This window comes from Lontra canadensis, unplaced genomic scaffold, assembly GCF_010015895.1.
Source record: "Lontra canadensis isolate GAN:19392208 unplaced genomic scaffold, GSC_riverotter_1.0 scaffold115, whole genome shotgun sequence".
Taxonomy (NCBI): Eukaryota; Metazoa; Chordata; class Mammalia; order Carnivora; family Mustelidae; genus Lontra; species Lontra canadensis.
In genome coordinates, this window is record NW_022631109.1 from 750,589 (window position 1) to 894,767 (window position 144,179).

Consider the following 144,179-nt stretch of genomic DNA (forward strand, 5'->3'; position numbering starts at 1 on the left):
AAAACAAGAGAAACAAAAGTGAAAATGAATTTTTGGGACTTCATCAAGATCAAAAGCTTCTGCACAGAAAAGGAAACAGTCAACAAAACAGAGAGACAACCCACAGAATAGCAGCAGATATTTGCAAATGACCCTATAAACAAAGGCCTGATATCTAAGCTCTATAAAGAATTTCTCAAACTCAACAGACAAAAAACAAATAGTCAAGTCAAAAAATGGGTGGAAGACCTGAAAGACACTTCCCAAAAGAAGACATACAAATGGCTAATAGACACATGAAAAAATGTCCATCATCATTAGTCATCAGGGAAATTCAAATCAAAAGCCACATTGACTTAGCACCTTACATCAGTTAGAATGGCAAAAATTGACAAGGCAAGAAACAATAAATGTTGTAGAGGATATGGAGAAGGGTAACCCTCTTACACTGTTGGTGGGAATGTCAGTTGGTATAGCCACTTTGGAAAACAGTGTGGAGATTCCTTAAGAAATTAAAAAATAGAGCTACCCTATGACCCTGCAATTGCATATCCCAAAGATACAGATGTGGTAAAAAGAAGGACCGTCTGTACCCCAATGTTCATAGCAGCAATGGCTACAGTTGCCAAACTGTGGAAAGAACCAAGATGCCCTTCAATTGATGAATGGATAAAGAAGATGTGGTCCATATACACAATGGACTATTACTCAACCATCAGAAAGGATGAATACCCAGCTTTTCCATCAACATGGATGTGACTGGAGGATATTATGCTAAGTGAAATAAATCAAGCAGAGAAAATCAATTATCATATGGTTTCACTTATTTTGTGGAACAAAAGGAATAGTATGGAGGACATTGTAAGAAAGAAGGGGAAAATCAAGGGGTGGGGGAATTGGAGGGAGAAGATGAACCATGAGAGATTATGGACTCCAGGAAACAAATGGAGAGTTTTAGAAGTGAGAGGGTGGAGGGATGGGTGAGCCAGTGATGGATATTAAGGAGGGCAGATTGCATGGAGCACTGGGTGTAATATGCAAACAATGACTCATGGGACGCTACATCAAAAACTAATGATATTCTGTATGATGAACTAAAAGAAAAAAAAACACAATAAAAAAATGAACTGGTCATGATACTCTTAGTTTTAATTTCAGAAAAATACATATGTTAGGAAAGAATATTAGGAAATGGTTGTTTGAGAATTAAAAATAGTCTGCATTATATAGCCATAGAACTAATAACCAAATATTATTAATCAGTTTTAGCCAGTCTTCTCATTGAATCCATATATCAACAAGGTCACTGACAAGAGAGACTCATTACTCTGTTTTGATACATGACTTGAGAACTACCTTCTATCCTTTGGATAAGTTCTCTGAATATTTGCCTCTTCTTTTATAAGAAAACTATGATGTTAAAAATTTCCTTTTGACCACTCATTATTTGAGTTCTACTTTTCTCTTCAGGAAACTTTAATTACAAAAAAAGAATGACTATGTATTAAGTGTCAGTTGTATGCTAGGCACTGTCCTAGATAATTATCACTTTGATCTTGAGAATGAACCTTTATTAACCACCTACACATTGTTAATTAACAAGTGCTTCATTGATCAAATGTACAGTTCAACACTCATATCTTCTTCCATAAAATAAAAACAGATAACTTTAAATGAGTTTTCTGAGATTCACAAGGTAGTAAATACTAATCAGATCTTATTTATGCTTGTAATTGTCACACTTTTACATACTAAGATTCATAAGTTGTTTCCTATGTTGAATTACCTATAAATGTTCAATATCATCTTGTTCATTGTTATACACAAAAAGTAAATGAAGAGCAGATATCATATGTTTCACGTACATGCCTAAACAAAAGACTAAATATCTACTCAAGTTACAAAACTAGAAATTTAGGTGAAACAGAACCTATGCTGAGTAAAATGTTTACATTAATTTATAATGTCTCATTACTCAGATGTTAATAGAATTATGTGTGCTGTTTATTTTCTTTCTTGCTTGTTTTCTTTAAACAATAACATGTTCAAATTATTTTTAAACATGAAAATACCACAGTCCTTGATACTTAGAGCATTTTTGGTTTTATTGTTTTAATGATTTTTCTTAATTATGCTTCATGTTGTTTGGATTATACTACCAAGTTCTGAAGACTTCTCTTCTCATCCTACAAAGGGTAAAATATTGAAGTTCTTTTCTTACAATTTACTCAATAAAATGTGTACTCAAAGGAGAAAGAATACAAGTTTGTTATGATAGAAGGTATTTACTAATATTGCACATTATTCTTATAGTCAACCTTGAATATCACAGGAACACAGCAAACATGAGTGAACTCACAAACTTTGAGTTAAGTCATGAGTATAAGAAGTCTTTGTATTTTGTTTGTTCAATGTAAACCTCTAAAGGAATCCTAAAGGAAAACAATCTTTAAAATAGCTGAGTTTCCCTTACATCGTAATTAAGTAAACTCTTTCATTGTCAGATTTTTATGTATATGTGTCCCTGCTTTATAAACAGACTAGAAAAAAATAGTTTTTGGGTAGCCTCTGTGAATGTTTAGCTATTGTGATATGATAAAGTTAGCTCTAACTGTAGGCACAGATGGTATAAAGAGCATTATCAGAACTTTTTCCCTTGAAAAGATCATAGAAAATGGGTTGTTTTGCTTATTTAGTTAATTAGGGAGCTGTTTAATTGCATAACCTCCAGGGAATTCTGCAATTCAGTAAATAAAAAAACACACATATATTTTCTTTGTGGGTTATACTGACTCTCCTTTTTGATTCCCATAATTGAAAGATTTTATAAAGGAGAAATCTTTCTCAGCATTCTGAGAGTGTGTTTTGGACAAGTATATGAGAGATGAACAACTAAGCCTTGTTTTGATATTCAATATTCATACATTGTTTTTTTATGCATCTGCACCTATATATTTGTCAAATATATATATATATATATATATATATATATATATATATATATCAGACAGTGGTTTATAACTTTTTCTAAGACCCTTCCTAATACTTGTCTTTGAGCCAAATGTCAGCTGTGATAGATATTAAAAATGATAATAAATATCAGAATTTTTTACTTGATAAATAAAAATTATTATGTGCTTATTATATACAATCTAGAAAAGATATATATTTAAATAATGTATTTTTATTGTAGTTTCACACACATAAAATTTATTTACATAATGTTGAGGTCATAGCTATTATTTAAAATAAATTCTGAATATTTGCCATATTTTTAAGTGTTTTCAAGGAATATGATTTACAAAGATGGAATAAATTTTCACTTTTTGGATGCAGCAAAATATATTGTCAGAAATAAAACTTTCAAATATGTCTATTATATTTAAATCTCCCTAAGAGTAACCCCTAAAAAGCACAATGTGATCAGAGGCAATGGGAATTTAAAATTTCATACATTTTGCAAATTGCCCAATAAAGTAATGATAGCATCATATGTTAGCAACATAACACACTGTGCATTTTTATCTCACAGTTTTATTTTTTATGTAACAATATTTTGGAGTATAATAAATATATAATAGTATTGGAAAATAAGACTCATAATATTGAAAAAATCATCAAAAGGGAATCAGATCCACAGTAAAAAAAAGTTGAATCAACACAGCCTAAATTATTACAGTAGAGGATGTTGGAAAAAAGATAGTGGCAAAATGCTCAGTTCAGAGTTAAATAGTAATGGTATAAAGAGTTGCATAAGTCCCTGGAGTTAATGTCAAGATTATTACTTTGGAGATTGCATTGGATATAAATGAAATTATAATCTCCATGACTTCAGTAGTAGGTAAAAGGGATCTAAGATTTACCTTTTATAAAGGAGTCAGAGAGAGGGTGGTGGTCCTAGCAAAAACCCATGGTGTGGCTCCAAACCTGTAAAACAAATAATGGGTATAGCCTACCTGCCTTGATCTTCCCTTTGTATCAAAAAGCCAAGTTCTAGTACACAATACTTAGGACACAAGAGAGGGAAACATGGATATTCAATTTCAGTGATTAGCAGACAACCAAGAATCACCAAACTTTGATAGAATTCTAACAATTTTAAAGAAAGGAATCAATTTAACAAAAGAATTAACACTTGAAGAATCAAATTTAATGGAGAAAAATGGTACATAAAACTGAATTAATGTTGTAAAAGTTCAAGGCCAGGATTATACTAGAATGCCAAGTGCAATTTATACTGGAATGTATGCTTCTCACTAGAATATAAGTTCCATGAGAACAATTCCTTTTCCTGTTTTTTTCACTGATATATTCCAAGCTGATACTTAGTAAGTTCTCAGTAAATATTTATTGAATGGACACAAGTAATACAAGATATGGAATGTAGAAAGAAAAGTTTAAAAAAAGGCAAAAACTTCTAACATCCTTCTCCAAATACAATAAGAAGGAAAAATATCCTCACGAACCACAGAAAAAGATGTCTCAGAGCAAAGATATGAAATCTTCTGAGGAATATTAACACGTTTAATGAATATAAGATTTTTGAATATTCTAATTAACAAGGATTATTGGGTATTAAATTTGACAAGAGCAATTGTTTTAGAAATTAACAATAAAGAGTGCTCAAAAAAACCCATCCACTTAGAAATTACATAATTTTTATTAAGGAGAAAAATGGAAAGAAAAAAAGACAGTAACTAGAAACTACCTAAAAATAAGTTCATTTAAAGACTTTACATTAACACCTGTTTAATATGCCCAGAAAAGAAGACCTAGAAGTGTTAAATGCCTTCCATGTATATTGTAGGATATAGAAAGGTTTAAAATAAATTATGTAAATAATCAAGATCTAGAATAAGGGCTAGAAGATATAGTGGGGTTATATTTATTGGGGTATTCATTGATTTGTTAAATCAGTGAATATGTGGTATACACCATCCACTATAAAATACTAGTTAAAAAAAATGCAATGCCTACCACAAATAGGTACCATTTCTGACCTCAGTGAACTTTGAGTCTTTCAAGGAAGACAGATACTAAAGAAACAGAAAAAAAATTACATAAAAAAACTTACATAGGTATTGCAAAGAAGAACATGTGATGGGAGAGTTGGACTTAGTTGAGGAATTTAGAAATGATTTGTCTTAAGAAGTTATGAGTGGTCCAAGATCTGAAGGATGAGTAGACATTAAGCAAGTGAAGTTGATGGGACAGCCATGCTGAAAGTCTGGAATAAGTCCAAAGGCACAATGGCATGAAGGGACATGGCACACTAAAGACACTAAAGGAAGATCTGCATGGCTAGAAGACATGGCCTAAGGAGAAGCTTTGAAGAAAGTCAGGAACAAGTTCAGCTAGGGTCTCTGTCTAAGTTCATGAGAATGGTCTTGATCTTAAAAGCCATGTGAAACCATAGAAATGGTTTAAGCTGTGGCCAGATATGCATTTTGTAAAAGTTCCTTCTAACTATATGTGGCAAACTGATTTAACGGTAGTTTTGATCAGTAAACACAGAGACAGCTGTTAGGAAGCTGCAGTGATCCATGTGAGGAAACACAGAATTCTCTAGAATGACAATGGGAAAGATAAGTTGATACAGCCAAAATTGAGGAATATTTAAGTGTTATGATCAATAAAAGCACAAAGCAATAAAATAAAAATCAATGCAAACAACAGACTTAACTGGTCAAAATAGAAATCAGAGATATGTACACTAAAGTAATGAGAAACAATTTTCACATAAAAAATGGACAGAAATTATATGCTTAAAGATATCCTCTATTGGTAAATGCGAGACACTTTGAGAGTATTTATTGGTACAGCTACTCTTCAAAGATGATTTGGTGATATAGTTAAAATTCAAAGTGTGTAAATCCTTATACTCAGCAATTCTACATTGTATTCTCCCCAAGCGATGTGTTTGTGCATATGGTAAAATATCATATAAAGGATGTACATTGAAATATTATTTGATAATAGCAAAAAATGAAAATAGCTCAAAGGGTCATTAAAATAAGATTGGCTGAAAAAGAGATGATAGGCACTCATCAGTATGATTAGGATTGGGAAATGTTTTTACCAGATAACGACAAAGTTGAAAACTCTAAAAATGAGTCACAAGACACAGCGGGTGTTGTAGAATTAGCACTAAGCTGAGATTAATCATTGCTGAATTTGAATGTATTCCCCCTCTCTTCCTCTCCCCTGTTACCATGATGCTCTTGACTTCTCCTTTGCTAAAATCACCAGTTCCTAAGTAATTTTCATTGTTTTTCTGATAAGACTGTAGCCTCCAAAATGCCATCTATCCTCTGTCTTTTTCCAAGCTGCTTTCCCAACACTGACCTATCCCTGTATTAGGCATATTATATGCAGTTAATGCACTTATTGTTAAATATATATGAATGCTAAAGTGCTTTTCCTATTTTAAAATTTTATGATGATATTACTTGAGCTGTCTCAAAATGTTCCTCAATTTATATCATAACATGGTTTTAACTTTCTATATTTATATAGACAACATATAACCTATATAGAGTTCATCATTTTTAAAGTTATACATGTCAATCTCACACATGTTTAAAATAATACAAGCTCAGGGGGTGTCTGGGTGGCTCAGTTGTTAAGGTACTGGGATCAAACCTGCTCATCCCTCTCCCATTCTCCCTTCATGTTTTCCCTCTCTTGCTGTATCTCTCTCTGTCAAATAAATAAATAAAATCTTTGAAACAAAACCTAGAGCTACCTTATGACTCTGAAATTGCACTACTGGGTATTTACTCCAAAGATACAGATGTAGTGGAAGAAGGGCCATCTGTACCCCAATGTCCATAGCAGCAATGGCCGCAGTCACCAAACTGGAAAGAGCTAAGAAGCCTTTTAACAGATGAATGGATAAAGAAGATATGGTCCATATGTACAATGATGTATTATGCCTCCATCAGAAAGGTGAATACCCAACTTTTGTATCAACATGGACAGGACTGGAGGAGATCATGTTGAGTGAAATAAGTCAAGCAGAGGAGTCAGTTACCATATGCCTAAGGAATAACATGGAGGACATTGGAAGATGGAGAGAAGTGAGTTGGGGGAAATTGGAGGGAGAGAAAAGCCTTGAGAGACTGTGGACTCTGAGAAACAAAATGAGGGTTTTGGACGGGAGTGGGTGGGGGGTTAGGTGAACCTGCTGGTGAGCATTAAGGAGGGCACATATTGCATGGATCACTGGGTGTGGTGCATAAACAATGAATCTTAGAACACTGAAAAAAAAATAAATTAAATTTAAAAATAAAATAAAATTAAATTAGAAAATAAAATAAAAATAAATAAATAAAAATAAATAAATAAAACAAAACAACAACCAAAAGAACAATACAAGTTCAAATGTTGCTATATCACGTGCTTTGGGTAGTATTTTAAGTTGTCCAATAAATCCTCAGCGAAAGAAAATCTCATAAGATTTTGAATGTAAATGGTCATGGAACAGGTAGTAGGTGCAGCTCAGAAAGATCCAAGATGATCTGGGTCACAATACCTTATAAACTCAAAAACTGTGGTGAATGTGAACTGAGTAGACATTTGGGCTACTCATTTCTCTTACAACTTTAGTTCCTACCTCAAGCTAATGGTATTATAAAATAAAATTGGAGATTTTTTTCCAAAACCTTTCACATCATAGGTATGGCAAAGTTCATGTTTTCTCACCCTAGATTGCAATCCTATAACCTTGTAATCCCTTACCATCACCATAGTCCTTCATACATGACATGCCTAACTAGAAACACATCAATCCAAGTATGTAGTATCTCTCAGCCTAACAGCTTACTGGCACAGTCCAACATTTTATTTTGCACTTCATTACATAGAGGCAAACCAGAGCCTGAGGGGAACACTAATTAGTGTAAATATGTTCTCTGACTCACAAGACTCTGAACATGTATTGGTTTATATCTTTTTTCTGTATAACAGAAGATAAAGTAATCATTCTGACAACATAGTTTCATATCCCATTACACCACAGTGACATCTCAAATTACTCTAAACTTTTTACTGAAATACTTAAATTTATTTCCTCCCTGATAATGCTTTCTCACCACATAGGCATATACATGCAAACAATTACATGCCACGTATAATAAAAATGTACAATACCTGGGGATGGAAATCACATAAGTGAAAATGTTTAACTTCTGACAAAGGTTTGTGATCAGTTATGTTCTTTAAAACATATGCACTTTGGTGCACCTTGTTGGCTTAGTTCGTTAAGTGCCTGACTTCAGCTCAGGTCATGATCCCAAGGTCCTAAGATCAAGCCCCAAGTTGGTCTCCCCACTCAGCAGGGAGTCTGCTTCTTTCTCTCCCTCTGCCCCTCCTCTCACTCATGTTCTCTGTCTCTCAAATACATAATTAAAATATTTAAAAATAAAATGTATGTATTTTATCTCTTTATGGTATCCCCCCATTCCCTTCATCTTTATCCCCATGCACTTCCAAGTTGGTTATAGCACTTGCTTTGTTCAATGGAATATGAATGGATATGATATATATCATTTTTCAAGTAGGATCCTTAATAGGTCCCCAGAGATATGTTGCTTTTCCTTATCCCTCATCTGTTCCTCTCTCCTTGAACCTAAAGAGAGAGAGAGAGAAGCAGAGCCTGCAATCAAAATATAAGGTGAAAAAAACAAAAAACAAAGAAGTTGTATTATAACCCACTGAGATTTTGGTGGTGTGTGTTATACAGCTTTGTGTAGCTCACAGAGCTAACTACTATGATGCTTAAATATGATATATTGCAATTCTCAAGAGATTAGTAAGCACTTTTATGGAAATAAAACTTAAAATTAAACTTTAAAGTCTTTAAACTGCATACATTAATTAGTTTCTGATAGAACTAGGAGAAGAATCCTCTAATATTGATTTTTTTTTTTTTTCTGTAATGTTGAAGAAGGTTAGCGTTAGGTCTTTAATCATAGTCTTAGTTATATTTACCAAATAATTGCTGATTCTTTCCTCCTCCCCTCCTGCCCCAATAAAAGATTTTCCCTTGGGGAGGAATTTTTTCTATGGGGAGGTTACTGAGATTTTTGTTTGTTTGTTTATTTAGTTTTTCTATAACAGAGCAGTTTCATCTCTAAAGGGGATTGGCTAGGAGTTTTCTGAGCTCTTAAAAACATATTTAGTTTAAGTTTTACATAAATGAAAAATATGATGCTTGATTTTTGAACTGAAGAATTAGAAATTAGGAATTTAATTTAGAATTTTAAAATGGGATATTTTTAAAACATTAATAAATTTTAAAACAAGAGTAATGGTATATATCATGATTTCATATTTTATATCAGGATATAAAATATCCTTTTCCATATTTCACATTTGAAATTATTGTTGCCTGTCTCTTGAGAATCTTATCAATTCTGAGTTATTTAAGAATAAGATTAGAAATGGTACAGTCTTCAAATTAATCACCATGTCTTTGTAAAGAACCTATACATGGATCAATAAATTTCTCCTAAGCTATAGTCCCTATCACAATTCCAGAAAAGAAAAACAACTTCTGGTATGTTAGCTGATAATCAGTTCTCAAAAATACTAGGTTCTATATGAAACCTTCTTTTTTCTCCATATAAACTAATTTTAGGTAAATTATTTTAAAATATCTATCCTGTTAGCTGTGAATAAAAACAGAATAAACCTGTTGCTATTCAAAGTTTCTGCTATGAATTATTATCAAATTGTACGTGACACTCAGTGAACATCCTCTATGTGTAAAGCATTCTGCTGCAGATTCTATTTATATTTTTTAGTTTTTAGTCCACAAATATCTAACAGAGAAGAAATTAGTATCCCTTTATTGAAGATAAGAAGCACATATTATAAATGTTATAGCATTTCCCAAGATTCCATACCTTCATACCTTGTACAAAACAAAAGCTACACACTAGAAAGTAGGTTTATGTGATTTCGAATCTATCATCTGTCTATTTATTATCTATCTAATCTATCTCTTCATTCCTTCTTTCCTTCCCACCTTCTTTCCTACCTCCATCTCTTCCTTCCTTTCTTCTTTTCTTTCTTTACTGCAGGTGTTCTAAATTCTGTTATACTATTTGTCCATAATTATTTGTTTCTTCATGTTGTCATCTTCCCTTTCCCCACTAATTTTGAATTTGGCCACATGATATATTTTTGCCTATTAAGTCTGTCATATCTAAGAAAAAATGTTAACATGATTGATGATTTGTGTGGGAACTTCTTTTCCCAGACTTTTCCTATGAGAAGAGTAGGAGTAGCTCATACCAGAGAATATCCCATTAACCTATGTTCTGGAATTAGAAGACATGTGGTATTAATAAGAACCCAGTGAACCTGCAGACTCCATTTGAGCCATAGACCCATAGCTGGAGAACCATAGCTGACCCACTACTCTCACATAACATGAATTAGAAATAAATATGGTATAGCCAACTGCAGTTTTGAGGTAGATTATTATACTACATAACCTAGTAAAAGTTAATACATAAATTGAAATCCAAAAGTAGAGGTTGTCACACCATAAAATTAAAAAAAAAATATATATATATATGCAATGGATTTAAGGCTGGGTGTCAAGTGACAAGTCAACTATTATGAAGAATGAAAAATGCTTCCTCAAATTTGCAGTGCTGAAATATTTTATACAACTATCAATTGATAAAATGAAAGGGAAAAATATACCTAACGAATGGGGTTTTGGGTAATGAATTGTGGGCTATTAGGTGCACATGATTACAGGAAACAAGTTTAGAAAATAATTGACCTTTTTGTAGTCACAGATGAAAAAGAAAAGAAAGACATGCAATGGGTTTCAGTATTGAAAGAGGCAAATTTTCTTATCTTCAATTCATAAACTTTTCTCAAAGTAAGACCCAGACTCTAGACAAAGACCAAATTAAGATCTAGTTGCGTTAGGCTGGCCACCAGGAAATCCATGCTGTTAGACAGAATAGGGAATAAATCAATCCCAGGGTTGTCTGGAAGTCTGATAAGTTCAAAGTACCCTTTATTAAGTCTAAGGAGAGAAATATCACAAACAAACAAAACACTGATGTTGCTAAAGGCATATGGAAGTGACTTGACTCAAGTACTTCAGTTTTTTGTTTGTTTGGTTTTGATTTTGTTTTAAGAAAGTTCAAACTATTTTGGAAGAGAAAAGATCCCTATTACAGGAATAAAGAAACATTACAACATTTGCCCAAATGATTTCAGAAATGATTAGGACCTGTGAATATTCTGCCCTCCCTGTCTTTTCCTCTTTTCTGAATGGAAGTGTTCACAGGTCATGTCGCTCCCATTCCACCCCTGAATTTCTGTATGTTGAATATTTTTAGCTTATAGGTCTCTGGGTAACTTGTAATTTTAGTATGTAGATTTCCTGAACAATAGTTATGGAGTTAATACCATAGCATCCTCTACTTGGAGTCAGATATGTGACTGAACTTTCCGGATGTCCTGGGGGAAGAAATGAGTATATTTTGCTCACAGGGAGTAAAACAAATATTTGTAATAAAAAAGGAGTTGCTGATAAGGTGTATCATTTTTTCACATAGTACCTATTTGCTCTTGCCCATTACCATTCTGACTGTAAGTAGAGTGCATTTTCCCACCATGAGAACAGCCATGTTGGCTGTCTACTAAAATGGAAAGCCATGGAGAGCCAAACTATTCCCCAGACAGATCCCAGAAGAGCCTTTGAGAACTGAAAAGAACCCAGCAGAGTTATAGCCGGCCTGCAGCACTTTTGTTATACAAGAAGAATGTGTGTTCTTGTAAGAGCTTGAAATTTGGAGGTTGATGGCCACATTTGGTCTCAGCTACAATTTCTCTTAGGTCTCTATCTTTTTTACTGCCTTTGGAAGTTTATCTCTTTTTCTTTCCCAGTCCCTTTTTCTTTTCCCTCTGCCTTGAGTGCATGACCTATATCTTCTCCCCACACCTACTTTTAGTTTGTTTGTTTGTTTGTTTGTTTTTCAATTTTAACTAATTTTTTTCTCCACTTATTTTTTTAATTAGCACATAATGTATTATTTGTTTCAGGGGTACAGGTCTGTGATTCATCAGTCTTACACAATTCACAATACTCACCATAGCACATACCTCCCCAATGTCCATCACCCAGACACCCCAACCCTCTCACCCCTGTCCACTGTAGCAACCCTCAGTTTGTTTCCCGAGATTAAGAGCCCCTCTTATTTGTTTCCCTCTCTGATTTCATCTTGTTTCATTTTTTCCTCTCTTCCCCTATGATCCTCTGCCTTGTTTCCCAAATGACACATATCAATGAGATCACATGATAATTATCTTTCTGATTCTCTTATTTTGCTTAGCATAATATCCTCTAGTTCCATCCACATCACTGCAAATGGCAAGATCTCATTTTTTGATGGCTGCATAATATCCCATTTTATATACCACATCTTCTTTATCCATTTATCTGTCAATGGATATCTAGGCTTTTCCCATAGTTTGGCTATTTTGGACATTGCTGCTATAAACTTTGGGGTGCAGGTGCCTCTTCAGATTACTACTTTTGTATCTTTGGTGTAAATACCCAATAGTGCAACTGCTGGGTCATAGGGTAGCTCTATTTTAAACGTTTCGAGGAACCTCCATACTGCTTTCCAGAATGGCTGTACCAGCTTGCATTCTCACCAACAGTGTAGGAAAGTTCCACTTTCTCTATATCCTTGCCAACATCTGTCATTTCCTGACTTGTTAATTTAGTTGTTCTGACTGCTATGAGGTGGTATCTCATTGTGGTTTTGATTTGTGTTTCCCTGATGCCAAGTGATGTTGAACACTTTTTCATGTATCTTCTTTGCAGAAATCTCTGTTCATGTCTTCTGCTTATTTCTTGATTAGATTATTTGTTCTTTGGGTGTTGAGTTTTATAAGTTCTTTATAGATTTCGAATATTAGCCCTTTATCTGCTGTCATTTGCAAACATCTTCTCCCATTCTGTCATTTGCCTTTTGGTTTTGTTGACTATTTCCCTTGCTGTGGAAAAGCATTTTATCTTGATGAAGTCCCAGTAGTTCATTTTTGCCCTTGGTTCCCTTGCCTTTGGTGATGTGTCTAGGAGAAAGTTGCTGCAGCTGATGTTGAAGATGTTGCTCTCTATGTTCTCCTCAAGGATTTTAATGGATTCCTGTCTCACATTTAGATCTTTCATAGATTGTCTATTTTTGTATACGGTGTAAGGAAATGGTCCAGTTTCATTCTTCTGCATGTGGCTGTCCAATTTTCCCAATACCCATTTCTTGAAGAGATTGTCTTCTTCCATTGGATATTCTTTCTTGCTTTGTCAAAGATTAGTTGAACATAGAGTTGAGGATCCATTTCTGGGCTCTCTATTCTGTTCCATTGTTCCATGTGTCTGTTTTTGTGCCAGTACCATACTGTCTTGATGATTACAGCTTTATAACAGAGCTTGATGTCTGGAATTGTGATACAACCAGATCTGCTTTTCTTTTTCAACATTCCTTTGGATATTGGGATCTTTTCTGGTACCATACAAATTTTAGGATTATTTGTTCCATTTTTGTCAAAGAAGTTGATGGTATTTTGTTAAGGATTACATTCAATGTGTAGATTTCTCTAGGTAGCATTGACATTTTAACAATATTTGTTCTTCCAATCCATGAGATTGGGATTTTTTCCATTTCCTTATGTCTTCCACAATTTCTTTCATGAGTATTCTATAGTTGTCTGAGTACAAATTCTTTGCTTCTTTGGTTAGATTTATTCCTAGGTACTTATAGTTTGGGGTGCAATTGTAAATGGGATTGACTCCTTAATTTCTCTTTCTTCTGTCTCATTGTTGATGTATAGAAATGCAACTGATTTCTGTGCATTGACTTTATATCCTTCCACTTCACTGAATTCCTGTCTGCATTCTAGGAGTTTTAGGGTGGACCCTTTTGGGTTTTCCACATAAAGTATCATATCATCTGCAAAGAGCAAGAGTTTGACTTCTTCTTTGCTGATTTGGGAGCCTTTTATTTCTTTTTGTTGTCTTATTACTGAGGCTCAGATTTCTAGTACTATGTTGAACAACAGTGGTGATAGTGGACATCCCTGCCATGTTCCTGACATTAGGGGAAAAGCTCTCAGTTTCTCCCCCAGGAGAATGATGTCCACTGTGGGTTTTTCATAGATGGCTTTTATTATATTGAGATATGTTCCTTCTATCCCTACACTGTGAAGAGTTTTAATCAAGGAAGGATGCTGTACTTTGTGAAATGTTTTTTCTGCACCTACTGAGAGTATCATATGGTTCTTGTTCTTTCTTTTATTAATGTATTATTGTATCACATTGTTTGATTTGTGGATGTTCAACCAACCTTTCAGCCTAGGAACAAATCCCAGTTGGTCGAGGTGAATAATCCTTTTAATGTACCAATGGATCCTATTGGCTAATATCTTGGTGAGAATTTTTGCATCCGTGTTCATCAAGGATTATTGGTCTGTAATTCTCTTTTTTGATGGGGCCCTTGTCTGGTTTTGGGATCAAGCTAATGCTGGCCTCATAATATGAGTTTGGAAATTTTTCTTCCATTTCTATTTTTTATAACAGTTTCAGGAGAATAGGTTTTAATTCCTTTTTAAATGTTTGGTAGAATTCCCCTGGGAAGCCATCTGGCCCTGGGCTCTTGTTTGTTGGGAGATTTTTGATGACTGCTTCAATCTCCTTCCTGGGTATGGGTCTGTTCAGGATTTCTATTTCTTCCTGGTTCAGTTTTGTTAGTTTATATGTCTCTAGGAATGCATCCATTTCTTCCAGATTGTCAAATTTGCTGTGTATATTTGCTCATAATATGTTCTTATAATTGTTTTTATTTCTTTGGTGTTGGTTGTGATCTCTCCTCTTTCATTCATGATTTTATTAATTTGGGTCCTTTCTCTTTTCTTTTTGATAAGTCTGGTCCGGGGTTTATCAGTCTTATTAATTCTTTCAAAGGAGCAGCTCTTAATTTTGTTGATCTGTTCTAGTGGCGATTTGTTGTTGTTGTTGTTATTGTTTTGTTTTTAGGTTTTTGTTTCTTTCTATTTAACTTATTTTTGCTCTCATCTTTATTATTTCTCTTCTCCTGCTGGGTTTAGGTTTTTCTTGCTGTTCCTTCTCCAGCTCTTTTAGGTGTAGGGTTAGGTTGTATATTTGAAAACTTTCTTGTTTTTTGAGAAAGGCTTATATTGCTATGTACTTACTCCAAGACTGATTTTGCTGTATCCCAAAGATTTTGAACAGTTGTATTTTCATTTTCATTCATTTCCATTAATTTTTTAAATTTTCTTTAATTTCCTGTTTGACCTATTCATTCTTTAGTAGGATGCTGTATAGCCTCCATGTATTTGAGCTTTTTCCAACTTTCTTGTTGTGATTGAGTTTGAGTTTCAAAGCACTGTGGTCTGAAAGAAAACATGCAGGGAATGATCCCAATCTTGGTACCAGCTGAGACCTGATTTGTGATCCAGGATGTGATTTATTCTGGAAAATGTTCCATGTGCACTTGAGCCCACACTACCTTTCTATATAGATTCTTCACCTCTCAGCTTTCTCAGGAAAGGTGTTCCTGATCTTTCAGTTTAGGAGTCACCTGTTATTTGCTAGCTTTGTGCTTTTTTTTTTTTTCCTTAAAAGTAAACACATTTTATATTTGTATATTTTTATTATATGATTATTTGGAGATCTTTCCAACTAGACTGCAAGCTCCATAAGGGAAGGAATTGTGTCAATTTCTTTCTCTGCTTTATACCAAACATCTGAAACACTGCTTGGCACCTAGAATGAGTTCAATAAATAGATGTTGTCTAGATAAACACACTTGAAGTAGCTGTACTGATTAATTCAAGCCACAAGTTCTATAAGATTACCTATGTCTGGATATTTTTCATGAGGATTTTTTACTAATTTGGTCCATTCAATGCATAAGTGTGAAATTAGAAAATTGATATGTTGATAATTCCCTTCAAATACTTCCCCCCTTCAATATTGTGCATCTATTTGCCACCAAACATTATTTTGTCGCTCTATACACAATCTCTTGTTTCCTGATGCTTTAACTACTCTGAATATAGCTTTTGGGGCATTAGAATGAGCAGTGGTATGGGATATAGATGAATCTTCTTATGAAATTCTGTTCTATAGGAAATAATATTAGAATGTTTGCAGGATAATATTTAAATTAAATTTTACTCTCAAGTGATTATTTCCTTTTTAAAAACAGCCCTTTCTATTAAAAGCACATTCACAATGTTCAAATTAAATCCTTTTGTGGTAAAGTAATGGCTCAGGGCAGCTTCCAAATGGAAGACAAGGAGGCAACAGTCATTTTACTTTAGAGAGTCGGAAAATGTTTTCCCCTCCTCTTTTAATGTGACACATCACAACTAAATTGTTTATCTATTAGGACCTGCAATTTTCTCTTTGGAAAAATGGTATTGAGAGGCTTAAACATAAGCTGTTATCAGAGAGCCATGAGTTTCTTTACTGCTCTCACGCAGGTCACCCTTCTTTAGTTATTTTAAGAAGATATAAAACTATGTCATGCATTATTTTGAATATTAAAATTGCACCAATACATAGAGTATATAATATTTGCTAATACATAGTTTGCTTTAAATTAGTAGTTTCCCGTGGGATACCTGGGTGGCTCAGTTGGTGAAGCATCAGCCTTTGACTCAGGTTATGATCCCAAGGTCCTGAGATCCAGTCCCACATTAGGCTCCTTGCTCAGCAGGAGCCTGCTTCTCCTCCCTCTCCTTCTGCCTGCTACTCCCCCTGCTTGTATTCTCTCTCTCTGTGTCAAATTTATAAATAAGAATTTTTTTTAAAAAAATCAGTATTTTCCTCTATTTACTAGAATCATTATAGTAACTAGGTAAGACCTCTTCAAATGTTTATGGCAGATTAGTACTCAGTAAATGTTTTTCCTTCTTTTTCTATCAATCCAGGGCTATTTTACATAAACAAAATTTACCATAAAAATGTTTTAACTTCCAATTCACTTTTATTTTAATAACTGTCCCATTGCTTATTTTTGAATGTCTTTGAGAATATAGTTTAGATCCTTCTATTTGTCACACAGGTTCAGTTTAGATATCTGATCTCTATCTCTTCTGGAAGCACTAGAATCAATCCCATACATCAACCCTTCCCCTGTTTCCACACTGCAACATAAATCCCACAGAAGATCAAAATATCACACATTTATCTTTGCAGACAATCAACTTATCAATATGCCTAGAAGTGAAAGATAAATTTCTTCTTTGTTTGATCAATAGAGTAATAACTGAAAGTGCTATGAATGAAGATAAAGCTATCTCTTCTATTTTCATATCCAACCACATTATTTGACTTGATCTCATCTGTGTCAGAGAATTCTATCGCTTGGCTACACACAATGCACAGAACGCATTTCCTTTCATTGATTCTCAATTTCCCCATCATTAATTTCATTGACTGAGTAGCAGGCTTTCAAATTAGGGAAAAGTAAAGCTCAAACAATGAAGTTCCATCAGTTTAGTATTTACTGATTTTCTTTATTCTGTTTTGGGATGATAGTGGACAGGGCTCTTACAATTGTAGCATTTTTTCATGCTACCTCAGAGCAAAAGTAAAACATGCATAATAATAGAAATCATAGTGTCTAGAATAGTGCTTGATATCAAGTTGAACAATAGGTATTGATAGGATACACAAACCAAGATCCATAAAGAAATAAATACTTAAATATTATTCATACACTGGATTGTCAATAGAGAAACATGTATTGGTGATCTTCTTGTACCAAGACTTGAAAAATGCTGCAAATATCTGGATGAAAAGTCATGATTCTGCCTTCAAGGATCTTATAGATAATTGCAGGTCTCATGTTAAATTATTACAGGGCAGATGCATTGGTACAGTGGGAAGAAAGAAGATAGGGCAGCTATTAATCCCTGAAGAAGTTAGGGAGCTTCTTATTTATTCATTCTCATATCACTCATTCTCTTTTGACATAGTCCTATTCATTTATCATATCATACACATGGATAATAATAAAGCTAATTATCCTATTGCAGATAGGAGTTAAATATTTTTAATGACTTTCACCTTTGATATAGGTTTCTAAAACTTGAAATAATTTCTTATATTTATCATAATCTATTCCAGCCTTAATATAATTAAATCCTACTTGATTTTACAGCTTATATATTTACTAAGCCTTAAGCGTCCTGCATTTTAATACTGTATTCCTCACACTTAAAATAATGCTAGGTTTAATAAAAAAAAAATGTGTTAAACAAACCAATGTACCTGTTAAATGCCTTATATTCCAGTGGAAGGAGATTTAAAAAAACAACATATAAAATACAGTAATAAGTTTTGTGAAAGGTATAAAAACAAGGTGATACAATGAAAGGGGCCAGGTGACTATTTTAAATAGGGCGAACAAGGAAGATCCCCAGGTAGTGACAACTGATGTGAGGCAAGAAAGACCTTGTGGCAAGGTCTTCAGAACAGCAGTCCAAGTTGAGTGTTTAAGGGCTCCTACCTTGGGAATTATCTTGAGAATTTGGAGAAATAAAAAAAAAAAAGGCAGAAGTGTTTGTGGAGTGTAGTGAGAATAAGAAAGTCTACTACATATTTGTGAGAGAGCAAATATGGACAGAGCATTTTGGGGTCTTGTAGGGTAGGATAATGAGTGTGCAATTTATTTTATAGTCATTATGAAGTCTTTAGTGTAATGGTTCTCAACCAGGTGACAATTTGGGCATTACAGGAAATATTGACATATTTTTGTCACAGATGGGAGGGGGAGGTGCTACTGGCAGGTAGTGAATTGAGTCCAGGAATACCACTAAACATTCTACACTACACAAGACAGTTCCTCACAGCAAAAAAATTATCCTGTTCAAAATGTCCATAGCATTGAAACTGAGAAACCCTGTTTTAAGTGACGGTAAAAAGGTAAGCATAAAGTGATATAATCTAACTTACATTTTAATTACTCTTCATGTTTGTTGGAAATTAAATTATACGCAGAAAATGTGGAACCTGAATGACCACAAGAGATTTTTGTAGTGTTCAAAAAACAAGACATAATAACATTTACATTGATCAGATACTTTCTCCGTGTACTTTTATTTCTGAAAATGATTTCATTTGTGCCACATATAAACTCATATAATAAGTCATACTCTTTACTAGGTTCTAGTGCATTTGCATTCTCTTCACCTCTTGCCTGAAAGTATTGCAGCTTTAACAACTTTGACAATAGAGAAGACAAGGGATCAATCTATCATCAACAGAATATTTAATATTTCAGTGAAATCTCATATTGATCATACCCCAGCCCCACATTGCTTTTTTTTTTATTTATTTTGCTCTCTTCAGGGTCATAACGAATAAAATATGGCATTTTTCCCAACAACGATTTATAACACCAGAAGAAAGATGTAATGTGAATGCTGAACATTCTCCATTAGCTATTATTTATATACTATTTCCACTTGTCAAATATTGTTCACAGAAGATCAAAATATGATGGTGATTTTTTTTTCTCTTCAATTCTAGGCATTTGATTAAGTTGCTACACATTCATATATCATTCAGTGAAAAACAGTTTTGAACTAAAGCAAAAAAAGAGCAGAAATAATTGTGATAGTTCAGAAAACAATTCAGTCTTCCAAGAAATGGGAATTTTGAAAGAATTTTCAAGCCTGTCATGCGCTTTGGATCTAAAGCTAATGAAAAGCAACAGGAATCATTCCATTCAAAGACCTGAGGTCACCATTGACAACTGACATTTTAAGTATAGTCTTTTCAGAAAGCTGTTCATTCAGATTTCAGGACCGCCATTTACATTTTTGGGCAAAAATGTAAACATCTCTGAGTGAAGTTTACCACCCTGTAAACTGAGGATGATATCAGATATTAAATAACAAGCCAATGCATAAGACATACAGTACACGCTATTAATGTAAAACCAATGAGTTAAAAGGAATCCTGTTCAGATTTCTATCCAAATTTTGTAGTCATTGTTGGATTGTAAGGTTTTAATGTTGCAGGCTCATTTTATTTGGTTAACTCTTCATTAAAATCGGAGTTAAGAACTGATATGAATGTTGCCTGTACCCTCCCACTTTAATTGTCCAAGTGAAACACACATTTAGACACTTTTGTCAGCCAGGCCCTGACCCTCAACTGCTCTAGCCAACATTACAGAGACCAGCCAAGTAATAAATCCCTCCCTGATCAGTTCACAACTGTAAGGAAAAGCAAAAATCCCCTTAGTCATTTGAGCATGGCACCAAAGAGAAATTGGACTTTCAGGTATTTATGTCTCTCAGAAAAAATAAAGGAAAGGTTTATCCCCAAAAATGAGTGGGAAACTTATCATGGAAATAGAGAAAAATGAAGGGCTGAAGGGGGGAAATTAGAAGGAAAGGGAAAGTCACACTTTCTATTACTTATTTGTGTCCATGTGCAGAGCACAAATTTCAGATATGTGATCTCATTTAATACTCCTAACATAAGGGTGGAGAAAGAATTCTATTCCTATTTATAGATGAGAAAACTGAGATTACAAAGAGAAATCAAATACATTGCCTACATATTTACAACTAGAAAATAGTAGAACTTGGATTTTTCACAGGCGTTTTGTCTCCATACAAAGCCAGTGATCTCTCCACTGCAGTACGTTCTCTATCTGACTCACAGTGCTTTGTGAAATTATGTGCCAACTAAGCACTGACCTCAACAGCACAAAGTACTTTTGCATCATGTTTACATTCAAACAAATACTTGAAATAAAAATTGAGACAGAGAAAGACAAATACAATATGATTCCACTCATATGTGGAATTTAAGGAACAAAACAAATGAGCAAAGGGAAAAAGAGAGAGAGAGAGGCAAACCAAGAAACAGACTCTTAACTATAGAGAAAGAGAATACATTGATGGTTACCAGAGGAGAGGTACGTGGGAGGATGGGTTAAATAGGTGATGTGGATTAAGGAGTGTACTTGACAGAATGAGCACCAGGTGAAATATGGAAGTGTTGAATCACTGTGTTATATACCTGAAACTAATATTACACTGTGTTAACTAATTGGAATTTTAATAAAACCTTAAATAAACTGAGACAAAGACACAGTGATGGAGCTCACATTAAAAAAAAGTGTATGCCTATAAAATTATATATCAGCAGTCACAACTACAGAGAAGCTGATTCATTAGGATTTAATTTACTAAGAATTTAAAAGGGAGAATAAGGTAAAGTAACACTTAACCTACATGTTACTCACTAAAAACAAACAAACAAAAAAAATTATTTCTTCCACAGAATACATGGTAATTTCTTCTGACACTAGTTTGATCTTCCTTTAATTTCCTCTTTAGGAATCTTGACATTTAAGTAAAACTACCAGTAAGTGAAAGAATTTGCCTAAGTTCAGATGTTTCATTGTCTCATTTAAAAAGAAGATGCTTACTTAAAAACTGCATTCAACTATGCTTTTTCCTGACCTTTCCTTTTCTGGAAAAAGAAAAAAAAAATATATATATATATATATATATCTTTATTTAAAAAGAGTAATAAAAACACTTGAAAATGTAATATGGTTGAAAGTAATAATTATAGAAAGGACTTTTTAAAGGAGTAAATATCTATAGTTTATATGGTTTAGTTTCTAGTATAGTTTATAATATTCTTAACAAAGCTCTGTTGAGAGCTATCAATATTCTGTTTCCCTGTTCACAATTTGAGTAAAATATTCCTATATATTCTGAATACAGACTTTAAATTTTCACTCTTCTGAAACTGGCACATAACTTTGTGGCTTTGGATTAAGGTCAAGTAATTTCTAATTATTGATCATCAACCTTTAAGATATTACGCTAACAATTAATGAATATATAGATACATAAACATATATTTATATGTGAAAAGAGCAAATTCTTTTTTTTTTAAGATTTTATTTATTTATTTGACAGAGATCACAAGTAGGCAGTGGCAGGCAGAGGGGAGGGGGAGCAGGCTCCCTGCTGAACAGAGTCCAATGCGGGGCTCAATCCCAGGACCCTGGGATCATGACCTGAGCCAAAGGCAGAGGCTTTAACCCACTGAGACACCCAGGCACCCCAAGAACAACTTCTTTTTTACAGCTATATGTACAGTTCACCTGGATGTGTCAGTGGAATGAGCTCTAATTTAAGAATCATGTGTCCCTGGGGAATTGGGGAAGGGATTCAAAATTTCTAAGTTTCTTTTGCCTCATCTGTTCATTGTTCAGAATGTGACAATCCCTTCTGGCTTTGAACTGGCTGACCTTTAGCCTCGTTTCTTCTGTTGAACTAATTTATTTTCTTTAAACCATCTTAGAAATTCTCTATTTCCTACTGGCTCTGGGAAAAATAAAGAAGTAAAAGAGGTTGGTTGGATGGATGGATAGATAAAGGTTTGGAGTAAATATCTATCTTGTAAAGACTAAAAAAATAGCTAATCACTATTATCTTAAGAAATAAATACAAGTCAAACAATTCTCTCTCTCTGAATCCAATGGAGAATATCACTAGGAAAATCTGATGATCATAAATTCTGGGTCAATCTGCAAGTTTTAAAACTTGCTTCAGGAAAAGAATATTTTAAAACTATTTTATGAATATATTTTTAGTCAAAACCATTTTTAGAATAAATATTTTAATGTACTTCACATGGAAAATGCAAAACATTTCTAAATTTACAGGGAAGATTAAAAATGAATAAAGGTAAAACACTTAAGAAGATTTTCAAACTGTATTCAAATTATAGTATGTACCAAGGAAAAGTTATCAGATTCAGAGATCTCAATTAAGACTCATTGGGAAATTGGGCGCCTGGGTGGCTCAGTGGGTTAAGCCGCTGCCTTCGGCTCAGGTCATGATCTCAGGGTCCTGGGATCGAGTCCCGCATCGGGCTCTCTGCTCAGCAGGGAGCCTGCTTCCCTCTCTCTCTCTCTCTGCCTGCCTCTCTGTCTACTTGTGATCTCTCTCTGTCAAATCAATAAATAAAATCTTTAAAAAAAAAAAAAAAAGACTCATTGGGAAATAACTTTAAAAATTATTCAGCTTTCATAAGTCTCAAATTTCTGTTGTGAAATCAGTTAACCAAACATGGACTGATGCTACCTTTATCAGTTATTTATAAACTGTAATCTCAATATCAATATTCATCATGTAACTATTTTATATATATATATGTATATATATATATATAGACAGTTGCATTTCTCTGAGGCAAACTTTTATTGATTTCTGAAAATTTCTTATATGGCAGTTTTATGACATTTCTAATAGGTTTCTCTTGAGTAAGCACAGGTTTAGTCTATTATTATTTCTATTCTCTAAATTTACTTTTCTGTGTTTTTTGGAGAAGTCTTCTGATTTCTCAAGTGGAAGGGAAAAAAGAGAAAGAACCTCTTAGGTTTTATTTAGACTTCTTTCCACTTTTATGTTTTTGGGTTCCATAAACAACAAAGAAACAAAAAACAATGTCTACTTCTTCTTTTATTTTTTTAATAATGTCTACTTCTAAAGTTTCATTTTCTTCAAGTAATAAGCATCTTAATGTGAACCAGAAATAAAGCATATTGAAAGATGAAATACTTAAAGAATATCAAAAGTTTTAGATGCCTAGAAATCTCTGCAAAGATTATTCCTATTCTTTTTTTTTCCTTAACTACTTTTTTTTTCTAAAGTAGCTCATTGGTATTTTGTCCTTTGCTTGTATGTAAAGGGTAGAATAGTCATTACAGGAAGTGAAGACTCCATTAGCTTGAGTGGTGCCCTTTGGCTGATAGACATAATATTCTTAATCTAGAGTACTTTGCACTGCCAATCTCTACTAATGGAGAATCACTACATGTATATCTATGGCCATCCTAAAATACTTTTTCTCTTTATAAGGAATTGGACAGGAACAGGTAGAACATGAAAAATCATTCATTTAGTGCAGCAAGAAAGCCATTAGGATCATAATTCCCAAGCATTAAGGAAGAGATAATGAGCCTTTGAGAAGAATAATCTTACGTATGTACATATGTCATCAAGCTTACATCTAATGGGGGAAAAAGAGAGAGGTTAAAATGCTCCAAATGAGATATAAATACTCTTTTCTGAGGGAAACAGTACCTTCATAAATATCCAAATAAGGTGCTTGCAAAAGTGTCTCAACCTATCTAACTTAACATAAAATGCTAAGTGAATCCCTTTTGCCTCTGGTAAAAATATATTTTGCAGATTTCTATTTTAGAGATTGATGGCTCAATCTTAAAAGACACTATAATATAAGAGAATACATGAATAAAACCAGTAAAAGAATAAAATAAATAAAAAATGTTATCTCTGTGCTTCTCTATACAAATTTTTCCAAACTTAGTTCAATGATATTGAAAAATCTGTGAATGCTAATTACTGCATTAACTACCAGTGGTGTTTTACTTATAAAAGCCAGTTTGTTAAGCTTGTATGGTGACACAGGTTTGATCCACAGTTGTATGTGTAGGAAGTAGTGATTCCTAGTCAACGTTTACAGTTGGAGAAGCAGAGAAGAAGCAGAATGACTTAAACTGTGAACCCAAACATGCACCTAACTCTGTAGCTAAGGTTCCATCCACCACTCTAGGAGTTTCATAGGGGCACACCTTCTTTCCTCTATACCCAGAAAATAGCCATCTAAATATTTCTGGTATTTGGTTTACGTGTAAGATATCTTGAAGTTACCTTAATAACAAATAAAACGCTGAACAGTGAAAAATCAATTCTTCTTGGATCCTTATGAGAGGAGAAGACACAGTAAACCATTGTTCCCAAGATTGGAGAGACAGAGGAATATAGGGAGACGTGGCTTACCTGAGGAAAAACTCACAGAAGAAACCACCTCAGGAATCAGTACCCATATAGGAAAACTGGAAGCGAAACTGACAAACTGCCAGAAGCTCAGTGTGGATAAGGGATCCACTTATCCCTTATCAGCTTCCAGAATCAAATTCCAGGAATTTGACGAGATTCTCAAGGTGAATACAGGACAAAAATCCCCATACGCTTCTGGCTGGGAGAGGTCAGAAGGAACCATTTTGAAATACACAGGAGCATTCTATTCTTCTTAATAAGGACTGCCTTCATGGGAAACTAATTAACTGAGGATAGCCTGCTGGGGTATTGTAAGAGCCTCACTCATTTAGAGGAAAGGAAATATACAACTCTAGGCCACTCTACCCAAACTGTTTCACCAAAAGGAGGAAAAACACTGAGAAGCTCACATGAAGTTCCTAATACAGATGAATAGGTTCACTAAAAAACTTGAGTCCTAATTATAGAACTGTAGAAAGCCTTCCCTGCCCATACATCTCACCACCACATTACTAAAGGCCTATTTACAGTTCCTTTCACTCTGTACGTCTTGTCCAGCTATCAGGAAAAAACGTACAAAGCCAAACAAAGGACACAAATCTCAGTTTTAAGAGAAGGAGAACGCATCAGACTAGATGAAGTAGGGATATAGGAATTATACACCATGATTATTATGCTAAGGGCTCTGATGATGAAGTAGATAGCATGCTAGAACAGATGAGCTATGTAAATGGAGAGGGAAATCCTAAAAAAAGAACAACAAAATGAAAAACCTGCTAGAGACAAAAAACAAAAACAAAAACAAACAAACAAAAACACTGTAACAAATATGAATCTCATTAAAGAGCTTGTTAATAGACTGGACAGAGCTGAGAAAAGAATATCTGAGCTAGAGGACATATCAATAGAATTCTTGAAAATCAAAAGGCAAGGAGAACAAGAATTGCGGGGGGGAAGAATAGAATATCTAAGAACTGTGGGACAACTACAAAGGTACTTGTAGTTGTACAATGGGAATACCAGAAGGAGAAGAGAGAGCAAAAACAGAAAAAAAAGTTTGATAAAATAATGACTGACAAATTCCTCCAAATTAATGTCGGACAGTAAACCACATATCCAGGAAGCTCAGAGAACAACACCGGGAATAAATACAAAAACCAAAAACCCCAAAACTCAACTTTTTCTAGTCATAATTTTCAAACTACAGAAAATGAAAGATAAAGGAGGAATTCTGAAAGAAGCCAGAGGAAAAAAAACACCTTACATATAGAGGAACAAAGAAGAATTACATCTGACCAAATGCATGACCCATGAAAGAATTAATCAATAAACCAAACTTCATTAAAATTAAAGTTAAAATTAACTTCTTAAAATTCATTAAAATTAACAACTTCTGGGGCACCTGAATGGCTCAGTGGGTTAAGCCTCTGCCTTTGGCTCAGGTCGTGATCCCACGGTCCTGGGATCGAGCCCTGCATCGGGCTCTCTGTTTAGTGAGGAGCTTGCTTCCCCCTCTCTCTCTGCCTGCCGCTCTGTCCACTTGTGAACTCTCTCTCTCTCTCTCTCTCTCTCTCTCTGTTAAATAAATAAATAAATAAATCTTAAAAAATTAAATTAACAACTTCTGTTCTGCAAAAGACAACATCAAGAGAATGAGAAGACAAGCCACAAACTAAGAGAAAGCATGTGCAAAAGACACATCTGAACAACAGGACTGTTGTTCAAAATATACAAAGAACTCTTAGAACTCAATAAGTAGAAAACAAACAATCCAATTAAAAAATGGGCCTAAGGTCTTAAGAAATGCCTAACCAAAGAATAAATACCTCAAATGGTGACTGTCTTGGGGGTTAGGGTCTTACAGAGGTAATTAAGTTAAAATGGGGTCATTAGTGTGGGCCTTAATCCAATATGACTGACATCCTTATAAGAGGAAATTTGTACATAAGTGTATACAGAGAGAAGACCATTTGAAAATACAGGGGGAAGATGGATACGTACAAACCAAGGAGAGAGGTCTCAGAAGAAACCAACCCTGTGACACCTTGATCTCAGACTTCTACATAAATACATTTATGTTGTTTCAGTCACCAAATCTGGGGCCCTTTTATAATGTAGCCAGAGTACACTAACACAGTTGCCTAGTTGAAAAGTGTTGGAAAGAAACAGAGTCAGGGAGCCACCATAAACATAAAACCAAACTCTAAACTATTTACAGGAAGAACTATATGAAAAGCCATGTTGACTTCTGACATTAGTAGTAGTGGCTGGATGGAGAGTAGGAAGAAAGTCAACAAGAAAAGCAGAATGTATACTGGCAGGAAAGCCAGAGATCATGACAGAACTCATATAGCAAGGTGATTCAGCCAGAATGAAGCGCTGGGTTACAAATATGATGACAAGATGGATGCTAACCCTTACAGACTCTGGATTTTATTTGTGTATGAAAATAGCTATTGTTTCATATAAAATGTAAAGTGAATGCTAACAGTGCACTAACATTATTTTTTAAATCTCAGTATCGCAGACATTTCGAAGCAACTGAAAAGCAAGGGAGGCTGTTTTAAGACATTTATTTTTAATAAAATACTGCTTCCATACTTGGATTGCAAATTTTCCAGAGTCTAAATCACAATAAATATAAAACATTGAACACCAGAGAATTTTAACTATCTTCTTGAACAATGTAAACACAATACTTACAGAGCTTTGTGAAAGAAGGAAGTGTTCTCTTTTTAAATCTGTAACCAGATGTGAGATTACTGGTCTTTGTTTCAACCACAATGACGATGGAGAGGAAGAAATTAATTGCAATTCTGATGAATGGAATGCCTGACAAAATAATAGTTTTTAGCAGATCATTGTTTTCACTCTTTAATTTCTATCCAGCAAAGTTTTATTTCAATGGTACATCATCATAATTGCCATTTTTATAAACATCAAACTGTGCAGGTGCATTTGCAAACTCACCCTCTGCGGCAAATACAACGAACTAAAAAATAATGTAGAAGAGATTATAAAACTGCAGAATTTTTTTGAGCATATGGTGATATGTAGAATGTCTGCCTTAAAGAAAACTGAAAAATGGCGGACCTTTCCAAATTGGTAGCCCGCCATAAGCAAAAGAGCCATAGGTTCTGATATTTGCAATTCAAAATTCACTTCCATTGTCTTTCACAGATTTTGTCCTTCTGCCATGTACTTTAATATTAGGTTTAGTGCATGTATGTCCTTCAGATTAGCACTTAATTAAATATCAGCACTGAATTTCTCATTAGTCGGTGAGGAAGACGAGAATTAAATTCAGGCTGGCTCATGAATGGAACATCTTTAAGGGTACTGTGGGATGCCAGGGTAACATTGACATGATCAGTGGGACATGTTATTTCCCAAAATTCATTCCATGAAATTTGAGATTAAACACTAACATAAATTTCTTATTCTTCAAGCTTGTGCATTAATTCATGTGCTTCAGGTACTGCCTAAGGACCTGATGATATACTCAATGTAGGAATGTGTATTTCATGTGTTAGAACTCAGATTTTAGCTGTTTTTCATTAATTCATATATAAATTGCAAAACTCCAGCTCAAGTCTAAAGATGAGGACTGATAACACATACAAATAGTTTCACTTTTTAATAAATGTATCAGATTAGTGCATGATCCATGTGATAATCTGAGAAAAGATTATAAATACAGTATTATTTTTTGGTGACCAGAAATATTTACTACCCACAATAGGTTCCCACTTAGCTGTTTAATTGCTAAAATTTCACCATGATGAATTCATTCATTTGGGCTAAAGCTGAATTATTTCTTTCTTCTAAGAGAATGGTTATATCAACATTTACCCTGAAAGTTTATTTTCATGGGTTCATAAAATCTTAGCTTTGGAAATACACTTAGTAGAATTTATTTAGTCAAACCAACTTTATGCATGAACCTCTTCTCCAACCTCTCTGAAATCTGTTTTCTCTTTGAAAATACTCCATGGCTCAGAAGACACTTCCATTCCATTTTTTTTAATTCTGCTAATTTTAGGAAAAAACAGCAGTAAAACATTTTCTAATTTTAGAAAAAATGGCTAATTTTGGCTGTTCTGACAGGCCTCTGGAGTTACATACAAGAAATAATATATTACTGTATGTGATCACTCTTTAAATACTTGAAAATCTTTATCATATTCCTATTTAACCTTCTTTGTTTTAAACTAAATAGTCTCACTTATTTCAATGGCTTTTTCTATAGTACACTTTCTCCATGATTTACTTAAGAAACTCAAATGATAATGGTAAAAAGTTACTACATGGCAGGCAGTTGTTTGTATGGTGGTGACTACACACAGCTCCTGCATTCATGCTTTTAGAGTTGAATGAGGAGAGACACAAAACAGGTAAGTAAACAAACATAAAAGTCTGACAGTTGATAAATGCTGTGGAGAAAACTCTGAGAGAGCTATGAGAGAGAATTACAAGAATTTAACCAGCTTACAAATAGTCAGGCATATATAAGTGGAGTCAAGTGAAAGAAAGAAGGATGTTCTAGAGAGAGGGAACAGACAAATGAAAAATTGGGAAAATATACTGGCAATTTCAATCACAGGAAAAGAACCACTACCATGAATATATAAATAGTTCTCAAAATCAAATAGATGTATCTAGGATACTAGAACAGGAAAAGACATGAGTAGAAAAACTGATGGAATTTGAATATGGTGTATAGTTAGAAAAATTTAATTGACTTTTTGATAGCTGTGCTATGGTATGTAAGATAGTAACATTAGGGGGAACTGGATGAAGTTTGGGGTACTCTATTATTTTTGTAACTTTCTATAATATGAAATTAGTTCATCTGTCAAGGAAAGCATCTTACAGAAAAATGTAGACAAAGGTCCCTTAAACATGTGAAAAGATCATTAAATTACTCATAGTAAAAGAAATGGAAAACAAAACTTCAGTAAGATCTTTTTCACTGTGACAATGCTTAATGGAAATTTTATATGATAACAATAAACTTCTTAGATAAGTCCCAGAAAAATAGTCACTATCTGACTTTGCTTGTAAGACAGCAAAATGATGCAACTACTATTGACGGGAATTTGATGAATTTTCTTCAAAATTACGAACATGGCTATCTCATGAGAATTGCACTTATGAGAATTTTGAAGAATAATGTGCTGCACTTAATGAGAAATTGTCATTAAGCTACACTCCCACCAACATGAAACAATACATGCACATGCTTATCACTTATTCATTCTGGAATGATGTGACAAAGTAAAACAATGGAAACCATATACATGACATTCATAAGAAACTGGCCTGAAAAGCTTTTGGTGCATTCACATAATGTAGCACCATGACGCTTAAGCACAACGAAGAAGACCTCTACAGACTGACAGTATTTTTCAGTATGAACTGTCAAATGAAAAAGGACAGGTATGAAAGAATGTATATGGCAGGCTAATTCTGTGTGAGAGAGAAGGAGAAATAGGAATATGTGTATTGTGTGTGTTTATGTGTGTGTGTGTGAGAGAGAGAGAGAGAGAGGTTCATGTTTATTTTTGCAAAAAGAAAAGAAACATAGGAAAGATAAACCAGATATTAATGAAAAATATTACTTTTGCAGGGTGGATGGTATAAATGAGGGACTAGGAATGGGAGTCTGAATTTTCCAAGTATCTTTTTTAAGTAGTTTGAATTTTAATACACATCCATTTTTGCAGATTTAAAATACAGAACAAAGTATGGAAAAAATTTTCAAATTGACTAAAAATAGAAATTATAAAATTTAACTTTATATCAAATTGAAAGTATGCAAACCAGACCAAATAATTATTTCACATAACTTTTTAACACTCTTCTCAAGAAGCAAATTCTAAGAGTGAAAGTTTAAAAAAAAAAGTCTTGAGATTGATTTATAGGTCTGTTGTTGGTAAAAACATTAGTCGTATGATTCAAAATTGTTTTTAATATGTTCTGGAATAAGGCAAGTGAGTATATATACTAACTATTTTTGAAAACCCTAATTTTCACTGACTAAGAAGCTAAAAGCAAAGAAATGTGAAGTAGGGAGGGTAAGAATAAATGCCGTGGGTTTTGTTGAGAATTGGACATATTAATAAAGGTTTGTATTCCAGTAAAACTTTTTTCTAACTGTATTCACTCAAAGGGCTTAGAAATAATGACATCTCAGTATACTAAGGATGTCTAAGCCCCAGATACCAGTTTCAAAATACCATTCCCTAGTAAAAAAGAAACCAGGAGAATTGAATGGTTATGAATTTAGACAGAAAATTTAGAACACTGTGCCTGAAAACAAGGATGCAGGAGCTAGTGGGCTGGGAATTCCATGAATCAAAGATGAAACAATATTCAATTAAGTTGAATATTGGATAATAAGATAAACAGATTATAACACATGGAATTGAGCATAGTGATACTAAAAATAATGGCAATGATGGCAATGATAATAATAGAGATGAAGGGGGGGTCTCCTCTTTATAGGAAAATTCTGAAGAAATGACAGAATTAGAAAAACACCATTTCATAATCCCAATGTAACATTTTATCCAGGTAAGGGTCATCAAGAGATGTTAAAACCATTTGATAAAAGGTTTCAGAGGAACTGAGCATGCACATGTCACCTTCCAAAAATACCACCTTTTATAATTTATATTGGCCAGCCCCCTAATCAAGAAACCAAATTCAACACTACCAATATTGTGAAATAGAATATTACACACCTCCAAGATTGATACACTAAACATACAAACATCACTTTTACAGTATTCTGTCTCAAAGTGCTGAATCTTAATCTAGTAATGAGGAAACGAATAGAGACATGTAGAATATAGGATGCTCAGTAGGGCAGGTGGCATAAACTCCATGAAAAAGTATATGCTGTGGGGAAAAAACAAAAGAAGGTATAGGGGCTATCTTAGATTTAACATAACTAATGAAGCATACAAATCAAATACATCAACTTTTACTGGGTCCTTGACTTTAAAGTAATGATAAATGAAATTTTGGTGCAAACTAAATATGGACTATGTATTAGATGGTATTATTGAATTAATCTTACTTTTCAGTGGATGCTGCTGCAAATGTCTTTATTCTTATGAGATGCTTGCTAAAGTATTTTGGGATAAAGTGTCATGATCCCTTCAATTTATTTTCAAAAGATTGAGGGGAGAGGGAGGATGTCAACAACAGTTTAAAAATGTCAATATTTGGGAAATCTAGGCAAATATATGCAGTTGTTAACTGTATCTTTTTTTTTTTTTACTTTTTTCTTATAAGCAACAGAGGTGGAGGAATGCCAATTAAATTAAAATCATATATTGAGTTTATAACGGAGTAATAGTCATTTCAAACACCTTTAAAGTACCATTTACATATGCAATAAAAAACAGAATATAGACAGATGTCCTCTGAATTTCAACTCTTTCTTTTGTATATTTATAACTAATCCGTTCTGACTGCTTTCTTACCAATAAATCCTTTTGAGATTGTCATACTTTAGGTATCTTCAAGTGAATTAAAGCACTTGAAAACTCCACATTGAAGTCAATCAACTCTTACTTAGTGCCTATTGTGAACCACGTGCTATGTTGGTAACTGAAAAATCAAGAATGAACAAAAATCTCACAATGATACTAGTGGTGTAATATGGTAAGTATAAGTAAATGTAAACCAGAGAAATGTAAACAAGAAATATTTCAAAAGGAAAATGAGGTGAAAAACAAAGCTATTTAAATTCCTCATGATTTTGCTCTTCAACGACATTGAATTTTTTTTTTTTTTTTTTTTTTTTTTGGTCTTTCAGTTGAAGATGGAGAGAAAGTGATATGAGCACCTGGAAGCAATTTGCTGATAAATTCAATCATTTGGGGAAGTATTCTTGCATCGTTTGCCCTTTTATAAAGGACAAAGAAAGACAAAAAATGAAAAGGAAGGATGCAGGAAAGGAGCTTCTGAGATAGATGTTAAAATCATTATATATTTTGGAAATACTAGACTATACATAAATGTGCCTGTCTATAATTTGCTCTAACTGTTGCAATTTAGGAAATGGGAAGAAAATGTGATCTAAAACTGTATACTAAAATAAAACTAAGAATTACTCTTAGGAGACCATTATGGGTGGAATTACATACTCTTAAAAGTTCTGTTGGAGTCCTAAACTCCAGTACTTCAGAATGACCTTAGTTCGAAATAGGATCATTGCAGGCATAACCCATTAAGATGAGGTCATACTGGAGTACAAAAGGCTTCTAATCTAATATGACTGGTGTCCTTATAAGAACAGAAGAGACAGAGATACACACACCCACCGAGGGGGAATATCATGGCACAACAAAGGCAGAGATTGACAGCTGCAAGCCATGGGATGCCAAAGACAGACAGAAGATCACCAGAGGCTGACAAGAAGCAAAGAAGGATTCTCCTCACAGGTTTCATGAGGGAACATGGCCCTGCTAACACTTTGATCTTTGACTTTTAGCCTCCAGAGCCATGAGATAGTCAATTTTTACTGTTTTAAGATGCCCAGTTTGTGGTACCTTGTAATGCTAACTCTAGGAAACCAACATAGGAGCTTATGAAGATTAATGTTATGCCTTCCATTATATGTTTAGGCAACAACAACAACAAAAAATTATCACTGGGATATACTTCTATAATATGTCAAATATATACTCAAAAGCTCTGTCTCCTGCAAACATCAAATACAGATGTTATCTGTAACAACACTTCAAAGTTACCTCTGAACTTTCTTCTGGGAAACTGCTAGAGTTGGAACCAAGGCACTCACTTTCATGAAACATGAAAGCTGCAAGGCCTGGCCATCAAATGAGTTTTAGTTTACATCTCTTCTTATTCTGAAGATGTAGGACAAATCTTATCCAAGCAGTTTATAAAATACTTTCAGGCCTTTGTTTAGGGATTAATAATAATCCTAGTACTCAAGGCTTCTTCCAACCCTCTGTTTTCCAACTGAGGCAAAAAGAAAAATGAAGTGAAAATCCGATGGACACTTTAAATACCTTCTAACTTTATATGCCAAAGATGTCTCAATAGAACAAAGGCAATCAATCAAAAATCAAATGGTTTGCAAATTTATAAGCCTTTATGCATAATTATGGCCCAAAAAATTGACTAAGGACTATGGCTTAAGCCAGGATATGTAAGAAAGGTTTAACAACCCCCACAATTCCCAAGTTGACCCAAAGAATGGATCATCTGCAGAAGAGATTCTAGTCTCAATTTGTACCCCTGTTTACAGCTGAAGAACATGGGTAACATCCTGAAAGTTTCCATCTTCGTGTGTGTGCTTCCTGCAGGAGGACAAGAAAGAGTGCTGCATCTGGATGCTAATCTTCACCACAAAGATCTTAGCCAGTGGTAAAATTGCCCAGTAATAGCCTAGAGGATAACCAACAAAATGTAGAAGCAGAAACAGGCATATATGGGAGAGAGTTGAAGAAAAATAAACAATTCCTTATCTAAGAACCATGAACTATCATATTCTTGACTATTGTGTGCTGCAGATAGCTCCAAATCTGGTGATAACGTAAGGCATGACAAATGTCTGTATGTTGCTTTTATGCATACATGCCACAATGTATCTTTTAACAATTTGACATAGATATGTTAGAAAAAACACCTGCATTCATTTAGGAAACATTCAAATCACATTAAAGAAAGCAAAGCATTTTTTTGTTTGTTTTTTGAGAGAGAGAGAGAGAGCATGTGTGCAAGGTTGGGGAATTGGAAGGGAGGAGCAGAGGGAGATGGAGAGAGAGAATCCAAAGCAGGCTTCCTCCTGAGTGTGAAACCTCTTAGGGCTTGATTTCAAGACCCTGAAATCATGACCTGAGCCAAGATCAAGAGTGGGACTCTTAACCCACTGAGCCATGTAGGTGCCCCAAAAGCAAAGCATTTTTTAAAACTCTCACATTTGGATTAGCTTTTCAACTGGAATGCCTGGTTTCTTTTTGAAATCTCTTGATTGTCACTGTTCCTAAATGGAGTTACTTTGCCATGTGTCAAATACCATTATAGGTTTTTGACTGCTAATCTATAATGTATAGATCTTGTTTCTGAAGGTATACGTCAATATTTTATGGAAGAGAAAATTTTTATTTTGTTTTTAAATTTTAGTACTAAAGTAAATTTTTAATGGAGATATATGTTTAACATGAAAGAACAATTATCTTCTTGGAATACACTAGTATTTTTAAAATATCCTGGGGCATTTCAAACCTCCCAGCCTTACAGATAAAACACCTTGGTTGTAATTAAGAAATCTGGCAATAATCAGTAAAATGCACAGATCAGTTTTAACTGATACAGTCCAATTGATATTTTTGCTGGTTCCTCAGCAATTGATTATATGGATTGTTTTTAAATCTGTGTGGTGTTCTTCTATTTAATATTTTCCTCCACAACTTCTTCTTTAGGAGATTGGAATTCTGTTACACTAGTCCCCTAAACCTGGTGGTCTAGACTTTCTTGAAGTTAATTTCTCAATCCTATATGTTACCATATGGCAGGTTCCCTTGAAGTTGTTTGTTTGAGCCCACTCTGTACTCCCAGCTCTTCTTGTCCTCATCTGAATAGATTTCTTTGGGAAAGTCTTAACTGATCATTCCATAATCACTTCTCTGCCCCAGCAGATCTACTAAAATTCTGAGAGTGTTCCAGTTATAAATTATAGCATAACAAGCTACCCCATGAGTAAGTGGCATAAAACAAAAGCCATTTTATTATGCTCAGAGATTCTGTGGGTCAGGAATTTGGACAAGGCAGAACTGATGGTTTGACTCTGTTTCACACTGTCTGGGGACTTCTCTGGGAAGACTTCCCTTAATTTGACTGAAAGGTTGGGGTGGGGATGTGGCTACACTCAGCTGGAGGCTTATCATTCACATACCTGGCACCTGGGCGGGGATGACTGCAGTTCTGAGCTTAACTGAAACTATCCCCTGGAGCTACAAATGTCCGTTCCATGTTCTTTGGACTTCCTCACAGCATGGCTGCCTCACTGTAGTTGAACTTTTCATAAGGTAGCTCAGGGATCCATGAAAAAGAGCAGAAGTGTCATGGCTTTATATCTGCTAGCCTTAGAAGTCACCTGGAGTCAGGACTGCTGTACTCTATTGGGTAAAACAGTTACAAGTCTGTACAATGAAGAGGAAAAGATATAAATGCTATCTATCAATGGGAGGAGTGTTAAAGAATTTTCAACTACATTTTACAATTATCTCAGGGTTTCAACAACTCAATGGATATAGGACAGATGAATCATTTCTACTCTCTTCTGAAAGCTCAAAACAGGCACTTTGTGGGAGACCTGATGTCATATGGGAAGAAGAGATGTACCACTCACTTAGCAATGCTCTAATAAGTCTTTTTATGTAACCTAGTGACCAGAAAAAATGCAAGGTTACAAGAGTGCTTCCTAGAAATGCTTATTTGCCCACAACAAGAGGAGAATTGCCTTTTAATTATAGCTTGTCAATATGTTTTACACAATCCTTAGAGAAAACAAAAATCCCAGAGAGAATTTCTTCTCCACAAGAAAATTGGAAATGATAATAAAACTAAAGAAATAAAGCAATGATCATTTATTAAGCTTTTATTATTTGCTAGGCACCATGCAAAGTGCTTAAACTTCTTTATTAATTCATTAATCCTCAGAACTATTTTACAAAGATGGTATGATGGTTCATGTTATACCGATACAAACAAAATCAGCAAGATTGAGCAATTTGCTCAATGTGACACAGCTAAATTTGCCACAGCAGATATGTGTACACATGCTTTTCTGACACATAAGAACTCTGAGTCTAGGAACTTGGCTTTGGTAAGAAATGGTAGGTAAATGCACAAGCCCTAAAATAGGTATCAGGTGATTTTACTTCAGAGAAGGAGTTATCCTATAGCTAAGACAAGTAAACTAAGATTACAAGGGGAGATTCATGTACTTGGCAAATTTCGCTATGCAAAGTTGCATTAAAAAATGTCACTTTTTTTTTCTTCTGTTATAGTCTATAAGGCTCACTGTGGGTTTTGGTCGCATTTTCTCTGGTGTATTTAGGTTGCTATCACTGCCCAACTTTAAAAGAGACCATTTGAAAAAAGAAATTTGGAACATTGTCTATTTAGTGATAGAAGTAGAAATTCAGCCATTTCATATATAGTTCATACTCCTATTTTTATGTCAGGAAAAAACAAAAATTGTTAAGTGGGGAGCAAAAAGCCAAAGAAACTTAACATGTTAAATGTAAGCCATGTTTAAGAACTATCATCTGCCTTATGGGCCACAATATTGAATACTGTTTGCTAAGGTAAGAAGTGGGTCTAACAGAATGTCAAAAATTCCAAAATGGTCTTTTAAGAGAAATTTGTCATCAAAGGGTATAAGAAATTGGAATGGTTTACCAAGGGAGTTGACAGAATTTCAAACTTCTGCTATGGTAAAGGAAAAGAAAGAGGAAAGAAAGAAAAAAAAAAAAAGAAAGAAAGAAAGAAAGAAAGAAAGAAAGAAAGAAAGAAAGAAAGAAAGAAAGAAGCAAAACAACTGTTGATTTTTTAATTGTTATAGCATTTTACATTGATTTCTATTTTCTTATAATTTCCTGGAGAAACTAGGAAATGTAATTCCATTGAAAAACTCCCAATTCCAGTAGCAGGGAATGGAGAACTATGAAATGACCAGACATAGAGCTGAATAGCTGGGAGCTCACATGCAGATGTAGGCGAGGTGGGAGGGGAGAGCGACTATGACACTCACAGGAGGGAAAGAAAAAGGCTAATAGTTTATACAGACAGAGACAGGAGGGTAATAAGGTGAGGATGCTAGAGAATCAACGATTGCTATGGTTGTGAGTCCTCCTGCCTGGGATATACTTTATCCTCATGCTGAGCTTCAGTTCTGACATTTATGCCTTGCTCATTCCATCCCTGTGAAACCAGGACGAGCTCTACTTAATTAGAAAAGAAACCTAAGTAAGCACAGGCTTTTATTTTTCCAAAATGGGAATGGGGATGCCATAGATAATTGTTTTGTCATCAAGGCAAGATCAAATTGCTGGTCCTCTAATTATATTGGGCAAAATAACAACGGATCTTACTGATGGCTCTCCTAATTCTGGAGCTCAGAAATCAAATTAAAATGGGAGATATTATGCTTACGGGCTAATTTGCCCAGAGTTCATTATATTGGAGGCTTACAAAAGAGCTTTGTGACTAATTACTTTGCTTTGTCTACTTCCTCAATATTAGAGCTGATATCATCTATCTACATATAATCAAATCAGATCAATGTCAAATCAATGATCTGACAGAACCAAGAGTGAATTTCGGGCATAAGTTGAGTCTTAACAACCTTAAACGTGCATATACTTCAAAATATATATGTGATCTGTAGCATTAGTTTTCCTGGAATAGGATTTCTAGTTTTTTGGGGAATTATGCATAGTACATTCAAATTTGCAGAAAAATATTTATTCTCTAAAAGTGACATATTCTCATGGATCCTTCTTGCATCCCATGCAAGCACTGGTAAGGAGGATAAAAAAGAACCAAAGTTTATTTTTGGGGGGGAGAGGAATGTGAATTCTGGACATCTCAGTTTAATTTTATAACTTGAGATATACTTATAGGAGATTGGTTTCTTTGAGATATATAGTCAGTGTTTCAGTTCTCCTCTTTTGCCCCTGCTATACTTCAAGGTAGTGTCTGCTAGTATGAGGGGGTTTACTGTGCACATACCATCACATGAACAGGGTTCTAAAACTGACTTAAATGTGTTGTGCTATTCTCCGGACTGATGACTCCTCAAGTATGACTGTTCCATACTTAGGCACTCTATTGGTGTCAGTTAAACTGATGGGATATGCAGTTTCAGGTTGGCCAGGGTGCACTTCTGGCTGATTGGGATCCATTTTAACTCCTACTGTTGCTCCCTCTTGGTCCAAGTCTAATAGTGATATTCAGGGACGCTTGGGTGGCTCAGTCAGTCAAGCCTCTGCCTTCGGCTCAGGTCATGATCTCAGGGTCCTGGGATTGATCCCCACATTGGGGTCTGTCCTCAGTGGGGAGTCTGTTTCTCTCTCTGCTCCTACCCCTTCTCATGTTCTCTCTTACTTTCTCTATATGTATCAAATAATTAAATAAAACCTTTTAAAAAACAAACCAGTGATATCCATAGCCTGGTTCAGGTGTCCAGATGGTCTACTCTTCTCCCCTTGCCTAAAGGATGCACCTTTCCCCTTCCATGAGCCCACTCTTCTATCAACCTTCTAATCCAGATCTTGAACTATCACCCATCCTACCATCACTCCTAAAAGAAAATGAATACATGCATCCACACTATCTGGAATGTAAGAAAGTGAAACCTAGGCTCTGAAGAATGGATGGGGGTTGATAAAAGGGTGATGGTGAATGGAATGCAATTTTCAGAGGCTGGTCAGAAAAGCCCTTGCTGGTAGAGTGAGGCATGAAAAGAATAAGAAAATGTTATAAACTGAAATATGTTCTCCCAAAATTTGTAGGTAGAAGCCCTAACCACAATGGGACTCTATTTGGAGAGAAGTCCCTTAAGGGGATAAGTAAGGTTACATGAAGTCATAAGGATGGGCCCCTATTCCAATAGGACTGAGGCCCTTATATGAAGAATAAAAAAAAAAATCAGGTCTACATATGCCATGTGTGGACAAAAGGCAGAAGGCAGCTATCTACAAGACAAGGGGAGAGAGTCCTCAGGAGAAACTAACCATGTTGATATTTTGATCTTGGATTTCTAGCCAATGACCTATAAGAAAATGAATTTCTGTTATATAAATCTGTAGTATGGTACAGCATCCCTAGAAAACTAATACAGGGAGTAAGACATCAGATATTTAAAGTAAGACCCTATCAGGCAGAATAAATGATAAGTGTAACAGTCCTGGGACAAAAGGTTCCTTGGCAGATCCAAAGAACAGAAAAGAAGAAATGTCCTAGAGCAGAGTAGACAAGAAAGAGAGTATCAAGAGATAAGGTAAGAGAAGTAATAGAGGTCCAGATCACTGATGACAAGCTAGATTTTGACTCAGTGAGCCAGGAAGCTCTGATAGTTGAGTGGGGAATACACAGTAAGGGAGGAAGGAAGTGGTAGGAAGGAGGTCAATAACGAAGGAACTTCAATAATTCAATGAGACATAAGATGATTTGGAAAAGGATGTTAAGGGTAGAGATGGTCAGGAGTGGTCAAGTAGATCAATAGGGAAAGAAAAGCTAATAGAGGTATTTTTGTTTTGTTTTGTTTTGTTGTTGTTGTTGTTGTTTTGTGGAATAGATGTGTGTCGTGATGGAAAGATAGTTGCCAAAGATGAATACCTATCACTTCTGCCTGAGCAACCAACATATGGCATTTTCATTTACTAAAATGAGAGGACAATGGAAAGAATACATTTCATTCAGGGTGAAATCAAGTGTTTGGATATGGGCATGGTTAGCTTGAGTTGCCATGAGGCATCCAAGTGCAGATGTAAAGTAGGCAGTTGGTAATATGATTCTGAAATTCAGGAGAGTGTATGTGAGGGGGAGGTGAAGTATGAAGTATTTATGTAAAGCACTATGGTAATATACAGTGGGTGCAGTAAAGATAAATCAGACATTGCACCTGCCTCCAATAAACATATGATTTTAGTAGAGAGTACATATATAGTAAAGTTTTGATGATTCTATGAAAAGATACCAGGAGGGAGAAGAGTACATTATGACCACAGGTATTTTCCTGCAATTGTTTACATGTCTCTTATATATTCAACGTCTAAATTATATTTATAAAATACAGTTGATAAAGATGTATATTTGGACTTTAATACCTTCTCATTTTTAAATTATATACCTTATTTGCTTATCCATTTATTGGTCCCTTCCCCCCCCAAAAAAACATTTAAAATATAAAACCAACTAAATCATCCCCTATTGAAATTTTAGCTCATTATTTTAAAAAGGCTTTTCTCATATCCATACATAGTAATTACATATACCATGTGATGATAGTCAATTAAACTGAGCTAGGATGATATGACTCCATACAGAAGATTTTCCATAAATTGTGGGGAGGTATCATGAAGGGGGAAGGTTGGCGGTAGGAGTACAATGAGTAGAATGTAAGAAACACTTTCAAACTCATAAAATCATGGCTAAACTAAAATTAATTTATCTTTGAGTCACACAGGAAACCTCTAACTAGGTTTTCAATTAATGATGCTTGAGATTCAGATTTCTGAGATCTAATTTTACTGCAAATTGTGAGCTTCACCTTAGCATCAGCATTCTGGGGACTGGTTTCCACCTTAGCCATAACCACCCTCCTTCACCAGTCAGATAGAAGATTTATAGCCCTTAACAGCAGTCAATTTACAACCAGTTGGTTTAACCAAGCAAAATCAAAACTTTCTTAGTTTGATTATTTCTGATCATTTGGAAAGTATACATTTTAAATTTCTAAAATTATGACACTAGATATATTTGACAATTGATGTACTAGCAAGAGATCTACTTAAAAGCAGAGCTTGATACAAGGACGTTGGTGCAGGTATTGCTTATTTTCAAAGCTCTCTGAGAAACCAGGAGTGAAGGCTCTGGAAAGTGGGTCAGAGAATGAGTAGAAGTTCATATCAGAATGGGTTATTAAGGACATTGGTATAGGAAACAGGGTCTTGATTCTGCCAGTATCTCCAAGAATTTAGGATTGTTACATAGTTTTCTGGATAACAACAAAAACCGGGGTACCTGGGTGTTTCAGACAGTTAAGCAGTTAAGCCATTTAGCATCTGCCTTTGGCTTAGGTCAAGATCCCAGAGACCCTGGAGTCAAGCCCCAGCATCACCCACCCTGCTTGGTGGGGAGCCTGTTTCTTCTCCTCTCTCTGCCTGCTACTCCCCCTGTTTGTGCACTCTCTCTCTCTCTCTCTCTCTGTCAAATTAATAAATAAAATCTTCAAAAAACAAAGGCCTGAGACATCATTCCAAGTGAATGTGATATGTGTCTTCAAACACCACTGCTACACGAGCTGTCAAAATGCAACTATTTGTTTCTTGTTACTGCTGCAAAAGTAAAACATCTCTGGAACCACAAGAATAGATTCACAGTAAGTAGAAAAACCACCATCTCTAACAGGCATCTACCAGTCTCTGATCTTGCCCAACTAAAACGCAGAGTTTGAACAATTCCAAAGTTAATTCAGAAGCTCATCAAGGTTCCTAAAACCTTCTATTTTTTCATTCTGTCACATAAGCATGAGCTTGATGACTGCTCTGATATAGCTTCAGCATCTTGGGAATTGCATGCAAACATTTATGGACAGGGATATCAGAGAAATATGATAGCTGTCGGGTAGGCAATCAACACTAGCCACCACACAATAAACCTCACCACATTTCTCTGTTTAATGATCTACTTAATGATATAAATTTGACAAGATTAAACTAGTAACAAAAATACACATTTATTTACAGCGGATAAAACTTGATGCCAATGTAAGAAATATTTTTACTTCTTGACTTGAAGAATGTATTTGCATTTCAAGCCACTATCTTTTTCCCATGCCATTTTCACGGAAATTTTGATAGCTCTAAATCCAAATACAGATAATCCTATACGTCAGATCCCAAATGAAATTTAAAAGCCTCAACACTTAAAGTCTCTCTTACCATTATGAATGATGCATTCCCTATTCATTATCCCTTCCAAGTCCCATATTAGCTTCCACCAGACATGTATATTTCAAATAAAGCTAAAGCAAAAACTAGACAGTCATCTGCAGAAAGGATGAGCAAGCTTATTTATGATTCATTTGCCTTTTTAATCTGGTCTCTCCATTGGAAGCCTCTGATACTGACAGTTTGAAGAGATAAATGGGACAACTGTGGTCATTACACAGAGATATACTCAAGTGCATCAGAATATTCTTGTCTCCTCTTTTAATTTACATAATTTCTAAATGTGCTAAGAATGGAAAGCATTGTTCATTGATGGCAGTTTTTACTATAGAACAATCAGCAACACAAACAAATTTTGGCTTAACCAGAGTTGTGAAAGTGATTGCTGTAATTTTTTTTTCGTATGTGCCTTGTCAGAAACTTTTCTTTTGAATGCAGCTGTTTCTATCCAATGTTCCCCCACAGGAACATTTAAAAGTGGCCCAAGCAAGCCATTCTCTGAGGATCTGATTTTTTTTCATATCAAAGAATCCAGGGAGGAGTAGTTATGAGGAAGGGGAAATATTTTGGGCTGGGGAGATCAGCAGGAAACAAGTGGTCATTATAGAGATGAAGACCTAACTTGATTATTTCCAACAAGTATTGATATGCTATCTCTTCATTATTGATTTACAATGCTTGCTTTGTCATATATTAAGCTCATGACTGTGAATAGACAAACAAATAAATAAATACATTTAAAAAGTGGTCCAGGCAAGAAATAGGAATAGCAGAGGAATAAATACTTTGGGAGATACAATTATTTTTTACTGTGTAGCATTAAAAGAGAGAGAGAGAGAGAGATACTTGCACTTAAAAGGGGAATAAAGTTGGGGTCTGGAGGGAGACAAACCATAAGAGACTCTCAATCTCACAAACAAACAGGGTTGCTGGAGGGGTGGGGGGGGTAAGGATAGGGTAGTTGGGTTGTGGACATTGGGGAAGGTATGTGCTATGGTGAGTGCTGTGAAATGCATAAGCCTGATAATTCACAGACCTGTACCCCTGGGACAAATAATACATTATATGTTAATAAAAATAATTTTTAAAAATTTAAAAAGGGGAATAAAGTGAGGAGACAGAGAAAGGGACAAAGAGAGCAAGAGACAGAGTGGAGAAAGGGAGAAAGGAGAGAGAAAAGAGATGGAAGGGATGAGGAAAATAAAGAATAAGAGAAATGAATGAGGAAGTACAAAAAAGAGAGTGAGAGAAAAAGAAAGAAGGAGGAGAATGAAGGGGAGATTCCAGATGGGCAAGCGGGCAGGAAGGGTGGGAGGAAGCCAGGCTTAAGCCAACATTGAGACCTTAGAGTGTGCCATGAGGCAGGAGATAGGCATTAGGCCACAAAGTTTCTGTGTATGTTTCATCCCTTCATTAATATTAACCCATAACATCATATGATGATTGCATGTATCATCCAGCAAAACACTACCTCCATTGAGGTTACATCTTACTTCCTCAGAAAGTGATTTTTTCCAGGATGACGTAGAAAAAAGATTGGTCCCGAAGGGGAATATCTTTCTAAGTTCCATAGCTCCTCTTTTTACTTTTTAAAAATTGGAGGATAATCTTGAATACTTTCTCTTAGAATTTCCTAAAGAGGCTATGCGGATAGGCTTTAAAGAGACATCCAGGATGGGTATGAGCAGAACTTCTAAAATGTACCTGAATGAGATCTACCCATTTAAATTAAAACGTTTAGTAATAATATTGAATGGCTCAGTAGAATGAATATAAATGTTCAAGTCTAAATTACCCAGGTTCTTACTTTGGTTCGCCCTCAGAGGGAACAGCAAGGCTTTGGCACCTCTAATTGCCCCATCAATGAAATAGAGTTAATACCACTAATTTCAGAGATGTTGTGAAGACTTGATGATATGACATAAGCCTAGCAAACTTCTAAGTGTATGTCACCATGCTAGGAAGTGGCTTTTCTGATTTCACCTGGATAAATAAAAAATATCTTATTTTATGTTTTGGTGTGGAGGCAGTGTTTAATAAAAGTTGTTTTATGCCTTAGAAATTTCTCTGTTCCTAGATTTTATTATCTCTTTTTATCACTGGGCAAATTGTCATGACAGGAATTGTAGCGAGCTGGGGTTTAATTCACATTGCTGTTTATACTTAAACACCTGTCTTCTCCCATAAAGTATAAACTTCTTTAGGACAGGAATTCTGTATTATGGTGCTTTTCTTTTCCCACAATACCAAGGATATCATATTGCATGTAGAGAAATTGTTGATAAATTGCTTAAGAGTCCTCTTACTAATTCTATCTGAGATTAGAAAACCAGAGAATTTATCACCCACTCTACTGGACAGTTTTATCTGAATCTTGGAACAGCCATAAACTAACTCAAAAAAAGTCTTATTTAGGGCCTCATTCCAAATTATTACTCAAGTGCAATTCAGTCTGCCTTCTTATAATGTACCAAATCAAAAAGAAAGCATGTACTCCAAATTCTTCAAGTCAGATTGCAATTGACAGATGTTCCCTCAGAGAATGAGGTGCATACAGAGGAATGAAAATTTCTGTCAATACAGAAAGGCACATGGGTCTTGGAGAACATTGTCCTATCTTACATAGGAAAAAATATGAGATAGTTCAAACAGATGCCGATCAAAACATTCATATGTTTTATGAATTTTAAATATATAATATGAAATTCAAATGTTTTCTAAAACTGTTGTCATATACTTAAATTATATTTAATAAATATGTCTGCTAATTAAAATTATTTTTCCTTTTTACTAAAGTATAACTACTTTATGGAATATTTTATATCACTTTTGCAATTTGCAAAAGAAGAATAATGTAGTTTTTGATGTTCATGGCTTGTATTTTTTTACAGCCATAAAAATTATAGCTAATAGTTATTTTTAGGTAAAAAATTTTAAAAAACAGAAAATTTTATTTTCACACATACTTCAAAACTTTATATTTAATACTTTATATATACTTTATACTTAGAATAGTTGATATTTTATTTATTACTTATTTACTTATTTTAATGTTTTATATCTTAATTTCTAGTTTCTTAATTTACATTATGGACACCTTCTGTTTCTTCTGATAATTTACCTGTCATTATTTTCTAGTTTATTGGTGGCATAATGAAAGCACTGAAAATGGAGTCAAGAATCTTTGCTTCCAAGTCAATTCTATTGGTGACAAGACCTTCTATCTACACTGAGCACAGTTTTCTCATCCATTAAACTCACAGTACCATCCTGAAGATGAATGTAACTTTACAGAATCCCAGATATTTTCATTTATAAAGGCATACTTACACTTCAGTGTGTTGACAAATATATATATTTTGCTAGTTTTACTTATCTCTAATCTTTTGAAGTTTAAATAAAAGAAGAATAACATTCATAAACTCACGGATCACACCTTAACAAGAAGAATCCCCCAAGCAGACAAAACTATGCTTTTTTCTTCCTCCTGGGAACGTAAATTTCTTTGTGTGCATGTTCACTTCTACTGTGGTTTGTCTTCAGTAAACTAAAATTATTTTCATCAAACATGCTGCATAACTTTAAGTTTAGAAATTATATCTAGTTTAGGAAAAGAAAAAAGTGGGGAGCACTTTGTCTTAGTCCTTTTCAGCCACTCTAACAAAAATACTATAGAATAGGTGATTTAAACAACACTGATCTGGAGGCTGGGAACTCCAAGATCAAGATGGCAAGAAAGTGTTGTCTGGTGGGGCCAGCTTCCTGGTACAGAGACAGTGATCTCATTGCATACTCACACACCAGAAGGAGTGGGAAAGTTCTGTCGATCACTTACAAAGGCACTAATTCTATTCATGAGGGTCTTTCCTTAAGACTTAACCACCTCCCAAAGATCTCACTTCTTAATACCATCACACTGGATCTTTGGATTCTAAGATAAGTTTGGTGGTCATGGTGGTGGGAAGACACAAACATTCAGTCCATAATAGGACTTAAACTGTTTTACTGGGTAATAGCCCCTCAAATAATTTTTTTGATGAATGAATCAGTTGTTGGACCTCTCCATTGTGCTGATCTCATTTTTGCCTTTAAGATTTAAGATTTAATTATTCCATTCAAATTCTAATCTCATATATCTTGGGAAGTGTAATTAGTCCCAGTGCTTCTAGAGACTATTGGGGTTGATACTTGTGGCTTTTTTCCTTGCTTCTATTGAATTATTGATTTTCATTCTTTATTTGCTTTTCATGTGTCTTGAACCATTTCTGTATCCTAGGACACTAATCTGAATCCTATCTCCTTTAGGAGAAGGAAAGGAAAAGTGAATTGGGGGAGATTGGAGGGGGAGAGGAACCATGAGAGACTATGGACTCTAAGAAACAAACTGAGGGTTTTGGAGGGGACGAGGGGTGGGAGGGATAGGTGAGTCTGGTGGTAGGTATTAAGGAGGGCACATATTGCATGGAGCACTGGGTGTGGTGCATAAAAATTTTGGAACACTGAAAAACTAAAATTAAATTTTAAAAAAAGGAAGCATAATAAATCAATAAATAAATCCTATCTCTTCCTAAGTTCCAAGCCTTCTAAAGTATATTTTGACAGGTTTTACTCAAGTTGTGTTTAATAACAGAGCTGGAAGTGATGAGTTGGAGAACAGAAATGTTATGCATATTAAAATGTGGCACCTCTTGAAAATGACTTAGCACTGGACGCATGCAATAACAATAAAAAGAAACATGAACACTTATACTTTCCATGTAACACTGCCTGAATAGCAAGGCAGGATCACACCTCCTGAACCCAGTTCAGTCTCAGCATCACAAAAGGGGACAACAGGACCATGTGAAGTGCTTCATGAAGTGATACAAGGAGGTGTACATGGCCCTATGTGAATTATCCTAGCCTAAAAATCAGAACCTGAATCTAACAGAGCCTCTGGCTCTAACTACGAATCTATCATAAATCAAGGGGATAGAGTTTAAAAATCCAATCAAGAAACAAACAGTCAGCGCACCTGGGTGGCTCAGTGGGTTAAATCCTCTGCCTTCGGCTCAGGTTATGATCCCAGGATCCTGGGATTGAGCCCCACATCGGGCTCTCTGCTCAGTGGGGAGCTTGCTTCCCCCTCTCTCTCTGCCTGCCTCTCTCCCTACTTGTGATCTCCGTCTGTCAAATAAATAAATAAAATCTTAAAAAAAAAAAAAGAAGCAATCAAATACAAAATATGGAAGATTCCATAAAACATTTATTTCCCCAACAAATAAAAATTTAAAAGCTAAAGGGAGGAGCACTAATATAGATACATTAAAAGAGACTTGAAAAACATAATAAGCATATGAATATTTGGAACTTATTTGGAAATTGATTTGAACCAAGCAAGTCTAAAATAAACTCTATGAGTCATCTAAGACAATTTATATATGAGCTTGAAGCTAGATGGTGTTAGGTAATCAATGTTGATACTTTTAAAGATTGATAATGTCACGTTGGTTAACCAAAAAAACAGAAGTCCATATCAGTATATATGTCTTCATGAAAGAATGAAATGTATGAAAATATGAAATAACATAGTGTCTGGGAGTGTGTGAAAATCCTCCAGCATTAAAAAAAAAATAAAAAATAAAAAAAGATTTGGGAGAGAGGGACACATGAAACAGACAGACATCAGTTCATACTTATTGAAGCTGAATGAAATATACATTTCATTATAGTATTATTTTTATCTTTTTAATATTTTTGATAATTTTATTTATAAAAATTTTTTTAAATTAAATGCTGCCAGGGAAACCTTAGACACAAACTGCTAATACTATAAATTTAGGATAATCTATGGTGAAAATTGTCATTCTACCAATATTTTACATGAGTAAATGCCTCAAGCTAATATTAAGCTAAATCATATAATTTACATATTACATTTTCAAGATTTAATATTCTATTATATTAATGTTTGTCAAATTACTAACCCATACATAAAAATAAGAAAATTGGGGATATAAAATAGGAAAATAAATAGTGTCTCATTTTAGGGATTTTATGTTTTATTGTATTTATGATAACATGACACAAGTGGTTTTGACGATTATATTTGATTCCCATTTGATGAGTGAAGAATTTAAAGAAATCTGCTGAGATTTCAGCATAACACACAAAGAAATGAGGAGTCATGAAGATACATAAGCAGGATGGTAATATAGGTGAAGTAGTGAAAGAGAATCTATTTAATCATTAATGGAGTTAGGAACCAAGCTAGCAAAAATTGAGTAGATAAAAGAAAGGAGAGATAATTGGAAAGCCTATATAAAAGTACATAAAATTAATCTCATGGGCCCTAGTAATAGGATTAGCCTAGAAAAAAATATAATAAAAATTTCATTACTGACATTGTTTTTCTGCTTTAGAAGAAATACATATTCCACAGATCCCAATGATAGTTCAATCACAATGGAGTTTAGTAGAGGAATCCTTTAGAGAGGAGATCAACAGTCATTTATTCACCAAATTTATCAAACATCTGAGTTCTTAAATGTGCTGATTTTCTTAGGTGAAACATTTATAAAATTCAAGATCTAAGTTTAAGACTAGTATCTATTACAGGGAGTTGTCATCAAGATTAAATGGAATAAAGCACATTCTATATATGCCCCCAACATACCAACAATGAAAAATGTCATTAGTTATCATGATCATAAGTATTATTAGTATTATTTGTGTTGAAGACATACAGATGACTGAGTTGATCTTACATCTAGTGGCTACAGTGGAGCAAGGGCTATATGAGTGTGAAATATTTTCAGATTAATTTGTTGAGAAGTCTGAGTTTGCTTTAAATCCACACCTTTTTAAACAAAACTGAGAAACAGGCTATCTCCCTCTTTCCCCTTCTCTAGTCCTAAAGCAGAATCCTCTTGGGAAGTGGGCAGAGTAAACTAATACTTTCTTGAACTGGGTGTGTTTTTTATGAATATGAGAGAAATGGATGTTCCTGGGCTCTGACTTGAATGGTCTGGACTTTAGTTTTCAATTATTGGAGTCATCCTCCCCAGTGAAGCCACTAGGCTACATAGGGTATAAAAGTTTATGAAGCAAGAAAGATGAAGAGGGGATTCATTGTTAATGCATGCCTACAAGTGACAAAGTGGTGTCATTAAAACTGAAGTTTTTAGAGTCATAATTTCTCAGGGCTCATTCATGTTAAAACCAACATTTTCACTTGAGCTTATTTCTTGCTCACCTAATTGGAAGTCCCTTGTCAGGATCTGTTTCTGAAGCATCCGTGGTGCAGTGAAAATGATGTTGGAGACTGGATGGCTGGGCTATATTAACATTCTTATGAAATTCATTTAATTTTTATTAAAGTAAGCCACTCAGGCAAATCTTTCTTTCTTTTTACATTAGCATTTCATTAAGAACATATCAAGATTAAATAGCATATACATATTTGTAAAAAGGATAATTAGCTTAAAACATTTCAAGCTGTGTGTGTGTGTGTGTGTGCATGTGTGTGTGTGTGTGCATGTGTGTGTGTGCTGGATTTATATTAAATTATGGAGACATGGACAAAAATAATTTAATTTTAAAAGCAGATATTCAGTGTGGTTTGTCCCCAAAGGACAATTGCCCAGTTTATTCTTTTCATGTTAATATTTCTTCATACTCAGTCTTACTTAGTACACAATGCCCAGTTCTGAAGGGAGAGATTTCTTGTGGTTTTATCAGGCAAGTCCATGTTTTGTCAACTGATGTTAAAACCAAGAGTTGAAAATGCCATCTTTGGGTCCCACCTGACAACACTATCCTCATTCAATAGAAATGTCATAATATTCAACTAAGGTTTGCTAGCATTTAGATGTTGGAGACAATATTTCAAATTTGATATAGGTACCAAGGACCATTAATAGCACTGAAAATAGGGGTGCTTGGGTAGCTCAGTTGATTAATGACCTAGCTCAGGTCATTATCTCAGAGTCCTGGGATCAAGCTCCATGTCAGGCTCCCTGCTCAGTAGGGAGCCTGCTTTTCTCTCTACCCCCTGCTCATGCTCTCTCTTGCTCTCTCTCTCTCTCTCTCTCTTGCTAACTCACGTTCTCAAATAAATAAAAATCTTTAAAAAATAAATAAAAGCACTGGAAATAAAACTTTATTTTGCCAACTTTACTGTATGGAGTTGGAAATCTCTTAAGAGCCCATCTGATTCCTGATTCTCTAGAGAAAGCCACTTAATTTCCTCATTGGCTCAAAAGAAAGAAGCAAACTAGGGTTCTGCATATTGACTCTGTCTCACTGTATTCATTTCTTACACTGCATATCCATTATCACAACTTAGAACAACATCCATTTATTATCTCACAATTTCTGTAGGCCCAAACTCCAGGCAAGGTCAACAGGGTCTTCTGCTCGGGGTCTTACCAGGCCAAAATTACATGACTGTAGACCTAGTCTTTCTAGAGCATCTGCACAAAAATTTGCTTTCATGCTAACGTATGTTGTAGGCAGAGGGCAGCTCCTTGTATGGGTTAGACTAAAGTCCTCACTACCTCACTCTTTGTCAGTTGGGTGCACAGGGTTACCAGGGTGGGGCTTTCCTCTGCTCCTTAATGCCAATTGCATTTATTCTAATACTGTTCTTTTTGTCTTGAAAGCCAGCATGGTCAAGCTCTTTTAACATTTCACATCTCCCTGACTTCCCCTTCTGCCTCCACATTTAAGGGCTAGTGTGATTAGATTAGATCTACTTGGATAATCTCCCTCTTGTCTTATAAGTAAAGGGTACTCAAGGGATGATAGATTAGAAAAATAAAAAGCATTAGTCAGGTATTACTTAACCAAATTTTCTGCATGCCTTTTACCCTAGACATACTCAAATATCCATTTTATCAGAATATACAAAGGTTAAGAACACAGGCTTTGGAATTAAGGCCTGGGTTCAAGTTCAATCTTAATTATTTAATAACTATGATTTCTGAGCCTCAGTTTTCTTTGTCGCTAAAATAAACATTATTATATTCCCTATTCAATGGGATTTTGAATTGATTGCCTGACGTAAAGCATGGTAGTTAATACAGTAACTGATGTATAGGAAGCACTCAAGAAATGATTCTCACACATTGTAATGTCTTGCCAACATAGATAACATTTATTCAGCAACTACCCCTAGTATATTCCATTCCAGCCCTATTGTTTACTTGTTTCTTCCCTAAAGTCTTAAATGTTCCTATCTTAAATGTCCTTAGTCCTAAAATTCCTGAAGTATTTCTATGGAGTATACACCTCTGGAACTTTCCAAGAATGACAGAAAGTCTACTGCAGGCCTCCGCATCTGTTCACAGCCTGTGTCACTTGTAATAAAACAGCATTTATGCCTTGCCAAACTCATTCAAAATTTCCACGTTCCAAATTTTCCTGAATCCAAATTAGGATGTCTTTATTATGCTAAATCTTTAGTGTTGGGCATGTGATAACTCACCTATCAATACAACAATTGTCTATAAACTTCTATGTAGTAGCAACTAAAATCTAGTTCAACAGAGAGTTGAATCTGGAAGGTTTTATTTACAGATTTTTTTTTTTCCTTCCCAAAGGAATGGAAGGAAATCCACCCAGCATCATTTACTCACCTTCCATTCATTTCGTCTCTGAATCTAGACAAGTAAGAGAAGAAAATGCCATCAACCTTAATGTGCTGTAAATCTTGATTTTAGAATTCTGACTCCTGACCTCATGGGGATCATTTATTCAGCACCAGAGATCTCTCATCTTCTCTATAAATTTTCTTATTCCTGATCACTGATCACTGTTCACTTTTACTTCTGTGAGTCACAATTACATTTCCTATTGCTGCCCTGATTATACTGAGTATTTTAAGCTACCAATTTAATTCAAATATTTATTAAACTCTTCCTGGGGAAAGAAAATTATTTTAGTAAAACTAGACCTTTATTAGTACACCAGTAAGCATGCAATGTTTATTAGAGCTCAGAGATTTCAACAAATACCTTTTAACTAAACTTGTTTTGTAGCTGTCCCCTAGCAATTTTGTTATATTCAGTGGTAATCAACAATTAGGCACCTAAATGAACTGGGATGAGCACTAGTGAAAGAAAGGTGTTTTAACTGTGTGGAATACTGACAATGAGGTAAGGAAATATGTAAATAGACATGAAAATAATGTTTACTTTCAGTAATCTCAGCCATAGCCATGGATTTAAATACCACACATATGCCAATAACTCCCAAATTCATATCCCTTGCCAAGACTTTTCTGAGCTTCCAGCTACTTGAAATCTCTTTAATGTCTTGTAAGCATCTCAAGTTTTATGTACAAGTAATAACATTTGAATATTTCTTTCAGAAAGTATTCATCTCTAGTTTTTCTTATCTCAAAAAAAAAAAAAGCAAATACCTATCAACTTAATGACTTGACTGAAAATCCTGTGAATCTTCCTTGATTTCTATTTTTCTATGGCTTCTAACATTCAGTCAAGTGCTATTGATTTAACCTCGAAAGGATATCCTGAAATTAATGGAATAAATAGACTCCCTCCTTTTACCCTTGCTATCCTACAGTCAGTCCTGCAAGAGCATTCCAGGGTGATCCTTATAAAACATGATTAGGTGGTACTAAATCATAATCTCCAATGCATTATAACAGATTTCAAATAAAGCCTCAATCTTCAACAGTAGCCTATGAGGCATTGTAAGATCTAGCCTTCTGTTATGCCACTACATCTCTTGTTCCTTATCTTTAGCCCATTGTCCTTCCTTCTGGGCCTCAAAGACAACAAGCCCATTTCTAAGCTGTGGCCTTTGTTCTAGTTCCTTCCCATTCCTGGAAGGTTCTGCTTTCAAATCATTTCCTGGCTGGCCCTTCATGTTTTTAAAATCTTAGCTTAACTGTATCTCTAAGGATAGGGAGATCTCCCATAAATATTCAATAAATAGTGCTTCCTAAGCCATTCTCTTCATATCACTCTGTGATTACACTCATCTTTACCTGATATTTAACTGCTTTTTAATCATTCATTTCTCGGCACCCAGTCCTTCCCTACCAGCAATAGAAAAATGAGCTCCATTATTCTACATCATCAAGGACTTAATAAAAAGAAAAGCAAAAAACTTTCCTCCTTAGTATACTCATTATCTATAACAGAGACAATAAATCTTTTTCTAATTTATAAAATATAATTATTTCAAAAGTTCTACTTCTTCTATTTTTTTTTTTAAGTAGGCTCTATGCCCAATGTGGAGCTCAAACTCATAATCCTGAGATCAAGAGTCACAAGCTTTACCTACTGAGCAAGCTAGACACCCCAACTTCCATTTTCTAACTCTTAATTTAAACTTGAAAAAAAAAAATGGTCACCTAAATCCAAAAGCTACAAAAGGTAATTGAATGTTACATTCCTCTTTGTATAAATTTTCAGTCATGAGTTAAAATAAAGTTAGATTCTTTAGCTCTGTATTCAAAGCTTTTTTATGATCTCTGTTCAACCTACACTATTTCTTTCCACTTCCCGTATGTTACCTGTATTCTATTCAAGCTAAACTATTTCATATTCTCCCAGCTGTTCTCCTGTGCTGTTCTATGTGCAGACATTTGTTATTACTGGTCTCTTTTCCTGGAATGCCCTTCCCTCTTTAGCCCTCTTGTTGATGTTATCAACCTTCAAAAACATTCCACTGCCTCCTAAATAGACTGAACTTTATCATCTTGGTAAACTCATTCTTCTGGGCCTCAGTTGCCTCCTCTTTGAATTAAGAGATTGAAATCTAGTCTGCTCTTAATAAGTCAGTTTTATATATATATATATGTGCTGGTTGAACCAAAGGACTCTATTATGAGCCATTGTATTTGATTCACTATACAATGATATTTTAAAGAAATTGTTGTTGAACATCACAACTATACAGCATATATAAAGTATGGGGGAGATGAACCATGAAAGACGGTGGACTCTGAGAAACAAACTGAGGGTTTCAGAGGTGAGGGGGTTGGAGTTTGGATGAGCCTGGTGGTGGGTATTATGGAGGGCACGTATTGCATGGAGCCCTGGGTGTGGTGCATAAACAATAAATTTTGGAACAATGAAAAGAAATAAAATAAAATAAAATGGAAAAAAGGAATATATGAAGTATTTGTTTTTCAACTTCAGTTTCAAGGACACAACAATTATATACTTTCTAAAAAGATCTTAAGTTAGAAAGTAAAGTTTAAAAAAAAAAACAATAAACCAACATTAGAACAGCACTGCTAAAGGATATTTTAGTCAGGATACATTATTTGTAGTTTGAGTATGTTGTATTTGTAAATTATCCTCAAAAAGGAAAAAATGGTAGATTTTTAAATAGCAAAACAACAACAATGAAAGTTATTTTCTTGAAATTCTTTCAGCTTTATTGCACATAAATGAAGACTACCTAAGCCATTTATCTTGTGGAGCATATGCTGTTTATTTTTCTTATCACACTATTTATTTAAATAATAATGCTAGAATTTGATTGTTTTGTGAAAAACAACCTGCAGTAATTTAAAAAAATTATTTAAAACATTTTTTTTTTTTACCTCTAAATTTCTCTCTAGGAAAACACAGGAGCCACAATATTGTATACCTTTATTTTTGTTGAAGATAATATGAAGAAAACTTCTGAAAAGATACAGTTTTATTCTGGAAACTAACAACAAATACAAAATAAAATGTAAAAATAGATACCATTTGTAGTGAGACAAAAATAGCACAAACCTGGGAATAAAAGTAACAAATGATGTGAAAGAGTTCTATATAGAAATCCATAAAGCTGTCAGTTCTATAAAATGTGAGATTTATCAGATTACTTAGTTAAAAAACAATATTTTGAATTTGATACTTTCCCCCAAATTTAGATTTAGCTCAATTTTAATCAAAATCCAGAAGGTAAATTGGGGAACTTGACAAGACAAACCTTAAATTTATTTTGAAATATAAGTGACCAAGAAGAGCCAAAATAGTCTTTGAGAAAAAGGATAAGATGAGAAGACTTGCTTTACTGAATGTCAAGACTAATTATAAAACTACAACAAACATGACAATATGGCATTGGCATAAGAACAGAGAGCTAGACAAATGGTGCAAAATAAAGAGCTCAGATACAAACTCACTTATCTGTGGACCCTTGAATGTATTACTGCAGTGTGATAGGAAAGTAATAGTGTTCTGAATAAAGGTTACTGAAAAGTTACCAATGTGGGAACAAAATGAAACTTAATCCTACTGCAGATTTTTGAAAAAACATTAAATTATAGTGAGTTTTCTAAATATGTCTAAAATAATTTTGAAGCAAAAAAAAATATGAATTTTATGAGATTTAGTAAAATCTAAATATATTTTTGACTTCAGGATAGACAAAGACACAAAGAGAATTTTGAAACTTAATGGGAAAAATTATAAGCTGGACTATATTAAAATTAAGAATTGGAATTCTTCCACAGTCCCTGCTAAGAAAATGAAAATGCAAGCCACAGAGTAGAAGAAATTCTTTGAAACAAATAGAGCTCATAGACTGTGTGTGTGTGTGTGTGTGTGTGTGTGCGCGCGCGCGCGCATGAGCGCGCACATGCGTGCATGCACGAGTGTATATTCTATGTTTCTAATTTATGTGTGTATGTATCACATAAATCAGTTTAAAATAAAGAAAACCTAGTAAATAAATGGATAAGATTCAAACTGGCATTTCATAAAAATGTACATTTGTGATTATAGCTATGAAAACAATAATGTTTGTAATGACATAAACTGGAAGCAATACAAAAGGTCATTAGCAAGGGAATGGATAAATGGAATATTCATATATAGATATAATACATCAATGTAAGAGTGTGAACTACAACTAGATGTAACAATACAGATAACTCTAAGAAATTTTTTTGGTGAAAAAAAGAAAAACAAAACACATCCAAGAATAACATTTTAAAAATTTAAAACAATCAAATTAAATAATGTGGTTTTCAGTTACGTGCATAGCATATAGGTATATTGACTCTTCAAGAATAATAAGAAGTCACAATTTTTGGTTTATACCAATTATTTTGGTGTAAATCTTCCGACCATGGCTGATTTTCTTGCAAGTGACCTTGCAGATATGAGTGAGAAATTGGAAAAAAATGCAATCAGCTCTTTAGAGCCAATGCTCCGATATACCATTTAGAGCCAATGCTCCCGTATACCACTGCATTTATAGGTGATAAAGTAAACATAATTTTTTTAGGTCTTAAACCTTTTCAAAAAATTTTAAAAAGATTTTATACACATATAGAATGAACACAGGGCAAGGATTTTACTTACCTCACTAATGAAGGAGAGAACATGGGTTCAGATAGCAGACATGGGTCAAATGAAAATTAGAAGAATGATTTGCCATGAAAGGCATTCTGAAATACTTTATCCGGGGGGGTGGGGAAATGATTAATGACCTAAAGGACAATATATAACCTTTGGGGATATTTTTCTACTAGACAGAAATATTTGCAATTCTATTGGATAAAACCTACAAATTAACATGTAATTTATGATTGTGTGAGCCTTTATTTAGTAGCATCATCAACCATAGGTACATAATTCTAGATCATTAAATAATTTGTTGTGGAAGTTCCAATATAAATTTGAAAGGATACACTGTCCACACTTTTGCTTTACTTCCAAGCTGTAAATATTTTTTTTTCTTAGTGACCACACCAATTTGATTATATATAATCTACAATGATTATTCTTGATCACAAAAATGAGAGTCTCAATGGCTTAATTATTTATATAGGGCTATGAGAAGTGGTCATTCTCCTTGCCTATAGAGTACTGAGCATGTTCTACAGCAAGAAAATTAACTTTTTTTCTCAAATTTTCATTAAGAAATCTCAGATTGGGTAATATAAAACCCTCTGTTATTATTTTTTTCATCTTGAGGCTAACAAAGCAAAGAAAGTCTCTCCACTAGACTTCTTCTATAATTCTTTCTGACTTCAGTGAATTTCATCCTTCTGTTTTCAACTAAAATTATCAAACTAGTCTGATTTGTCCAAGGATTCTTCTTAGTAATACAAACTTGCAATCCTCTATAGCTTCTGGGCTAGCAGTTCCTGGGAATTTCTCTCACTATCTCTCCTTCTGAAGAGACTAAGACAGTAGTAGTTCTCAAATTTTGCTTTCAAAATTTTTGAAATTTTACAACTCCTAAAAGTTTCTGAAGATACCAAATTGTTTTTGGAGATTTTATTTCTCCATGTTTACTATATTAGGCATTTTAGATGATAATTTTTAATATTTATTTATTAATTCATTTAAAAATAGCAATAATAAATTCACAGCTAGATCCACTCCCTTCAGCTAAACTGTACTATGCTTTGGCTCATTTTATTTCAATGGTCACAAGAATCCAATGTTTTTGCAGTTTCTTTGTCATCTTCCTATTTTTTCTTGAATTTACTGGCTAATTTCTATTAACATAAAGAGCACTGATTATTTAATCTACTCTTTAAAAGAAAAGATTTTATTTATTTGTCAGAGAGTGAAAGGGAGAGAGATAGGGAACACAAGCAAGGGGTGTGGTAAGCAGAGGGAAAAGCAGGTTCCCTGCTGAGCAATGAGCCTGATGCAGGACTTGATCCCAGAACCCTGGGATCATGACCTGAGCTAAAGGCAAACACTTAACTGACTGAGCCACCCACGCACCCCTGATTATTTAATTTAACCAATCTTCTCCTTCTAAGATGAATGTCCCTCTTGATCAATAATATCATATATTATGTCCCTATTACTCATATCTTTCTTGATTTTTTAATCCTCTATAAAAGGATCTCAAAGACTAGTTTTATAGACTGAAAGACTCAAGTTAAAAAAAAAAAATCAACTCTCCCTTAATAGATCTAGAGCTTGAATTCAATCTCAAATTCCTGGAAGGATATGTCTGTGAATTGGGAGCTGGAGGGTGGGGAGGTGGTATAATGTGTGTGTAAATTGGAAAGTAGATTCTAAAATTCTTACAGAAATTAGCATGGTCAAAAATAGACAAGAAACTCTTAAGAATAAAGCTAGACACTATGAGAGAGTGAGTTCTATTGTAAGTAATAATTATCAGGAGAGTGTGGTGATTTAACAAGAATGCACAATGAAACACGTGTATGTGGTCAACTGGTTTATGACTGAGGTAATACCATAGTACAATGGATAAAGGACAGTACTTTAGATAAATGGTGTGAGGTAAGTTGGTACTTAAGATATATAGAAACCTCAATCTTGGGGTGGCTGGGTGACTCAGTCATTCCAGCATCTGCCTTCAGTTCAGGTCATAATCTCAAGGTCCTGGGATTGGGCATTGGGCTCCCTGCTCAGTGGGGAGTCTGCTTCTCCCTCTCCCCTTCCCCACCAGTTGTACATTCTCTCCCTCCCTTTCTCAAGTAAATAAATAAAATCTTCTTTTTTAAAGAAAAAGAAAGCTTGGTCTTTCTTCATATGACAAAAATAACTCAATTTCAAAAATTTTCCTGATGTCACTGTGAGAAATAAACAGACTTTACAAGAAAACATAAAGACTGTCTTCTGAACCTGGGTTAGGCATAATAATATCATTAAGAATTTTTAAAGTACGTAAGTACTTAATAAAAGGCAAAAAAAATAAATGCCACCTGTTTTGAATATTATAAACATCTTTCCATCAAAAGATCAAAGGAGTGAAAAGACAACTTACAGAGTGGGCTAAGTAAGATATTTGCAGCACACACATATATTTGACAAGGATCGAGTTCTTAGGAGATAGCAACACACACACACACCCCTTTTAAAAATTGGTTAAAAATCAGTATGGAAAAAAGACTTGAACAGGCACTTTACAAAAAAGGATGTGTAAGTAGTATATATATATATATATATATATATATATATATCTATATATCTCCCACTTCACTTGTTATCAGGGAACTACAAGCTCAAACTACAATGAAATTCTACTAAACACCCAAAGAAAATTCTAAAATTTAAAAGGCATCATAGAAAGTGGTATCAGGAAATTGGAGGAATAGGGGCTCTCATTACACATCAGCAGTGTGTATATAAATTGTTAAACTTTTTTGGAAAATTACTTGGTAATACAAACCTAAACTGAACATAATCTATCATCTACCAGTTCCACTTCTAGGTATATTATTAACAGAAAGGTGCACACCAAAAGACATGTGTTTATAGTGGCATTATTCATAAGAGACCCGAAAACTGAAACAACACAAATCCCAGCAAGAGTTGAATAAATAAAAATACAGTCAAACAATGGAATATTCTACAGAAATTAAAATGAATAATTTATAACTATTTGCAACATGAATGAATCTCAGATTTATTATTTTGAGCAAAAGGAGCCAAATATAAAAAGTATATGGTTATGTTGATGTGCAGTTTAAAAACATCTAAAGCTCATCTATGAGAATAGTGATTAACCTAGGGGAAAAATAAATAGATGATTGCATATTGAAGTTTTCTGGGATGCTTAGTAATGTTCTGTTCCTCAATCCCAGTGCTACTTACAGGTATATGCAGTTACAAATCCATTCTTCCACTTAGGGTTTGTGTACATTTCTATATGTAGGTTATACTTCAACAAAAATGTCAAAAAGGCAGAAAAAAGTCTCCAACAGTTTCCCAAAATCATCCACCAATACATTTCCCAAAATTGCAATATTCAGTCTAGGAATAACCTCATTTTCAATATGGTATGTCAAGGGGGAAAAGTAATTTCTACAAAAGAATTGATTCAGATTGGGCTCTGACCTCCAGGTTCTACCCCGTTGTTCTTATCGGAGGTGAAACTATATCACCTTACTCTTTAAGTGCTCCAACCAAAAGACATAGGGTGAAAGAATGGATAAAAAAAAAAAAAAGGACCATTCTATATGCTACTTACAAGAGACTCATTTTAGACCTAAAGACACCTACAGATGGAAAGCAAGGGGATGGAAAAATATTTATCATGCAAATGGATGTCAAAAGATAGCTGGAGTAGCAATACTTATTTAAAACAAAATAGGCTTTAAAACAAAGACTGTAACAAGAGACAAAGAAGAACACATATAATAATAAGGGGGACAATCCAGCAGGAAGATAGAACAATTATAAATATTTATTCACCCAACATGATAGCACTCAAATGCATAAAACAGTTAATAATATACATAAAGGAACTAATTGATAATAATACAATAATAGTAGGGGACTTTAACACCCACTTACAACAATAAATCATTTAAATAGAAAATTAACAAGGAAACAATGGCTTTGAATGACGTACTAGAACAGATGGATTTAACAGATATAGTCAGAAGATTCTATCCAAAAACAGCAGAATACACATTCTTTTCAAGTGCAAATGGACACTCTCCAGAATAGGTCACATATTAGTCCACAAAACAAACCGTGACAAATTCAAAATTCAGGTCATAACATGCATCTTTTCTGGCCACAACTTTGTGAAGCTAGAAGTCAACCACAAGAAAAAATCTGGGAAGACCACAAATATGTGGAAATTAAATAACGTACTCCTATTCAGTGAATGGGTCAACCAGGAAATTAAAAGAAAAAAAAAAAAAAACTAAAAAGTACATGGAAACAAATGAAATGAAAACACATAGCTCCAAACCTTTAGAAGACAGTAAAAGTAGTTCTAAGGGGAAAGTTTATAGCAGTACAGGCTTACTCAAGAAGAAAGAAAAGTCTCAAACAACCTAACCTCAACCTAAAAGATCTAAAAAAAGAAAAATAAAACCTAAAACCAGCAGAAGTAAGGAAATAATAAAGATTAGAGCAGAAATAAATTATATAGAAATGAAAAAGTACACTAGAACAGATCAATGAAACCAGGAACTGGTTCTTTGAAAAAAATCAACCAAACCTCTAGAGAGACTTATCAACAACAACAACAAAAAAGAAATGATTCAAATAAAATCACAAATGAGAGAGGAGAAATAACAAGAATACCACAGAAATGCAAATAATCATAATAGAATTCTATGAAAAACTATGTGCCAACAAATGGATGTACTAGAAAAAAATGGCTAAATCCCTAGAAATATATAACCTGCCAAAACAAAAGCAGGAAGAAAGAGAAAATTGAAGGGACCAATCAGCAGCAAAGAAACTGAATCAATAATCAAAAAATTTCCAGCAAATAAAAGTCAAGGGACAGATAATGTCACAAGCAAATTTTACCAAATATTTAAAGAAGGGTTAATACCTATTCTTCTCAAACTATTCCCAAAAAACAAAAAAGGGAAGAAAACTTCCAAATTCTTCCTATGAGGCCAGCAGTACCCTAATAGAAAAACCAGAAAAATATCACAAAAAAGAGAACTATAAGCCAATTTCCCTGATGTAAAAAATATCTCAAAAAAGAGAACTATAAGCCAATTTCCCTGATGTAAAAATCCTCAACAAAACGCTAGTAAACTTAATCCAAAAATATATTTTTAAAAAGCATTCATGATGATCAAGTGGGATTTATTCCAGGGTAGTTTGATATTCACAAATCAATCAGTGCGATCCATGACATCGATAAGAGAAAAGATCAGAACCATCTGATCATTTCAATAGATGAAGAAAAAGCATCTGACAAAAGTACAACATTCATTCATGATAAAAACCCTCAACAAAGTAGGGTTAGAAGGAACAATTCTCAACATAAAAAAGGCCTTCTATGAAAAACCCACAGCTAACCTTATTCTTAGTGGGGAAAAACTTAGACCTTTTCCCCCTAAGGTCAGGAAAAAGACAAGTATGTCCACTCTCACCACTTTTATTCAACATAGTACTGGTAGTCCTAGCCTCAGCAGTCAGACAACAAAAAGAAATAAACTGCATCCAAATCAGTAAGAAAGCAGTAAAACTTCTACTATTTACAGATGACATGATACTCTATATAGAAAACCTGAAATACACCACCAAAAACTATTAGAACTGATACACAAATTCAGGAAAGTCACAAAACACAAAATCAATGTACAGAAAGAAATCTGTTGTTTTTCTAAATGATACTAATGAAGCAGCAGAAAGATAAATTTATAATTGCACCATTTATAATTGCACCAGAAATAAGGAACCTAAAAGTAAACCTAACCAAAAAGATGAAATACCTGTCTCTAAAACTATGCAACACTGATGAAAGAAATTGAAGAGGACATAAAAAAAAATGGAAGCACATTCCATGCTCATGTATTGGAAGAAAAAACATTTTTAAAAATGTCTATACTACCCAAAGCAATCTACACATTTAATGTAATCCCTATCAAAACACCAACAGCATTTTTCACAGAACTAGAACAAATAATCCTAAAATTTGTATGGAACCACAAAAGACCCAAAATAGCTAAAGCAATCTTGAAAGAGAAAGGCAATGTGAAAGCCATCAAAATTCTGGACTTCAAGTTATTTTGCAAAGCTACAGTAATCAAGACATTATGGTGCTGGCACCAAAATAGACGTATGACTGGAAAAAAATAGGAAACTGGGGTGCCTGGGTGGCTCTGTTGGTAGAGTGTCTGCCTTCAGCTCAGGTCACAGTCCCAGGGTCCTGGGATTGAGGCCCGTTGGGCTCCCTGTTTAGCGGTGAGCCCGTTTCTCCCTCTCCCTTGCCTGCCACTCCCCCTCCTTGTGCTCATTCTCTCTGTCAGATAAATGAGTATTATCTTAAATAAAATAAAATTTAAAAATAATAGGAAATCCAGAAATAAATCCTCAATTATTGGTCAATTAATCATCAACAAAGCAGAGAAAGAATATCCAATGAGGAAAAATTCTCTTCAACAAACAGTGTTGGGAGAAGTGGACAACAAGCAAAAGAATGAAACTGGATGTCTTTCTTATACCATACACAGAAAAAAAAAAAAAAAAAAAAAAGAGAGAAAAAAAAAAATTGAGTACAGGCAGTAATTTCTCTGACATTAGCTGTTGGAACTTTTTTCCTACATAAGTCCCCCGAGGCAAGAGAAACAAAAGCAAAAATACACTGTGAATACTTTAAGATAAAAAATTTCTGCACAGTAAAGGAAACAGCTAAACTAAAAGGCAATCTATGGAATGGGAGAAGATATTTGCAAATGACATTATCTGATAAAGGGTTAGTATCCAAAACATATAAAGAACTTATAAAACTCAACACCCACCCAAATAATCCAATTAAAAAGTGGGCACAAGATGTGAACAGAGATTTCTCCAAAGAAGACATCCAGATGACAAGCAGACCCAAGAAAAGATGCTCAACATCACTCACCATCAGGGAAATGAAAATCAAAACTGCAATGCAATATCACCTAACACCTGTCTGAATGGCTAAAATCAATAACACAAGAAACAGGTGTTGGTGAGAATGTAGAGAAAGGGGAACCTTGCTTCACTGTTGGGGAAAATTCAAATGGGTGCAGTCACTGTGGAAAACACTATGGAGGTTCCTCAAAAAGTTAAAAGTAGGGGTGCCTTGGTGGCTCAGTCAATTAAGTGTCTGCCTTTAGCTTAGGTCATGATCTCAGGGTCCTGGAATGGAGTCGGGTGTCAGGCTCCCTGCTCAGTAGGAAGTTGGCTTCCCCTTCTCTCTCTGCCCCTCCATCTACCCACGTGGTCTCTCTCTCAAATAAATAAATAAAATCTTTAAAAAAATAAATATAGAACTATCTTAAGATTCAGCAATCACACTACCAGATATTTACCCAAAGAATACAAAAACAATAATTCAAAGGGATACATGTCCCTTTATGTTTATAGCAGGGTTATTTACAATAGCCCAAATATGGAAGCAGCCCACTGGATATATATGGAATGTGTACATACACACACACACACACACACACACACACATACACACACAAAACACATACTGGAATATTGTTCAGCCATAAATAAGAATGAAATATTGCCATTTACAACAATATGGGTGGAGCTAAAGAGTATAATGCTAAGCAAAAGAAGTTAGTCAGAGAAAGACAAATACCATATGACGTCACTTACATATGGAATTTAAGAAACAAGTAGAGAGAGAGAGATAGAGAAACCAAGAGATAGACTCTTAACTATAGTGAACAAACGGATGGTTACCAGAGGGGAAGTGAGTGGGGGGATGGGTGAAAGAAGTGACAGTGATTAAGGAGTACATTTAATCATGATGAGTACCGAGTGATATATGGAAGTGTTGAATCACTATACTGTACACCTAAAACTAATATAACACTGTATGTTAACTAACTGGAATTAAAATAAAAACCTAAAAAAAATAAAACTTAAGTGTTTCTTTGGTTAATTGCCAGACAACACACACATAGACTCGTGCATACAAATGCATACACATCACAGACACCACAGTCACACCCATCTTCTAAGGATATAAAATTATTTTCAGACTCAGTGATGTTTAAGTCCATATTAATAAAGAATTACCATTTTCCTAAAGCAATAATCTATAGAGATATTACACGTCTGAAATGAAGATACTCTTATATTATGCAAAGCAATTTTAACCTTCATTATAGCTATATCTTGTTTCCTCAAACTATACCCATGGACATAATTGTCCATAATAAAGTGTCCCATTATTGAAATTTCTCCCCCCAAAATCCATTTACTTCTGATTATTCAGATTATACAAGAAACCAGCTAAGTTAAAGAAGTTAAAGAGTTTTTAGTTTTTCACTTACTCAAGATGGAAATAACTAGGCAATGTAACCCTCACTATGCCCCAGATATGCGCTCATAAAACAACTACCTTCACATTACAGCATTCCTCACCTGATCACAGATGAAGAGGATCCCATGGAATACCTATGCCCTCCCGGCCAGGAGAAACCTTCAAATGTCATAGAATGTGTTTGGGAGATGAGAATTAAACTTATTTTAAAGAGAACATTACAAACTAATGGAAAATATTATTTTAAAATATAGTTCTTAGAAAAGTGTCTGGAAAAATTGAGGTTGGATCTTTATATCATAGACCCATTAAACTCCATGTCATCCAATAAATTTAAAAGATATATGTAAAAAGTAATTATCTTAAGATAGCAAAAATAATATAGACACATGTTAAAGGATGATGTTCTATAGAAAAATAATGAGAGATGAATAGGGTGACATACTTAAGTAAACATTTTATAAAATTTTAAACTCTGGAATACTTACAAAGAACATTAAAAGATTAAAAAAACAAAAATTTTGAAGTGATTATGATCATAGTTAATTTCTTTAATATATAAACTTATTACATATTAATGTAATAATATGCAAACTTATTACTAAACTTATTACAATATACAGCAATAAACAACAGAAATAGATGTAAGATAATGAGCATTTTTATAGGAATGTTTTACTTTAACACTGATACAATTATTTAATTTGAAATAACTAAGTTCTGTTTTCTGCTAAGACAGATTTTTAGGACTAAAACTCATTGCAGGAATGGGTATAGTGTGATCAGAAATTATCACTGCTAATGAAAGACAAAATTGTGCTACAGGTCTAGAAATAATTGGGGGAATCTATAGAGAGAACAAAAATATTTTCTACCCTCTGCACCAGAACTAAACTCAAAACTCCATTCTGAAGAAAATTCGTAAGTATAGCAACATAGGTAAGAGGATATGCAGTATAAAACTGTTTACAGTCGAGAAAAGGATAAACCTACAAAACAATAGGAATGATTGCTCAGTAACTTTTGTTTCCCAATGCTATAGAATGTTATTCGTCAAATATGCTATAATTTTGAAGAATATTTAATATAGCCTAATGTTCAAACAAGTAATGAATTAAAAAGTGAAAGAACAGCAATGTATTTGCAGGATGACAGGTTAATGCCAACTATATAAACCACCTATATGATAACTATTATTCTCTATCCATCTATTATCTACCAGTCTAATAAAAAAGTTTTTAGTGTAACAAGATGTAAATATCTGGATGTTGAAATTATCAATGATTTTGTCTTCCTTTTTGTATTCTTTTATTTTCCAGAATTTCTTAGGGAGCACTCAATCCTTTTCAAGTTGGAATAAAATGTTATGTTATTATAATGGAAATAAATGGCCTTATAACTTGAAATTTTTCACTTTGGCCTTTCTATCTTATTTTATCTGTCTTTGTGTACCTTTGTACAAAGTAGCCAGGAACTAAAGCACTGATAAGCCCAATATGTATGAAAGGAAATTGTTTTGTTATTCACTCTCTAGATCATATTGGGCTATTCCTTATTACATTCCACAAACAATTATGTATTTAAATTTATAAAATTTCAGCTTTACTCTTTCCAAGTCTGTCTGCAACTGATAAATCATTTTCTCAAAGGATATAGTTTCTCTGCAGATTTCTGTTGCCAAGGTCTTCATAAAACCTAACAGAATTGAATTACACTTAACCATATGGATTTGCATCTTCCCCAAAGTAGCTGGAAGAATTAATCAAAGGTGAACAAATTAAGTTTAAATAGTTCTTAGTAACTAAATGTAACTTGTCAAAATTATAGTAGATATTGAAACTTTTTAATAGATTTCCAGTCTAGAACCTTGTTTTAAGTGGCATCTGATTACCTTTCCTTTCCTCCTTCCAAGTCAAAATTCAAGTCTGTTTTACACCTAAAACTAATATAGCTAGAAATATAAAATAAATACCTTATTTTTGTCATAAGTCAATAGGCTATGTTCATTGCCTTCATGAACTTCAGTATCTAGACTCATCAACATCAGCATCAGAAAGAAATACCGGATTCCAGATCAGTATTTCAAATGTCCCTTTGTTTATGTGAAAATCATTTACTGAAGCCTAGCCAATCAAAATAGAAAGAAATTGGATGCACACCAGGATGGAGTATTTCTGCCAATGTTTCCTTTCTGTAAATAACACTAAAAAAAGAAACAGACAAAAATATCTCCAGAATCTGCTTAGATCTTCAAATCAAGGGTCACCTGGAAACTGTTCCCTCACATAGATAATTGTCAGAATCTGTATACTTTGTATACTTATTAGAGAACTTTCCAAACAACTAGATTTCTTTTTGCAAGTGAACTCAGAAGGACATCTGTCAGCTTTACAGTAATACTAAGCAGGACTCCCATCTCTGAATTGTCATAATCCATCTATATGACCTGTGTCCACAGTGTCTTCTCTGTCAAAAATGATCTTTTTCCTTTCTGCTTTGTGATCAGTTTCCAAAACATACCCCACAAGCCACCCTTCTGTATTCAGATACACACCTTTTCCTCTGAGCTAAGCACTGTATCTCTTTTTAATTCAATTACATACCTGATTTCTGAAACTTCATTATTAAATAATGGGTATCTTTGGTGCAAAGCCCCAATCATCTTATTTGTACCCAAATTCCAATTTAGTAATTATATGACTGTATCATATAATTAAAATCATTCATTGGTTATTTCATTCATTTACAAATATGTATGAGTACAATTCACATGTTAAAGTTTCCATGCTATCTAGATAGTACCATGATGAACAAAGAAGATAAGGTATCTACTCTCATAGAATTTATATTTTGGTGGAGGAATTTAATTAAATTTAAACTATCCATCTAGTGATAATGTGCTGCACATAAATGCAAATTAATGACATAGTAGAGAGTATATAGTAATTAAGTATGGTTGATCAGAAAAGGCCTCTCTCTAAAGAGATGATATTAAGTTAATATTTTAATGCTAAGGAAGAAATAGCCTGAGAAGATCCCTAAAGAGAGCATCCCAGGCAGAAGAAACAACTAATAGAAAAACACAAGATATTAACATGCCTAATCAAGGAATCAAAAGAGAGCTAACATAGTTAACAAAGGAGAAAATTAAAATGAGAGATAGATCATGTGATGATGATATATGATATGACATATGATATATGATATGATATGATGAAGTCAGGGAAAGACCCCAGATCACCTATGATTTTGTAAGATTTAAAAACAGACAGAGTGTTAAAATACAATGGGGAGTCATCAGGGATTTTTAAACAAGAGAATATTTTATGATCTTTTTTACATGTTAAGAGATAATTCTGGTGACTTTTAACAGACCAGGTTAGAGACCAGATGGGATGTTACAGTATTGGTACAGGGAGCAGATCCCACTAATCTGGATTAGGGTGTCAAGGAGGGAAATAGACATAATGGGACAATAACAGGATGTATTTGGGAAGTAGAATGTATAACATTTGATAATGGATTAGATGTGTTAAATGAGGAAAAGAAGAAAGGAGAATGATATTGAGACCTATCTAGATCAATAGGTTGGGACATTGCATTTGATTAAGTTAAAGAAGAGTGGGGAAAAGATGGAGATTTCTTGAAGGAAGGTCAAGGAGCAGGAATTAAGAGGAATCCTTTGGATAGTCTACATTTGAAATTCTTGCTATTCTAATACATTTTTTACTGGATTCCTTAGACATTTCTATGTATAAATTGTGCCATCTACAAGTATAGCTTCACTCTTCCTTTCCTATCTGGGTTTGTTTTTTTTTTTTTTTCCCTCTTTCCTAATTGCCCTGCATCGAACTTCCAGGATAATACTGAATAGATTTCGTGAGAAGGTACATTCTTAATCCAGTCCCAATTGTAGGGGAATGCTTTCATTTTTTACCATTACAGATGATGTTGTTTCTGTTTTTTATAGATGTTTTTGATCAGGCTGAGGAAATTTCCTTCTATTCCCAAATTGTCAAGTGTTTTTCTCATGAAGGGGTACTGACTTTTGTCTTTTTCCTTCATCTACTAAGATTTACCATGTGGCATATGTCTTTTATTCTCTCAATATGAGGTAGTGCCTTAATTACCATACATTGTACTAATCTTGAGTTCCTGGAGTTAATCCTACTTGACCATGGTATAGAATCCTTCTATATATTCCTGGATCTAGTTTGCTAGGACTCTGTTGAGTATTTTTGCATCTTTAATCATAAAAATATTGGTCTCTCATTTTCTATTCATGTGATATCTTTGGTTCTGGCAAGAGAATAATACTGACCTTATAAAATGACTTGAAAAGTGTTCCCTTCTCTTATAGGAGTTTGTGGGGGAAAAAATGGTATTAATTTTTGTTTAGATGTTTGGTAGAATTCATTCATAAAGCCAACTGGATGTGGCCTTCCTGTGTATGTGCGTGTGTAGTGTTTTGATTACTTTTCCAACACTTTGACTTGTTAAACAGCTACTTTTTATTTACTTGCTATAATTACTTATTACATATTATTTAATGGCCTCTGTCCATTTCACTGAAATTATCTAATTTGTCAGCTTATAGTTTACATTAGTTTCCTAGAGTTATTATAACAGATTAACAGATAAACTTTGTGTCTTAAAACAAAACAAATTTATTCTCTCATTGTTCTGGAGGGCAGACATCAAAAAATCAAGGTGTCAACAGGGCTGTACTCACTCCAGAGGCTCCAGGGGCCCCCTTTGCAAGTGTAGTTATTGAGGTCAGTTTGTTTGGTTGTTTGTTTTCTTTATTAATTCATTCATTCAGAGCCCCTAGAAGCCTTTTCTAAGCTACTTCTAAACTACTTCTTTTCTTTATTATCTCTGATAAACTAGGTGGTCTATACAGTTTTGCTCTCAAAGAGCTACCAATCTCCTCTTAGTTGCTTACAACAAAATCTCCATTATTCTCAAGATTATCATTAGACTCAAAATTTGTCCATACCCTGTTTCAAATAAAAGCCATTCCTTCGGGCGCCTGGGTGGCTCAGTGGGTTAAGCCGCTGCCTTTGGCTGGGGTCATGATCTCAGGGCCCTGGGATCAAGTCCCGCGTCAGGCTCTCTGCTCAGCAGGGAGCCTGCTCCCTCCTCTCTCTCCGCCTGCCTCTCTGTCTACTTGTGATCTCTCTGTCAAATAAATAAATAAAATCTTAAAAAAAAAAAAAAGCCATTCCTTTGGGAAGATCTTCAGAGCTCTTTCTTCTTAAGGTCTAACTCTCCCTGTGGGCAAAATTTCTGAGGGATGGTTTAGGGGCTTGAGGCAAGGGCAGTGACTCACTTCTCCCAGAATATAACACCTCCTTTTTGAGTAAAACACTGGTTGATGGCAGTAGCCTCCAGTCTCCTCACTTGCTATCCAAGTGTAAACACTTTATCCTATAAACAATCTGGGGTAAGGGCATTCAAGGCCATAATGTTTACAGCATGCTACACCACTATAGAGACTTCAGATTATGAGTGGGGGCTGGGTAGGGAAAAAGACCTGACCATTCTGGCCCTAGTTATTTTGAATTTGACCTCTCGAATGTGGAAGTGAGGCAGAATGGGTGAGAGGATTGAGAAATGCTGCTGTCTTGCCTCTTTCTGGAAAATACCATAGACTTGACTACAGGCTGGAGAAGGAGTGGGAGCCATATCTTCTTGGCCACACCTGCTGCCATGGGGCTTCATCCCACCTACCAGGGATGAAGTAGACAGGCACGAGTTTACAGCACAAATGCCACAGATTCTCACTATTATTATTACTGAAATTTAGCAGAATTTCCTGAAAAAATAATTCTTTATTTGCTGTGATAGCTTAGGACACTTTTCACAGACTTTAAATAGTTGTTTGTTTATATAATTTTTTTTCAGTTATGGTTATTTCACTTATAGGGGAGTGGGTCTTCAGAGGCCCTCATGCCACCAGTCTAGAAGTGATTTTTGTGAATGACTTAATATCTTTAAAATAAAATTCTCAAAAGAATTGTCAAAAAAAAATCAACTGTGTAAATTCAAAAAATGTGATTGGCTTAATTCAATTAATCATAAATTAGGCATCATCTCATCTAGCAAATAGAAAGTTCCAAAGAGCTGTACAAAATGGATGACTTTCATAGGCAGAAGGAGGAAGAATAAGGAAGTTATTTGAAGAGAGTAGATTGTTACAAACAAGGTCACCGTTCTTTGGGGGACAGCAGAGTGTTACAAACAAGGTCACCGTTCTTTGGGGGACAGCAGAGGTCCATTGGGACAATTACCTCCTTAGTGCTGACCAGGAAATTAAGATTATGATCCTGGGAGAGACTGATACTGAATTTAGATTAGGTATTAAGTCTCAGTTTGGTGACACGAGCTTAGCACAAGTGACTCCATTTCAGGCCTATAGTCTCTTTTTTAAGCAAAAAGTAAGTGTATAAGGCCTCATTTTAAGCAAGATGAGTAATGATAGGCCTCATAAAAGGGAAGGGAATGAGAAGGAGTTTGAAGAGGACAGGAATAAAACAGAGCAAAGAATGGCTATAAATTATTTTTTAACAGATGGAGATCTCAAAATCACTCTCTTTAGAAAATGTTTTTTCTATCAAAAAAATGAGCGTATGCATACTCACCCAAAATTTGTATGTCTTGCAGATAATTATGAAAACAGAGAAAGCTCTCTATAGAGACTATGTGTTAGAAACTTCCATATTAGACTATTACACCCTTAAGGGAAGAGAAGTTATCTTATTATTCTATTTATATTTGTATTTATTATATTACAAGCACTGTTCCTAGCACAGAGTACTTAATAAAATTGGATGAAAGGATAAGTGAATGAACACAAAAACCAGAAGGGGAAAAAAAAAAAAGTGGATGACAGATTTTCAGAAATGTATTGTCTCATTGAGGGGAAATCTGTCTACATTGAAAATTAGAAACAACTGTGACTAAACAAATAGCAAACTGATCCATATGGGATGAAGCAATAAAATTCCTTAAGTTGAATTTGGACATATCAAGAAAGTTACAACACAAAGGAAAGGATTGTCTAAGTTATTACTTAGTTTTGGCCTCATATAGAAAGGTTAGTATTTTATTTTTGGATGAAAAATAAAAATAAATTTATCCCAAAATTAAAATTTCAACATAATCAACTGCTGTCTGTTTAATATGGGTCTTCATTTGAAATGGAAGCATAAAAGAGTGAAGAACCAGCACCGCATGGGTGGAAGTGTGTAATAAGATAAAAGAAAAATGAGAGGATATGAGAAATGATGTGAGAATACAAAATTAATCATAGAGTAACCAGCCACAGAGAGACCATTTTAAAGTGCAGACTTCCTCTTGACAGTGGCCTTTTACTCTTTGACTAGTGGCCTTTAGAAACCCATTGAAGTTTAAGACATCATCTGGAGGGGAGAAGGACATTTTATTCCTTGTTACTTATTTTACCTTCACATCTCACCACTCTCACACATGTATTAGCTGGAGTAGGATGGTACCATGCAAGGTTTCTAGCAGCCATGTATCTATCATTTGTGGGCAGATACAGAAGGATTATTGAAGAACCATTACAAAATTTTATAGCATTGTGTATTATGAGAACCAAAACAGGGAAATGCGGACTTCTTTTTACTAAGATTTCTTTTTTGTGACCATGTTTAAAACAAGGAAGTGTTTATAGAGAACACATGACTGGAAACATGAATTATTTAAAACTGAAGGCTTTATAAGCAGACTAGGCTTGTATTTACCATTTAAAATGGCACCACAATGTGGCAAGACATGAACACAGATTATGATTCACTGGGCTCATTAAATATGCATAAAACGTGAAGTGCCTTATATATGTGCATTTCCTTACTTAAAAGAATCTCATTTGGTGGTTAACTGGGAAGTTGTAATGCAGTGATTAAAAGTTCATATATTCAAGACCGAAAATGATGAAGTCTGTGGGGATAAGGGACATTTCTTATTCATCTCATTCTAAGCGTCAAGCAAAGATCAGGAAAAATGTGGCACTAAATAATTCAGTCATTACTTTAATCATTTATTCATTTAACAAATATTATATTTCTACTATAGCAGATCTTTTACATGTGGGGGAGGAGAGAGAACATAAAGATAAAAAATATATATTCTGGTGAAGAGAACAGTTTTCACTGTATGAATGAATACACCAACCTTGGTAAATTCATCTAAAGAAGAGGAAGAAAATAAGATTCACAAAAAGATTTGGAAACAATCTTTTTCATTGTATGCATATTATCAGAACTTTAGATTTGTAGAACATTTAAATCATCAATACTTTAGAATTACAGGTCATTATCTTACCTCACAATGCTCCAAGAAGGTAATGACATTAATCATTTCATAAATAAGTAAAGCTCAAAGTGAAGTGTCTTGCCTAAATTGCCATAACTATTATGGATAGAGTGGGAACTTGAAACAAGCTTCTGGTAGCTTCTTTTGTTCTCCTTTGTGGCAGGGATTGTGTCTTCTCTATTGCTTACATGGAGCCTTTCAGGGCTATATCCTCATCAAGCACCTTTCAGGAAAACCAGTGCAGTGGAAAAATATATTTCACTTAGATTTGAAAGATTTCAGGCTCTATCTAGCATTCTGCTGACTAGCAGCTTGCCCATGGTCCTACATGTTGATGTTTAGTTTCTTCACTTCTGTGGAAACTTCTACCCCACTACCTTCAATGGTCAGTTTTCTAGCATAGAGAGAAAAAGTAAATTTTACTTTAATTTCTCCTTGAGCTGTAAATCCATGTTTCTTCTGGTGTTCTGCTTATTACTCACTGCTACCAAAGTATTGAGGAAGAATTTCCTTACAATCAAGGTCTTATCTGGAACTCTTGGTCACTGTTTCCTCAACAGGACACAGAACTCTTCTGACCGGTGCCACTGGAAGATTTACAATAGGTCGAGGCACACTAATTTATTGTCCTATATCTTTATTTTCCATGACACTATTATATAAAACATCCAGGTATGTAAGACTTAACTAAAGGCTTGAGAAAAGGAAATGTAATTATAGTGTAGGAGGAGAACACTTAGAGATGTGTGCCATGTAATGATTTTCTTAGAGAACAAGGGTACATATTCAAGAGGTTAAGCTTTAAGGAGACAGGTGAGGGAGAAGGCCATTTTATAGAGAAAGAATATTTTTATCCTAATTTCTTGAATTCAGATCTTTTTCTCTCTTCAAAAATTGATCTAACCTCTGCTATTTTACTAACCTCTATACCCTGAAAAATGTGTCTCATGACAAGCTCCATATTTCTTCTCTTTTCACCAATTGAGATTAACCCACTATGGGTGTGTCAGAAGAGCTTCAGAAGGATAATCAAAGCTTTCCATTTGAGAGAAAATTATATTAATTACATTCTGAATAGTACAGGGAAATATCTATTCTACCTTGATTGGGTAATGAAAATGGTATAAATTGTCCTTGTACCTAGAAGTCTTAGATTTTAGAATTTTTGACTTCACCCCCTTACATGGTATTATTTATAATCTTATCATCCCATAGTTATCACCAACTTGTACTTTCCACAGAAATTTATTTTCCTAGTTATTCTTGGAGTCCACTGGGCCAATTCTGCATCTTTCAAACAATAAGAGCCAAGTGTCTTCTCCTTCTGGTCATCCCTTGGAGATTTCCAAGACAGATACTTTGTCAAAGTACTTGTTTCTTTGCTGTCCCAACATTCTACCAAGTGCTCTTCACCATCCTTCATAGTTGTACTGGTCAACAGCATTGGAATTGCAGGTTCATGCCATTTCTGATCATCATCTAAATTCTTATCTCTTTTTCCTCAAGATCATCACCTGAACTTCGGCTGAGTGTCAGCTGCAAGTCCTTAGGCACCTTGTTGGTGATACTGAATCTACCAACCATGTATTTCAAGGTATATACTCCTCGTCAAACAAGTATTTGTATCTTGGTGACTTCCTGACTCCAGTTATCTAGGGGTCACTTTTTCCCTCCCCAGGTAGTATGATGATTTCTCTCTTACTTTGCCCACAACACAGTGGTATATGTTCTAATATCAATATATTTTGGGTTTCTGTCCTTGTCTCTTGGTGGTGGGGAGCACCTACCATATTTATTTGGATCCCTGTTAATAAAGAGATTTTCTCTTTCATCTTTGATCATCCCAACCTCTATTTAAACTTTAGGGGTAATGGGCAGGAAAGCTTTACGTTATAACAAAGGTCACTGTTCCATTGTTATGCTCTTGTGAAAATATAACCAAAGTATATAAATAAATCCAAGAGGTAGGCAGGATGATCTGAAGTCCACCAGAGGAAAACCAAGGGAAATGTCCTTAGTTTATTTCTAATTAATTAAAAGTCTCAGATAGTGGAGTTGCAGGTTAACTTAAGGTTTCTTTTTATCTAGAAGAAATGCCAATTATTTTTCTTCAGTAAAGCAGATAACCACAAGATTACCTCTTATTGTTGTGAGATATTGATGGCTTTTATATATAAACCAATGATGTTTTAATATTACTTTTTAAAAAAAATTCACTATAAATACCCTACTCAAGTGCTGTGTGGATAAGTTTTAACATCTCCCCACTACTCTCATTAATTTATGAGTTAAATAAAATCTATGACATCAGTTATTTTTTAGTGTACTTGTAAGTCATGATTTTAACTTTTAGAAAATTTTACTCAAACCTTCAGCTACCACTGAAGTATATCCACTTCAGGATATTCTAGTTCATCCTTGTGTGACTTCTCTTGATTCTGCCATTCTGATTTCTAGTAGTATTTTTGAAATGGAAGATTCTACATTTAATGGACCTTACAAATTTCCATTCACTGCACTTACTTCCAAGATCCTGGTCCCACCAAATGTGTCTCTTTATCAGATAAAAGAGGAAGATGTACAACTAGAAAATAACCACTGATTGAAAATATCATGAACATATAAAAGATAATTCTGAATTCTATGAAGGTCATGTATTTTTACAGTAAGGACCTAAACATGCCTTTGGGATACAGTTAGTTTTGTGCAGCTCAAAATATTTTAAGAGAAAAGCTTATTGATCTGATGGACTGAAGTTCCCCAAATTAATAGAAATTACTTTATGGAATTATAAGTTTGGAGCTAAGAAACACAAGAAGCAGCCACTAGACCAGATTTGTAGTGGAGGTACAGCATATCGAAAATTTCAATTTAATATAATAGATTACGCTGTCACTGGGTGTTATGTATATCAGCATTCAGTTCAAGTTGTTACACCTGGAAAACCAAAAATAAGTAAACACTAGAAACTAATTTCTTCTGATATTTACACTTGGAATTCTAAAGCTCTAGCTCCAGTAACATATGGATCCTTGTTTCTGTATTTTTTTTATGCTTAAAATGAGAAAAAAATTATATAATGGTCTGAATCTCTTCTACAATGTCAAAATTCTCTGTGACCGATGGTAGAAAAGTAAATGATACAATAACATCAAAGTATGAATGTGACACCTCCGAAAATTGCTCAATACCCCTCTTCTAAACCCAAAAACCCTCTAGACTTCCCAGTCCTGTATTACCACAACCACTCCCACCCTTCAGGATGCACAGTTGATAGTGCCTGAGAGCTTTTTAGGGGTTAACTCCCATCCTCGCATACTTACTTCTCTTTTTTGCTGTTTCTGGTAAACACAGTGGGTTTACACATGCAATGTGATATTCAGTTTCCTCTTTAAATAAATTTAAAATTAAAAGGAAACTCACATAAAGAAAACCTTGGAGTAAATAACAATTCAAGTGATATATGGTTAGAACAAAAGTTGAAACTCAAATGAGTGCACAAAAGTAATCTTGGGCCTTTGCAAAAACCAAAGATTGATGTTTTGGGAATCTAAAATAAGGATAACTCTTCACTGTATTACTTTAAGACTTTTTTCGGTAAAGTCCATGGAAGGATTGGTGAGCAGTCTAGTCAATGAAAATTATACCTTGGCTCTAGATTAGACAAACCACAATTGATATACCATCTCTGTCTAAGAAAACTTTGGTCTCAGGGTCCTCATTATTAAATAGGAATCTTACCTCATTAGACTAATTTATGAATTAAATGGCATAACACATAGGGCCTACTCATTCATTTCCCCTTGACTTTCCCTAAATGAGGATATCATCTGTTTCTTTTCTTTTTTTTTTTTTAAGATTTTATTTATTTGTTTGAGAGAGAGAGAGCAAATATGAGTAAGGGGGAGAGGGAGAAGAAGTCCAATGCAGGTCTTGATCCCAGGACCTTAGGATCATAGTCTGAGCTGAAGACAGACACTTAACTGACTGAGCCACCAGATGCTCATTTCAATTTTCTTAATGACTTATAAACCAGAAGTAGTTCACATTTATTTATATTCCATTATTTTTTGATGTGCTTTCAAAATAAGGAAAAGTTGGGTGTAAAATCTTGATATTACGGTGGCACAGAGAAATAAAAAACTTATGTCAGCGAAAAAAAAAAATGTATCATCCTCTGAGATGTCAAATTGACACCTCGGTTAGAACCAAGTAAGTAGTGATGACCCAGAAATACATTCCCATTGAATGCTTAAATACAATACATCTTTTCTTGGTTTCAGTAACTGAACTCCAAATGACTTTGGAACTGACACTTATGACTCTGTTTATTTTTCTTTACTTTCCACTGATTTTATGAATTTGTTTTTATTCTTAGTTTGTGCACAGACAAAAGTTATTCTTCTTTGGTTGTAATAAAAATTGAGAATTTGGTATATGATCTAAATTTTCTGATAATCTCTATCAAACAGATTATAAAGATATATTCCTTGTTGATTGTGAGAAAAAATAATATATGTGTTATTCTATTCATTTGTTAGTTTTTTAAATTATTTTTTAATTTGGCCTACTTGTGAGTTTATCTTAATTGAGAATTGGATACCTACTAAGAAAGAGAACAGTTCTTTGAAATCTAAACAGATAATATATTATTTTTAAAATTTTGTGTCTACTTTTGACTTGTGGTTTAGGTTGTAGAACTGAAGGTATAATTTGACTGTGGGTCTCTCTCTTTGTAAATAAAGTTTTTATTTGGCATTTTAAGTATGAAATATTTTCCTAATTCAGAGGATACAAATTAGATTTTACTATTTCTTAAATTAAATTGTCTTCTGATTATTTTGTATATTATATATTTATATAACATAAATATTTATAATATATTTCTAAATTTCACAGAAGAAAAGAATCCATACTTCAAAAGTACTAAGAGAAATCTTCATTATGTACATTGCTATGTTAAAACCATTTAAAGAATTCAAAACACATAAATGAGGTGAATTTTGCAAATTATACTACTTCTATATTTTGTATTTAGAAAATAAATGATCGCATGATCTCCCTGATATGAGGGAGAGGAAATGCAACATGGGGGGTTAAGGGGGTAGGAGAAGAGTAAATGAAGCAAGATGGGATTGGGAGGGAGATAAACCATAAGTGACTCTTAATCTCACAAAACAAACTGAGGGTTGCTGGGAGGAGGGGGGTTGGGGGGGTGGGGTTATGGACATTGGGGAGGATATGTGCTATGGTGAGTGCTGTGAAGTGTGTAAACCTGGCGATTCACAGACCTGTACCCCTGGGGAAAAAAATATATGTTTATAAAAAATAAAATTAAAAAAATAAATAAAATTAAAAAAATGATAGCCATATGTGTATTGAGTTTCAATACAAAGATATAAACATTTTATGAGATTATAAATTATTTCTTTTTGTAAGATTTAAAAGATTTTTATATTTAATAAAATTTGGATTTGTTGTTTCACAAAGAGATAAGCTAATGTGAAATTCCAAACTTCTCATACTGGTTTAAACCTATATGATGTTAGAGATCATAAAAATGTTAACTATTGATTTAATTAAATTTAATAATTCTGACACACTTTTTATGTAAAGTATAAATATGGTTTATAGTACATCGTACTGAATAAAACTTCTTAGATCTTTAGATAACTAAAATCCTTCAATTAATACTGAAATTGGTTAATGGACAATCTGAATTCATAGATAATTTTAAAGCGAGATTAGTGAGCCAATCATTACAGGGCATAATTTTAATTTTATGTAGTTTGCTCCTTATTTGCATGTGATATGGAGTCACTATATCTTTGGGTTACAGTAATGAACCTGGTCATTTTGCCACTTCAATAAAACAGAAAAGGGATATATGAAGCTAGGAGTATGTTGTGTGTATTTATGAGCTGTGATAATCTGCTCAAATTGTGCCTATATATAACAGATATATCTTAGTACAATCTCCTAGTTTTCTCTGTTCAATACAAGATAGTCTTCTGGTTAAAAGTTACAACTAATATGGATTATTGGGACTACACTATGAGTAATAATGATTGAAAAAAAGCAGTTATATAAAATTGGTGTTTGGGTTTTCAAGGGAAAAAATAAAGTTTTTTCTTGAAGTATAAATTTGATCCCAAATAAGAAATAAATATAGAAAATAAGAGAACATTAGTATGTATACAAGTAGTAGAAGGCATGAGGGAAATTAATTTTATTTGCTTTGGTTTATAATACCTGACACTGAAAGGAAACTATGAATAGTTTAAATTTTGGCAAAGTGAAATCAGTTTTGATGAGCTTATTCTCCAGATAATTTGAGGAGGTGAAGAAGATTCATGAAAACTTCCCTGTCAGGTATATATCCATGCAAAACAAAAATTTCATTCTTTCCTATAAAGTGGATAAATAAGTCTTAGAAACTCTTAAGGAGTAACAAAATATCATTTTTTATCATTGCAAACTTCCCACATAGCAAAGATTCCATACCTTATCAGAAGAATCTTATCTTCATAGAGTTGTTTTATTATATAATTAGTTAAAACAAAACAAAACAAAACAACTGTTTTTATCTTTTATGTTTATTTTAAACATGTTATCAGTTTGATTAAATAGATAACCAGATATAGTCTCTCAGCATCCATGGTCCTATCTTGAGTCATCAAATATGTTTTAATTTTTTGGTTTGCCTCAAATATCACATCCCAAATTTAGGGAAAAAAAATAATATATTAAGAAAGGCTCCTATAGGTCTTCTAGACAAACATATATATTTGTGGGCTTTTTTAAAGATTTTATTTGAGAGAAAGTATGTGCAAACATGACTGTGAGAGGGAGAGAGAGAGGAGAAAAGAGAGAGTGAGCATGAGCAGGTGGAAGGGTTAGAGGGAAAGGGAGAAGCAGACTCTCCACTCATCAGGAAGCCAGATGTGGGACTTGATCCCAGAACCCTAGGATCATAACCTGAGCTGAAGGCAGAGAGCTTAACAGACTGAGGCACTCAAACACCGTAAACATAAATATTTGTTACTTCACCTTATAAAAAAAGATATGATAGGAACAATGAAGGTTGTTTGCTGTGCTCCATATTCATAATTAGCTTGACGATAGTATGAAGTCTATAAGGGAATAATGATCAAAGTAGAAGAAACAGGCAGCCTTTCCTAAGTAAACACTACACAAATAAAATATTATTACAATAGGATTTCAGAAATTACACTGTCTATGTTCCTCGAGATTTTTCAGTTTCTTCAATATCCACGATATTTTTTTTTTAATCGTGAAACACTGATCAAAATCCTCAGGAGAAACACTGATCAAAATCCTAAAATACTATGCACTGAACCCCAATAGAAAATTGATTCTCTCTTCTGATATTCATACTTACTCTAAATCATTTAACAACAAACCAAATAGCTTTCTGCTTCCCACTGATGCTTGCCTGAAGACTTGCTATAAACTTTAAGTTAGACTTTCTGTCATCACCAAAAAAGTATAGTCAAATGTCTGTTGAAAAGACTATATCCCCCCAAAAAAGCTGAAAAAATAATTGACATACACAGAAAAGAAGATACTAGCTATCTAGATTACATTTTTAATTATCAATGTAAATAATAAAAATAATAGGAAGAACTTGCACTGATGTACCAGTTTTATAATTTCTCTGCCTAGATTTCCTCATCTACAAATGGGTATCTTAATAAAACCTAAGGTTGTTGTGGGTATAAATTATACTGTACGTCATACGAAATTATTCATAAATAATTATACTGTATGTCATATAAAATTATTCATATCTATTTCTTTCTTTTCCTCTCTTTCACTCTACTTTAGACTCTACTTCCTTTTTGAAAGAAAGAAAGAAGAAAAAAAGGGAGGGAGGGAAGAAGGAAGGGAGAAAAAGAGAAGAAAGAAAGAAAGAGTCTGTATCTGATGCTTTAAATTTTTAAATTGTTGGCCCTTCAGTGATAGATGATTAGAAGGGTCTTCCAAGTTGACAATGATTAGACAATATTCATACAATATTTACCTAAAATATTATTGGTATAACTCTAATGTTCTAGTTTTATGTATATATAAGTATTATAGAATGAATGTTTGTGCTCTCTTCCAAATTCATATGATAAATCCCAATGCCTAATGTCATAGTATTTAGAGGTGGTCCTTAGGAAGTAACTAGCTCATGGTATGGAGTCCTCATGAATGGGATTAATGCCCTTCTTTGTCCCTTCCTCCAAGTGAGGAGAGAAGGAGTAGAGAGCTGTCTGTGACAGGTCCTCCCTGGATACCAAATATAGAGTGCCCTTATTTTGGATTTCCCAGGCTACATTGTGAGAAATAAATTTCTATTGTTTGTAAGCCACCCAGTCTATGCTATTTTGTTATAGCAGCCTGAATAGACTAAGACAACAAAGAAGCACTTTTAACTCTTAGTATAATAGGATATGCTTTTCCAAACAGAAATTAATCATTTTAAATAAAATCTGTTCTCAATAATTCCTCAGAATTGAGAGAAAAATGCTTTTTGGAATCTTCTTACATTTTCCTGGTACTATGGGTATTTACATAGGTTTGATAAAAACCTATCCTCCTTTGGGCACCTGGGTGACTCAATCAGTTAAGCATCTGACCCTTAATTTTGGCTCAGGTCATGATCTCAGGATCCTGGTATGGAGCCCCATTGGGCTCCTGCTCAGCAGGGAGTCTGCTGAAGGATTTTCTTTTTCTCTCTCCCTCTGCCCCTCCCCACTGTGCACACGGGCTCTGTCTAAAATAAATATATAAATCATAAAAAAAATAAAATCTATCCTCCTTTATATAATTGGACAAATTGACTCATAATCTGACTTGATTGTGTACCCAACATTATACATGCAGTGTCATATTTCAGAATAAATCTCATTTAATAATATATGACAAGCCTTCTCTTAAGAAACAAGGATCTCCCCACTGAAGAGAAAAGAACAGGCAAAGAATTTACCATCTGACCTAGCAAAAAAATTCGACAAAGTATATGAAACATTGGTTATCAAGGCACTAAACATCGGGTAATTCTGATGTAAATTAATATCCAGTGGAAGATCATCTACAGCTGCCAGTTTTTCATCCTCTACTTCATCTTCAGTGTCTAATTGTTTCTGACTAGGCTCAGTCCAGATCTGAATCTAGCAGTCCGAGTCAATATTCATTTAGCTTATAGCTTCAGCATTTGTATTTAGGAAAGTTGTAGTGACACAAATTTGACTGTGATCCAATGAAGTATATTCAGACAGTTTAAGGTCCGGGGGTGGAAACATTCCTAATTATAAGCAACAACAAGAAAATTTAAAATAAGATGTGTTTTTAGAGAAATAAAAGACATTTATATAGAAATTATTGATATAATTTTGGAATACAGGTGAGGTCTAGAGCCAATGCTCAAGAAAGAATTCTTGAGATGTCTTTGGTGCAAAATAGTGTTTTTATTAAAGCTTGAGGATAGGACCTGTAGGCAGAAAGAGCTGCATTACAGAGTGAGGGGTGATTGATTATGTATTTGGGAGTTGCCAGTTAGAAAAAAAAGAGGTTCTCAAAATAATTTTTGTATGCTAAAGAGGACCCACAAGATACTGGAGGTCTTGCCATTGTCAAGTTAAGACTTCTTCCCTCTAGTAAAGCATTAACATTAAGACAGTTGGGAGCTTCCTTGAGGAATGTTATACTCTGCCTATCTCAAGTGCTTGTCTATGGGCTGCAGGTTACATAGAAATTTTATTTCACTTAAATTCTCTTCTGCCTTCTACACACATCACTATGGGTGGGTGCCTGATGTTAGAGCTCCAGAAAATTGAGTCTCTGGGTCTCTGGAAGTTAAGTTATTGATAAGAATGCTTTGGAAGTTAAGCTATTGATAAGAATGCTTTTTCTTGTAAATCAAATTTATTTGTAAACTGAGGGTGACTCATGTCTTGCTGGAGTGTGATCTCTGTAAGTTAACCATTTGTTTTGCTTTTCCTTAGCTTTGGGCAGCCAGAAGTGCTTGAGGAATGTCATGCATATCCTAAGGGGGTTGGGGAGGTTGTGGGGTGTCAGCTGGAGCCTTGTCTTCAGCTTGCCTGCTGCTCCCTCATTACAGTTAAGTTCTAGGTGGTATTCTCAAGTAGAGTGAAAGAAAGGGAAAGAGAGAAATAGATATGAATAATTTCATATGACATACAGTATAATTTATACCCACAACAACCTTAGGTTTTATTAAGATACCCATTTGTAGATGAGGAAATCTAGGCAGAGAAATTATAAAACTGGTACATCAGTGCAAGTTCTTCCTATTATTTTTATTATTTACATTGATAATTAAAAATGTAATCTAGATAGCTAGTATCTTCTTCTCTGTGTATGTCAATTATTTTTTCAGCTAAACAGCTCCCTAAAAACCAATCATTTTTATGTGTTGTATAAGATTTCACTGTGTTTATTTAACAAAATAGCTTGTACAAACAAGGTACACAATGAGCAGTGTTGACTGACTGCGGCCACAAAGAGCCCAATTATTGGAGGAGCCAAGAAAAGCCTGGCATATCTAAAAAATGTCATATTTTGACATGAATTAGCATCTTTCCTGATGTTTCTGATTAGAAGGGCAAAGTGTGAATGAGTCATCCGGTAATGGTTATTTTTCATTTACGTCAGTTGCTGCTTTGGAGTTGAACTCTAGAAGCTGATTGTAAGGAAGTATATATCTTAATGCATCAGAATTGTGTTCTCTTGGACAAGCAAAAAAAACCCACTGAAGAATTTTCTTTTCCCCCACCAAAAATATCTTGCATGGTTAATATAAGTTTTTGTACTTCAATTTAATAGTGTTTCATGGATAAAAATTAAAGGAATTTTTTAGTTTATTGTAGGTAACACTATATTAGAAGTTACAATGATAATGAAATCTAAAATTATTATTCCAAGATCTAAAATCGACAATAGTAAATAGAAAAAAAAACACTAGAAGCAAATATTCTACAAATAAACTAATAATGAATAAGGTAAGATATTGCCACTCTTATGTAGAGAATATGCACATTTTTTTGAACTATCCTGCCACCACATCCCATATAATTTACCGTAAAGTCTCAAAAAAAAAAAAAAGTTGCTATGACTCAGATCCAAGCTAAGATGCATGTCATTAAATGAATTTTAACAGAAAGGTGACAAAGTCTTTTCATCAGTAATTACTTTTGAGACTGTCACAATTATTGACAGACTAAAAGAGTATAATTTACATCTGTGATGTGGCTATTATTTTTTAAATTGTTCTGTTTTTACGCTGAGAACACTGAAAGCTTTGAAACAGTCCTTTGTTCTTTGCATTATTGCCTTAAAATTAACATTTCTCTCAAGTATGCAAATACTTTGTGTTGCTAAAGAAACCTGAATTTTGTCAGAGTAAGGTTCAGATCACATCTTATGGAATTTCCAGCTCAATTTCTAGTCAAAATAGCATGGAGAAATTAAGAACAGCTTAGGTCTTTTTGAAGCAAGTTCTAGATAAAATGTTGATCCTTCCGGAATTAACATTTCTTCAACTGAATAGGTGCTTTTATTTTTAAAAGTGCATTTACAACAAAGAAAGTGTTAAACTGAATCACATGTTTTCTCAAAACATTAAACAGGAAATACTGTTTACCTCATTATTTTCTATAATAATTATTCAGCCAGAAAGTTTGCTTAGTTGATAAACTAGAAGTCTAAGATTGATTGATTGATAATTGTGTAATCTAGAAAGGAAGGGAAACTATCCTTGCTATGGTAATCATCAAGTGCCAAGTAAAGTGCTAACTGGTTATCCTGAGATGTAATCAAGAATGACAACCCAGGTTAGTTTGACCTGGATGATTTGCTGTTCATCTAATCATCCAGGGACCTGCAGAGAACATCGTAACAGTTTTGTGTTCTTGCTGAAGAGTTAGGTCCTTGTCTATTCCCTTTCCCCTAAGCCCTACTCCACTAAAAGAAGAAAAAGGAAGAAGAAGAAAGAAGAAGAAGAAAGAAGAAGAAGAAGAAGAAGAAGGAGGAGGAGGAGGAGGAGGAGGAGGAGGAGGAGGAGGAGGAGGAGGAAGGAGGAGGAGGAGGAGGAGAAGGAGGAAGAGGAGGAGGAGGAGGAAGAAGAAGATAGAAAAAGAAAAAGAAAAAAACTGTACGGGTATGGATCTGAGGATCTCCTTTTCAGGGAGAAAGGAGGAAGAAAAGGAGAAAAAGAGGATAAGCCAGAACAAACAAACAAACAAACAAGGCCCTGACTGGATTCAGAAACTATTTGATTTTGATAGTTCCCATCTTAAACAGTAGTGGTTCACAGGGAATGGGGTGTTTTCATATATAAAAACATCAGAAATGACTATGCATTTCTTCCTCTAGTGTAACGTGGCATATACCTCAATGGAAGAAAACCTTTTAACCAAAAGACAAAAATAAAGGGACACTGCAGTACATTTCTGGTGCATTGCAGAATATTTTGCCTCAATCCTTTACATTTGTTCACATACTTGTTCTCCTCATTTTCTTTTTATTCCATTCACAACATGGCCACTCATTCAATGAGCATGACTTAATTACTAGTGGTAACATCAGCTGTTTTTCTTTGCCCATTATCTATACCCTCCTACTTGGGCGATAACGTCTTGATTTTCCTTCAGGAAAATCACCCCTTTTCTTACTTTAACACAGTGATCCAAAAGGCCTGGACCCTACCTCCTTCTTCCAGTGGTAAGCACATGATCCTACCTCATATTCCACTTATCTTGGTCAAAGTGTTTAATTTCAAATTGCCTATGGATCAACAAAAAAGTTTCATTTATTTTAAAGATTTTTTTATTTATTTGACAGAGAGAGAGAACATGAGCCGGGGGAGCAATAGGCAGAGGGAAAGGGAGAAGCAGGTTCCCTGCTGAACAGAAAGCCCAGTGTGGGGCTGGATCCCAGGATTCTGGGATCATTACCTGAACTGAAGGCAGATGCTTAACTAACTGAGCTAGCCAGATACCCCAAAATGTTTTAAATTATATGACAGAACACATTCTTGTTTCTTTTTTTCCCCTAACATTTTTGAGCTTTCTGTCAATTGCCCTCAAAATTCTGATCAATAAAAATGCCTATGTTGTGGCATATATCATGCTAATTTTCCTGCTTCCCTTTTTACATATTAATTTCCAAAGCTACTTATATGTGGGTTTGGAAAATGGAATCATCTACTACTCTAAAACAAATTGCGTATATATTTTGATACATATTTCATACACACTGTTTTTGTTTGTTTGTTTTTTTAAGTAGGCTCCACACCCAACATGGAGCCCAACATGCGGTTTGAATTCATGACCCTGAGATCAAGACCTGAACTGAGATCAACGGTCAGATGTTCAACCAACTGAGCAACTCAGGTACCTCTTATACACATTTTTAATTTGTCCATTCTTTTTGACTGTCATAGTCAAAATTATTTCATAATGACATCAGCTATTTAATAAAGTGGTTTGGGAATGCAGTTGGCAAAGTTTCTGCAAGCATATTATTTTTGCTTTTTGCTTCCTGAACTTGAGTTTCCATCATCATTTATCCCCTCCCAACCCCTGACTACTCACTCCATTTCTATCCTGAGCTGGCCAATGGGAATCTCTTAAGGTTCTGTGATTTGTTCATACGGTGTATATATTTATGGTTAATTAATTTCAGGAAATTTATTTAAAGCAGAAATCAAAAAATCCTCATTTTAATTAAAAAGACCAAAGCATTACAAAGTTATTATAATTATTACTAACTATCTTATGGAAGAATTTTAGGATCACAAGTTGGGATAGAAATGAGTTATAAATAAGACCCTACATGGCTTTTATCTGTTGGATCTTCTCTGTTGAAACTGCTCTCACATTCCCTACTGGCCAGAGATCAAACTCATGTAAATCTTACGTAGTAATAGGGGATACAAAAGAGGAAAAGCACTTGGCATTCGTATTCCTCACTCAGTCCTCTTCCCCCAACCTAAAGAGAACATAGACAAACACGTGCTTGCACTGTGGTGTTTCCATTTATTTCAGAGGAGGCATTATCTTTTCTATTGTGCTTATTCCCTTAACAACTATTTCCACTTCTTGACTGAATTGATGTCTCAAGTACTGCAAGAAACTTAACATTTGTTCTCCTTTTCAAAATCTTTAAAACTCCACGCCCTTCTTCTCTCCTTATATGTCCTACCAACTGTTTCCTTAAATGATCCTTAGTATTTCCCAGCACAGTTAAGAGCCAGCAGGATGCTGTTTTGGATGAGGTGAGGGGAGGGAGTGGAGCAGTTCATACTTCCCCTAAGTATATTAACTGGAAAGCTCTTCCACTCAAGTGATGTACTGAGGCACTTCAACCACTGCTCCTCTGACCCTGACACTTCAAGTGGAAGCTCGGCTCAGTTCCTATTAAGAGAGACACATAAAGCTGCCATTGTCACAAATTCAGCCTGTAATGAATAAAGTGGTAATTAAATTAAGATGGCTGTTGGGGAGAGAGGTTGCTTTATAACAAAATCTAACAGGACGAAATTCACTTTCCCACTTTCCATCTCTACCAATTAATGCAACTCGGGATCTAGTTATTTATATTCAGCCTTCCAAGTCACCTTGCTGTGAGAGTTGTCTCCATCGCTATAAAGTTTGCCAGAAAGAAAATTATATATATATATATATATATATATTTTTTTTTTTTTTCATAAGCCTACATTAGGAGTTTAAGAGGTCTTAGAAAAATAACTTGTCAGCAAAGAAGGAATGCTTGGAGTGAGCTCTGAAAGGAATATCAACAAGGGGGAATAGGGAATAGCCAAACGCTAAACTGCAGATCAATTATCCTCAGCTTTGTTCTATTATTGAATTAATCTCATACAAAAAGATCCAAGGATGGCCACAGAGAAACCAACAACTAAGTATCTTTAACAGATTTATTGTTAGATCCAGGTTTGCTCAAACCATGCATAAGACCAATAAACAAGACTTCATATTGAAATCCCATAAGGAGGATTAAAAAATTTTGTTACTTGGACTCCAACCCTAGAGTTTCAGATCTAATTGGGTTTGTGGGAAGCCTTTGAAATGGGGTTTTAAAAAAACTCCACAGATCATTTTCACATAAAGCAGAAGCTAAGAACCACTACACAGTTGAATTTCCAGCTTGTTTCCTCTTTGTAGCTGTTATTTTGTCTGGTTTTCAAACAGATTTAATATATGTAGCTTTAAGCCTATAGGAGCTTAAAGATGGAGGGACTTCATATAGAAACTACACAAATGCTTTTCTGCCTAAAACTTCTAGATTTTTTTAGTAGATCCTGGAAGAGTCATCTTTATTTCCTCTTTCAACTTACATTCAGGACTTGCATATCCTGCATGAAAGAAAGCCCTGACTGATGTGGCAGATTCAATATTTCCAGCCAATCTCTAAGATCTGGCTTCTGATTTGTTGTGTTCCTCAACAAACAGATCAGGAAATTTTTGATGATGAAAAGGAACTTTCTTGATCCAGCACATAAGTCTCAGTTTGGAATCCACCATCTACAAATAAGAAGTGAGTTGCAAGTAATTTGCATCAAGAAAAACAGATAAAAGTGGGTTCTTATTAAACATGAGAGAATAAACATACATATTCACCCCAGTTTACTCTTCAATTCTCATGAAAACAAGTATAAAGTGAGTTTTTTTTAAAGAAATATCATATAAGGACAATTAAAGTCAAAAAGAAAAAAAAAAACATGAGAATGTAAAACAGATGGATAGTGGTAACAAATTTAGAAGACCAGAGAAAGCTGAAATTTAAATAACCACAGAGGAAGACAGAGAACCACCTGCTTTGCATTGCATTATCCTAGAAATGTGCAAGAATTTACTGAACTACAGACCTCTATAAATGTGGTTAGATGGAGCTAAAAACAGGAGGGAAATGTGAAAATCTGCTAAGTGTTTGGACACGTTGATCTTCATCCACCTGACTCAGATTGACAATGACCATTTCTTGCATTAGAAAATCACTGAAGGTATATCACCTGTAGAATTAAAAATATAGTACTTTCAACTAGAAGAACACAGACACAGAAGAGGGTAATTCCAACAAAAAGAAAGCACAGCTAGATAAGAAACCAAGTATATTCCATTTAGGAACCTACTGTCTTGGGTTCAAATCCCAGCTTTCTATCTAAATAAGTTTTATGACCTTAGGTAAATTAGTTTTCTTCCTTGCACCTCAACTTCTTCTGAAAAATGGGTATCATCATAGTTATTAGACTGATATAAAGATTAAATGAGTGAATGTTTGTGAAGCATATGTTTTCCAGTGCTTGACAAAAAATAAGCACTATATATGTGCTAACTACATTTATAAAATATATTTATTCATTTTAGAGAGAGAGAAAACAGGTGGGAGGGGCAAGGGGGAGGGACAGAGAATCTCCAGCAGACTCTGCACTGAGGGCAGAGCCTGACATCAGGCTCAATCTTATGACCCTGAGATCACAACCAAAACAGAAACCAAGAGTTAGATGCTTAACTAACTGTACCACTCAGGCACCCTTTTGTTAGCTACTTTTATTATTCCCCTACTTGGGGTCCAGGATAATGACAGAGGAATTTACAACTTATAGCCCAAGATGGAAGGTCCTTCTCAGAGGGAAAAATATGTATATCTGTATATATAAACATACATATGCACATAAACATACACATTTACAAACATACATATATGGTTTCTGACAGTTTGGGTCCCCAAATGAAGTCCTTTGATTAGGTCATCTAGAGTGAAATCCACCAGGGAAATAATCTCATCAATTCATTGAACTTCCAATCAGCTTTTGAGAGCTCCCCTTAATTATATGGAGCACCCGAGTATCAATAGAAGACATTTTCTATCAGAACATATAGAAAACAAACAAATTTCCAAGAGGATTTTAAAATAAGTGAAAACAATGCAGGGAGAGCAACATTCAAAAAGGAGTATAATTAATCTCTGCAGAGAGAAGAAAAAAATCACACATAGGAAAGAACTGCATGCTATGAAAAGGAATATTCAAAGAATAAAATCATCCCTCAGAATTTAAAACTATAGAAGAAATTAAAATTCTATACATGGTTGGGAAATATTGTGGTAATCTCCTGGCAAGTATAATAAAAAGAAAAATGGGTTTAAAATAGATGATAATAAAACAAAATTAGGTGATCAGTACAAAAGGACCAATATCTGCATAATAGGCCTGAAGAAAATCAGAAAAAAAAATAGTGTAGGAAATTACCAGACTTAATTCAAGAAAATTGTCTAGATAGACTGAATGAATTGCATTAGTTTCATATTTAAATGGCTTGCCACATTTCCTGCACAATGAATAAAAATAATCTACACTAAAGGACATCCTCATGATTTTCAGAGCAATGAGGGAATTGAAAAGACACTAAAAATTTCCAGTGAGAAAAATGAATCTAATTGTATAACCAGTTATCATCTTACTATTTTGAAAAATGTATCCTTTCCCCACTGATCTGCGTGACAAATCTGCTTTAAACCAAGTTTCCATATGTGCAAAGTCTATTTCTGAAATCTCTATTCAAAGCATTATAATAAGTCTTTTATATCATAAGAAAATTACCCGGATTATTTTTTTTCATATAAAGAATTTTTGCTATTCTCAGCCCTCTGCTCTTCTGTGTGAAGTTTTGGATCACCTTGCCAAGTTCCATGAAAAACTGTTACTAATTATATTGCAGTCTATTTGATATGTTTATTAATTTCAAGATAATTGTTAGCTTAAAATATTGCAAGGTCCTCTCCATGAACATGGTATATCTATTTAGTTTTTAAATGACTTCTAGTAAATGTTTACCATTTCTACATAAAAGCCTTAATGCCTTTTGCTATATTTATTCATAAATATATTACATTTTTGTTACTGGTGCAGCTTTTTAAATTTTTTGACACAATTATCAACCTTATGGAAAGGTTGAAAGAATTGTTCAAAAAACTATTTTTCCCCCTGAATCTCTGAGAATAAATTAGTAACATGATGACTGCATATCCAAATACATTATTGTGTATTTTCCACAAATAAGGACATTATCCTATATAACTATATTACCATCAAAATCATCAAGTTCGGGAAATTTATATTGCTATATTATTATTAAAGATTTAGGTTCTATAAATTAAAATGTAGTAGTTCTACTACAACCCTTGATATTAGTGGCATTAAAGTGTAAGCATTTTTTTTTAAAGATTTTATTTATTTATTTGACAGAGAGAAAGATCACAAGTAGGCAGAGAGGCAGACAGAGAGAGAGGGGGAAGCAGGCTTCCTGCTGAGCAGAGAGCCCGATGCGGGGCTAGATCCCAGGACCCTGAGATCATGACCCAAGCCAAAAGCAGAGGCTTAACCCACTGAGCCACCCAGGTGCCCTGATTAGGCATTTTTCTAAATGGATTAAAATAAGGTGGTCTTGGGGCGCCTGGGTGGCTCAGTGGGTTAAAATAAGGTGGTCTTTTAATATAATGTGATATTATATGTTCCTTTTCTCTGTGAGATCTTTAAAGAAGATCAGGGTAATTCCTTCTAAAACTAATGATGGCTATGTAGTCTTAGAAAAGAATGGTCACATTTCTCCAAGGTTTTATCACACATGTTACTTGACATCACCTTGATTTCTGTATTCTATTCTTAAGTGCCTTCTTATGGCTTTGTGTATATTATCCTCCCATTATATGGAATATATTAAAATAGAACTCTAACGTGGGAACTTTCTATTAAATTTCACCATGAATGCCAGAGAAAGGAAGATTACAGTATGAAGTCCTGCCATAATAACTATGACTTTGACTAAGTATCATTACCTTTTTCTTCTGATTTGTACTGGCTTAAGCAATAATCATGTCTCAGCAGTAACCCTGAAGTAAATGGTATTAATGAAAATAGGTGTAGTAGCTTAAAGAATTGTTCTCAGTCACTCCTGGCATTATATTTTTTAAATGTGGCTTTGCAATTATTTCTCTAGAGTAAGTGAAATATACTCCCATGCTTTATTGAAGTTGGAACTTGCTTTGAACAATAGGATGTCAGTATTATCAGTATTATCTGAGTAGAGGCTTAGACTGTGCATCATTTACATTGCACTGTTGTGCTCCTATGACAAACTATAAGAAGAGTATGCCCAGAGAGCTGCCAGTCCAAGAAGAACATGAAAGCATGTGGGGAAGACCTAAAACTAAATCAGTCTGGTATCAAGACTAACTGATTCCAGCCTAGATCAGTAGAACTATAGAATATCTGTTCTTTAGAATATCTTTAGAACAGATATTCTATTGAACAGATGTTCTGTTGAAAAGGAAAAAAAAAATCTATAACTTAAATTTCACCTTTTCTAATGATGTATTCATTTATAGTATCAGATTAATAAATTTATGCCATAGGTTATCAGAAGAAAAATTTCAATCATTATCCAGACCTACCTGGAAATATGTAAGTTCATAAGCAAGAAGCAAGCTCATTTGTCACAATCAAGTTTAAATAACAATATATGTGGTGTTTATTCAGTGTGTGAATGGGCACTTGATATGCAGAATCTTTATTTTACTCATAACCTATTAGTTAGCTAATATTCTGTAATACAGAATAATGCAAATATAATAAGAGAAATCTAGATTACTCATTTATATGTATGCTTTCAAAAACAATGTGTAAAGTTTTTAATTATGTTTTAGACCTTATTTGTTTTAATTATATTTATTGAAATGTAATTATATTCTTGTCGCATCTAGTAATAAAATACATGAGCTTCTGTTATGTCCGTGCTTTTAATTTTTTAATAATTTATTATTACATTTTCCAAAATGCCACAACAGGCAAGAAAAAATAAACTTAAATAATCTCTCAAAGAGGTATTTGAAAAGCACTGCCTTGTAGAACTAAAAATCTATGTAAACATAGCCAAAAGAAGTTTCATAATATGAGTAGTGTAGCAAAAAGAAATGGTCGTATGATATACGCAAAGACGCTTGTTGTCCAGTCCTGATGGTGTGGCAATTATTGAAGGAGTAACATATGTTATTGCAGATACTATTTTGTGCTAAGAGAAGAAAGCCCATTGGTAACCGGGACAAAATTGTAGCACATAGAGAGGAGCATTATGAAACTTAAGAAGATGATATTATTACCCCACATAGGATCTATAAGAGGAAGGGAAGACGGAAAAGGAACAGGAGAGGAAACTTGCTTCATGGTTACCAAAGTCAGGGTTCTTAGTCAATAAATGATAGAATACACTCCAGCTACTTTAAGCAGTCAAGACATTTGTAAAAGATGCTAGAATGAAAAATAGTAGTGTTCACAGAATGCCTGTGACATCCAACAAGACACTCAATGGTAGGACAAGACACTACTATTAAAATGTCTAAACACACCTCACTACAAAAACATCATTGTTACTTTTGTTCCTCTATGAGGCTAAGCAATGGATAGCAGAAGACCAGGCACTGTTGTCTCTGAAGAAGTAAATGCACAAAATTACAATGATATGTAAACGATATGACACGACTTTCTCCCAGAAAGCTTTAAGGTTATTAGAAATGAAAACAAAATTTAATTAAAAAATAAGTATGTCTGCTGTTAATTCATATTAAAAGCTGGGGCCAAACTGCTTTCTTATCTTATAAAAACACTAAGAGTTTGTTACATAGTTTAAACATGATTGACATGAAATTTCCACTCAAAACCATCATGCTTAAAAATTTTTAATAAGCATCATTCATATTATCACATACTAAAGAGAATAGACTCTAGCACAATGGTCTTTATATAATTCACAAATTTTACTACAGCGCTAAGTACAGCAGTTATATCAATTGACTTTTCCATCATAAAACTTTCTCTGTGAAGAAAGCAGTAAGTTGATTTGCATTCTGGAGGAAGATCCTTAATCTGGGTAATTACTCAGAATGTTGTCCTACCATTGCAGCTGCACCATCAGAACATACTTTTATACAAAACTTACTTGTTGATAACAAAATTCTCAATAGTTTTATAGAGTTCAGAAATAATTGTGTAAGCAATGAATCTCAAATAAAAACATCTTACTTTGTATTATTATCATGTTCAAAGTATACATATAGTAAGTCATACTAGCAATTTTGTGTATTCTTCAAGTTATAATGAAAAATATTGTGCTAGCTTTTTATGTCCTATGATGTGGTCTTCCATATCATTAGGTGATACCTAATGTGTCAAGCAATGGTGCCATTGGAGCATGGTGCATCTTGGCCCTGATTCATCCCAACATTCCTAACAATACATTGGTATAGACTTTTCTGATACTCCTATACTACGTCAGGCATCCTAATGCAGGAGTACCAAGAAAAACATTTAGAAAGATAGGCAATTCTTTATTTTGTCATATTGAACATTTAAAACATCAGAAACATTAATAAAGTAGTTGGGCATTACTCAATGTCAAATTCTTTGCTATTTACATGAAGTTGCAAACTTCCTAGAAAGTATTTTCCTTTTTTTTTTTTTTTTAAGATTTATTTATTTATTTGAGAGAGAGAAAGAGCAAGCAACCTAGTGGGGGAGGGGTAGAAAGAGAGAACCTCAAGCAGACTCCACACTGAGTGTGGAGTTGCATGTGGAGCTTGATCCCAGGACCCATGAAATCATTACCCGAGTTGAAACCAAGAGTCAGGCAGTCAACTGAATGGATTACCCAGGTACCCTTAAAGTATTTTCATAAAATAATTTGCAGAAATGTTCTGGTGTGAGTGGCGTAAGAAATCCATGATGGCAGAATGAATGAAACTACTAGGTGACAGGCAAAAAAGGTGATGTAATTATAATATCTATTTCAGGTTTACTTGTGTTTTATTTATTTTTGACATTGGCTAACAGAGTGTATTTTTTCAACCTGATCTGCAGTTGCCATTCAGTAATTTCAGCTATCAGTGACAAGCCAAAATGTTCTCTGGCAGTAGAGAAACTGGAGGGCTGGTATAACCCACCTCAAATAGCACCAAATTAAAAAATAACTTTGTATAATTTCTGAAAAAAGAACATCAGTATATCTTAATTAGCAGTCTTCAGAAATTGGAATTTTTAAATTACAGAATTAAAAAGCTCAGTGAGATGTATCTCAGGCAACTATGTATAGTTTATTGAACAGTCAAAGACCAACTCTTATTTCCTGAATAGTTACAGAAAACAAATGTGACTTAAGAATGCCACCTTCATCCTGCTTTATATTATGATAGGACTTGCGGAAAATTCAACAATGAGAACAAAAAGATTCCAGAACTCAAACCTCACTATAGAAATCATTGACAAAATGTGTCATTTCCAACAAACAGGTCAGCAACCTAAAGGAATAGGAGGATTCCAAAGCAACATTGGCTCTTCTTAAAAAGTGACTGAAGACAGCATGCCTCAAAGAAAAGAAAATTATGAAAAATATGCAAGTAAAACCCAATAATCCAGGTGTCTGCCTTGAACATAGTAAACTGTATATACATTATACAGATGGTAAACCACTTATATTCTTAATGGCTGAGGTTTTGCATTTTAGTAAGGGACAGAATACCCATGACAAGTAGTTATTTGTAATGAAAACATATCTTCTACATCGTCAGAGTAGTTGAGATTAAAGAAGATAATATATGTAAAGTGTGATTTTGAATTGCATATGCTGTTCTCCTTCCCCCTACACAGGTAAAATCAGTTAGCTAGGCAGTGAATCAGGGGACCTCCTAGTTTTGCATTTCAATAACTGCTCAGACTTTCTCCTCAATGTCAAGGGTCTATTGTCCTTGCACTCACAAATAGGAATATTGTCAGCAGAATATCCTTGCACGAGAACAAATATCCATACAGAATTGAAGAATTGAAAACTGCCAGTATTCTCAATTAACAAACTACACCTTGAAAAGGTCATTCCTGCAGCATTTCTCACTAGGTTTTAAACTACTGAGATTAAATCTTTGAAACCCAGCCACAACAAATGACAGATACTCATTGCAAAGCCTGTCACGTAACCCAGAGTGGAAAAAAATGTATTTTTGTGTGCATGTGCCTCCATATATTCAACTGTAGGTAATACCTTGTCCACTTTCCAATCCTTCCAATAAGAAATTAAAGTGTATGTCATCTAAATATCCCCCTAGAGTATTTATTTGCATAATATTTATTTGTTTTGTAATTTTTATAAAACTGACAGCTTAGAGATTGGAATAAAATAATTATTCAAAATAATGCTAACCCAACAATTTTTTATCCCCATGGAGATTACTTATATCAATTAATAAGAAAATTTCATCTAGGAGAAAATAGTGACCCTTCTGGTGCCAAATGCAGGGAACTCTTAGTAAAGAATCATTCCTAGACATGAAGGATCTGGGTAATTGCCTCATGGATCTTGCTTTGTGACTCTCCTAAAATGCGCTGCCTTAGGACACTGCAGGGAAAAAGAGAGGGGAGAAGTTTTTTGAGGACATAATCCTACTAACCACAGTGTCCCCAGTTAATGGCATCAGAACATGAGCAGGATTACAAATCTAAATCCTGTTCCTGCTACAGTTGCCCTTAAGAAAGAGAGACAGATGGGGCACCTGGGTGGCTCAGTGGGTTAAAGCCTCTGCCTTCGGCTCTGGTCATAGTCTCAGGGTCATGGTCTCAGGGTCATGGTCTCAGGGTCGTGGGATCGAGCCCTGCATCGGGCTCTCTGCATATCGGGGAGCCTGCTCTCTCTCTGCCTGACTCTCTGCCTACTTGTGATCTCTGTCTGTCAAATAAATAAATAAAATCTTTAAAAAAAAAAAGAGAGAGAAAAGAAAGAAAGAAGAAAGAAAGAAAGAAAGAAAGAAAGAAAGAAAGAAAGAAAGAAAGAAAGAAAGAAAGAAAGAAAGATAGATAGATAGATGTTCAGGAGAAAATAATATTAACCAGATTGTGACCCAAAGTTCAGGATAATTTTATGGTGAATTTGCCAATAATGAATATGTACTATTGCATATTTTGGCCAAGGTTCCATAATAAAATCAAGATCAGGTAGCTTCCTTGGTCTTCATTTTTTTCTAAGCCCCATACCCATAGGTACTTGGCATTGAAACTATGAAAGAAATAGCAGAAAGATATATTATTGTGTTATATTTATTTAAAAATAACCAATATTGTAGTCTTTCAATAAAATAAGAAATAAAGATAAATTCTTAAACATTGGTTGAGAGTGTATAAGTAAGCAATGTCTACAGATTAAATAGGCCTAACTTTCATGACTAAGTTTGCATCTTGCTACATTTAAGCTCAGACCCTAACCCCATCTTGATCTTCAGTACTTTACCAACATCAAGGCAAAACAGATAAAAGAAAAATGACATATGGAAATATCATCTATTTACTGAGGATCCTTACTGCAGACTCAAAAATCCAGCTGCCTATTTAACCTCTCCAACTGGATGTCTAATAGTCTCCCAACCTCAAGTTTTCCAAAACTGAACTTCTAATTAAAATGCCCAACCCACCTCTTAATCCTGCTCCTTTGTCTTCCCTTCCTCAATTAACAGCAACTCAATTCTTCCCATTTCTTAGGCAAAAACAATAAAGGAATACTTGAGTTAACTTTTTATGTTTCTGTCATACCTCACATGAGATTCACCAGCAAATTCTATCTGTTCCACCGTCAAAAAATACCTAAAATCTGATTTCTTCTTACCTCTTCTACTGTTATCCCATTCATCCAAGCCATGGTTACCTGGGCAAGATTTCTTTCTTACTGGTCTCCCTCCTAAACCTTGTGCAGATTATTCTGAATACAGAAACCAGACATTAAAACATGCCACTTCTCTGCTTAAATATTTCTCTAAAACTTCCATTTCATATAGGAGAAATACCAAAATCCTTAATCCATTCACAAGGGCCTAGATAGCAGGGCTGCTATGACATTTCTGACCTCATCTCCTCTCCTTGTTCCCTTTGTTCTTTCTAATCTCTTTGATGGACTTCATACCTTTCAGGCCTGCTCTACCTGTGCACAGAAACATTCCTTAGCACATCTGCATTTCTTTTTTCTTGAGGAGTGTTTCTGCAGATATGGACACCCTCCCCTCTCTGTCACCAGTTTACATGTCTTCTCACTGGTGCCTTCCCTGAATATTCTCTTAAAAAGGGAAACATACAGGGGCACCTGGGTGGCTCAGTGGGTTAAAGCCTCTGCCTTAGGCCCAGGTCATGATCCCAGGGTCCTGGGATCAAGACCAGCATTGGGCTCTCTGCTCAGCAGGGAGCCTGCTTACCTTCCTCTCTCTCTGTCTGCCTCTCTGCCTACTTGTGATCTCTGTCTGTAAAATAAATAAATAAAATCTTAAAAAAAAAAAAAAAAGTTAAGCATACATGCACATATACCCTATTCTCTTTTACTACCCTGAATCCTCTTCTTAGCTCTTGTCACTCTCTTACCTGTTATAAATTTTACTCATCTACCTTATTTCATATGTCCCCTCACTAGAAAGTTACCACTTATTCGTTTTTCATGGAAAGTCATGAACAACACAGAATTTGTCCAACAAAGTTTATCTAATCACAGAAATGGTACATTCATGTTTGAAGAAGAAGAAGGGCAAAGGAATGGTCAATGGAGTGATTAATAGAATAAAAGTATTAAGAGAAATACAAAGAAGAAAATAGATCAATTTAAATTGTTTTAAAAATTAACTTTTAAAGTATTCATTCACTCCAAACAATGAAAACTTCCTAACTTCATGTCTACTGTCTTTACTTAATTTTTTTTTCAAAAATTCTGACTCATTTCCCAAAGTGTTATATTTATTCCTGTATGTGATGACCACATCACAGTTTCTGCACACAGAATCACATAATCAAAGGTGATGTTAGAATCACATGTGAGTCAACGTTTTCTTTTGCTACCAAATGCAGGAAGTGAAAGTGCATGTTTTCCCCCCAAATGGAAATATTCAATCTATAATATCTCTTACACAACCTCCTGTAAAAAATACCATATATTTTATTTCTAAAACCAGAACTCTATAAAAAAATCTCACTTATTTGGCATTCTAATTGAGTCATTGTTCCTTGAGTCAGTCAGGTAGATACTGAAAATGCCAACTTCATTTTAAATTAAAAACTGATTTTTACCAAAAATATATACCTCTACTCATGGAATCACACAATTTAATGAGTTTTCTAAGAACAAAGAAAGAAGTCACACTTTTCATTTCACACATATACCAATTGAATCATAAGATAAAAGTTCATTACATCAGAAATGTAATTAAAAAGGGGTTTGGAAGACAGTGTTTATATTTGTAAAATAATCATTAGGAGGTTTCCATGGAAATAATTTTGTATTGTAACATCCAACATAAATAGCTATTCATTCACATATCTGTCCAGAATCAGTGCAAAGTCGCCACGATGGTCCAGGTATATTGAGGGGAGGATGGGACCCAAGTGTGCTCCTGGAAGATTACCAGTTATTTGGAAGATAGTGTTTTAATAGTTTACATTCTTATTTAGAGAGCTTGCAATTCAAGGTAGCCATTTCTTTGACCCATTAAAATGTAAGAAGTCACATAGCTAAGTGATAGAAAATGTAACAGTGCCAAGAGTTAATGAGTAACATGGAATTTACATAAAATAACCATCATAAAATAACCATCAATTCGTCGAGTTGTCTAGCATCAAACTAACGTAACTATTGGACTCCAGTGGTTTAGCCTAATGGCCATAAAAGACAATCAGACATATCTGGCAAAAGAATAACATTCCCAATTTTATTGTCAAAGTGCCTAGTCTACTAATGATAGAAGTGCCTATCCTTTTCTCTTTTGGTGATTGTACAACATGTCTCATCACACAATAAAGATTTGATCAAGAAGAGACATCAAAGACTTAAAATGGCATCACCATTCAAGTATGCATCTATGTTGGATAAGCCATTTAAAGCCTACTTAAAGTAGTGTGGGTTTAATAGGACCCTTGTTTGTCAAAGTGTTCTATATAATCTACTTCAATTTGAATATACTTTGTTTTTAATGCTCAAAACTGTCCAGTTATTAAAAAATAATGTTTCAGATTTGCAGTATGTGAATCAACCTGACACAAGATTTTCCAAATTAGCAAAAATATTCTTTCAAAACTTGATGAAAGATCTTGTACCATACAAGACATGCTGAAGACTATATTAAATATCTAAATCCACCATGGCCTTCACCACAGTAAGCACTACTTTACAGCTCTATCAAAAGTTGTGCTTTATGAAATAAGTCAGTCAGAGAAAGACAATTATCATATGACCTCTCTGTCCGTGGGGGGTAGGGAGGTAAAAATGAAACAAGGTGGGATCAGAGGGAGACAAACCATAAGAGACTCTTAATCTCACAAGACAAACTGAGGGTTGCTGGTGGGGGGGAGAAATAAAGCGGCTGGATGATGGACACTGGGGAGGGTAGGGTATGTGCTATGGTGAGTGCTATGAAGTGTGTAAACCTGATGATTCACAGGCCTGTACCCCTGGGGCAAATAATACATTATATGTTAATTAAAAAAAATAAAGTTCTGTTTTAGTCTTAAACATCAAGATAATTGGTTAAAAACTGAATTTATTCCTTTTTTGATGTTTATGAAATTCCTATGTTTATTTCATTTCAGAACACTTATTTGGCTTCCTGCAATTTTTGAAGGTTAGAAAATGCTGGTGATTAGATGTTTATCACCCTTTTCCAACCCCAAACTCACATGCATGCAGATTTGTCCATGTACCTGTGCACGCATGCACACACACACACACACAAAGACACACATACCTGAGCTTATAAATCCATGGGTGGTGCTTCATATGGGGAAATTAAATAGAAATGTCAAGGAAAGGAATAGGGAAAAAAAAACATACAAAAGAATCTAAAATTTATCTGGTAACATAAAGTCACTTTCTCTGGCATGGGCATTTTAAATTGTCCTCTCTAACTCTAGACCTCCCTTGTTACATATACACACACATGCATACACACTAAAAGTAAATCAACTGGATCACTTTGCAAAAAACTCAGAGATACATGTAATGATAAAAATAATCATCCTACATTCCTGCATGTAATATAAACCAGAATATAAGACAAACTCCAAATACATAGGAAGAATATTTGTTTATTGTTTTATTGGTTGACATGTTGTACAACACTTTTTGAGAAGTGTAAGAAAATAAAAGCATTTATTTAAGATAATTTATTAATTTCGTTATAACAATACATGAAATTATATAACATATAATTTCATATAGGTGTAGCAATTTAGAAATATTGCTATTTTTGTACTGACAGTTCATAAAAACTTTTTTCAAAAACTCTCCTTGTCCCTCTTCTACATCAATGTCTGAGTCCTTACTGGGAAAACTTTTTGAATCACCTGAGTTATTAAAACATACAATTTTTACTTTCTTCAAAGTTGTATAAAATTATTGCATGGAGCCTGTTTCCATCACTGAAATTTTACACTGAGACACAGGGACCCATTCAGATCACATCTTTTACCTATCATACAAACTTATACTTGTGAGGTCTATGATATAACTACTTTGTAGCCATTTATAACGAAGATTTTTAAAAATTAATTAATTTATTCATTTTCCTTTTGAATAAATGTTTTAATTTTCTCTGGATAAATACCCAAATTTATAATTAAATTTCTTTAAAGACTCATTTACAATCACTATCTATTCTTATAATTGTGAGATCAAGTCCCAGGAATAAACACTAACTCTTACAAACTTATTCCACTCCATATTTTTCCCTGTTACATTGACTGAGTCAAGCAGCATTTATAAGCATCCTAAACAAGCCATTGATTGAGGCCATTTCCCATTAATACATGTTCCTCTTTGTTATTCAAAATAAAATAACTGAGAAATCATTGGATAATATCAGCAACTTACAAAAGTTCCTGTGAAGGTGACTTCCTCTCTTCTGAAAGGGTAGGGTTGAGACTGAAATGCTATCATATGGCATCTATGCTACTATTGTTAACTAATAGAATTTTGACACCAGAGAGTCCACTTCTAACCCAAAGTTTACTAGACCAGTGTGACAGAAAACAAAGTTGGACAGTAGAAAGGGCATTCTAGGAAAACCAATTTGGAAAGAAGTTGAATTTCCGGGAGCCTAGTGCATAGCCTTTTTCCTCTCCTTCTTCTGACCTCACACACATTGAAGAGAAGCATATAGTTCTCTTTCTCAGGAAACCTTGGGAAGTCATGAAGCCAGTTAACTCCATCTCATTACCTAGCTGAATATAGTCCATGGAATCAAAAAAGGATGGGGAAGGTCCTCAGGGGCATGGCAGTTTTGTGAGAGGTTATGAGTTAGCAATGATTTGTCTTAAGACAGTAATCTCTAGGCTGCAACAAAATCAATATTGACAATCAGTACTTAAAAGCTTAATCTATTCATCACTGTTCATTTATTCTAAAAATGTTTAGTCTCTATCAAGTCCTATGGGTAAGTTCAACAGATAGAAAAAGTAGTCCTTGATTGTAGTAGCTAACAACTACCATGGACTATGTAATAGTAAAAAAAAAAAAAAAAAAAAAAAAAAGTTATAACATTAGTAGTTAATATTTACTGAATACTTACTATGTGCCACTACATTCTGCTAATCTCAGTAACTAGGAGAAAATTATTTAATTCTCTTAACAACTTCTTCACTAAGCATGAGTGTTACCATATTGTACAAAGAATGATACTAAATCTTGAAGAGGTTTCAGCATTTTGGCCATAATCACACAACCAGCAATGAGTGGGGATAGGATTCAAACCCATCTGTAGCTAGTTCTAAAATTCACATTCTTAATAAAGTTCTGGTAGATGGTTTTGCTTTTAAAGGGCCTATTCTGGGCCAGGTTAATGCCTCTTGGTTCTTTTAACAATTTAGAAAGCCTCAAAGAGAAGCAGAATGTCAACTTTTATCTTTTCTGATATGCTTCTACCTATTGTCAAGGAGTAGTGGCTGGGTTTCTTCCACATTATTTTTTAGAAATCACAAAAGAAATCTTAGCTTTATATTTAGCTAAAAGGAAATCTGGCTCAGTTTATCCTGGGCTTTCTAATACCCAAACCAATTAAGATCAGCCTGGAACATTAGCAATAAGAAAATAAAACTAAGCTCAAGTGATTTGAGTCAATAGTATGAATGCTTGCTGACTTAAGTGCTTGTCTTGATTTTAAGTGGAAATGTTAATTAATGATTAAAATAACCAAAATGAGTTTTTGTTGAATTTACTAACTACAGCCAAAACGTGCCTTCATATTTCACACTATTATAGTTTTGGACATGATGTAACCAAATGGAACTAGGCATAAAGACATTTGAGGGATGTATACTGGTATGTTTAGCTGACAATCCAATGGGATGTGATAAGGAAAATGAACAAAAGAAAACAAAAACTTATCCAGTATTTCCCATTTGAAAAGCTTCATAAAACAGAACCCTCAGAGGAAAGTAATTGCAGACAAGTATTGGTGTTTACAAAAATGTGAAATGTGGGAAAGGTGGAAATCACTGTTTCTGTTCCTCTGATTTTATATCTTTATTGATCAGAATGTTGTAATTTTCATGGCACTGGGAGGAAAAGACAGGCAAATAGAATGTAATTATTCAGAATGGAGGCTTGGGAGCAATTTTTGTAATCAATAACCTAACCCTAGAAGAAATAGAGGGTAATATTTAAAACTGTGTTCACAGGAGATTCAGTAATATTGATTTGATTCTCTTTGAGCACATTTCCTAAATTACTATTCTCATTGAATCTTATCTGTATAATCACTCTGTATTTTTAAAACATCTTTTGTATTGGTTAGGGGGAAGAACCCCTCCAAAAGTTGAATGCCTTCCTTCACTTTTTAAAAAATATCAGCCTTATGTTCTATGTAGGAAGATATTATAATTTTTAAAAATATCTTTTGTTCTGTGCTCAGGAAAGAGGAAATGATTAAAAGTAGGTGCCTCTTGACAATTTTCAAGTAGGCATATCTCTTAAATTAAAAATACAATCTTCTCACATTTGCCTTTTGATTTCTAGATGTTGTCATTTCAGAAGGGACTATATATACATATGTATTTTGGGGGGCATCCTGTCTATGATGTCTTAGGGATAGAGAGAAGAATTACGTTTTTTTCCTTTCTACTTAGCTATTTGAGTGAGACTTTTAGTTTTTTCTATATGCAGAAAACAGACTTAAATAATGTAGAAAAATAAAATAATTAACTTTTAAATCACCAAGTTGCCAAACTTCCAAATGATAATAGGATATTCTGTTCTCTTCATATTTGAGACTCTCCCCATGCCCCAACTGCATGGATTTTAGTTCATCTGTTTCATTTTCTTTCTTCATATATGTTTTATATTGTTTTATTTTTCTCTTTACAAATGTTAAAAATAATAGATAATTTGTTTGAGCACTAATAGTTGTGTGGATCACAATAATTAGATCACTAATTTGTTAGATCACTATCTGTTCTTAGAGTCCTAAGAAATCAGTTGGTTTTTTTTTTCCTCCCTCAAACAGCAAGAAAGTCACAAATAGGTGAAAAGAAGGAACAGTGGAAGTACAGGGATTAATTAAAACAGTGAGTACCTGTGGAAAAGCTATTCATGGCTCTGCTTATTTTCCTTTTCTACAGACTTAGATGACTTCTCTCCAATGTGAAGAATTTGTGAACATTTCTTTTACCATAAGAAAGTGTCCCTGGGTCTTCATGAATTTCTATGCTGTTTCTTCTTTGTTACATATTCTCTCATCTGAAAAACTGAGAATTAAAGTAGCTAATTCAATGAATGTCCTGAGAATTAAATGAAATGATCAACACAAAAGATCCTGGAAAATGTACTGTAAATGTACATCATTGTTATTCTCATTCCTTTGCTATGATTAATAACATGGGGTCAATCCAGATATTTTCTTCCATTTTACATTTGTAAGTCTATATGTATACACACAGCCTACCTTAACAGGATTATCTATTCCAATTGTTGAATAATCTGTAGGAATATTTCAGAGAAAAGCTCATTCATTAAAATTAATAATATTGTATGCTCTCACATGAATTCTAACTTTTGGAAGTATCTTATTCCTAAGTACACTCTTGCAGTATCTGACAGTAACCAAATTACCTCAGAGACAATATTCCTAAAAAATTGTTCTAATTATAGTGATTTGCTTTACCATAGGTAATTTGATTTCTGGCTTCCGGTTTTATAAATAGGGAGAATTACAGCCACATCTTCTGGATTCCCAAACATGTATTTTCTTTGGACCAACTGACAACGTAACTGAACTCTGACTCATAGAGTTCTGTCTTTAATAACACAATTTCTCCAGTACTAAGATGGAATGATCCTAAATAGGACGGTAGGTTTGCCTGGGAACATAATGGCCTCAGGGGAATGGACTGAAGACCCCTGTTCCCTACATAAGGACCATGAACAGCCATTTGTTAGCAATGGGTAATGAACAATGAATTCCATCCTGTGAGGCAGGAAGCATTGATTAGATCTTTTGCTAGATGAGGCTCTATCCATCTCAAATGATCTTCTGATCTTAATTCATTTTCTTCAGTGTGCCTCAGTGAAGGTCTCAAAAAATGAAAACATAACACGGTGCTGTGATAACTTTGCTCTAATCAGGCTTACTTAGTAATGAAAAGTAAGATGAACTCAACTACTTTTGCCTGAATGTTGACATTATGCTCTGAACATGCATTTGGAGGCAAAACAAAACAATTGGGCTTTTCTAAGACACCATCTATAATATTTAAAGTACTTTCATTTTTTTTCTCAAATTAAGCTGGTCCTTATACTTTCATCATCCTGAGGTGTTAAACAAATATAGAACAAGCACCTGTAGCTTGGCTATTTTTTCTTATCAATCACTCAGAATCCTTTTTCACTGTGGGTACTATAAATTTTAAGTGTATAACTAGAGATCATCAATTTACTTAAATTTTAAAATGATCAAGGGCTACATAAATATAAAAAATGAAAGAATTTTTAAAATGGCCAAGGACCAAACATAAGTTTTCTGAAAATATATGATAATGAAAGGAATCATAAATTACAATGTAAATATAAATCTGTCAATTAATGGTTACTACATCTATTTGGGGGGGTTAAAATTAAAATAATACTCATAGTTATAAAAGACTAGTAATGAGAACATTTTACATTCAACCTTGACATTTCCTTATACCAAGTCCTAGAAGAGCTGGGAAAATATTAAGTTAGTAAACATTTTTGAGTCAGTCCACCCTCATGACGTAGATATCGTTAATAGCTCTATTACACAGATCAGAAAAATTAACATAAGTAAATATTTCTGATTTCCAGTTCCATATGTAAAATGTTTGAAGTCACCACTCTATCCTAACAACAAGCAAAAGTCAAACAGATTGAAAAAATCAACAACTCTTCTTGCATCTGCAGAAGAGTTGAGGATACAGGGAAAACCACTGACCCCAAGATTGGAGCGACAGACAGGAAGGTATGGGAAATTGTGGCTTACCTGAGCAGAGATGCAAGAAAGGAAATCATTCTGAGAATAGGTGCTGGATAGAAAAATTGAACGATAATTGACAAATTGCTAGAGCTCAGGGTAGACAACTCTAATGGTGAAAAGATCCAAGGGGGGTCCCCTGCAATACTGTGAGTTTTTCTTCCAGGAGCTTGACTAGGTACCCACAGTAAATATCAGAAAAAAATTCCCTCATGTTTCTGACAGAGGTAGAAGAAAAAGGCCTATATTTAAATATACCAGAGCAGGCTATTTTTTTCTTAACAAAGTCTTTCCTCAGGAGAAACTAGTTAACCAGAACCTAATCTGCTAGAATATTAGCAGGGTCTAACTGACCTGGGGACAGAGAAAAGCCCAAATATAGACAGATGTAACGTTCCACATGGTAGAAGGGAAATACCTATTTTCTGCTCACTCTAGCCAACTTGTCTCATCTAAGGGGGAAGAAAAATAAACTGAGAAACACTTAATGAAGTTCAGTCTAAATGCACAAGATCACTGAAAAACCTGGACTTAATAATAGGATTATTGGATGCATCCTTCCTTCTCCCCACCTTACACACACCCTACTACCACGTTACTAAAGGCCATTTACAACAGTTCCTTTTACATAGTACAACATGTCCAGCTATGAATAAAAAAAAAATTATAAGACATACCCGAAGGCAAAAAAAATATGATTTCAAGAGGCAGAGTAAGTATCAGAACTAGACACAGAAAGGATGTTGGAATTATCTGACCAGGAATTTAAAACAACTATGATTAGTATTCTAAGGGCTCTAACATATAAAGGAGACTGCAGCATGCAAGAATAGATGGGCCAATAGCAGAGAGATGGAAAAATTAAGAAAGAACCAAAAAGAAATGCTAGAGATCAAAAAGACTATAACAGATATGAAAAATGCTTTTGGTGGGCTTATTAGTAGATAGGACAGGTCTGAGGAAAATGATCTTTGAGCTTGGGGATATCTTGATAGAAACCCTCAAAACAAATATAAATGAACAAAAAAAATGAAAACAATAACAACAAAATATTCAAGGACTGTGGGACAAATACCAAAAGTGTAATATATGCATATTGGAAATCAGAAGAAGAGAGGAAGTGACAGAAGACATATTGAAAATAATGACAGAGAATTTCCTGAATTAATCTCAAACACTAAAACACCAAGCAAGATAAATGCCAAAGCAAAACAAAACACAACAAATAGGTATATCACTGTCACAGTACAGAAAATCAAAGATTAAAAAAAAAAATCCTGGAAGAAACTAGAGATTGAAACTACTTTACATGTGGGGAAAATAATAAAAATCAGATATGACTTGTCAGAAAGCATCCAAACAAGAAGAGAATGAGTGAAGTATTTAAAGTATTGGAAAAAAGAGAAGACACACCAATCTAAAATGCTGTATTCTGTGAAATTATCCTTCAAAGGTCAAGAAGAAATAGACTTTCTCAGGCACAAAAATTAAGGAAACCCATTGCCAATAGATTGGAATTGTAAGAAAAATTTTAAGAAGTTAGTTAGACAGAAGAAAATATATAGGCCAGAAACTTGGAGCTACGTAAAGAAAGGAAAGCATTGAAGAAGGAATATGTGAAGATTAAATAAAATCTTCATTTTTATTATTCTTAATTGATCTAACAAATTATAGTTTGTTCTAAATAATAATAGCAATAGTGTATTCAATGATGTGTGCTTATGAATATCACATAACTATTATGGATTCTTATATATAAGCAAAATGGATGATAGTGATAATACAAGGCATGAGAGGGAGGAATGAAGATTATGTTGCTATTATACTCACATTACTCCAGAGGCGGTGTAGTTTATTTGAAACTAGACTTGGATTAGTTGCAAATATATATTGCAAACTCTAATGTAACCACAAAAAAGAGTTTAAAAGCATATAAATGATATGCTAAGAAAGGCAGGAACATGGAATCATAGGATACTAAATTAAAACCACAAAAGTAAAATAAGTGGAAGACCAAGAAACTGCAACAAAGAACAGGGCAACAAGTAAGAAATAGTAACAAATATGGTTGATATCAGTCCAATTATATCAATAATTCAGCAATTACTTTGAATGTCAGTGATCTGCACTAATTAAAAGACAGAGTGCCAGAACAGGTTAAAAAAAGGCCCAACCATATGTTACCTACAAGAAAACCACTAAAAATATAAAGGCACATATAGATTAGAATTAAAAGGATGCAGACATATTTACCATGCAATCACTTATCACTTATCAAAAGAGAGTAGAGTACCTACATTAAGTTCAGACAGAGCAGAACTGAAAGCAAGAAAAGTTACTGGGAATAAAAAAGGGCATTACATAATGATAAAGAAATTTATTTTCCAAGCATACATAAAAATTCTTAGTGTGTATGAACCTAACAACAGAACATCAAGCTAATAAGGCATAAACTCCTGGAACTGCAAAGGGGAATGGGTGAATCCACTATCATTGTTGGAGAATTTAGCATTCCTCCATCAGAAATGGATGGATCCAGTAGCCAGAAAATCAGTAAGGACAGTTGAACTCAAAAACACTATGAATCAACTGCATATAAAGGGTACCTATAGACTACTTCATTTGACAACAGCAGAATACACAGTCATCTCAAGTACAACAGAAACATTCATCAAGATAGATTACATGCTGGGCTATAAAACAAACCTGCACAAATTTAAAAGAATATAAATCATATGATGCCTGCTTTCAGAACACAAACTGAATTAGAAATCAATAATTCACTTATTTCACTCAGCATAATCTCTTCCAGTCCTGTCCATGTTGATATCAACATGAACAGGACTGGAAGAGATTATGCTGAGTGAAATAAGTCAATCAGAGTGAGTCAATTATCATATGGTTTCACTTACTTGTGGAGCATAAGGAATAACAAAGAGGACATTGGGAGATGGAGAGGAAAAGTGAGTTGGGGGAAATCGGAGGGGGAGACAAACCATGAGAGACTGTGGACTCTGAGAGACAACTGAGGGTTTTGGAGGGGGAGCTGGGGTGACCCTTGTGGAGGGCACATATTGCATGGAGCACTGGGTGTGGTGCATAAGCAATGAATTTTGGAACACTGGAAAAAAAATAAATTTTGAAAAAAATGAAGAAAAAGAGAAATCAATAATAGATAAATGGAAAATCCAAAATACATGGAGATAAAAAAACAACACACTTCTTAAAATCAAATACAAAAAAAAAAAAAAAAAAAACACTTCTAAATAACACACGGGCCAAATAAGAAATCTCAGGAGGATTTAAAAAATATATTTTTAATTAAAACAAAAACACAATTTATCAAAATTTGTGAAATGTAGCAAATACAGTGCTTGGAGGAAAGTTATCACACTGAATATATGTATATATTAGAAAAAGAAGAAAGATCTAAAATCAATAATCTGTTTCCACCTTAGGAAAATAGAAAAATAAGAGAAAATTAAATACCAATAAACAGAAGAAAAGATATAATAGGAAAAGAAGCATGTAAGTCAAATTTGAGGCTATCTGGAAAAAGAACATTCCTGATAGAGAGAACAGAAAGTGCAAAAGCACCAAGGAACAGATATATCTGAAAAAAATTGAAGAATGAAGAGAAAACCAGTGTGGACAGAGTAGAAAAGTAAGGGAAGAATATTACAGGATGAAAACCAAGAGGAAGCCACAGATCAGATCATGTAAAGGTTTGCAGGATATAGATAAGACTGAATTTCACTGTGATAAAAAGAAAACCATTAGACTATTTTTTTTTTTTCAAATTGAAACACATACACACACACACAGAGTGGCTGTGTTCAGAAGGATATGGAAAGAGCAGAACACAAGAGTAGAAACAGAAATGTCATTTTAGAGGCCATTGAAATAACCCAGGTTTAAGATGATACAATCTTGCAATAGAATGGTAAAAGATAAAGCAGTGATGCATACTACTATTTTAAATACATGTTGAAAATAAAATTAGAAGCATATCTTAATAGAGTTCATGTAAAGTGTGAGAGAAAGACAAGAACATAGGATCTTGAGGATAATGATAAAAATAGTCCATACAATAAAAAATGGGTTGGGGGTGGGGGGAGACGAAATGAGAGAATGGTACCCTGCTATTAACATAATAAAACAAAAGGGAAAAGAACAAAAATTGAAAAGTTAATAAATACTTAAGAACTCTTAAAAGTCAGAGAAGTATCATAGTTTGAATACAAGAAAAAGTGAGCTGGAAGAATTGGCAGTCATGATCTGTCGCTAAAATTTTGAAAGATGAGCATTCTGTAATGTGATGGCCTGGGGTGAATGAGGAGTGGGTGGTAAAGAAAGATAGCTGAGATATTAAGGATACAATGCATTAGATAGGTAATGAATATAAATATGTGAAGTATTCTAAATTCATTAAATTCACTGAAAAAAAAAAATCCAGAATAGTCACCCAGAATTCTGTTATCCAAAAGTTTAACTCTTCAACTAATGAGTGGGAATGATTGGAAATCCTGGAGGTATTAGCTCTTTAATGAAGTGACACTGGATGGCATGATATTCAAAGAAGCTGGTTTTGTATTTTTTTTTTTAATTTCTGTATTGTTTTGGTTCTAAAAAATTAGAAAACTAAATGATTGTGGAGCTTCAATGATAAGCAGGAGCTGGGGTACTTGCCACAATTCATCTTTTGTACATTTGAGATGGGGTAAGAAAGCCCCTTCCACTTGAGAGGGCTGTAAGGAAGATGGCGCATTTGGTAGGCTACCAGACTTCCAGGAGAAAATAGAGATAAAGAAAAAACAAAGAAAAAGAACTCCTAAGAGAGTTCAAATGAGCATAGTAAAGGAGTTTATAACAATCATGGCACAGAAGTCAGATAGGTTGGCTGCTTGAATCAAACTTGAATATAGCCTGGGAAGAATAGTATAAGTGTGCAATTTTGCCTGGTATTAGCTTAGAGGGATTGAACTCCACTAAGTGACTGAGACACAATTATATAAATACAAGACATCACAGTTTCTTAGGAAAAAGTGAATAATTATTTTAAGCAAGATTATTAAATACTTAGCTAAGTGGTTTAGGGTACTCATAGTAATTCCTTTTTCTGAGCAATGTCAGGGAAGAAATGGAAATGTTTTCAGCATGGATTGCATAAAATTTATGTACATATGTAAGAGAATGCCTTTAAACTATTTTTATGGAACAGAGGAAAGAGCAGATCAATAAGAAGAGGGTGAAAAAGGGAGTGGGAAAAAATCTTCTGACTACCTGGGAATGGTGAATCTTGTTTGGCTTTCATTTTAGGGTAAAGAGATGAACTGATATCTCTCAAAGATGTCAGTCTGGAGAATATCCTTAAGCAGGCTGACTAGGGGCATTGACAGGTGATCCCTGAAGCATACATGGCAGGCTGCGAGTGTCCTTCCCTTAGGACCTACACTGTAGTAAGTCCAGGTCTTGTACCATGTTCTTATGGAAAAGACTCATGCCTTAATTATTGTTTCTGCTAATAGAAGTTTGAGAGATTTCTGTGTCACAGCCTTGTAGTAGAGAACTGAAAGAAAGGCATAGTAGATTTGTCATGGGAAAGAGTATAAAACTTTCTCCAACACTTGAAAGTAGCTGGTGTTTGCAGGCCAAGGGGATACTTTTCCTTATCCATAGAATTTCAAAGTGTGCCCCTACAAGTTTGCTTAGTGCTCCTATTTGTATATTATACTTAAGGATACAATAGAAAGTGTCAAATTTTCATTTTTTTTTTAGCTGTAGATCATCACTCCTAGTTAAAAGTATTCTTGAGTTCAACAAGTTTTGTGTTCATTCTAAATAGATATACAGGGAGATAGTCCAAGATGGTGGAGGAGTAGGAGATATTAGTTTCATCTAGTCCCAAGAATTCAGCTAGATAGATATCAAATCATTCTGAACACCTGCAAACTCAACCAGAGATCTAAGAAAATAACTGCAACTCTACAAATAGAAAAAGCAACCACTTGCTGCAAGGTAGGAGGTGCAGAGAAGTGAATCTGAAGTGATATATAGGAAGATAAACCATGGGGAGAGGAAGCCTCCATAAGCCAGCTACCAGAGAGTGATATAGAAGTGCAGCACAAGCTTGGAAGTCTGCGCTAATGAGAGACATCGCTGCCTAAAAGGTGTTCAGGTGGTGAAGCAGGGCAGAATCCTAGGTGGGACAGTGTGGTCTCAGGATGCCCAGGGTCACAGAAAGAATGGAAGAGCCTGACTCCAGCAGAACTCCCAGGCATCAGAGCAAGGAGCCTGGCTGCAATCAGCAACCCCAGGAGTGGGCTTTAAGCTCAGTTTTGCTATAAACTGCAAACCATGGCACTGTCCTGTGACCACTCTCTGAGCAGAGTTCAGCAAACAGCAGAACCATGGGGAGATCCCTCTACCCTACCATGGCAGGAGGTGTAGGTGTTCACTTCAGAATTCTACAGGGTTTAGAGACAGGAAATGCGGTTGCATGCCTGAGATAGAAACTCTCGGTCACAGGCTGCATGGAATAAGGCTGGAGACCAGCGAGACAGGAGATTTATGGCTTTTCCCCCAAGGGCTCACTGAGGAGTGGGGCCCAGAGCTCTCAACTCCAGCATTAGAGATTGGGAAGCCACCATTTTCATTCTCAACCCTTACAGTGGCACTGAAAGACTTCAGGGAACAAAACCCACATAGAACAATCAGGAACAACTTAATTAGCCTGGCCCCTGGCAAGGGTGGTGAAATTCTGCCAGGGCAAAGACACCTCAGAATCAGAGCAACAGGCACCCCCTGTAGAAGATCAGCAAGAACATCTGGCTAAGATCAAGTTTACCAAACAAACACACAGAACTGTAAAGCTCCAATGCTAGGAAGAAATCATGTATAGAACTCATGGTTTGTTTGTTTGTTTTCTATATGATTCTTTAGTCTTCCAATTTCGACGTTTTTCTCTTTTCTTTTTCAACAAATTTCTTATTTTATCAACTTTTTTTGAAATCATTGTAATTTTCAATATCACCGTTACATTCCATCCTTCCATTTATTTAATTTTATTTCTGTATATATATAAGTTTTTGTTTCTTTATAATTTGGGGATGTAGTTTCTTCTCACAAACAGAACAAAATATACCCAGAAAGGGGGGTATTGTTTTGTTCTCCTCAAATGTCTAATCATATTCTCTCTTATTCTTTCTTTTTTTTTAATTAAAAAAATCCAGTTTTATTTTGTCATATACATAGATAGATAGATAGATAGATACACACATATTTACAATTTTGAGATGTAGTTTCCTCTAACAAACAAACCAAAATACACTCAGGATATAGTGTAGTGTTCTGTTCTGTCCACCTGTCTGTTTATATTCCTTCTTTTTTTTTGTCTTTTGATTTTCATTTTTACAGTTATATTCTATCCTTTTATTGTATTTAATCTTATATTTCCACATATAAGTTTTTCTTTCTTTACAAATTTGGGATCTAGTTTTCTAACAAACAAGCCAAAATATACAAAAGATCCAGTGTATTACTCTGTTCTGTTCACCTGTCTGATTTTATGTTCTCTCTCTCTTTTTTAAAATTTTTATTTTGTTTTTGGTTTCAGGTCTCTTCTGATTTGTTTAGTGTATATTTCTCTGGGGTCATTGCTGTCATTTTAGTATTTTATTCTTTTATTCAACTATTATTATCTGGAAAGACTGACAAGATGGAAAAGCTCACCTCAAAAAAAGGAAACATGAGGCAGTACTGACTGCCAGGAGCCTAATCAGTATGAGTATAAGTAAGATGTCAGAACTAGAGTTCAGAATAATGATTATAAAGATACTAGCTGGACTTGAAAAAAGCATAGAAGACAGTCAAGAATCACTACTTGGAGAAATAAAAGAACTAAAATCTAATCAAGTTGAAATAAAAAAGGCTATTAATAAGATACAATAAAAATGGAGGCTATAACTGCTAGGATAAATAGGCAGAAGAGAGAATTATTGATATAGAAGACAAAATGATGGAGAATAAAGAAACTTAAAAAAGAGAGACAAGGGGCACCTGGGTGGCTCAGTGGTTTAAAACCTCTGTCTTCGGCTCAGGTCATGATCTCAGGGTCCTGGGATTGAGCCCCACATTGGGCTCTCTGCTCAGCAGGGAGCCTGCTTCCTCCTCTCTCTCTCTGCCTGCCTCTCTGCCTACTTATGATCTCTGTCAAATAAATAAATTAAAAATCTTAAAAAATTTTAAAAATAAAAGAGAGAGACAAAACTGGATCACAAGGGGGAGAACTCGAGAGATAAATGATATCATAAAGTGTAAAATATTAGAATAATTGGGATCTCAAAAGAAGAGAAAAAGAGAAGGGGTGGGGCAGAAGGCATATAGGTATATTGGAGCAAATTATAGAAAAGAACTTCCCTAATCTGGGGAAGAAAACAGGCATTCAACCAGCAGGCACAGAGAACCCCCCTCAAAATCAATAAAAATAGATCAACATCTCAACATATCATAGTAAAACTTGCAAATATCAGAGACAAAGAGAAAATCCTTAAAGCAGTTTGGAACAAGAGGTTCATAACCTACAAGGGTAGAAACATCCACAGAGTCCTGGCAGGCAAGAAAAGATGGTATGATATATTCAGGGTGCTAAATGAGAAGACTATGCAGCCAAGAATACTTTACCCAGTTAAGCTGCCATTCAAAATAGGAAAGACAAAAATCTTCCAGGACAAGCAGAAACTAAAAGAATTTGTGATCACTAAAATAACCCTTCAAGAAATAATAAAAGGGATCCTATAAGCAAAGAGGGAGCCCAAAAGTAACATAGACCAAAATGGAACAGAGACAATATAGAGAAAATGACTTTACAGGAAATACAATGTCACTGAATTCATCTTTCAATACTTTGTAGGTAAATGGGCTAAAAGCCCCAACCAAAAGACACAGTATCAAATTAGATTTAAAAAACAAGAACCCACTGGTATGCTGTATGTAAGAGACTCATTTTATAACAAAAGACACCTCCAGACTGAAAGTGAGGGAGTGGGAAAAAAGTTGGGGTAACAATCCTTATATCGGACAAATCAAATTTTAAACCAAAGACTATAATAGAAGATGAGGAAGGACACTTGTATCACACTTAAAGGGTCTATTCAGCAAGAAGATCTAACAATTTTAAATTGTTATACCCCTAACATGGAAGCAACCAATTATATAAGCCAAATAATAATAAAATTAAAGAAACACATTGATATTTATACAATAATAGTAGGATCCTTAACACCACACTTACTGAAATGGACAGATCATCTAAGAAGAAGATCAAAAAAGGAATCAGCTTTGAATGACACAGTGGATCAGATGGACTTCACAGATATATTCAGAGCATTCATCCTAAAGCAACAGAACACACATTCTTCTCAGTGTACATGGAACATTTTCCAGAATAGATCACATACTGAGTCACAAATCAGATCTCAACTAGCACCAAAAGATTGGGATTATTCCCTGCATATTTTTAGACTACAGTGCTTTGAAATTTTAATGCAGTCACAAGAGGAAATTTGGAAAGAACTCAAATACATAGAGGCTAAAGTGTATCTTATTAAAAAATTAATGGGTCAAACAGGAAATTGAAGAATAATTTTAAAAATCATGGAAACAAATGATAATGAAAACAGAACTATTCAAAACCTTTGGGATGCAGCAAAGGTGGCCCTAGGAGGGAAGTCTATAGCATTAAAAGCCTTTCTTAAGAAACAAGAAAGGTCTCAGATACACAACCTATTCTTACACCTAAAGGAGGTGGAGAAAGACAGCAAATACAGCCCAAATCTGGCTGAAGAAGAGAATTAATAAAGATTAGAGCAGAAATCAATTAAATAGCAAGCAAAAGAACAGTTGAACAGATTAATAAAACTAGGAGCTGTTTCTTTGAAAGAATTAGTAAGACTGATAAACCCCTGGAAAGACTTATCAAAAAGAAAAGGGAAAGGACCCAAAAAAATAAAATCATGAATGAAAGAGGAATGATCACAACCAACACCAAAAGAAATATAAACAGTTATAACATATTATGAGCACATATTTGCCAACAAATTAGTCAATCTGGAAGAAATGGACACATTCCTTGAGACTTATAACCCATCAAAACTGCAACAGGAAGAAATAGAAAACCTGAACAAACCCATAACCACCAAGGAAATTGAAAGAGTAATCAAAAATCTCAAAATAAACAAGAATTCCAGGGGAATTCTACCAAATACCTAAAGAAGAATTAATAAGTATTATTCTGAAGCTGTTTCAAAAAATAGAAATGGAAGGAAAACTTCCAAAATCATTCTATGAGGCCAGAATTATCTTGATCCCAAAACCAGACACAGACCCCACCAAAAAATAGAATTACAGACTGATAACCCCAAAGAACATGGATGATAAAATCTCACCAATGTACTAGCCAATAGGATTCAACAGTACATTAAAAGGATTATTCACCACTACCAAGTGGGATTTATTCCTGGGCTGCAAGGGTGGTTCAACATCCACAAATCAATCAATGTGATACTCTGCATTAATAAAAGAAAGGATGAAAAACATGCAATCCTCTCAATTGATGCAGAAAAGGCATTTGACAAAGTACAGCGTCTTTTCTTGATTAAAACTCTCCACAATGTAGGGATGGAGGGACTATACCTCAACATCATAAAACATATCTACAAAAAGCCCACAGCTAATATCATTGTCAATGGGGAAAAACATAGCTTTTCCCCTAAGGTCAGGAGAATATCAGGGATGTCCACTCTCACCAGTGTTGTTCAACACAGTACTAGAAGTCCTAGCCTCAGCAGTCAGACAACAAAAACAAATAAAAGGCATCTGAATCAGCAAAGAAGAAATCAAACTCTCACTAGCTGAAGATGTCATGATACTCTATGTGGAAAACCCAAAAGACTTTACCCCAAAATTTCTAGAACTTATTCAGGAATCCAGCACAGTGGCAGTAGAAAATCAATGCACAGATTATCAGTTGCATTTCTATTCACAATGATGAGACAGAAGAAATAGTCATTAAGGAATTGATCCCATTTACAATTGCACCCAAAACCATAAGATATCAAGGAATGAACCTAACCAAAGAGGCAAAAGATCTGTACTCAAAAACTATAAAACACACATGAAAGAAATTGAGGAAGACACAAAAATTGAAAAACATTCCATGCTCATGGATTGGAAGAACAAACATTGTTAAAATGTCTGTGCTTCCAAGGGCAATCTGTACATTCAATGCAATCCCTATCAAAATATCACCAACTTTTTTCCACAGTGCTGCGACAAATAATCTTAAAATTTGTATGGAACCAGGAAATACCCTGGTAGTCAAAGGAATGTCGAAAAATAAAACCAAAGCTGTGGCATCACAATGCCATACTTCAGCTCTATTACAAAGCTGTAATCATCAAGAAGTATGGTACTGGCACAAAAACTGACACACAGGTCAGTGGAACAGAATAGAGAACCCAGAAAAGGACCTCAACAATACGGTCAACTAATCTTTGGCAAAGCAGGAAAGAATATCCAATGGAAAAAAGACAGTGTCTTCAACAAACGGTGTTGGGAAAATTGGAGAACCACATGTAGAAGAATGAAACTGGACCATTTCTTTATATCATACATAAATATAAACTCAAAATGATGAAAGACCTAAATGTGAGGCAGGGATCCATCAAAACCCTAGTGAACACAGGCAGCAAATTTTACACCCTAGGCCACAGCAATGTCTTAGACATGTCTCCAAAAGCAAGGGAAGCAAAGACAAAAGTGAGCTGTTGGAATTTCTTCAAGATAAAAAGCTTTTGAACAACAAAGGAAACAGTTGATAAAACTGAAAGACAACCAGCAGAATTGTAGAAGATATTTGCAAATGTCTTATCATGTAAAGGGTTAGTACCCAGAATCTTTAAAGAACTTATCAAACTCAACACCCAAAGAACAAATAATCCAGTCAAGAAATGGGCAGAAGTTTCATTCTTCTATACATATTTGTCCAATTTTCTCATCAACATTTATTGAAGAGACTGTCTTTTCTCCACTGTATAATTTTTCCTGCTTTGTCGAAGAGTATTTGACCATAGAGTTGTGGGTCCATATCTGGGCTCTCTACCCTGTTCCACTCATCTATGTGTCTGTTTTTGTGCCAGGACCATGCTATCTTGGTGATCACAGCTTTGTAGTAAAGCTTGAAATCAGGCAAAGTGATGCTCCCAGTTTTGTTTTTCTTTTTCAACATTTCCTTAGCAATTTGTGGTCTGATTCCAGACAAATTTTAGAATCATTTGTTTCAGCTCTTTGAAAAATGCCAATGGAGTTTTGATCAGGATGACATTGAAAGTATAGATTGCTCTAGGCAGTATAGATATTTTAACAATGTTTATTCTTCTGGTACATGAGCATGGAATGCTCTTCCATCTTTTTGTGTCTTCTTCAATTTCTTTCATGAATATTCAGTAGTTCTTCTAGTACAGATCCTTTAACTCTTTGGTTAGGTTTAATCCCAGGTATCTTATGGTTCTTGGTACTATAGTAAATGGGATCGTTTCTCTAATTTCTCTTTCTATGTTTTAATTGTTAGTGTATAAGAAGGCAACAGATTTCTGTACATTGATTTTTGTATCCTGCCACATTACTGAATTCCTGTATGAGTTTTAGTAGTTTGAGGGTGGAGTCTTTTGGGTTTTCCATATAAAGTATCATGTCATCTGAGAAGAGAGAAAGTTTGACTTCTTTGCCAATTTGAAAACCTTTTATTTCTTTTTGTTGTCTGATTGCTGTTGTTAGGAGTTTTAGTACTATGTTGAACAACAGTGGTGAGAGTGAACATCCTTGTCATGTTCCTGATCTCAAAGGGAAGTCTGTCAGCTTTTCCCTATCAAGGATGATATACGCTGTGGTTTTTTCATAGATAGATTTTATGAAGTTAAGGAATGTTCCCTCTATCCCTATACTTTGAAGCATTTTAATAAGGAACAGATGCTGTATGTTGTCAAATGCTTTGTCTGCATCAATTGAGAGGATCATGTGGTTCTTCTCTCTTCTCTTACTGATTTGTTCTATCACATAGATTGATTAGCTATGTATAGAAGAATGAAACTTGACCATTCTCTTATACCATACACAAGGATAAACTCAAAATGGATAAAAGACCTTAACATGAGGGAGGAATCTATCAAAATCCTAGAAGAGGACATAGGAAGTAACCTCTTCGACATCGGCCACAGCAACTTCTTTCAAGACATGTCTCCAAAGGCAAAGGAAACAAAAGCCAAAATAAACTTTTGGGACTTCATCAAGATCAAAAGCTCTGCACAGCAAAGGAAATAGTCAACAAAACAAAGAGGCAACCCACGAAATGTGAGGAGATATTCACAAATGACACTACAGACAAAGGGCTGATATCTAAGATCTATAAAGAACTCCTCAAACTCAACACACACAAAACAGATAATCATATCAAAAAATGGGCAGAAGACATGAACAGACACTTCTCAAAAGAAGGCTTACAAATGGCTAACAGACACTTGAAGAAATATTCATCATCACTAGCCATCACAGAGATTCAAATCAAAACCACATTGAGATACCACCTTATACCAGTTAGAATGGCCAAAATCAATAAGACAGTAAACAACAAATGTTGGAGAAGATGTGGAGAAAGGGAAACCCTCCTACACTGTTGGTGGGCATGCAAGTTGATGCAGCCACTTTGGAAAACAGTGTGGAGATTCCTTAAGAAATTAAAAATAGAGTTACCCTATGACCCTGCAATGTACAACTGGATATTTATCCCAAAGATACAGACATAGTGAAAAGAAGGGCCACCTGTACCCCAATGTTCATAGCAGCAATGGTCACAGTCACCAAACTGTGGAAAAAACCAAGATGCCTTTCAACAGACAAATGGATAAAGAAGATATGGCCCATATATACAATGGAGTATTATGCCTCCATCAGACAGGATGAATACCCAACTTTTATATCAACATAGACAGGACTGGAAGAGATTATGCTGAATGAAATACGTCAAGGAGAGAGAGTCAATTATAATATGGTTTCACTTACTTGTGGAATATCAGGAATAACATGGAGGACATTGAGAGTAGGAGAGGAGAAGTGATTTGGGGGAAATCGGAAGGGGAGACAAACTATGAGAGGCTGTGGACTCTGAGCGACAAACTGAGGGTTTTGGAGGGGGCATGGGGAGTGGGGTGAGCCTGATGATGGGTATTGTGTATTGCCTGGAGCAATGGGTGTGGTGCATAAACAATGAATTTTGGATCACTGGAAAAAAATTAATTAAATTTAAAAAAGAAGAAAGAAATGGGCAAGAAGACATGTAAAGACATTTCTCCAAAGAAGATATTCAAATGGCCAATGGACACATAAAAAAAAAAAAAAAGTTCCACATCACTAGGCATCAGAGAAATAGAAATCAAAATCACAATGAGATACCACTTCATGCCAGTCAGAATGGCTAAAATTAACAAGTCAGGAAAGGACAGATACCAGCAAGGATGCAAAGAAAGGGAAACCCTCTTATAGTGTTGGTGGGAATGCAAGCTTGTAGAGCTACTCTGGTAAAAAGGTCCTCAAAAGTTTAAAATAGAGCTGCCCTATGACTTAACATTCGCACTACTAGGTATTTAACCCAAAGATACAAATACAGTGATTGAAAGGGGCACCTGCATCCAATCTTTATTGCAGCAGTGTCCACAATAGCCAAACTATGGAAGGAGACCAGATGTCCCTAGACAGATTAATGGATAAAGAAGATGTGGGAGATATATATACAAGGGAATATATATACAAGGGAATACTACTCAGCCATCAAAAAAAAAAAAAAACACCTCACCCTTTGCAAAAACGTGGATAGAGCTAGAGGATATTATGCTATGTGAAATAAGTCAGTCAGAAAAAGAGAATTATCATTTGATCTCCCTTATATGTGGAATTCAAGAAACAAAACAGAATCATAGGGAAAGTGAGGAAAAAATAAAATAAGACAAAATTAGAAAGGGAGACAAATGATAAGAGACTTAATCATAGGAAATAAATAGTGTTGCTGGAGGGGAGGTGGTGGGGTGATGTGGTAACTGGGAGATGGACATTAAAGAGGGCATGTGATGTAATGTGCACTGGGTGATATAAGACTGGCATCTACCTCTGAAACTACTAATACATTATGTGTTAGTTAATTGAATTTAAATTAAATAAAAAAGAAAACCACTGGAAAATAATAAATAGATATACATTTTGCAAAGCAGCATACTTATACAATGAAGCTCAGATTATTATTCTTAAACATACAGAAACAAAGGTCAGCAATGTCTTTTGAAGAATGTTCCATTAATAAGCCTCATTTCTATTTGGTTATGTCAAATATTTTAAACACACGTTCTAGCAGTTAAGATTTTATGAGGCCTATAATGGAAAGCTGAGCTTTAACCCACTTAATAAAAAGGAATTATGATCCCCTACAATTGCAGGTGGCAGAAGCAGGTCAGGTGACACAACTTGTTTGATTTATTGACCCAGGATTCAGTTTTTCAATTTTTAGCCCCTGTGCACTGCCATGCATAATGCCAGCATCAACCTAAGAAAAGCATCCTCTTGGGTTACAAGATGACTGTTGAAAAACTCTAGGCTACTTGCTCCTTATCTAAGTCCATAGAAAGAGGAAGAATTTGAAGATTGAGGAAGAGACCTTCTAAGGAATTCCCCACAGACAACTTGCATCTTGTTGGCCTCCATTGGAGGATCTACTTATCTTTGAATCAATAATACAGAATATGGTTTTTCACTGATTAGCCCCATGCTCAGTAAACCAATGTTGAAGTCACTTTTCCTGGAAGCAGAGTGAGCACTCAAGGGAGAGGGGGGTATCTGAAGAACAGCAGAGAAATAACCAAGAGAAGGAAAACAATGTCTCTTTAACAACCAAGTAAGTCATGTAGCAGAAAATGTCAAATATTATTCAATTACATGAACATTGTTCACATGGGAGACACTGATTTTACTGGCTACACTTTTGTAGAACAACCTATGGGATTATCAATAATGAATCAACCGAATATTGTTACATTCTAATAAAACCCACATAGACTGGCAAGTCATCCAAAAATGAGGTATATGTTTAGCACTCAACTATCCAGATGTTATTATTCTATAGACTGATAGAGGAAAGATATAATCCAATGACTCCCTCCCTTGTATATACTACTCCATTCAAATTCAGGGTAAGTAGTTCCTCCATAGATTGGTGCTGAATAATTTCTACCACTGAGCACAAAAACCAAATGCAAGTTAATCCTCTTAACCCTGACAGGTTGCCGTGAATCCTTTCACACTATGAGCCTCCATAGTTTCCTGTGTAGATAATTCATAAGTTTCAAGAATCTGTCTCTTTCCCACAGTAGTCAGGCATTAGAGATTTGCACTACACAATCATAACAATAGCAAACTTGGTTTAATTTTTATTCTGAAACTCCTAGCAGAAGCTCTAGGACCATTTGGAAAATAAATGCAATGGCAAACTAAAAAAAAAAAAAAAAAAAAGAAAGAAGGAAAAAAAAAGAAAAGAAAAAGACATTTTTAATATAAGGAAAGAAAAAAAAGAGGGAAACAAAAGGAGAAAAAACATAGAAATGACTCTGTGTTACTTTCCATATGCAGCTTGTTAGGGATTGTTGGAGTCAGCCTTTCTTAAGTGACTCTGTGACACAGTAAGTTTTTTCTACCATCAAACCCACTGAGTCAGTGGTCAATGAGACAGAGCAGTCCTATTAAAGAAATCTACCATCAGAAAGAGTCCCCAGCAAAGACCTTTTACAGGACTCACTTTGGTGCTAATGTTTGGCTCTGCAGAATGTAAGTTCACTTCTAGTCTCAGATTGAAGGAAAATAATCCTTTCTTTTCATTTTAGCAGATACTTACAAAGTGCCAACTATTGTCCAGACTCCAGGCTTATCAGCTTTATAGATGTTTTATCCTAGAGATGGAACTAATAAAGAATAGAGAAGAAAAAATGGTACTTTTCTTGACTACTCCTAAGCTTGCCAACCTAAATCTGAATTCCTGGTAAATGACTATAATGAAATAAAAAAAAACAAGTTGATCCTAACTTGAATATTGGAAAATCAAACACTTCTTAGTGCATTGATAGTTCCTATTATTTATAAGAAGCTCAGAGTGAATTAGGATGAATGTAAAAATTTCCTTGTGGGAAGGCTGTTAATCATGACAATGTTTTTTTTCTTCCTTTTGGTGCTGGGGGTGGATGAGGAAGTTTTTTCTGAGGCAAGTGATATTTTTGGTATCCATATTTTGTAGAGAGCTCATTTGAATCATAGGCCTCAGCACATGGCAGGCAGGCAAGTTATCAGGAACAGAGAGGATAAAATAGGCTTCTGGAACTTCTTACCATCTTGATACACTTTTAGAACCTTCTGCTTAAGAAGCCAGTTCTTTCTAGTACAAAACCAGATTGCAGAGATACAGTACTTCCATATAACATTGAGAGAAATGAGTAATTCAACATGGACCCAACAGACAAAGAAAAAAACACTGATCTGTCAGATCATTAACAAGGTCCTTGAAAATACGTAAATCTTTTTAATCATCATTTAAGATTTGGATCCTCAATGTGATAAAACTGGGCTATATTATATCCAATGTCCTATCTATTTATGACTCCATGATTTTTAAAAATAAAAACATATCTAAGAAATGGCCTAGAACTTTATAAATAGTGGATGTTAATAAATTTAATTAAATATAAGGTCCCATTGGTTGTAAAATGTCCACATTTTATAAGTCACTAAAAAAAAATGCTGCCACATAAACCATGATATAATATTTCATCAGGACTCATATTTCTCCTTTGAATGGTCCGCTGATGGCTTCTTGATTGTAAAGTTACAGTTGTACCACCATGCCATATGCAAAAGCAATTTTACACAATGCTTGCTTTGACAACTCTGCATGTGAAAGCTGTCTGGTAGAAAGTAGCTATATCATCAATTGTAAGATACATCCTGATTTTTTAAAGTATCAAAAATGTATATATGGGAGGGTCATTTAAGAACAATGAAATATCTATATACCAGTGAATATTAACCCCATGTGCCAACACAGTCCCTTTGGTTTTCTTTCCTTAAATAAATAGACATTTACTAAACAACTTCTATGAGCAAAGCACTGTGACAGGCAAAGCAGACATAATCATGGGTAGAGTTTATCTTTTCTCAGCTTTTCTGGAGTAAAACCAAAAACATGGAATTTATAGAAGAGAAAATCATTTATCCCAAGTCTGAGAACAAGGCTAGAGACAGACTAGAGAAAGAAAAGAATGGTACTCTAGGAGGTGAGGGTGAAGAGGAAGGTAGGGACCAGGACATGACCCCTTAGGCTATCTGAAAGATGTAGATCTTTACCCAAAGAACAATAGGTGGGCAGGCACTAAAATCTTTAAAGTGTAAAAGGGAAATATCTACATTAAGAAAACATAACTTCAGTTATAGTGTCTGCCTGAGGTAGAGGGGGGAAAGAGAAAAAGGCAGAAGACCAGGTAGAAACATAGTATGTTCTTAGCGTGATGACAATTTGATCTAGGATAGTTGCAGTGGAGATGGTGAGAAATGTATGGCTTTGAAAGATAATTAGAAGATAAAATCTATAGTATATAGTTTTATGTAGGAAAAATAATAGCTAACATTTTAATAAGACATGGCCAGAAACAAATTATTCTTTCAGTTCTGTGGTATGTACTATTTACAAAAGTCCATCTGTTTATAAGAGAAAAATCTGTTGGTTTCCATCATAAGTTTCAGTTCACATTTATTCTTCCAACCAACTATATAAAAACCTAACTGTCCCAAACTACAGTAAGAATTTCTAACTTGATTTGCTTTACTAGTTTATATAATAAGCCCTGGGATACTTTTCATGGTGGGGGGGGGGTTAATGAAAATCTCTCTTTCTTCTCAAAGAAATCACAGATGCCATATTGGGTCAAACTCTCTGACAGTTTAAAAAAAAAAAAAGACTAAACAATTCAAATATCTAGTTGCTTTGACTAGTTCAGTTATTGTCAATGTCAATAATTCTGTAGGAACAATGACTTAAAATGTCTACAGAATAGACAATGTGTGTCTTTTGTTTGTTTGTTTGTTTGTTTTTTTGTTTTATAATGATGAACCAAGCAACCTGTACTGGATAGATTGGCAAAGAAATTTAAGAACTGAAGGATTACAAAGAAGAAAGGAGAAGGACCTAGAGGTGGAAATGATGGTCATGAATGATTGTATTAGACCTAAACAAGCCTGCTGTCTGAGAAGAGGAGCTTGTGGTCAAAGTAATGTCTTTGGGGGAATAGAATTTACAACAGATCAAAAACAATTTGAAGGTGGTTGACTGAAGCAAATTAAGTGAGAAGGTCCTTAAGAGTCAGGATATCAAGAAAACTGAGAGGCCAAATACTGAAGGGATTACCATCCATACAGACTTGACATCAATCAAAATTATATAAACTTTAGTCAAATAGAATCAGTGAATGCCAAGGTTCTTGATAAATTGCAAAGACTGAAATCTAGAAAACATGTGAACTTAACTAGGTAAGTGGGTGGAGAGCTTAATTTTTCAAAATGGCCTGTATCTGAAGAAAGTAGATTTGTATGATTTGTTTTTAACAGGTCAGGAAAGAGGACTCATAGCCCAGAAAACCATCTCAATATACTAGGAAGTAGGTGAGCTCTCGGTGGGGGAGGGGGGAATGATTGAGGAAAATAAGTTTAAGATTCTTTAATGGATCCAATCCCATTTGCTTTTTATACCAACGAAGTCTACAACTTCACCTTCAGGTTTTTGCCAACATAGACATTGAATGTGTAAGCATTCCAACTGTGTCATGCTTTCATATGATTAGCTGTATTTAAAATGTTTACAGTATTTGTAAGGCTTACTCTGATGAATTACATATATATATTTTTATCACCCAGTTCAAATGTAACTTACTCTGACCTCCTTCTCCACTGTCCTCACTATCCATCCACCAGCAGATCAGATGGTTCTTGCCCATGTACTTCCATAGCTTTTAGGCATAGCTTCATTAACACACTTTCCCATTCTATAGCAGATATTTTTAATGTGCTTACTCTCCCACTAGACAGTGAGCAACTTAAAGGCAAGTTTCATACTCTATTGATCTTTGTATTATTTCTAGCCCCAGCTTAGGGAATGATAGGGGGTAAACTGTAATAAATTGCTGAAATAAATTGAATTTTAAAAATACCTTATTCCCTAAGCAGCCACTTTCCTCTACCATGTCAAAAACATTGAATCCCTTGTCCTCTAGCAATGGTGTATTTCATATGCCCAAGAGATTTAAAAGCATACAGGAGAGAGCTGAAATGAAAAGACTCATTACAGTACTGCTTTAGAGCTACTAGGTCATATTTTGCAACCATAGAGTGCCACCCATATAATTAGAAGATATTGAACTTTCATTAGTTAGAGAAGCCAGCCACCCTTTAATTGTCATTATTTAATTTTTTTTTTTTTTTTACTGTAATAACCTCATGAGATAGACATCTCATTTCTCTGACAGACCCAAGGGTCACCAGTGGTTAATTTTATTTCCCTGTACTTGAATGCAGCCCAGAATAGTATTCAACATTTAATACATTCCTAACTTTCATTAGTAACTTCAGTCAAATACAAATTAATCCAGTTTTCCGTTTTAAAATTACAATCTCTTAGTGTTGGAAAGAGGGATACTTCATCACTACTTATATGATGTTTGCACACCTCCTCCGTAATCCTGTCACCTGTGTTCAGTCTTGTGGCCAAACATCTTGAATGAGGAAGAAGTCTCTGCATCCTATGACAACTCATTTCACATTTTTTTACTTTAACTTGCCTATATAGGATGAAGCAAATACATTACCTAACAATTTTATGTCTATCAATTGTATTATATGACATAGTCCTTGTTTTATATGACATAATCATTTTTATAATATTGTGAAACAATTATTATGTTGACCCATGAGACTTTATACAGCTGGGTTATTTCTGCCCAGTTTTCTCACCTATTTCCTTGTTATATTATTTGTGTTCATGTCATTATCTTAACTTTCTCTCTGTTCAATGTGTTTATAATTCTTAAAAAGAGGGAGGCCCCCAGAACTGATTCTAATACCCCCATTTTTATGTCTATGTGAGGAAGGAAAACTGAAGATTCACTCTTGTGCTGTAGATGCTTATACTGTTGTTGTTGTTTTTTCTGGTGGTGGGTGATGTTGCAACAAATTTTTAGAATTGACATCTCAGTTTGATATTAACAATACTAAGAGTAAATTGTAAAGGGGATACACTTAAGTAAATCCATTCCCATCGCTACTATCGGACCACCATTGCCGGCATTTACAGAAAATGAAACCAAATTGCAGCAGTAGGTTACCTTACCACTATAATTTTTAATGCTTATTTAAATTATTGTCTATTATATCGTTTAATTAAATGTAGTTCACAAATGGTATTTTTCAGCAGAGCACTTATTTCCTGCATCTAAGTACTCACCAAAATGTACTGCAACTTCTGTGTGTGTGTCTCTCTCCCAAACTAGAGTTTATATGTTCCATGGCTAGAGCTGGTCTTATTTGGCTCTATATTCCCAGCACCTAGCAAATTGTCATTTATTGAATACATGACGATTTTTGTATACAAACATCACTGATTTTTATACTACTGTATTCATGTAATATGAAATATAGATATGAAGGGCATAATTTCACTCAGTAACACATAGAAAAATGTTGCCAAGTGGAAAAAGGACTAAGCATTTTCTATAATTGCACCAATAAAAGCTAGACCAATAAGGAAAATTATACAGAATATATTCTAATTTTTATTATTATAACTTGGCAAAGGATTTTTAATAATTCTCAGCTACATAAAATTCCAAGATAATCTAGCCATGTTGTTGGTTGTATTTATACTTATAAAATCTGCCATTACTTTTTTTTTAAAATAAAATCTGTCATTACTTTATTATCCCAAGTTACTCTCCCCTATTAGAGGCTAAAACAACCCAACATACATCTATGTAGTGGCACAAATGTTGAGGAACATTATGATAAATAGAGCCCATAAGCAAGGCAATGATGGGTGGTTGTTTGAACTTCCTTTTTTCTTAAGAATAGCTAACACTTATTTAGCACTTATCTTATGCTAAGTACTATTCTAAATGCTTTTCTTGAATTATTTCAATTAATCCATGTACTCATCCTATGAAATAGTTCAAAGTATAAGTCCATTTCACAGATGAGAAACTTAAAGCCAGGATTAAGGCTCAGGGATTCTGACTCTAGAACTATTGATACATCCATCTCCCTATAAAGTATCATCTGAACATCTACTTTCAATAATTTATAAAACAGTTCAACCTATTGTCTTAATTTAGGATATTTATAATAAGCAAGTTGAACATTTTAAGAACTCATACAACCCAATAGCAAAACAAAATCTAATTTTAAATGGGCAAGAAAACTGAATAGATGTATTTCCAAAGAAATATGGTTACCAGGAACATGAAAATATGCCCAGCATCACCAGTCATAAGGGGAATGCCGATCAAAACACAATGAGATATCACCTTGCCCCTGTAAGAATGGTGACGTGGTGAAGGGAAGGGAACCTTCAGGTACTGTTAGTGGAAATTTAAATTGGGTGCAGCCACTATGGAAAATAATATGGAGGTTACTCCAAATACCAAAAATAGAACTATGATATGTTCCAGTAATCCCACTTCTAGGTGTATATATATATATATATATGAAAATAAATCAATATCTCATTTGTACTCCTATGTTCGTTACAGTATCATTTACAATTTTTTAATAGCTAAGACATGGAAATGGCTTAAGTGCCCACTGAAGGATGAATGAATAAAGAAAATACAGTATCTACATAGAAGATGGTGGCAAAGTAGCAGGCTGAGACTACATCAGGTAGTAGGAGATCAGCTAGATAGCTTATCAAACCATTGCAAACACCTGCAAATCCAACAGGAGACTGAAGAGAAGAAGAACAGCAATTCTAGAAACAGAAAATCGACCACTTTCTGAAAGGTAGGACTGACAGAGAAGTGAATCCAAAGAGACGGGAAGATAGACTGCGGGTGGAGGGGCCAGCTCCCAGCAAACAGCGAAGCAATGGAGCACAAAATTAGGACTTTTAAAAGTCTGCTCCACTGAGGGACATCGCTCCAGAGGCTAAACTGGAGTGAAGGCCAGGGGGGCCAGCATGGCCCTAGATCCCGCAGGGTCACAGAAGGATCAGAGGTGTCTGATTGTTGCAGAGCTTGCAGGTATTAGAGCTGGGAAGCTGGCTACAGAGACAAAGCCAAGGAGTGAGCTCTCAGCTCAGGGTTACCTTGAACTGGTCGCAGGCTGGTTGAGCTCAGAGCACGGTCAGAGGCCAGAGAGACGGCAGTGATTGGGTTCTTTTCTCTGAGGGCGCACTAAGGAGTGGGGCCCCAAGCTCTCGGCTCCTCTGGGCCGGAGACTGGGAGGCTGCATTTTCATTCCTGTCCTCCGGAACTCTACAAAAAGCGTTCAGGGAATAAAAGCTCTCGAAAGCGAACCCAAGCAGATTACTTAGCCCAGCCCCTGGTAAGGGTGGTGCAATTCCACCTTGGGCAAAGACACTTGAGAATCACTACAACAGGCCCCTCCCCCCAGAAGATCAACAAGAAATCCAGCCAAGATGAAGTTCACCTACCAAGGAGAGCAGCAGAATTCCAGTGGAGGAGAAAAAAAGCACAGAACTCATGTCTTTCTCCCCATGATTCTTTAGTCTTGCGGTTAATTTGATTTTTTTAATTTAATTTTTTTTCTTCTGCTAAATTTTTTTTAACTTTTACCCTTTTCTTTTTTAATGTTTTTTAAGTAGTTTATCTAATATATATATATTTTTTTCTTCTTTATATTTTTTCTTTGTTTTCTTTTGTAAATTTTTTAACTTTTTTTCCGAACTTCTTTTGATCCCCTTTCTCCCTCCCAGGATTTGGGGTCTCTTCTGATTTGGTTAAAGTGCATTTTCCTGGGGTCTTTGCCACCCTTTCAGTATTTTATTTGTTCCTTCATATACTCTTATCTGGACAAAATGACAAGGCAGAAAAACTCACCACAAAAAAAAAAGAACAAGAGTCAGTACCAAAGGAGAGGGACCTAATCAATACAGACATTGGTAATATGTCAGATATAGAGTTCAGAATGATGATTCTCAAGGTTCTAGCCGGGCTCGAAAAAGGCATGGAAGATATTAGAGAAACCTTCTCTGGAGAGATAAAAGCCCTTTCTGGAGTAATAAAAGAACTAAAATCTAACCAAGTTGAAATCAAAAAGGCTATTCATGAGGTGCAATCAAAAATGGAGGCTCTCACTGCAAGGATAAATGAGGCAGAAGAAAGAATTAGTGATATAGAAGACCAAATGACAGAGAATAAAGAAGCTGAGCAAAAGAGTGACAAATAGCTACTGGACCATGAAGGGAGAATTCGAGAGATAAGTGACACCATAAGATGAAACAACATTAGAATAATTGGGATTCCAGAAGAAGAAGAAAGAGAGAGGGGAGCAGTAGGTATATTGGAGAGAATTATTTTAGAGAATTTCCCCAATATGGCAAAGGGAACAAGCATCAAAATCCAGGAGGTCCAGAGATACCACTCAAAATCAACAAGAATAGGTCCACCCCCATCACCTAATAGTAAAATTTACAAGTCTTAGCAACAAAGAAAAAATCCTGAAAGCAGCCTGGGAAAAGAAGTCTGTAACATACAAGGGTAAAAACATTAGATTCATAGCAGACTTATCCACAGAGACCTGACAGGCCAGAAAGAACTGGCATGATATATTCAGAGCACTAAACGAGAAAAAAGTGCAGCCAAGAATACTATATCCAGCTAGGATATCACTGAAAATAGAAGGAGAGATTAAAAAGCTTCCAGGACAAACAAAAACTGAAAGAATTTGCAAACACCAAACCAACTCTACAGGAAATACTGAAAGGGGTCCTCTAAGCAAAGAGAGAGCCGAAAAGTAGTAGACCAGAAAGGAACAGAGACAATATACAGTCACAGTCACCTTACAGGCAATACAATGGCACTAAATTCATATCTCTCAATAGTTACCCTGAATGTTAATGGGCTACATGCCCCAATCAAAAGACACAGGGTATCAGAATGGATAAAAAACCAAAACCCATCTATATGTTGCCTACAAGAAACTCATTTTAGACCTGAAGACACCTTCAGATTTAGAGTGAGGGGACGGAAAACAATTTACCATGCTAATGGACATCAGAAGAAAGCTGGGGTGGCAATCCTTATGTCAGATCAATTAGATTTTAAGCCAAAGACTATAATAAGAGATAAGGAAGGACACTATATCATACTCAAAGTTTCTGTCCAACAAGAAGATCTAACAATTTTAAATATCTATGTCCCTAGCATGGGAGCAGCCAACTATATAAACCAATTAATAACAAAATCAAAGAAACACATCAACAATAATACAATAATAGTAGGGGACTTTAACACTCCCCTCACTGAAATGGACAGATCATCCAAGCAAAAGATCAACAAGGAAATAAAGGCCTTAAATGACACACTGGACCAGATGGACATCACAGATATATTCAGAACATTTCATCCCAAAGCAACAGAATACACATTCTTCTCTAGTGCACATGGAACATTCTCCAGAATAGATCACATCCTCGGTCCTAAATCAGGTCTCAACCGGTATCAAAAGATTGGGATGATTCCCTGCATATTTTCAGACCACAATGCTCTGAAGCTAGAACGCAATCACAAGAGGAAATTTGGAAAGAACCCAAATACATGGAGACGAAACAGCATCCTTCTAAAGAATGAATGGGTCAACCAGGAAATTAAAGAAGAATTGAAAAAATTCATGGAAACAAATGATAAGGAAAACACAACAGTTCAAAATCTGTGGGACACAGCAAAGGCAGTCCTGAGAGGAAAATATATAGTGGTACAAGCCTTTCTCAAGAAACAAGAAAGGTCTCAGGTACACAACCTAACCCTACACCTAAAGGAACTGGAGAAAGAACAAGAAAGAAAGCCTAAACCCAGCAGGAGAAGAGAAATCATAACAATCAGAGCAGAAATCAGTGAAATAGAAACCAAAAAAAACAATAGAACAAATCAATGAAACTAGGAGCTGGTTCTTTGAAAGAATTAATAAGATTGATAAACCCCTGGCCAGAATTATCAAAAAGAAAAGAGAAAGGACCCAAATAAATAAAATCAGGAATGAAAGAGGAGAGATCACAACTAACACCAAAGAAATACAAACAATTATAAGAACATACTATGAGCAACTCTATGCCAACAAATTTGACAATCTGGAAGAAATGGATGCATTCCTAGAGACATATAAACTACCACAACTGAACCAGGAAGAAATAGAAAACCTGAACAGACCCATAATCAGTAAGGAGATTGAAACAGTCATCAAAAATCTCCAAACAAACAAAAGCCCAGGGCCAGATAGCTTCCCAGTGGAATTCTACCAAACATTTAAAGAAGAACTAATTCCTATTCTCCTGAAACTGTTCCAAAAAATAGAGATGGAAGGAAAACTTCCAAACTCATTTTATGAGGCCAGCATCACCTTGATCCCAAAACCAGACAAGGATCCCATCAAAAAAGAGAACTACAGACCAATATCCTTGATGAACACAGATGCAAAAATTCTCTCCAAAATACTAGCCAATAGGATTCAACAGTACATTAAAAGGATTATTCACCACGACCAAGTGAGATTTATTCCAGGGCTGCAAGGTTGGTTCAACATCCGCAAATCAATCAATGTGATACAACACATTAATAAGAGAAAGAACAAGAACCTTATGATAAAACTCTCAATAGATGCTGAAAAGCCTTTGACAAAGTACATCATCCCTTCCTGATCAAATCTCTTCAAAGTGTGGGGATAGAGGGCACATACCTCAATATTATCAAAGCTATCTCTGAAAAACCCACAGCAAATATCATTCTCAATGGAGAAAAACTGAAAGCTTTTCTGCTAAGGTCAGGAACACGGCAGGGATGTCCATTATCACCACTGCCTTTCAACATAGTACTAGAAGTCCTAGCCTCAGCAAGGCATCCAAATCGGCAAAGAAGTCAAACTATCACTCTTCACAGATGATATGATACTCTATGTGGAAAACCCAAAAGACTCCACTCCAAAACTGCTAGAACTTCAACAGGAATTCAGTAAAGTGTCAGGATATAAAATCAATGCACAGAAATCAGTTGCATTTCTCTACACCAACAACAAGACAGAAGAATGAGAAATTAAGAAGTCAATCCCATTTACAATTGCACCCAAAACTATAAGATACCTAGTTATAAACCTAACCAAAGAGGCTAAGAATCTATACTTAGAAAACTATAAAGTACTCATGAAAGAAGTTGAAGAAGACACAAAGAAATGGAAAAATGTTCCATGCTCCTGGATTGGAAGAACAAATATTGTGAAAATGTCTATGCTACCTAACGCAATCTACACATTTAATGCAATTCCTATCAAAATACCATCCATGGGACACCTGGGTGGCTCAGTGGGTTAAAGCCTCTGCCTTCGGCTCAGGTCATGATCCCAGGGTCCTGGGATCGAGCCCCGCATCAGGATCTCTGCTCAGCGGGGAACCTGCTTCCTCCTCTTTGTCTGCCTGCCTCTCTGCCTCCTCGTGATTTCTATCTGTCAAATAAATAAATAAATCTTTAAAAAAAATACCATCTATTTTTTCAAAGAATGGAACAAATAATCCTAAAATTTATATGGAACCAGAAAAGACCTCGAATAGACAAAGGAATATTGAAAGAGAAAGCCAAAGTCAGTGGCATCACAATTCCGGACTTCAAGCTCTATTACAAAGCTGTCATCATCAAGACAGCATGGTACTGGCACAAAAACAGACATATAGATCAATGGAACAGAATAGAGAGCCCAGAAATAGACCCTCAACTCTATGGTCAACTAATCTTCGACAAAGCAGGAAAGAATGTCCAGTGGAAAAAAGACAGCCTTTTCAATAAATTGTGTTGGGAAAATTGGACAGCCACATGCAGAAAAATGAAATTGGATCATTTCCTTTCACCACACACAATAGACTCAAAATGGATGAAGGACCTCAGTGTGAGAAAGGAATCCATCAAAATCCTTGAGGAGAACACCTGCAGCAACCTCTTCAACCTCAGCTGTAGCAACATCTTCCTAGGAACATCACCAAAGGCAAGGGAAGCAAGGGCAAAAATGAACTATTGGGATTTCATCAAGATCAAAAGCTTTTGCACAGCAAAGGAAACAGTTAACAAAACCAAAAGACAACTGACAGAATGGGAGAAGATATTTGCAAATGACATATCAGATAAAGGGCTAGTGTCCAAAATCTATAAAGAACTTAGCAAACTCAACACCCAAAGAACAAATAATCCAATCAAGAAATGGGCAGAGGACATGAACAGACATTTCTGCAAAGAAGACATCCAGATGGCCAACAGACACATGAAAAAGTGCTCCATATCACTCGGCATCAGGGAAATACAAATCAAAACCACAATGAGATACCACCTCACACCAGTCAGAATGGCTAAAATGAACAAGTCAGGAAATGACAGATGCTGGCGAGGATGCGGAGAAAGGGGAACCCTCCTACACTGTTGGTGGGAATGCAAGCTGGTGCAACCACTCTGGAAAACAGCATGGAGGTTCCTCAAAAAGTTGAAAATAGAACTACCTTATGACCCAGCAATTGCACTACTGGGTATTTACCCTAAAGATACAAACGTAGTGATCTGAAGGGGCATGTGCCCCCGAATGTTTATAGCAGCAATGTTTTCAATAGCCAAACTATGGAATGAACCTAGATGTCCATCAACAGATGAATGGATAAAGAAGATGTGGTATTTATATACAATGGAATACTATGCAACCATCTAAAGAAATGAAATCTTGCCATTTGAGACAACACGGATGGAACTAGAGGGTATCATGCTTAGCAAAATAAGTCAATCGGAGAAAGTCAATTATCATATTATCTCCCTGATATGAGGAAGTAGAGATGCAACGTGGGGGGTTAGGGGGCTAGGAGAAGAATAAATGAAACAAGATGGGATCAGGAAGGAGACAAACCATAAGTGACTCTTAATCTCACAAAACAAACTGAGGGTTGCTGGGGGAGGGAGGGAGGGAGTGGGGGGTGGGGTTATGGACATTGAGGAGGGTATGTGCTATGGTGAGTGCTGTGAAGTGTGTAAACCTGGCGATTCACAGACCTGTACCCCGGGGATAAAAATACATTATATGTTTATAAAAAAATAAAAAATAAAAAAATAAAGATAAAAAAAAATACAGTATCTACATAAACAATGGAATATTATTTGGCCAGAAAAAATGAAATCATGTCTTTTGCTACAACATGATGGACCTTGAGGACATGTGCTAAGTAAAATAAATTAGAGAAAGACAAATATTATTTGATTTTACTTATGTGGAATCAAGTACACACAAACACACACACACTCATAGATACAGGTAATAGATTGGTGACTGTCAAAGACAGAAGGATGCGAGGTGGGTGAAATGGGTGAAGGGCGTCAGAAGGTAGAGACTTATACAGTTATAAAATAAGTAAGTCATTAGGATGTAATGTACAACATGATTACTATAGTTAATAATACTGTATGGCACATTTGAAAGTTACAAAGAGAGTAAATCTTCAAAGTTCTCATCACAAGAAAATAGATCCATAACTGTGTATGGTGACATACCTTATGCAGACTTACTACACTTATCATTTTGCAATATACACAAATATTGAGTTGTTATGTTATATACCTGAAATTATTTATGTCAAGTGTACCTCAACAAATAAGCAAACAAACAATGAATGCTCTCTAATTCCAAAGTAGAATTTCTTAATCTCGGCTCTATTAACATTTGGGGTGGAAAAACTTTTTTTGTAGGATACTGTCCCATGTGTTATAGAATGTCTAACACCATCCCTGGCCTGTCCACTAGATGCCAAAATCATCCTCCCCCTACTTGTGAGAATGTCTCTAAGACATTGCCAAGTGTCCCTTAGGGGCAAAATCACTGTCCAAAAGTAAAGAAAAATGATCTGACTTTAAAGTCTCCTTATTTTTATCATATTTTTCTTTATAAAAGGATTTCTCATGTGCTATATAGATAAGTAACATAATAAAGAAGCAACCTTTGAAATGAGGGAGAGAACCTGATTAGAAGGAGCAACTGCTTCTTGTAGACACATTGATAGATCTCATTTCTCTTTTATTTTTCTTATGACACAAAATGATCTTTTGGGTCTGCCCCAACCCTGCATCCACGGCCCACATACTAGTCCCACTCTCCTCCTCTATCCTAAAATCCCTGCACAATACTTCTATTTTTTTAAATCTAATCTGTCTCTATACTTTGATTGGTAGAGACAGATTACAATGGAAGCAACAAGATTGGTCCAGAAACATCCTACTACCTTCAGACTTTCTCCAATACCTTCCCCAAACTTAGTTGCATGAAAATCAAATTTAAGTTCAAGAAGCAAATACCATAAAAAAAAAAAAAAAAAAGAAGAAGAAGAAGAAGAAGCAAATGCCATCAGACTGTCATCAAATACCCTCAGCACTGCGGCTGCTGCTGCTTTTTTTCATGTTTTTAAATTAAGTTTTGGGTTGAATTTAGTCATGTGTCTTATGTCACTTTTTATAAAATAGTAACTCCTTTCAGGGAAAATTAGGGCTATATTACTCCAAATACTACATTTAAAAAATATTCATCCCAGTTTATAATATATGTACATTTCCTACTCCATTTGTATGTTTTGTAAGGTTAGTACTGAATTTAACATAAAATAGGACTTTATTACTGATTGCACAATCATTTGAATACAAATTATAATTTTCAAGGACATTAATATTGAGGCACATCCTTTCTATCTTAACTCAAAGGGGACAGTAAGAAGGTCCTACAACATCTTCATCTGTGAGGTTACAGTCACTCTTTTCCTCCATCATTTCAAATTTGGCTAAATACATCTCCTACCCACCCCTCTATCTATGTTATTCTCAATTTGCAGCCAAATGCAAATGAGTTCATCCAGTAAAGACTTAGGTCCTTTTCTTTCAACTAGAAACAGTGACCTCAGGAAGAGAACATGTGTATTCTCATCTTTCTATCAGCTGTCTACCTCAACTGGACAAACAAGGCAAAAGTAATGTAGCCTGCTTCTCTCACAGAATGCAAGAAAGAACCAACTTTCCCAAAGTAAGTTGTAATTTGATGTTGAAGTGCAATTTAGATACATGTACATTATGTCTTATTTCATAGAATTCTAAGCATATCGAAAAAAATGAATCAATATATTTTTCACCTGACCAATATATAAGTCTTAATTTCTTTTTAAAGTTACATGTTAATTCTGAAAGCTGATAAATAAATGGAGACTACATCTTTTTTAGTCTTTGGAAAGAATTATAATTTTATTCTAAATTGTCTTCTCCTAATATATATTAAAAAGAAATACAGCCAGGAGAAAACTCCATTAATTTAGTTTCCATCTAATTAATTAAAAAATATTATACTTTTATTGATTTTTACTAATAATTACATTTTTGTCACTGTAATGACATTTTTGTATTGAATGAGACCTCATAGATTTTCACATAGCCATGATTGTTCTTTCTCTGAACACAGTAACTTCTTTGAAAGTAATGATCTTAACTAGTGTGTTGTGTTTTATCCCATAAATCAATATGCATATAACAATATTGAACATTGCAAGCCTATATGAATCACTATGAATAGATAGTCTTACTTAATATTCAAAAGATCTCTGCATAGGTGCTGTTCTTTAACAGATATGAAAACGGAGGCTTGAGGTTTTATGTAACTTTCCAAAGTTGGCCAACAAGTAAAAACTGGATTCAGGATTTGAATCCTAGCCTATCTGACTCCCAAGCTCAGATTCTAATGACTCCACTTTATCTGATACACATGTAAGGAAAACACTCTAACGCCTTACTGCTCAGATTTCTGTAGACCAGCAGCATCAACATCACCTGGAAACTTGTTAGACAAACAAAATCTCGGGCCCCACCCCTTATCAGAATCTGCATTTTAACAACATCCTAGGTAATTCCTATGCAGGTTAAAATTTTAGAAATACTCATCTAGTGGATACTGGTGGGTTGTCTTGTTAGCAAGCATTCCATCCATTTCCAGAATGTCACAGTTTTGGTTCAGAAAACCACATAGTTCCAGCAAAGGTAACTTCATACCTAGCTACACAATCCACATTAAACTAAACTATCAATCCCTTCATAGTGAGCCTCAAAGTTTTGCTGGGAATGTTGGCACAAAAATTTAATTGTTCAAGGCTGGGTAGTTAAAGGGCAGATATATGAGTTTAGATACAGAGGCTGGAGAGACAGAGGACAGATTATTCAGGAAACAATAAGCCATGATATGTATTTGAGAATTTCTCCTAAAATGAATCAATTTTTAACTCTGTGTGTGTGTGTGTGTGTGTGTGTGTGTGTGTGTGTGTGTGTGTGTTGGGGGGTAGAGAGGTAGAATGGGTTGGATTGACATAATTAGATTTTGAAGACTACTTTGGCTATATTAATTAATTAATTAAAAGAACAAAAAGCCTTAAGACGGAGGCCAGTCACAATCTGTTTCTGCAGGACACTCCAGAGAGGCTCATAGTTTAGTCCAGGGTGATGAACAGGGAGAAAAAGGACAATAAACAAATTCTAACAATATTTAGGAGGTAGAATCAAAAGCCTAAGAAGTTGATGGGCTATAACTAATAAGGAAGGTATTAGGAAAAGCTTCAAAATATTTGGTGTGAACAACTGGGGCAATATCCTTCACTCACTCAAATGAACGAATATTAGAGTAGGAGCAAAGTAAGGACAGGATGAAAAGTTTGGTTTTGGATGAAGTGGACTCTCAGCTGGACGTACAGTTCAAATCTGTGTTCATTTCTTGCTATGACTTTTTGTTCTTCATCACTACATATCCAGACTACATATCAATTGTTTAAAAAAGTGGACAATGCGAAGTCTCCTCCATTCTGAATCACCCTTTCCTTGAAGTTAGTCTTTAATATTTTTGAAGTTTTACTGATATGCAATGTAACTAATTCGGAAATTTAGGCACTTTTTAACTCCCTATATTAACCACTATCTCAGTGTGTGTAAAATTTCTAAAGGGAAAATGTAACCTATAATCAGATCTCTTATAGAAGAAAAGAATCTTGTAAGATTGACTTCTCTCCTGCTCCATTAATTGTTAATTATTGCTAATGAGAAGGAAGTAGGATTTGGTTCACATCTGATCAGCCCATAAATTAAAATCATCTAGAATGCTGGTCACGTGAGCATTGTCAGCTCTCTTCAGTATGTGGCCCACATTTTTTTTTTTTTTTAATTTCAGCTCCTTTAAGATAAGCTTCCAAATGCCGAAGTACTCAAGATATAATCTACCAAGTTCTGGTTCCAAACCGTGGAACATCAGAATTTGCTATAGTAAAATTTGAAGATTTGGGGCGCCTGGGTGGCTCAGTGGGTTGGGGCCTCTGCCTTCGGCTCAGGTCATGATCTCGGGGTCCTGGGATCGAGTCCTGCCTCAGGCTCTCTGCTTAGCGGGGAGCCTGCTTCCCCTTCTCTCTGCCTCCCTCTCTGCCTGCTTGTGATCTCTGTCAAATAAATACATAAATTTTTTAAAAATGAAGTTTTTTGGTTTTTTTTAATTTTCCTGTGATTGGGCTTTAGAAGGGATTTTTCAGTCTCTGAAAACCCTTCTACTGAAAAATCACTTACAATGACCTCACATATGCTTAAAAATCTCCACAGAAGCCCAGGAATCTCTAAATACATCGATGGCGAAGACAGCACTTAATTTCCCATTATTCAGATGCTTTCCAGAGGACATGATATATCTGTTTATTTATGTTTAGCTTGTGTTTGTTTTTAAATAGTCAGCAACCTCGAGGAGACAATAAGGTAACAAAACTGTTCTGACAAATAATTCACAAATAAACAGCGCAGTAATTAAAGTTGCTCCAAATGCTTTCACTCCTCAGCAGATGCAGTCATTATTTCTGTTGTTTTGGTGGGGTTTTGTTTTGTTTTGTTTTGTTGTTTTGTTTTTGTTTTTGTTTTTTTAGGGGGGAAAAAAGTAATTATGTCGCTGCCATAAAAATACTAGCAAACTAAGAGGGCAAAATTTGTTTCTGAGAGAATAAGTATTGTTTAAAATCGCATTAAAGTATGCAACTCCCAAGCTGATTTTTTGCTGTAGTAACTGAAAGGCCCTCTGTAAACTACAGATGAAGAAATAGCATGTAAAAGGATATATATATATATATAAAACCATTTGGGATTGGCAAAGAAAATATCATATACTACTCCCATCCAAATAATTAGGCCTTTCAAGAGACTGATTTTTAGTTGTTTTTTTTTAAAGATTTTATTTATTTATTTGACAGAGATCACAAGCAGGCAGAGAGGCAGGCAGAGAGAAAGGAAGGGAAGCAGGCTCCCTGCTGAGCAGAGAGCCCAATGCAGGGCTCGATCCCAGGACCCTGAGATCATGACCTGAGCTGAAGGCAGAGGCTTAACCCACTGAGCCACCCATGTGCCCCATGATTTTTAGTTTTTATATACGAAAGAGAATGTTAGACTAACTCTGCATACATACTGAATGTTCTGTCTGAATGCTGATATTTTCTGTTCTGGAATATAAATACAATGGTTAATCTGTTTTCTGAATTGGATGACTCCCCTAATTATGAAAGAGAGAAAGAGAGAGAAATGTGGGGGGGGGAGTTGGAATGAATGGACTACAAAAGGAAATATTTGCATTCCAGAAATATTCTGACATTTTTTATCTTCTAACAGGTGAAAAGGGAGAAAAATCCTTTAATAAATTCAGCTTTTTCTAATTATTATGGAGCAAGGTATTGGTTTTTAAAAAGTTGTCCTAAGCTTAAAGTACATTTTCCGTCTTTAAGTTTAAAGCAATGTTATAAACTAATCTTATAAACTAAAATGATACAAGCATTTTTTTAAAAAATCTATTTTGAGTATTCAGGCTAATTTCAAGTCTGAAGCTGTGTTCAGCAGAGTATAAGTCTTCAGTTTGATTTTTCGCTCATTTAACTTAAATTAGGAAAAAAAAGGAAGAGGAAAATAGTATTTATGCATTCCTCCGTAGGCTAAGCTTTTAATATCTGTTATATAACCCTCATAACATTCTTGGGTTACGGTGTTATTATCTCAGTTTAAAAAATGAAAAAAAAAAAAAAAAAAAAACAACCTAAGTCTCAACAATCATCTCTCTCTATGGTCACACAGCTCCTATGGGTTAAAGTGTAGAGCTGGATTTGAATCTAGATATGTCTCATTTAAAGTTCTGCCCATTTATTATTTTTTTCAGGGGGGGATGTTTAGGCTAAGTTGGGGTCAAAGAAATTCTTAAAATGTATCAGAGCATACATAAATGAAGGGCATGAAACAAGGCTGAAAGTGTTGCTATTCAACAGTAACACCCAGCAGAATAAACATTCTTCCCCTAAGCTTCCAAAAACATTTTTCACAGTGTGTTATTGAACACACCATGAATATCGAAGTTTCATTGAGGTTGACTAACAACAACTAATGTTATAATTTAATTCCACAGCTATTTAAGAAGTAGCCATTTTTCTCCCAGTCCTATATTGGGAATAGCAAGGAGACAAACAAACAAACAAAATTCAAAGCACCGTTCCTGACCCAGAGAAGCCAGTACCTAGCTAGAAGGAAAAAGATGTACAAACATGCAGAATATAATCAGAGAGGTAGCTAACATATTAACCAGAACACTACAGTGTGTAAGACAATTTGAAGTAAGTATAAGAAATTACTGGGTATCTTCATTGGACAACTATGTATTTTTTACCACACACATTTCCTAGTTCTCTGATTCCAATAATTCATTGCCTTTGAGCTATTTGCAAGTTATAGATAACACTTTATAGATAATTCATGGCAATGCAAAATGATTCTTATTTATACACATGAAAATAAATTTTGTCTGGGAAAGGTTCAACTGACATCTCTCTGTCACTGTGTTAGAACCCAGTTTGCCCTCCCTCATTTGCACATTCATTTTCATATTCTTGATTAATAAATGTGTCTGTTCTTGGCATTCTCTTTTAAACTAGTTGTAACATCTTATTAGATACCTCATTAATAATGAGTTAAGTTCAGTCTTTACTGCATGTGCATTTTATCTCTGTACTAGAGTCATGATTTTACTTTTTCTTGAAAATTATTCTTTAACAAATGTGTTATAAACACTATTGGTTGGTGTCAAGAGAATGCAAAACAACAAGTGATTTTCTCAGGTGTATGGAAGAAAAGTGATAATATATATCCTCCTGTAGGCTGAATGTCTAAAAACATATTATTAAGATGAAAGACACTCTTCTCTGTAAACAAATACATCAGTAATCTACCCATATGATTAAGTCAGGTTATACATATTCTAATGATCTCTGCACCTGTGTATCAGTGAGAAGGGAATCAATATGTTTTTCTAATAAGTTAGATTTGAAAGAAAACACACATACAAGGACTATAAAAATATAAACTGGATTACTTTAATCATTAAAATATCCTTTCCATATTTTCAAATGAAATAGAAAAAGAACACTATATCATTCCATCAACCTGTTAGTATTAATAAAGCTTAGCTTCCCAGGGAGACTTTTCATTAATACTTTCAAATTTCTCTTTG

The 144,179-nt window shown here is 34.7% G+C and overlaps 1 pseudogene; it reads left to right on the top strand.

Annotated features, from left to right (window-relative positions):
- Nucleotides 1-30,250: 30,250 nt before the first annotated feature.
- Nucleotides 30,251-109,789, top strand: LOC116856969 (annotated as a pseudogene).
- The last annotated feature ends 34,390 nt before the right edge of the window (nucleotides 109,790-144,179 follow it).